The sequence below is a fragment of the Chamaea fasciata genome, unplaced genomic scaffold, assembly GCF_029207755.1.
Source record: "Chamaea fasciata isolate MVZ Bird 193981 ecotype frontalis unplaced genomic scaffold, bChaFas1.0.hap1 SCAF_1, whole genome shotgun sequence".
Taxonomy (NCBI): Eukaryota; Metazoa; Chordata; class Aves; order Passeriformes; family Sylviidae; genus Chamaea; species Chamaea fasciata.
In genome coordinates this window covers 14,761,639-14,905,817 of record NW_027094086.1, presented here as the reverse complement: position 1 = coordinate 14,905,817, position 144,179 = coordinate 14,761,639, and the positions used below count along the sequence as shown (strand labels likewise).

The window sequence follows — 144,179 nt, the reverse complement described above, 5'->3', positions numbered from 1 at the left end:
TGCCTATGCAGTCATTAGAGTTGCTTCAGTAGTGGAGGACCAGTGTCACCAAAAGGCTCTGTTGAAAACAAATCATGGTCCCAAGGTAAGGTCACCTTCTCCTCAACATTGTCCCTGAAATATCTGAGTCCATCCACTCAACCGCCTGAACCACCTATAATTCAGTGTATGGGGGTTAATCAGCATGGTCCTGCCAGTGTCCTCGGGGTCAGTTCCACTCAGGACATTTTCTCCACAGCACTGCCTGTTTCAAGAGGGACACCTAGTTGAGAGCCTATGAATAGGGGTGTTCCTGCCACTGCAGTGCCCAGCCAGGTCCTCAACACCCATGCTGGTGAGAAGAGACCGAGTTACAGCAACATGCTTCATAAAGGATCCCAAACACAGCTTCTGGGTCCTGTGGTTGACTAGTCTGAGCAAGCCTTGGTCACCCAACAGCTGTAAGAACCTCTACCTCCCCTGACCTACCAACCAGAGCTGCAAGGTCCTGGAGACAGTCCTGTCCCACCTCCTGCCTTCCCTCACACTGTCAGGTCCTTTGCTCTGCACAGGAGCTGCCTGGGTAGCAGCACTGAGCTCTGCAATTGCACTGTTTACAAGATACAGGTATGAAAAGCAAATCTGAGACCCCATTAACCCCCCCGTAAATTCTGCAGCTGCTAAATGTACCCCAGAAATCCAGCACTTGCCTCCCAGCAGCTGATATGTTGCCATACCAATACAGAGGCAGGAGTTAAACAGCTCAGAGGAGCTGGACATTCCTGCTCCTAGAGGCGCTGTGCTGAGCTGTCACCTCTGGCCAGACAGGCACGAGGCCATGCCATCCCTTGCTGTGCCAAGAGAACACAGGAGCTTTGACTTTGACTTTCTCTTTAAAAAGAAACAGAGGTGCAAAGCATATTACTTTACCAAATTGCCTCCATACTGGAGCTGGGATCTTAGCTGGATCCCTTTCCAGAAACCCTTTCCTGAGAATGCACTCACAGCTGAGGACCAAAGTGTCACCTGGGCACACACACACATCCCCTGAGATGCACACGTGTCCTGTGTGTGAAGGGCTGTACAGCTGTGCCTGGGAGCCAAACTGGTCACACCGGAGGTGTTTACACTGAACATGGCTTCAGCTGCTCTGCAGTGTAGACAGCACAACCCTGCAGATCAGGACCCCCTCCGCGGCACTACTTCAGCATCCTAGATACATAGGGGTTTGCAACTTCTCCTAAACGAAGCATAAGAAGGATCATCTTCTTTCAAGATCCTACTTAGTTTCCTATCGTATTTTGCATGAACAATTGGAAAAATTTGGAAGAAAAGCTGTTTCAGACTGATTTGTCAACCACCCAGAGTTCAAAGCTACAACTATCTCTTGTATTAAAATGTTCTGTTGTTCCCTAAGGAAGAATTTTTCATTTCTGATAGGGCTCATGTCATATAAAAATTGCCAGTGAGGGTAAGCCTTGAAAAATTATGTTTTATTCATTAATTATTTTCTCTCATAACCTCTCCAAAGAAAATCAAAGGGTGAAAAACTATGTTATGAAACTGCAACTTTGCTCTCTCGACTAGAAGTAAAAATGTTGTTATGCAGCACATTTTCCTTACTACCCAAAACCAGTCTTTATCTTGGAGGAAACCAAATCACTCATGGAAGATACTGGGTCTCAAAACTATATTTTTCCAAATGTAGTTTCCTTATTTATCTAATTAAAGGATCATGTGTATGGTAATGCCTAGCCCACAATTCACATTAAGTTAGTTTTAAAATAATTTGCCATTTACATATGTTTTCACTAGATTGAAAATTTAAAACCCACATTTTATGTAATTCCAGAAATAAACAATATAAAGAGTCACATATATCTCCCGGGTTTGGTTCAGCAGGCCTGCACTAGATCCTTGTGCCTTGGAAAGTGATATGTTTTCAATGGTGAAGGGTTAAAAGAGGATACCAAACTATCTTCTGGAAATCATTAACTTACAAAGCCCCAAGAAGATAAAAGTTTCCATTTTCTAAAATGTAAATCTAAAACATATTCATTAGTATTGCAAAACAAACATGCAAATCTTCACCACTTGAAAAGCTCAGCTAAATATGTACAAGGGCAATACCCAAAAATACATCTGGTCCTCGGTTAGAAAACTTGCCTTTTTGGTTTATCTAAAGAGCTTGTCTGTCTTCCATGGTTGGCTCCCTGGATTATTGCAATTCATAATAAGCCTTTTAGCTAAGGATGAAATAAACAAAGATAAAGTCTACGTCCTAGTTTTAAATGGTCCAGATGGGATGATTTTTCCATATGTTTAGCACACCAAATGTTTATTAATCATTGCTAGCAGAACTCTGAAAATTGCAACAGCTTATTAAAGAGGGAAGAGTATAAAATTTACAATTTGCATCATTTTGCCCACCTTCTTAATCCTCCACTAACACAGGGTGTGATTTTGTACTGACTCAAGTTCTGTGTGTGTGCTGAGCAAAGTTGTGCCCGTGTGTGTGTGTGTGTGTGCAGTTGTTACAAGGCAGGGAATTTCAGTTAACTGATCAAGAGAAGGTTTTGTGCCCTAATTTGGATACAGTATCAGTCATGAGGAATGTGTTACATCATAACAATGACAGTGTGGGTAAAACTGGCAGAACTTGACTCGTTCCTCATCAGAGTGATTTACTTAGTGTCTGGCAATCTGTTTTTCACATGATGTTTATTTCCCATAAACAGTTTCAACATGGGAGAGTATGGTGTCAAGATAACACGCATATCATCAGTCATTGCAGAACATCTACATGGGCTGCCAAGAAAATGAGACTCTTTTATCTCTAGCTCCTCTAAGTGCTTGTGCTTTAGTGATTGTTTCTCATAAAGGTGCATGATTGTTTTCTGAAACCTGACCATCAGCAGCTCCATTATGTTGTCACCTCAACCTGAGCTGAAGTCTATCAAGGGAGCAGGGCTGCCAGGGGGAACGGGGGTAAGGCTGTGGAGAGGCTGTCTTCCAGAGGGGCTAGGAAAACAGTGCTTAGAAAGTAGCACAACAATAGAGAGACTGGAAGTTAAACCACAGGCAAACACTGAACAATCTGTGAGAGATGCATTGCACCACACTGTTTTTCTGTGACCTTTCAAATCAAAGGCTTTTGGTATTAGTCAGATAGGATGTGAAATTTTCCATCGCATTTTGTGTGTATTCCTCGTACTTAAAAACATTCTACGTTTGAAAGAAGCAGAATGAACACAGCTTCAAATAGCAAGGAGGCAGCTAACAACTGAATCTCAAGGCATGTTTTGATGGAATGTAGGCATGACTTGAAATACAAACAACAGAAAATAAGAATACAATCCTACAATTTTAATGTCATAACTCACCGTTTTATTTGAGATAATTTACAGGAGCTTTGGGGTAGATTTATCGTACCCAAACAGAACTGACTTATAGCTAAACAAAGAGGATGCAATGTGTATTTCTGATTTGAAAGAAAGGTATTTTGAGTCCTGCATATGGCTGCAGAAGAAGTTCCCCCAAACCCAGAGGCATGTCAGTAGTCTCCACACCTGATGAACAACAGTTCAGTCCAGTTTTTCACAGCAGTAGGCCTGCCCAAGTCTCTGTTTCTGACTTAACAAAGGGAAGTGGTGACTAAAAATGAGACTTCAGTGCTTCTGAAAACACTACCCCTTGTGGTCTGCCCAGCCACAGTGCCTCAAGGCAGGAGATGCTCTGAGTCACCTCACATCCCTTCCAGCCTTTTTTCCCTAAAATGCTGTGAGTTCCTCTGGACCTCTCTGGAGCAGTAATGGAGCTTGGCCGGCATGTCATTTATAAAAAGGAGTAAGCCACTAAAGCATCCAGTCATGTCCTGGCACCTGCAGGAGAGCTAGCTGGATAAGAATCTCTGAGTGGATCTTAATCTTGGCAAAGGAAAAATAAAACTTTGGACAAAAACAGTGCAACTCCGGTATGAAATCTCAACCCCAAATGCCAGAAGAAACAGAAAGTGCTCAGGACGGCCTATTCAGAAGTGTCTGCTCGGGCTCAAAGAAACCGGCAGCTGCAGTTGTCCAAAAGAGAAGCTTTTGGCTTGGCTTCTGATTAATTTCTATAGCCTCTACTTCTGGGGCTTAGAAATGTCTTGGCATCTTCTGGCTCCTCAATGTCCAAGAAGAACAAGACTCAATTTCCTATCCCAAAACATAGAATTGCTGATGCAAAAGTCAAGAAAAAATTACTATCATCTCTGGCACCAAAGTCCGGGATGAAATTCCTGTCAGCAAACTAGAGTGTGGCCCAGATCAAGGTTTTGTCCAAGCTACTCTGTAACTATTATTGATAAATTATTACATATAAAACCTACAGTCTACTTTCAAAGCCCAGGGCCCTCTGACATGCAGAGCCAATCCATACTGGCTCTAAGCAGCTCAGCCCTGTGCTGGGTGTCCCCAACGGAGCTGGAGTAGCCCAAGGCAGTACCAGGAAGGGTGCAAGCAGAGGAGTCTGAGAGTTCCCACACAGGCCTGACCACTGCAGCTGGGAGTGCCTGGTGGCAGTGCTTGGTCACTCTGTGCACAGACCTGACACCTTGGCTTGTCACTTCCCTATTTCCATCTCCTGGGGCTAGGATACAATGTCAGCACTCTTTGCTGCCACAGACCTTCTCTTCTACCCTCACGTAACTTCTTGCCCCATGATGTCCTCACCCACCTTCTCTTTCATTCATTTCAGAAGTTGTCCTACCTCCACCCACATTCCAGTTGCTTCTCCTGCCACAACTCCCAAGAATTTTGGATCTCTACCTTCCTTTTTGCACCCCATCACTTCCCAGCTCAACTCTCACACCAGTGCCTTCATCCGGCGTCCCCATTCCCACCCACAAGGATCATCATTGCTCCACACGGTGTTAGGGGAGGGCCATTTTCAATCCTTCCCTCCCATATTACCTCAGTGTCAGCAGTGGCACTGAGTCAGAGAGCAAGAGTCACAATCGCCACGTTTTAAGCTCTGAATATCACAGTAGCCCCTGGAGATAAGAGAAGTAATTGCTTGGAAAGTCCTACTCCATCCAGGAATGGAATATGCCTAGTACTTAATCCACATAGTGAAACAACTCTAGTTCGAAATTTCATTATAATCTACTAGGCCAAGTGCAACAACACTTGCAAAAAGTCCAAGTTTCAAGTGAAACTGGACCAATTTACCATCTGGGGTGGAAAACTTCATTCTTCCTGGTAATTTTTGCTCTGCATCATAGGATTCATTGGAAGCCAAAACAGAAGGTAAACTCATGTGCTAGAGACTCTCCTCAGTTGAAACACAAGAAAAATCTGTGTGGTCCTATGTAGATTATCTACAGTTCTATGTCCCTCTTCCTTTTCAGAATTTTTTTTGCAGGTGAAAGCAGAACAGGCACAATGTATTAATTCTTATGAATGTTACAAGGGACTCAAACATAGGATGCAGTAAACTGGCCACTGAGTAACATATGTGAGCACAATTTGCATTAATAAGAGCAAAATGTTACAAAGAAACAGAATACCCAATCATTTGGGGATTTTGTCATTCCTTCCTGTGATTCTCTTTAACAGCATGTTACAATTATTTGTCAAGACCTTCTAATTTTTCCCAGAGACAAAACCTCTGAGCCTCAGGCAAGCCTTGGCATTGCAGGCAGCCCAGAGATCCAACAAGATTTTGAACATAGTAACTTCCCTAATAATTTCACCTGAATGCCAGTGGAAAAACTCGCCACTGATCACAGTGATCTGTGAAAAACAAAAATGTCGGGGGAGCTGCAGAGCCACCTTCCCTTCCACACACGGATTCTAAACTGAAATAGCTGTTTCAAGTGAAAGATGAAGAATTATCTCCAGCTGTTTCTGGTGAACAGCTATCTCAAAGTGGAGATTTTGTAAGACCCGTTTCCAGTCTGTGTTACGTAGTGTTACTGTCAGCCTGAGTACTTAAAAATCTTCTCCTGTGAGGACTCCCCAAAATCACAATGTAAAAGCTCTGCACTTTTAATTCCTTTTATGTGCCTGTTGATTTATGGATCTGCAAGTGTGGTACTTTCTGTTCACATTCCCAAGCTTTTCTCCACATGCAGGGGCTGGGATGAGCCCTGTACCGCAGGACTCCAGAAGAGCAGAGGTCCAGATGTTGGAACTGTAGCAGAGGGCTTGTTGACACAAGCCTCATCTCTGCTGTCCCTCAGTTCCTGGTTATTATATATTATACATTATATAGATATATTTTATAGATATATATTATTTCCACTGATGTGATACTCCCTGTCCTGGATGTAATTCATTCCACTGCAAAAGGAGCTCCCTGGCTATTGAAAATCTTATATTTCTTCAGAAAATCTCCTGGTTTCTCAGGTTCTGTGTGTGTGTGTCTCTTTTTCCTAACCCCAGCTAAGATACTAATATTTTCATGAGCTGGGCCCTGTCCCTTCTGATGGCCACTTAATTGGCAATGCTCTGACCATATATCTGAATCTGGCAGCATGTGCTGTAGTTTTTGGCTGAAACAAAGTAGAAAAAGGGAAAGGAGAAAAGGAAAAGAGGTAGTGTATTTTGGGGGGTTGGGGGTTTTGGGTTTTTTTTTTTTCAGAAGCTGCCTTGTCCACTTAGCTGGGTTCACATCCTGTCCTGTAGCCAGAAGTTTTCAAACTCATACCTTATGCTCTTCCCAGCAGACAGCTCACTCAGCAGATAAAAGGCCAGTTGGCACAAGGAGTCTTCCTGACATTTCCCTGTTTTAGAAAGTGGTGCCTGAGTGGAGGGGTTAAGGCATCCCCTTGGGCTTGAAAGGGTATCATCCCCCAGCCCAAGATACTTTTATGTGGATGACACAAGAAATGCCAAATCTGCCTTTTCATCCTGTATTTTCAGTGCTTTAACAAACATTCTCAAATTAAGACCTGGGCTGCACAGAGAAGGAAAACCAACTCTGCCCCAGCTGACTTGAGCCATGCTATTTTACATGTGTTGAAGTGTTACTTTTTAATCAAGCTCTAGGACTTATTCCCACAATGGGAGTGATTTCACATATCCAAGCGATACTCCTGCCTCAGACTCACAACGTACAAAAAAATGTATCACTGAAACAGAAGAGTGACTAATACGGGGATGTAAGTGATTTGTGTGCAAATAGCATGCAAAGAGCAGGACTCAGACTGTGTATGAAGCCAAGTGTTCCATAAGTCAAGTCATACGGAGTGGGAAGTGATAAAGGGTGTGACCCATGAGAGAAAAGTCTAAACTAATTAGGAAGATCTCCTGCTGACTGATATGTGGAAGACTTGACATTTAAAAAGGGGAATGATCTGTTTCAAGCATCACTACCATGCAACGGGTGCTCACAGGCTGTTTGCTCCAAGTATGCTTTTTGAAATACTTATTCCAGATCAGTTCCTGCTTTGATCATTTTTACAGGAACACCCTTTTGCTTTATATCAAATTTGGAAATTGACAGCCTTGGCCTTCATTTCCTGGTATGAGTCTCCCAACACCAGACATCATCATGGCAACACCCCTTAATCTTAATGCTCCTGGGACTGTGACTAATGAAACAGAGGAGAGTAATAGGTTTTTAGGCCAAATAAATTATTAAGATTGCCTACCCTGACCTCCTCTGTGCTGCATGCCACAGAGCCCCAAGCAGAGACTGAGTCCAGAACAAGAACATCTCTTTAGAGAGGAAATGGGAGCAGTGAGCCTCCGTGAGAGAGCTGCTCCAGTGGCTGGCCACAGAGGCACTGGCAGCACTCCCTGCCTTCCAGCAGTGCCTGGTGGGCAGGAAGAGGGAGTGGCTGCAAAGAGCAACAGCAAAGCAGGAGCGTAGCTGGGTGACACATACATGTTGGTGAAGATCAGGTTGTTTTGGACGCTGTTGTTTTCAGAGGTTGAGGCTCCATGGGACAGATGCCTTCCAAATGGAACATCCATGTCAGAAGTCCACCTCAGGTACTGCAAATCTGTGACCCTTGAAAACTGCAAACAGTGCTCAAAGTCCAGAGTTGTTCTGTGCCAGAAATGGGGGCTGACAAGGAAAACTTAGGCTCCTCCCCACTGAGGGGAAGACCCTTCCTTACCTACATTAATCCAAGCCACAAGATGACTTTCATTCATGAATCCTCAGAAAGGTTTTAAGGACATAAGTCTTAAAGGGAGAACAAGTTACTTATGCCAGGTTGGCTCTCAGAATTTATGTCCTAAAAATATTGCACAGATTTTCTCACTGCTAGTATTTTTCTAGAAGAGGTGGAATTCATGCATGAACCGTGATGTGGAAGTACAAAACCTTACTCTCAGATGTGTGATGTTTGCAGTCATACCTGATCCTTCTGTTGGGTGCAGCCGAGCTGAGCCACTCCTGGCACTGGTGAGAGGTTGGACCTCTGGAGGCAGATGAAGATCTTCTGACACTGAATCCAGTGACTCCAGCTGCTGCACGTTGTGTTTAGCAGGATGCAAATCGGGGTGCTGTAGGTGAACTAGAGTGTGGTCTTTCCCAAACAGACCTGATCTGGATTTCAGGAAACCATCACCATCATTTTCCTTATAAAAAAAGTAAATACAAAAGACTGTGTAAAACCCCAGTCATTACCAGAATAGAAGCATAATCTTTAAAATGACAAATATGTGCATAATTGCACAGTCTTGATTATAGCTTTCTGTGTTTGCCTGGCTACAGATCTGACAACTTTGGAAGACCTTGGGCACTCAGATTGCTTTTTTTTTAATCAGATCACTGAGTTAAGTGTGTGCATATAAGTCTTTGGAGCCTAAGTTTAGTGATCTATTTTTGAAAATCTTGTTCGGTTTGCACCCAAGCAAAATTACCAACAGTATAACACAAAGGGCTCTTATAGCTGGACTAAACACAGAGAAAAACTTGAATTCTCATCTTAGGTACTCAGAGGCAATTAATCCCCAAGCTGAGCAGCTGTAGAAGATGCCACTCTGAATTCAGAAATGCAGATGTTTCTCCCATCTCATTACTAATCAGCTAATGCCATGTTACGTTGAGGGACTGCTATGAGTCTCTCCTCCTCAGTATGGCACCCACCATCTCTTTACCTTCAGCTATCATCAGTCTCAGAGCATCCTAAGGCAAGGCAGGATTTCCACATTCTGTCTCTGGATAAAAACTTTTCCTCAAGGATGAAGAGGACCCCAAGGCATTTCAGCATCCTGGGCAGCTCATTACACAAACTTGCCTCTGCCCTCTCCAGTCTTCTCTACCCAGCCTTTGCTGGCAGGGACTTGTCAGGAGATCCAGAGGGTTGTGAAGTCAGCAGAGGCAGCATCCACAGCCTCCCCAACCACATGAGGTCCAGGAGTCCATGGAGTATTTTGCTTAATCCTCACTGAAGAGGGAAGAACAATTTTAGTGCATAGTAAAGCATTTGTTTAATTCCTCTTAGGTGTATGGTGCATTTTAATGAATAAAATATTGGATTACCTCATATAAACAAAGTTTAATACTATCATGAATTGAGGCCTGAGAGTGTTCTCTGCAAGCTCTGAAATTGCCTTTGGGAAACTGGCAATGTTTGGCATTTCCTGACTGTATATATTTTATGGAGTATATTATTCACAAACATAAAATGTGCATTAAATAAAGGTAAAACTGTGTCCAAAGCAGTGGGGTCATTAAAGATCCCATGGCACTTTATACTTATTGTGGGTGTTAGCCCTGGTCTTCTGGCCAAAATCAATTTGGCAATTACAGGCTGTTTGACTAAATTCCCAAGCAGTTTTAGTCAGATGCCATATTCCTTGCTTCCTCCTGAGACTATTGAGTAGCAGCATTGTGTGCTGCTCAACAGTTTCTGTGTTTCATCTTCTAAATGTCTGTACAGGCCATGTCAGAAATGGGAAGAGCTAGAAAAAGTAAGGGGACACTTGGAAGGTTTTGTTTGTCTTGGGAAAATCTTCACAGGGTTGGGGTTTTTTTGCTTTTTTGGTTTTTGGTTGGTTTGGGGTTTGGGTTTTTTTTGGGGGGGGTTGTGTTTGTTTTTGGGTTTTTGCTTTGTTTTTGTAAACTTTATTTATTTGGTTTAAAAGTAAAACCAAAGAGAATTAAGACATCCCCAAAAATAAGGATCCAGCTAATCTGCAGCCACATTGGAAAAAAATGGTTACAAAATGTTCTTCAGCCCTGACCCAGTTACAACCTGAATTTAATTTGCTGCCTACATTGCCCATGGCTGTAATGGATCTCAGGAGCATGTTATTCACATGATAGGGTCCGATCCAACACCCATTCCTTTCTGTGCGAGTCAGACTGCTGCTGCTAATAAGGATGGCATAATTCTCTCCTCATCGTTATGGCTGCAATCGTGTGCCAGAGGTTACATGTTCCCTTCAGGCACATGCTTTTAAAGAAAGAGTTTATTGTGCACTTTGGTGGAATCTGGAGCTGAAGCACAGAAGCCATATGTCAGGGGCTAGCTGTTTTTACATGGAGGCTTGCCATAGTTACAGCTGTAGGTAATTATTACAAATAATAATGACGAACATTTATGTTACAGCTTTCTCCGAGCATCTCAAATCACTCAGTAAGCCTTATATATTGATTACAAATCCTGAGCCAAATTCTGCTTTCGTTCAGATGTGCACAATGTCAATGGTAATCTCCACTGGGAATAACATACGTAGCTGAGGGCAGAAGTTGTTCCTGTGCCTACATGTGTGTACACGTGCAATGTATATACACACTCTTGGGCAGGGATATAGAGATTGGTTCACTTGCTGGCTGAAAACTGTAGCTGTGATACAATCTGAGCAACATTCAGCAACAGCAAAAGCAAGTTGGAATTAATAAATATTTCCAAAGAACAGTTTTCTTTGGAAAATTGGGCTTTGTTTTAATCAACAAAATTTCATTTTCACAAATAAGCCAATCTCCAAAGAAATCAAAAAGAAAGGAGTTGGTCTCTGGTTTTGTTGGGGTTTTTTTTTCCTTTAAAACTAAATATCTTCAGCATATCAAAACAAGATATTTGCATGTTACCAGAGTAAAATGTATTTCTCAAAATGAAAATAAAATACTGTGACCTGTCTTAATGATTCCTTTATTTTTTCCCCTTGATGAATGATCTGTGAGAAAACAAAGAACTAACTTTCTCATTGACAAAAACAAAAACAAATCTAGAAGAGTCAAATTTCCCATGAAAAGAAATTCTGTTCTCCAACCAGATCTCCTCAGCTACGAGATCAGAACAAAGATAGTCATCCTGAAGCCTTTGTTCTCTGTTGTTTACATAACCCAGGAGAAGTGGACAGAGGAGCCTTTGCATCATCTTTTGACTTCCCACCTACTTGTGGGTTTGGTTTAGCAAAAGTTTGCACCTGCAGGTTGTTCTAATTCTTCCATGCTAGTGAAAGAGAAGAAAGCAAACTGTTTTCAAATGAAATTCTTACATAAGAGAATTTTGGACAAGTAGAACATAATCACCATAATTATGAGTTAATCAAGAAGCTGAAATAAGCAATCCATCTCCTGAGAAAAGTCCAGCAGTGAAAATTTTCTCAAGCATTTTAAGAGGCCTCCAGTTCCAGGCTAATCCAGGAAGACAAAAGTCAGGATTGTGAATATGTGACACTGTTTCCTACCACACATGTTTTTTTGAGATTTTCAATACCTGTATTGAGCAGGCACAAGACTGCTTATCCAACAGAAGGAAAAAGTCGAGTGACATGGCAGCACACAAATGTAACAAGTCTCAAGATTCTGGACAGCTTCAGAAACCATAATCAAAGAACACAAATCAGTAAGACAAAAAGTGCAAAGTATTTACTCTGATGCAATGATAAGAACACTCAGGTTCTGCATCAAGTTGCCTTCTACTATATCCATTAAAATGAACACCACTGAAGTATTTATTTTAGAAATTAAAAAGCACCGTAGTGAATTATTCATCTCTTTCTCTGATTTTAGAGGAGACAGCATGGTACAGCACAGCTTGCTGTAATACACAACAGCATTTTGATCTGCAGATTTAAAGAATTTCAGATTGCTTAGAGATACATGAGGCTCCGTGGTGGTATGTAACATAATTTCTCACACAGTCTAACCACTGGAACAACTCTTGCCTTAGAGGAGGTAAGCGGTAATGTGAAACATGTTGTTTCCTATTGTGAAGTTTTAAAGAAATACATTACATGCAAATAATTAGATTTTTCCTTCATTAATATGCTAGTTAAATATATGCTAACAGGCAGCTCTGGGACAGTTTAGACAGCTTGGTTGATACATAATAAAAACAAGGGCCCTTGCTAAATCATGCATTGAAGTTTTTCATAAGAATAATTCCACCAATTTCAGAAGAATTTCTCTTTATTTACTGAGGTACGTCTGACAAGAGAATCAGGCTCAAAGTAATTCTATTGACAGTTTGAAAAAGCTCACTCTAATCTCCACAGAGAAATATAATAGTGGAGATTTCCATTTTAAAAAAATATCTGTTTTGATAAAATATAAAAGCATATGCTTTAACAAGCTGCTGCACCATTTTCAATCAGCACAAAAGCACAGATCACATTTTAGAGAGGTCTTGTGAAATATTTTTAATGAATCCTGTACAGAAGTTCACCCTCTGAGAAAACTCAGTCTACCAGACTAATACATCAATAGTAAAGAGAATGAAACACAAAAACAAACTCTAGTCAGATGATGATAGGAAATGTTAGCTAGCCTAGAGGAATGGAAAGGCTTGGAATTTAATGCAAAATTTAACTCTTCTTTTGACACAGGCAATTATCAATGCTTCTTTGGTTACAAACTCTACAGACATAGAAGCTATTTGTTGAGGAGTTGGGTGTAAAATAAATCATTCTGGGAAAGCTCTCACATCTTTGGCAGGCCTGAAAAATCAGGTCAGCTATTAAGGACTATAAACATAGGCCTGTCTCCATTCTGGATTTTTTTCCCACCATCCTTGTACTCAAATCATCCATACAAAAGTGTATCTTCTTCCTGCAGTCTTTGTGGCTGCATTTCTCTTCTGGCTGTTTAAGTCACACAATGCAGCATTTTTCCTTCTGCAGCCAGTGCCTAGACCTTTGTCTGCCCTTGTGAAAGAAGGTGATAATCCCAGAAGCTTTATTCTATCTTGTCTGCATTTGAATCCCAATTTTAAAAGCAATCTGTCATAAGAGGACATGAAGTGGGACCACTGCAGAGGGCTCAGGCCTTGTACTAATCACCCGAAAGGGCAGCCCAGGGGCTGATTTTGCTAAGGGTCTGAAGTAGGGCATGTTGTAGGATTGAGCTGAGCCCCTTTGCTTTTACAGGACTACCAGCATGCACTCAGCTAAGTCCTTCGTCCTGAAGATCCTCAGCTTTCCAGATGTGAAATGTGAATAGAAGATCTATTATTATTAGCCTAGGCCTCTCCTATCAGTTTTGATATAAAATATTCAGGGGGAATTTATTCTTATTGAATGTCTGAGCTGCACACCACGCAATGAAGCCCCTAGTCTTCAGTGGTTCCTCTTGTAATACAAATAAACTATAGTGATAAGTGTGTCTCTCAAGGAACAAGTTTCCCTCAGTCAATGGAGTGCAGAGCAACCCCCTTAGGCAAATTCACCCTCTCATGCTTAGCATTTAAACTCGTTTTATGAGCTGGTTATACGTTTATAATGTTTAATCTTTGCCTAATACTTTTTATGGGGTCCTTGTGGATGAAGGGTACACTTCGAGGGAAGTCAGGCTATGTGAAAACTGCTTACAACAAGAGCTGGAAAGAATGGTTAGCTGAGAACTGGGGACTAATCCTGTAGGTCCTTAACACCAGAACTTAAAAATTAGGGAATTATAGCTGTTATTCTGCAATTTTTTCCCAGCTTCTGTTTTGGGAATGTTTCCCTATAGCCAAGGTAGACATGCTAATGGCTGGATGGCCCATACCATTATTATATTGTCTCATAATAAAACCAATATTAACTTGCCTTCTCAAAGCCTTAACTGACTGCAGTGAGGGTATTCAGCCTTTAAAGCTCCCACTGACTGTTGCTGGAGGCACCCACACAGGACGCTGACGTTTAATCCTGTTGCACTGCTTCAAGGTAACTCTGTTCACTGAGCTTTGCAGTGGCTGGCTCTCAGGGGAAGTATCTTTGTAGTATTTGCTAGCTATGAGATGTTACTTCTCTAACTCAAAGGAAATAAATTTGTGCTTCCTGCAGGGGATCTGGGGAGTTTTTGGAGCTGTCAGTGCCTACTGATGACCTATGGCAGCATCACTCCACTCATCTGCACAGAATACTTCCTACTCCTCCTTCTTCATCCCATCCTTTCTGAACCTCCTCCATGTGATAAAATGAGCTCTCCAAGGAAAAAAGCAAAGTCCAGCTCCTAGCAAAAAAGGAAATCCCTGATGATTTCAAGAGACTTGGGGTCATGGTCTCTGCACTCCTCTTGCCTTTACTTCTGTGTGCTAATCTCTGTAGATAAAAACATTTGTTCCCACATGCTGAATGACTTGCAGTACATGCACCCATGAACACCCTCTATCCACCTTCATGGAAAAACAGTCCCTTGCTGCTTTTTACACCAACACAAGCTTCTTGCTGCACAGCATTGTAAAAGCCAGCAACCCCACGTGCTAGAGGGGCTCCACCAACCCACCAAAGGCTCAGGGCTAACAGAATGGAGCCCTGTAAAATGTGCCTTCTCAGAGCACTCTGAAACATCCACAAATCTACCATCAGGACCCAGAGAAAACCCTGGCATTACCCAGGGCTGACACTGAGCTGGTACTCCCAGCCAGAGGGAGTAAAGAGGCATTGGCCCATCTGAAGCCTAATCTGTTGTGCACTGGGGCTCGCTGCTCACATTGCTCATTAGGGTGATCATATGAGCACTGCAAGACTCTCTACTTTGTTCTACCCAAGTGCAGACCACTGACATTAAAAAGTTATATTTTCAGAAAAATATATTGGAGCAGGCTCTCTTTTATGGAAAACAACTCATTATTCCAAACAGTTCTTTTGCAGAGCAGGTGCCTCTGCCTCATAGGGAATCAAGCTCAGTTAATGTTTTGATTGCAAATAAACATCTGCCTTGCTTTTAACTCACTTACACTGACAGTTCCCTGTAGCCATTTGCAGCACAATGTGGTGTGAAATCATCCATGTGAACTGGAAATCCTAATTGTTACTCTTGTCACTCTCAGTCAACACTGCAGGCTCTTACACCAAGTGACACCAGTAATGGACAAAAATGTGATGTACTGGTATTTATCTAATACAACAGCAGAGCAGGAAGGCCCTGAATACTCATTCAAGATGTCGACCTGAGCAAAAAAAAATAGGAATTATTTGGATGATGACCCAAATCAAAGGCTCCAAAAAACACAGACATTATTTACACTGTAGAAAAACCTTTTTGGCTTGCTTAGTACTTTTAAGCAATTTTCCTTGTACTGTAGTCACACAGTTGCAATGGATAGTAATTATTTCAGTCCTTAATGCAGACATCAGCCCCCCTCCTTTTTCTCTTCCCTCAGAAAAAAAAGTTATGGGTAGTAATTTTCCTTCATTGGCCAACACATGGCTGTGTGTGAAGAATACTCTGGATATCCAGCACGATGTAGGCTTTGATGGATGGAAATAAAAGATCATTCTCTGCAAGCTGGAGCTGAAATGTTAGCCTTTGAGAGCAAAGGTTATTTTATCAGGAAATAAATCAGAGCCCTCTTTCATTACTGTTTTTTTCCGTGCTCATCTCAGTGATGACTAGGGTGTGTGTTCAGACCACAGGAATCTGAAGAACCACCCAGTCGCTTCATCAGTCCTAGAAGACGACAGGGCCCAGAGTCAGAGCTGCACCATCCTGGATCCCTTTTTTTTCACTTTTTTTTTTCCTTTTTTTTTTTCCTTTTTTTTTTGCATTTGGTCTTATTTCTGTTTGTTTGTTTGTTTGCATGTTCTCATTTATAGGCTGGTGGTTACAGTTCATTCCATGGACTCTGAGCCAAGAGACGCTGGGTTTTTCTTCCAGCAGCGTGTCCCCTGTGCTGCCATGCCACAGGATGCCATCCCATGGCTCTTCTTGATCCATCCCCGGGGAGCTGCCATCCCCCAGGCTGTGGAAAGCACAGATCCTTCTGCAGATCAACATTCTTCAGTGCTTTTCTTCAAGGAAGAGGCTTTGCCCTGCTGTCTGACATGTCTCCCCTGTGCTCACACCTCGCTGCCAGCTCCTTGTATGTGCCACTGGGACAGTGTGCCAGCCACGGGGTGGCTCCAAGGGATGTGGCTATGGAGCCTCCAGACCCCCACAGAGTGAGGGGACATGTTATTAGATATTTCCTAGGGAGGCATGCAGGAAGGAATTGCGCTCTGCCCCTGTGTCTGAAGCCAGGGGAAAGGGGGGTCTGAAAGGAGTTGTGAGTTGGAGAGGAAGGAGGGGGAGGTTTGGGGAGAAAAACACTGGATGGCAAGGGAGGAAGGCACTGGGATAAGCCTGCACATACATAAGCATCCCCCAGGGCGGGTGGCACAGGCTGCCAGCAGGGCAGAACAACAAGTGGCCATGGAGAAGCCAGGTCTGGGTACGTGACTGAGCAAGGAGGATGAGCACAGGCCTTGCCAGGAGCCAGCCCCATGAAGTATCCACAGCCCCAGGCCCACAATGACTCCCTACATCAGTCCTCAAATAAACTGGGACACCACACCTTCAAGAAAAGATACAGCTATTTATAAGCATCCCAACTATGCCTTTGATGCTATTTCAAAACCCTAAGATATAATTTAGGGTTGCCTTTTTTTTTTTTTAAGAAAAAAAAAAAAAAGCAGAGAATATCAGAGAAGAGAGAAAATAAAGAAGTTTAAAACCAGAAATACAGTCTTACCATCACATCTCACCACTGATTTACAGGCCTACAGGTCTTACTCAGCCTCTGCCTTCCTGGCAATCAGACTTTTTAATTCACTGATTTATCACTGAGATTTTATACAATTAAGTATACAATTTTCTCCAAATATGGATTTTACATTTATCAGCTGCTAAACATAAATCACCCATGCCCCTTCAGGAATCATAATAGGTATCACCATTTTACAGATGGCAAAATTAAGACATCAACACACTAGATGACATCTGAAGTTTGCCAAAGCAAGCCTATGTCAGAGATAAGGTGAGAGCATGACTGCTTCATTTTCTGTTCTGATGCTAAATGCCACGTTTTTCTTTTTAATCTATCTTACTTCAACCTGGCAACAATTTTAAGTCTGACTGGAGAAATAAGATCTTCAAATTGAATGTCTCTCAGTGACTTTTACTTTTTTACACCAAAATCCCGCCATGGACAAAATTTTTTGTTTGTTCTTGACAGCAGTGTAAATTATACAATGTCTTAATTACTGGACTTACCCATCTTTTTGGATGCCTCTCTGTTGTATTACAAAGGTCATGAGGTAGTTGCAAGATCCAAGCTTTAGAATTTCATTGATCAAGGTCCATGCAATGATATTAGCCACAACAGAAAGTTCTTTTGGATAAAATAAGCAAAATTTATGCTGCTGCAAATGGGTCACCTCATCAGGACCTCCTTTGCTCACCCCTATTTTTCACAGCTTGTAGCCAGACATGGTTGTGAAATTCTCTGACTAGGTTTTGCAGAGGGAACAATCAACTTGTAAGGGGCAGCTCTAGCTTGGCCTCCTCAAATGAGGTGAGAGGAGTACCTGAACCAGCATTTCATCATCCTGAACAGGGACATCAAATCGGATAAATTTTAGAAGGCAGCACTTTAACCATGGCTGTGACCTTTTTCGGTCCTGGCCTTGTGCCCATGATATCAGTCACATGCTATGAGAACACCAGCTGGGTTTATCACAGCATACATTTTCTTCTATCTAATTACAGTCCTGAAGTCTAAATTATCTGCACAGCTTTGTTTGAAGTCTACAATGCCTGCTTTGAACATCCCTTAGACTTCCTGCCGGTCTTGCAAAATCTTTCTCTGCTTTGGAAGGTTTCTCGAGGACCCACCATACTGAGCAGGAACCAACACAGGCAGTGTCTTCAGGTAAGTGCAAGAGACAGAGTCTAATGTGCTAAAATTCAGCAACAGTATGTCATGAATATATTACAATATGTTTTCACTCCAGAAGTGTAGTTTCAATTCTTCTCCTCCTTTAAGGTTTCTTCATGCTGCTCAGATGATACAAAAAAAAAAAGTGTTTTAAGGCATCAGAGCCCTTCTGCTAGGAAATATCATCCTTATAAAGCAACTTGCCCGCTGGCCTGGGAATGGTGTAATGACTCTGGCCCTCTCAAGCCAGTGACCCTGGAGGGAAGGAGGGAGAGCAGTGGGAAGGACAGAGCAAGGACAGGGAAGGGGAAAGGCATGCGTGGAGCGGGCAGCATGCAGAGTATGAGGATGCCCTGGCACAGCTCAGAGGATGCTGCTCCAGGGCATCCTTCACAGTGTGTTGATTTGGCACAGCCTAGTTTTTAGTAGCAAAGCAGGGTCACAGAAGTAGCTTCTGTGAGAAGCTGCTAGAATCTTCCATCATGTTGAACAGAGCCAGTCGCTGATGGTTCTGAAGACAGACATGCTACTGGGCCAGTCAGAGAGGTTGGAAATGCCTCTGTGATGACATATTTAAGAAGAAAAGCAAAACAGCACAAGCATAGGTTTTTTTCCAGGGGCAGCCCACAGTAGTGCATCATGGCTGCCGCCATCTCGCTGTGGCCCACAGCGACCCTCACCTGCCTGGCCACCCCAAGCCAGCCACGCTGCTTCCCCCTCCCAGTGCCCCCATGAGGAGAGGTGTTAATTAGTGCCAGCGCTGCGGCAGCCACTGCTGCCTGTGTGGTGGCAGCAGGGCCTCCCGGCCATCAGTGAAAACGTGGCAAGCCACTCTCCAGTGTGGAACCTAAGCAAGATCAACCTCTCGGCGCTGCAGGATCCCACAGGAATATTTAAATTAGTGGAACTTGTTGGCAATGGCACTTACGAGAATTTTCTTCTAGTCAGAGTTTAAAAGTTTAAAGGAAGTCAGGGCATGAGAGGAAAAACAACGTGGCGGCACCCAGGTCAGTGGAAAAGAAAGAGGGGGAGGAGGTGCTCCAGGCACTGGAGCCGAAATTCCTCTGCAAGCCCTAGTGAGGACTATGGTAAAACAAACTGTCCCCCTGTAGTGCTTGAAGTCCCTGGGGATGCAGAAATCCATTCACAGCCTGTGGGAGAAATAAACTGGAGCAGGTGGATGCCAGAGAGAGCAGTGATCCAGTGGGAGACCCGAATAGAGAGGGTCCCTGCTTCCAGAGAGAGAGAGAGAGCCCTTGCTTCCAAACTAGAACAGCTTATCCTTGGAGGACTGAACCCCATGGACAAGTGACCCATGCCACAACAGTTTTGAGAAAACTGCCCACGGGAGGGACCCCATGGCACAGCAAAGACTCCTGTACCTGAGGGAACAGAAGATCTCAAGTGATGAACTGACCAAAATCCACACACCCTGTCTCCCTGCACTGTCGGCATGAAGGAGGGAGGGCCTGAGGGGAAAAAAAAGGTGTTTTGAAGGTTTATTATACTTCTCATTATCCTCCTCTGATTCTGTTAATAATAAATTTACTGTATACCTTTAAATTTGAACCTATTTTTCCCTTAGAGTGTTTTCTCCCAACCCTCATCTCAGCTTATGAGGATTCATTAATTTTTTTTTTCCTCTCCTGTCCTGTGCCCTGCTGAGAGCAAGAAAAGGGTGAGCAAATGACTTCTGTGAGTGTCTGGCATTTGGCCAGTGTCTAACCATGACACAGAGTCAAAGAGGTGCTCCGAAACCCTCAGAAATGCAGCCCTGCCTCCCGGCCTCACAGAGGGTTTTTATCTGTACCATAGTCTTGGTTGGGACTCCATACATACCTGCTGAGTTTAACATCTGTGATAGCCTGAGTGTATCACTGAAGACATTACACTTAGCTGTGCAGTACAAGGGAAGTTAGCAAAATATACTGTGAACAGACTTTTCTTAAACACCATTTTCAAATGCCTTGAGGATTATTCACCTCATTTTAAATACATATGGTATTTGAAACCTGTTAAATACATCTTTTACTGAAGATTGGACAAGTTCCAACAAAGACATCTATATAGTTGGGCAAATGATACTCAGTTTATGACCATATGTTATTTTATTAAATAGAAAACAACAAAAATTGTCATTGCCAAAGAGAAAAAGAAAATATCTTCCCAGAAAACATGTATTTACTTAGTATTGTGGCTGCAATACAAGTTTAGTGAAGCCAAGAGATTCAAAATCAAGGCTATCCTTTATGCTTTTACCCAGCAGCTATATGAGGTAAGAGTCGGGTGCCAGCCATAATTTGCATTTCTTGTCCAGCACTGGTTGATGTACCAATTTGTATGTTATGGCAACAGGCTTCATCTGTTCTTTCAAATCCTTTCCTGCTTTTGCAGTGCCTACACTAAGCATCCAGAATTATCCTCTTCCTGACTCTTTTCCATCTTTTTTTAAGCCAGAACTGCTGCAGCCCAGCCATCCCTGAGAGGGTGCCATTGCAGAATTGTGGGGCTTGGCCCTCCCAAGCCCTTCGGTGGTGGGGGCAGTACCTGACAGCCTGGCCCCTAACCCAGGGACAGACCTTCCTGGGAGAGGCAAAATCCCAGAGGCCTGAGGGATGGAGGGGTGGGATGGGGCCTGGGGCTGGCTGAACCAAGCGGCCAGTACGTCCTGGTACGGGGAGTGCCTCCAGCTCCTGAACTCTGCAGCAGCATGTAGCCACACACCACATGAGCTGGTTCCACCCAACCTCTCTGGACTCAGATCTCTGGACTCAACTACTTGCTCTGAGTACCCTCCAGGCCCTACAGGAACCAGTGTGAAGCTGATCGCTGCCCTGAGCAATGGTCAGATGAGCTTGCCCATACTTAGGATCCAGCCAGAGAGAGAGCAATGCATCCCCCATAATTCAGGAGCACCCAGGCAAAGCTCAGGATTTCACACGTCCTGCCCAACCTTGTGATAAGGTGCCTAGAACCAAGAAGAGCTGAGTATCAGCCACAGCAGAAGTAGCTGGTGAGCCTCAGTCCACAAACTCCACTATTATTTACTGTACAGGTTGCATTAAACTAAGCACCTGAGCCACAGAACAAGACACCATCATATCAAGTTCTGTGCAGCCTCAGAACTGAGGGATGATCCCTCTCTGACAAGCATATTGGAAGGAGAACCTGACATTGTTCTTGCAGAACACTGTTCTGTTCATTTCTCTGAATCAGCATCACAACATACAAGCAAACAATTTCCTGATGTATTTTCCAGAGTTCCCTCGTCCACAGTATTTGTCCTCACAGCAGCACAAGGAGAGCAGAGAAGGATATGTGCAGGGGTGGGTGTGGGAGAGGGTCCCCCACTAAGGGTTTGTAGGGTGAATGGCTCGCACTTGAATTCAGTGCACGCTGGCTGACAGGCTAGGGGACTAAAGGACTGCATACCAAGTGGAATTAAGATGTGCTAGTTTTCCTAGCTCCCATAATTTTTACAGAACGGAAAGGAAAAAAAAATCTTGTGGAATTAATCTATTTCTTATGCTCATTCCAGCTGTGCTTAATTTACCCTCTGCTATTTCTCCCCTCTGATCAAGGAATGCTGTATCCTTACATTCATATTTCCCTTTAAATTCCCTGTGTTGAGCAGAGCTTTTCTTAATTGCTTTAATATGCTGCATTCTGGGATGGGAGAAGCTGATCCAGAGTGACAACTGCTCCTTGTCCCCCAGGACTGCTGCAGCCCTGCTCCCCACTGGGGTCCATCCTCCCCCCAGCAGCCCCTGCTCACTGCCCACTGCCTACCAAGCTGTGATGCAAACAGGCTCTGGCTGCAGCCCACACTGGCTTGTTTGGCTCAACTCTGCACATGCAGAGAAGCAGCCACTTTATGTGCTTGACACAGTGACACCAAGCACCCTGCAGCAAAGCCAGAATATTCCCCTCCACCTGGCTCACTTTCATTCATGGATTGAAAGGCAAGAGAGAGGCCTTTGGATGGTCAGATGGAACCCAGTGTCCTGGCAGGACTGCCCAGCCATGATTTAACAACCAACATGCCAGATGGACCAAGCCTGCAAGAACAAGGATGGGGCAATGCCAAGCCAACAAGGCAAGGGGAGCACAGAAGGGAGAAACCAGGCAAGAGGAGGGAGATTCAGAGGAGTTTGAGGTTTTGTGCCTATGTGTTTTCCTCGACTTGCCTGCAGCTGGTTTCCTCTGAAGTGCCTCAGATAACCTGGGCTCTGCACTTAGCTCTTACATATCAGACAGGTTGCTAGACAGCACCCATGCTGCAGGCAGCCTCAACATTTTCCACAAGCTCTAATGTCACAGGAAGGCCTCTCTGCAGGCAGAACAAGAGCCTTTCACCATCAAGTAGCCTTGGCTGGACCAGTGACACCTGTATCTTAGCCCAGACCTAGAGCAGGGAAATATCTTCCACCACCTTCACTTGCCAGTTGCCTACTGACCCACCCTGCAGATGGGGTGTTGCAAGTCTGTGAGAGTAGTAGCTACCAAACCACAGCCCTGTGTTCTTCAAGTGAAAGGAGTTTCCATGAGTTGTCCCAGCGGTTTCATTTTTCTTGCCCTTGAAACAATATCCCATACCCCAGCCAATGTGTTATTCTGTTCAGCAGGACAGGAGTGTCCAGGAGGGAGGTGCAGACCTCTCCTGAGGATGAACCACAGAGGGGTAATGTATCTAGACCCCCGCAGAACGACCAGACTGAACATAACACAGCTCTCTGCCAAAATAATCACCCCATGTAGGCCACTCTCATGCACTGTGCAAGTCATTATGTCTAACATATTTGGCAGAACTGCTCAGCAAAATAGGAATTACATAACAATTTATGGGGGATAGAATGCATATTCTATACCATAACTTACTCCTCATGGATATTTCTCTGTAGGTATTTCTCCCCAGCCCTGTCCCCCTGCTGAAGGTGCCCTGACGGTTATTCAGCCCTAAGTGATGCCCCTTGCTAGGAGTCTGTGGAGACGGTTCCCTCTCTGAAGTGTTTAGGATTCATTGCTCCCCTCTTTGGAAGCCACTTCAAGGAAGCTTGGGACAGATCATGGAGCAGGAATTTTTTTTTTATTATAGTTTCCTATTCTTGCCCTTTCCAAAGACAGCTGAACAACCATAAATAGACCAAACTCTTGGAAGGAAGGAAAAATAAAAGAGAGAGGCAGGCAAGACGATGAAGTGAAGTTATGCAGTGAGACCGGGAAACTGACAAAGAGGTAAATTATCTGGCCTTTTACAGAGATGGTTCATGGTGGTGTGTACACAGTGCCCTGCCTTTGACTTTGGAACAGCCAACAAGCAGCAGCCCAGTGTCTGAAACAAGCTGGGCTGAATCTCCTGGGTGCCAGGGAACACCGGCACCACCATGCCCACCAACAGCCCAAGCTGGGGTTTCCTCCTCTTGTGGCCACAGGTATGTTTCACCACCGTCTGGCTGGCTGCTGCTATTTATTCCACAATTTTCTAAAAATGTGCCCGACCTAGATGTCCAGACTGTTGCCAACCTCCTTCTTTAATAAAAGTAACAACAGCAAGGTATTGAAAATCACGAGGCATTTAGAAATATACAGACTCCTTTATGGGTGAAATAATCTAATAGACAAGCTGTTGTTAATTTACAGCCTCAATTTTCAGACACACTTCTTGAGTCAAAAGTACTTCCTGCTCCATAATTCCTACAGGGACACAGGTGGCCCAAATTGCAGTATACATCTACTGTACATTAAAATGTATTTCGGACTTAGCTTAAACATTTTTGAAATCTCAAGTTTATGTCTAGACTATTTTAATCAGCTAAATGTCATAATAAGCCATATGTTGGGCTTGATAGGTTACATATACCAGCCCTGCTCATAAAGTATCAAAAGGTGTTTTTAAAAAGGAGTCTGTGTTTGTTTTACCAGGAAAATGGTGCTTTTAGTCAGTCGTATCAAACCTACTGGCAAAGTGCACGGGCTCTGACGTAACTACTGGGAAAGAGGGAGGCCAGGGCGGCCGCAGAGTGGGGAACAGAGATGGCTCAGTCCACCCCACTGGCCCAGGCCAGCTCTGCTGGCAGGGAGCCCTTCTCCTCCTGCCCACTCGGAGCAGACAGCTTCACCCCGCGGAATGGCTGCTGGCACAGTCATCCATGCACCCTGTGGCTGTTTCTCTTTGAGGACCATTACTGGGCTGAAGTGGATGGATATTTTTTGGCAGACCCTTCCATGCAAGAGCAAAGGGCACCAGCCATATCCTGAGCACCACTTTGCATCAGATCTTACCTGTGTAGGGGGTGACTTCCTAGAGCAGAGCAGTGCTGGCAGGTTCTTTGGGTTACACCAGAGAAAGAGGACTTTCACCAATAAAACTCTGCCATTACCAAATTAAATTAATTAAGCATAGCTGCACAAAATCAACCATTCTTTCTCCAGAGATTTTGCTAGTATAATCCAGCAAAAATCAAAGTCTCTTTCCTGAGCATTGTTAAGCCAAAACGCCCAGCCTGGGAAATGACCCATGACCGCGGGATGCCTCATGCCAGAAGGACGGTTCCCCAACACGTAGGCTGAAAGGGATCCTCTGTTTGCTCTGAGCCACAGAGGGCCTATGGCACACAGACACGTAGCTTGGACTGGCTCCAGCAGCCAAGGATATACATGCACAAAAATTCATCACACTGTCGTATGAGATTATTTCCTTATGAAAAGCTGGCTCCCTTCTGGATGCAGAAATTCCCCTTCAGCTTCCAGCCACTGCCATGGGGAGGTTTTGCAGCCCCAGCTCAGGCACCCTGACCACCAGAAAGGCTTGGTGGCTATGGACCATGCCACGCCCAGTGTCCCCCCAGGGCAGTATGTCCATCCCCCTCATTCTATTCTCCTGAGAGCCCTGGCACAGAAGTCTTTTTTTTATTGGAAAACCCACATATGGCCCTAGGAGACATATCTGTGTGTGTCCCAGTGGATGAAATTCCAGAAGTTCTACATCTGGGCACTTGCCTCTGGAGGCTCCTCAGGGACTGAATATACACACAGGAGAGCTTAAGGAGTGTTTTAATTATAGTCTTTCCTCAGGAAAAACAGTCCATTCAGTGCACAGAGATCCCCAGGAGCAACAACTGAATTGTGTCTAAAAGTAGAGTAACCCTCTGATTACCCCATCATAGTTCCATGGGATGAGCCATTTGAGATAATAGCTAGAGTAACCCACAAGCTGTACGTCAACCCCCCTCACACCATCCCAATTCTTTGGCTCCTGGGTAATTTAGCCAGTCACTTTCCAGATGCAGTATTCTTTCTCCTTTTAACAAGCCTCCAGGGCAGAGGATGAGAGAGAACTTGTCACGCTCTCATTCTGCAAAGAAAGTGTACTTCCTCTGCAGAGTGTGAAATACAGTCCAGTAGGGTGAAACCATGAAGAAGCAGAGCGTGCCCATGGTACCAGGTAAGAATACTGGCTTTTAAAAAAATATATTTTACTGTCAGTTTCTCCACCACAAAACATAAATCCTTACGTGATCCCTTTTTTCAGAGTCCCCCTGTTTGCCAGCAGTAAACATCTGAGAGCTGTTTTTATTCCCACAACAGTTTATTGCCATGCAAATACCATAATTTTCAGTCTCTACAAACAGAGAGAGATTGTCATCCGCCCAGTTTGTTACTATACTTGCTGGGCAGAAGGATGTAGTAAAAGTCATGACTGGCCTTGATGTCCAAACTGAAATTTCAGTTTTTAACTCTTTCCCTGCCTCTGCAACTTAGGGTTATTTCTTCGAATGCCAGCTAGTCAATTTGAACTCTGGTGTGAAAATCTAGTCCATCTTTTCCCTCCAATGCTGACCACCTGCAGAGGAAGGAATAGGCACACAGTTACTAAGACACAGCAGTAACTCATCAGCCTGTGGAAATTGGTATGGCTTCACTGAAGGTGCCATGCTGAAGATATGCAACGTCAGAGTTTATGGCCTTAGTTCCAAAATAATAATGAGCCCATGGCCATGAACCACAGTTGGTTATTTCACCTTCTTCTCTCCCAGACATACATGCAAGACCCTGTATTGCTGCAGTGTAGGTCTGCCCAACATCTTCCAGTCCATCTGTCTATGCCTGGACACAAGGAGTGAGCTTGCTTGCCCCTACAAGCAACCTTGGCATATGTAGCATTGCAGGAAGGGACAAGGCCAGCTGGATTTAGGTGGCCTCTCAGGGTGTCATTGGTATAGATGGATCAGGCCCTTTAAGAGAAGACATGTGAGCAAATGTTGAAATTTTGCAGCTTCTGGATGACTGATTCCTAATATGGGTGAACAGGAACCAAGAAAAAAAAAAAAAAAACGGAAGCAACTAGGAATAAAATGGAAAGAGTAGACAGTATCAGATGAGTCTTTTTTTTCTCAGACATATGGTTCAGCTGTGCTGGGGACATCTAGTTTTCTGTAGAAGCAAATGCTGATACCAGAACAAGGACAAGGAATGGGATCTGTATTCATCAATAAAAAGAGGGTAAATTCTGTTATTAAATCAGATACACACACTGAGTTGTGCCATCACAGTAACTAGGATTATGCATGAATTTTCAGTCCCTCTACCTGAGAATACTCTTTCTTGCTTTAACAGTTCAGAGTCACTGCGGCTATAATTGGTCCAGGTAGGAGCAATCCACTTAATTAAGGTTCCTCTAATGTTTAATACAACATTTCTTCTAATTCCTTATATATTCATCATGGAAATGGCATGCCTTCAGAGACTTCCAAAATGTCAGTCCTGGCTATATCCTTAACAAAGGGCCTAGAAAGAACTTCCCAGTCCTCGGTCCAGACAGGCAACTCAGCCACAGCCATTTCTTTCTATGGGAAGCAAATCTGGGTGTGTTGGAACGGGACAAGCAGTGTCCCCTCTCATCTGGCTGAAGAGAAAACCAGGGCTGTGAGGCACCTGCTCTTCCTGCCTAAAATCAGCTCTACAGGGAAATGAGGCGCTTATTAAGGAGACCCAGACCCCATTAACAAGTACATCCATCTTTCCTGTCAATTTGATGCACCACTTTGTTCCCAGATGAAGGGAGTTGAACACAGCTGTTACCTTGAAGGTCAAACTGTGAGTTCAGTCTTGCACCTGAACAGGCAAAGGACACTTCTCGATGTGATCCTGCAATTAGACTGAGACATCTCATCTAAACACTTTAGTGCACTTTCTTGACATAAAACATTTTCATAAGCACGTACATTTCTTTTATCATTGAAATGCTCTGTGTGGCTTGTTTGGGGTTTTTAAAATCAAATACTTGTGTAAGGTGTTCCCATTTTTAATCTATTTCTCATTAAAAGTTGTTGGTTTTCTTCCTAGAAGTAGCTTTGCTTTCATTTTTTGAGGGTCTGTTGAGATTTCCTTTTTTAAACTTACAACAAAGATGATATTTTTAACAAGCAGTAATTATAAAACACAATACCTGATAGCTTCACAGACAGATGGATCACAAGAGAGTGTAACTGGAGGCGGATAGGAAATTACACCCCTAACATTCACAGATGCCTCTGTTCCTTAGACAGAGACACTTCTTCTGATCCTTGAGAGCCCTTTAATCTAACAAGCACACAGGGAAGAAAATATCCTCTTTTACACTGAATGTTGTTGACTACAGCTCTGTCAATCAGCACAACGTTTCAATTAGGCTTTAGACAGTGGATTTTGACAAATCACTGTCTGTTGGACCAAAGTTGCTGTTGGTACAAGTTGCCAAATGGCGTGATGAATTTTTCATTATTTATCCAGTCCTGAATCAAAGTCTCTATCTTTCTAAAATATATGCTGCAGTTTCACCATAAATTGTTATGTTGGGAGCAGTTTTCATAGTACAAAATCTATGGCTTGTGCAATACTAGTCAAAACAGGAGTAAATTCAAAAGCAACTTGCAACCACAAACAGCAACCATTTTTACCATTTTTCGATGAGTTTTATATTTTTAAGTACCAAGGAAGGATACAAGACTGCTAAGTCACTCAGACATTTCGGAACATGCCTAAGTCTTGAGTAATCTCTAGTGTTTCTGTACCATTTCTATTTCCAGAAATAACCTGTTCAGTTCTATGATGAAAGGCTCACGCCCACACAGAAGAGCACAGAAACAGCAGTGGCGCCTCAGTCAGAGACATGAAACCCTGTCCCAGCTCCTCCAAGGCTGTCCCAGGAGAGCATCAGCCCCGGGAGCTAGGAAAGACCCAGGACCATGAGTCCACCGGGGCAAATCTCTGGGGTACTGCATAGGATGAGAAGAGGACAGGATTAGGTCGTTTGTGCTCTGTTTGTGTATTTCTGTCTGCTGTACTTGGTGTTGTTTCCAGGCTGTGCACACAGGTATGTGTGTGCACTCATGCGCTTACTGGGAGCATGTGCTCAGTGTCACTGCTGGCTGGGCCTGAGGCTGTTGGTGCTGCAGTAGCTTCCCCTCTACAGGCCTACTGGTTTTGGAAACTTGTAATTTAAATTTTGTGGATATTTTCAGGCAAAGCTTGAAATTAAGCATCCATAGCTCTTAAATGAATTGCTAAATGTCAGATTGAAATAAAGCATGAGCTGCAGTGGTCATTAATAGAAGAACCATGGGGAAAGTAAATAACAATATCAGATCCTCTTAATAAAACCACAGTATCTCCATTCCCAGCTCTATTTTAAGCGCTTCTAGCAGTGAAAAAGATAGACATGGTATGGAAAATGATGGAACGAAAGCCACAAAACAGGGAAGGGCACATCCTGGGAGGTCTGCAGGCTGTCAGCTCTGTCAGGGCAGAGGACAATTAGATCAATGTAATGCACATTTGTAAAAGTGTCCTGACCAAGTAGATCAGCCTTACAAAGACCTGATGCCCTCCCAAGCTGCTGAGCCCACTGATGCAGAACAGAGGCAATCAGGGAGGCAGCAGCACAGCCAGCAAGCAAGAAGCATACATGGAACAACACAGCCAAGCCCAGAGCAAATCAGATGATGGTGTTTCTCCTGCTGTCTCCCCTATACCAACATCAAACACATCCAAGAAGAAGCAGCTATAAAAATATCATCCACAAAATTAGAAGACAAGGGGGAGGAGGAGGAACAGAAGGAGTTATTGACAGCATCAGTCAGTCCAACAGACAGACGCCCACACCACTGCCATCCCCCACCAGAAACTGGGCCAGGTCTTTATTTGTTGGGTTGGTTAGTTGGTTGGCTTGCTTGTTTGTCTTGATAATAATACTCTGTGGGTTTCTTCTTGTTCGCCTTTAGGGTTTTCAGCCTTGAAGTTGAAAACCTCTCAAGTTTCTTTTCTTCAATACACTTAGAGCATTACTTAGAAGACTGCCTTCGTCTAACACAAAAAGAAACCCAAGATTCTTCTCTGTTCACAGAAAAGGATACTTAAAGAAAATATCAGCATCAAGGGCCACACAAGAAAATTGCTGCACCATCATTTGTACAATCAACTACAGGAAAGAACACATTCCTACAGGGCAGGTGAGGAGGGTTCTACTCTCATCTGCTCCTTTGACTAAAAAAATCCCAGCTGCTCATCCAAGAGGGACAATTTAGTTTACCTTAGCTATGGGACAGGCAAGGTATGAGGAGTGTATAGAAGTCCAATGCTGTCTCCCCCAATGCTGCTGAAAGTCATGCACTTGGCAGGGTAGAAAGATTTGCACTTTGAGTAGATTTGCTGTTACTGTTATGAGGAATGGGCTGCAAAGTGCCTGAGGCAAAACAGCAGGATCCCTCTCTTTTAAGGAATGTGTGTGTACATTGAGTATATAAACCAGATCTGACATCCAAAGCGACAGCAAAATTAAAAGAAAATGAAAAGAATGCTATTTATGACTGAAAAGAAAAATCACTTTAAGATTAGGAACAAGCAAAAGAGAGCAGGCAAACTATATAATCCTGTTGCCTTGTCTCTTCCAGTGTTTTGAAACAGCAACAAAAATGGCCATGACATCAATGTTTAAAATGCAGCACATGCCCCAGATGTTTTTGCAGTGGCTGTTCACAAGCAGGGTTAAGCTCTACTGCAGCATAGCCAGATTTATCACTCAGCCAGTTGCCCACAGAATGGGATGTATGTACTGGAGAGATCAAGTACTGCAGACCATCAGCCACTCCTGAAAAAACTGGACTGACCAAACAGATCAAATGTTCAGCTACTAAGTGGTAACCTGCTCACTAATTACCCTTTTAACACACAGTGATTGATTTACCTTTTCTTTACTGTAATCATATCATCACTCACCTTTCCTAGGTGAGTATCTTCACTTCTGTTGCCCTGGGAACTGTGCAGGTGGATGCAGGAAGTGGGAACCTGTCATTGCTACAGAACCAGCAGGTCTCAGCCTGAAGCCATGAGTCATGCATTAAATATTGGCACATGACATTTTTTTAGGGAAAAGCAGCTTTTTCTTAGCATTTGCCCAAGACTTTGATTACAGGAATTTAGAGAGGGTAATGAAGTGATGTCAATCAGTCAGTTCCCATACTGTGCCCCAGGCCTGCACTCTCCTGCCAGACACCTAGTGCATCTGCCAGCTCCTCCTCAGGGCGGGTTGGGATTATCAGTTTAGGCTGTGACCAACAACTAACTACCAACCCCAGTGTCCATGGGCTGTCATTGTCTTGACACAAGAGAAAACAAACATCCCTAGAAAGACTCCACTGCTGGGGTACAGGGCAGCAGCAGCAGCACACAGTCCCCTGCAGGGCAAAGTCATGCTGACCAGTCTCCTGACAGTTTCATCCATCCCTAGGAGGGAGATTGGGTTACCCTTGAAGCAGCAAGCTCAGCAAACCAAGACCACACTGAGCTGGCCTTGAAGTCCAGCTCCTGTGAAACTTTTTCTTCCACTGGGCTAGAAGAGAGCATCCAGCTTTCAATTTCCTGCCTGCAGCCACTTTGAAGCTGGCCCATACAACCAAAGTGTATTTTTTATAGTTAAATTTAAAAATTCCTACATTTAATACAGAAAAACTATTACAGATGCTGAAAGGTTTCTAACGTTTCACCTGAAATGCACACATTGGATTAAACCCTTGGATGCAATGTCTGAATTAATGTAGGTCGCTGTAAAGAAATAATTGCTAAATTTAAGTCTACGTGAGAAAACCAGTGAAGGTGGATAATTGCAAAACAAGGCATGTAGGACTAGATAGGAACACATATTCTACCTCAGCCACTTATCAATATCAAAGAACTTCAGACAGAAGTGATTATTTCAGGGAATATATGTAACAGCACATAAATCCTTCATCCATAGTGCCTCTGGTGCAGCCAAGTTCTTAATAGTCATCCAGCTCAGCATTGCTCCGTGGGGCCCATGGGCAATCCACAATCCGTAAGGCATCAGAAGGTGGTCCGGGAACTGATTGCAGAAAAATAATTAAGAAGCTAAACCAAAACACACACACACAGCATCCCACGCAGTTGGCAGGCGCTTATATCAGTGCCTGCCTACAGGCACCGCTCACTCCCTGGCTGCTGGTGCTCAGATCAAAAAAACCTTGTAGGTCCTTTGATATTAAAAGATTGAGAAACACTCATTTAACTTCTGTGAAATAGGGCAGAGCTCTGACTTGGGCTCCCAAAGCCTGAGTCTTCTCCCAGTGAATCAGGAATGTGCCACCTCCTCCCCACTGTTCCTCCATCCCACAGAAACTACCAGCAGAATGTTGCCTGGCTAGTAACAAGCAAAATATTCCTCTCAAATTTACTCAAAATTAATACTCTTACCCTGGTCCCAAGCCCATGGTCCCAGCCCTCTGTTAGCAGCATTACAGGGGCAGGACTGGACCCACTGTGCTGAGGTGCCGGGTGGGCAGTGCTGCCATGCCAGAAGTGATGTTGTTTTATCTGCCCTTGCAGAACCACCCCACCCATGATCCCCCGCCCAGGGGCATGAAAAGAAATGCCTGACCGTGAAAAGTCTACAGGGCAATGGAGTTAAACCATAGCTACAACTGAGAAATGCAGCTCATCCAGTAGCTAAATAAAAGGTGAAAGGATCGCATTATTCATACATTTGGCATCCTGACATCACCAAATGAAAACAAAGCTTGAAAAATAATAACATCTAGGAATATTTTCAGGTATGACAGACTCTGCCGTTTTCCAGTGAGCAATTTGCTCAAAATTCCCTGGAGGAATTATTGGGCATGCATATTTAGCTGATTGATAGATTTTATTAGTAAAGATTTCTCTTCTCTGCTCCAGTCTTTAGCTAGGAGTAAAAGAACATTGTTTCTCCCAAATAAAGAAACCAGCATCTTATAACTGCCCAGATATAAGAAAAATGTAGTTCAGGGATTTTTTTTTTAATACCCTATATTTAAAGAATTACCAGCAAGCACCCTCTTTCTCTTGTTGGGAGCTAACATCAAAAAATTGCCTGACAATTTTTCTAAGAGCCAAGAAAGTCAGCTAGTAATCATGTGGAGCTGTGTGGCCAAAGGTACATAAACTGGCTTCACATGGGACCAGCAGTAGATCAGATTGCATTGGGCGGAATGAAATAAAAAAATCCCAGAAGTCTAGTTTCTTTGGAAATGTACCAAAACTGTCTAACCATACCAACCTGGCACATCATATGTAAAAAAGTGACTATTTCCTAGTACAGTATATGGGGTGTTTTATAGAAGTCAAAAAATCAGAATGGCCTTATTCTGACATCGTAAACACAATATACTGTAATGTCATTGAGAGACTACTTGTTACCTACTTGTCCCAAGATTAATGCTGAAATTGAGCACACAGATCTACCTACAGTTTCCCTCCGAGCACAGACATGCCTAAAAAATCTCTTTGACATGCAACTTGGAAATAGTTACAATAACTATGTAATAGTAGAAACCACTTCTGTTTAATTCACATCTATTATTTACATTGGCCCAGGGAGTTTACAGCACTGGGAAGCAACACTTAGGGAATGACACCTTCTTGTGCAGCAAATCTTCTTCCTATCTGCAACATAGCTACCCTCCTGCTTGCTGTGACGGCAAGACTGTGTTTGAAAAGACAGGTCATTCTTTCTCCCCAGGTCCCTCCCCACCTGGGGCAGCATGGTAGGGACAGAGCCCACAGCCACCAGAGTAGGGAAAGCAGGTCTGCAGTGAGACAGCTCTTCAGCTTGGGCTGGCTTATCTGGTGCCATCCAAGAGGTTATTTTTCTCCCCCCTTTTCAAGACCAGGCCTGCAAAGGCAAGTTAATGTGCAAACAGGTTGCAGAAGATTAACAGGTGTCTCTGTGTGGTTGATAAGGTTTAGGTTTTCGTGATAATAACAGATGCAATTCTGTGCTTCAGGGGCAGATGTAGGTTTGACAACAGGGAGGGAGTTGTCATTGAAGCCCATGAGCCCAGTCACAAACTGCAATTCTGGAAGTTACTACACCCTTATCTCTTCATATTTATCATTTAGATTAGATTGTCTCTTTTAACAGGCTGCACTGCGTCGTGGAGTCAGTGCATCATTCTTGCAGAATGAGATATATTGTCTCCAATGCAACTCACAGATCACCAGCAGCCTGGAGGCACGAATCACTTCATTTTCAATAATAAGAAAGAATGGTAATTAAAAGATGTCGCAAAAAAAATCTAACACAATTTTATGCGAATCAAGGTTTCTTTAAATGCAAACCAATATTTGTTAAGATTATTTTCTCAAATACAGCTTGTGAACTCCTGAAGGAAAACACAATTACTTCATCTCTCAAGTAAAATGCTAAGACTGCTAGAGCCAGAAAATGTACAATGAAACAACAACAGTCAGATTTGATGCCACTTGCCCTAACTACAGATACTAATCACTAGGTGTCCATAAGCATGCAGAAAAGATAGCAAAAACCCATGAGAAAGCACTAGGAAACCAATATGATAAACCGACTTGGAAACAGCACAGGACCTAAACCTGGAAGTTTCTGCCCACAGCTCCTGCATGACAGCTTTCAACACAACTTTATGTAGCTGCATCCTAGTGAGGGCAAATCAGTCATGCTTGCAGCAAGAGTGTCTCCCACAGTTAATGGTTAATAGATTTGTGTGGTGATCCTTTTGGGTCTCATCCAACCCAGAATATTCTGTGATTCTGAATCTGATTCAAACAAAGGTGGCCTTTCTTGCAAAAGTAATGCATGCAATGAAGAGTCTAAATTCTACTTATGACACTTGCTCTTAAAGTGTGAAGGTGTTTCTGAAGGTGGGAGTCAGACACAAAGATTTGCATGCTCTTCTTTTTGCCTTGTATGGTTATTAACTTGTGGCAATTAACTCTGCCGCGTTCCTGCTGGTGCCTCTCTCCCGAGTGAGCGTCAGTGGGTCTCACGGTTTGCTCTCCTCTCTGCATTCCACAGCTGTACCAGATGTCAGTCCCTTCCCTTCAGAAGGGCTAAAAGCTCGTGCTCAAAAGGTCCACAGCCCTTTCTAGCTTCTCCATGTCCGTCTTAGGGTTTTTCTCCTTCTTTTGCCATTAAAAGACAGAGCACAGAGGAGCTGAACCAAGTACAAGGTTTTTCAAGTTATCTGCTTGCTATTAGGTATCACTGTACAGCACTGAATTATTTATTCCAGCTTCCTAGGCAGGTGTGTGGCAAATTTCCATACAGCTTTAATGGGAATCAGATTGCCAGCTTCAAACCCAAATTCTTCATCTGCACCACAGCATGACTGTGAAGTGTTGCTGAGCAAGGGCGGGGTGAACAGCTATGTAGGAACAGACCGCAGTCACAGCTGGGAGAAGTATGTGGGTCTCACTTAATAAAACTTGATAGAAAATATTTGTAGCTATTAAAAAATATCTACAACGGCACGATACACTTCATGTAACCAACACGATTGTCTCACTAGGACGGGCACATTCTGGATTTCAGAGTTTGATCATCAGTGGGGACTCACTCCACTTTCAGAGCACATGGGAGTACACACACCTGCTGGCAGACACAGGGGAGGGTAGCACAGCACAGAAGAGCAGTCCTTGCATTCAGACTTGCTTTATTCCCATTTCCAGGTGCAAATTCAGGGTTTTCAGAGTATCACATGCCCAGCATGAAGAGGTGGATCTCATCTACATACAAAAGATATTGAATGAGCTGGGAAAAATTGGGTGGGACCCTCAACTCCAGTGTGATCCCAGTGGATGTACCAGGGGGATGTGAATTTGACTGACAGTCTGCACCTGAGCAGGTAACCCTGTGCCTCCTCTGCAGCGGGCAGAGCTCAGGGCACACATATCCCATCCAAAAGTGGGTGCCTCCATCTGGTCCCCTGACCATCACACACTTCACAGAGAGGCACCAGAAGACCAGGTCCAACACAGGCTGAAAAAGACAGCAAAGATGAAGCACTCTGGGGGCAAGAGACACACAAGACCCCTTGGCAGGTGGAAGGCTTTAGATCAAAGCCAACTTGTGTGGTCTCATCAAAGGGCTTGCACAGGCCAGCAAACAGCAATCCAGGCAGCACGGCAGCCAGGATCTCAGCAGTACCAGTATTGCTGGATCTGCTCTGGGAGTAGGTAGTGGGATGCTCCCTGGGTTGTTGCTCCCAGAAGTGCTTCCCCTGCCAAGTTGATTGCTAAATATTTATCCTACTGACCCACAATCAGGAGAGTTTCGTGAGGAGCCACAGGGTGCACTGTCTGCATAGCACACTACAGACCTAGAAGACCAAGAAACCAAAGAGGAAGAAACACCCCTCCCCACAAAAAAAAAAAAACAACAAAACCCCTGTCATTTCACAGGGAAACAACAGAATGCCTTCTGTTCCCTGCCAATGTCAAAGATGATTCACAGTCAGACGTTAAAATAAAACGGTCTCATTTTTACTGTCACTGCTACATTGTGCTGATTTGGTCAAAAAAAAAAACCTCTTAAAAATTATAAAAACTGCACAGCTTCTGGAACAAAAAAACAGATCTAAGCAGAAGAACAAAAAGTCAGTACAAACTGATAGTGTCTGAATTTGTTTCTTTTAATAGATAAATGTCTGTGATTATCACAAAAGGGGTAGAGCCAGCAGTTCCACTGAAGAGTCCTTGACTGAAGGGCCCTCATGGTCTCCCTAGGCTTGCACAAAGTGAACAACTGCACTGCTGGCATAGCTGCTTGCCTTGTCAGCAGGGCACCAAGGGACAGTTGGGAAATTATGGTCTCAGTTATGGATGGGGAGAGGGAGAACTGTGCCTGGATACTGGTCATGTTTGCAATGCTGTAGCTTGAAAGTGTGCCAAGGGCAGGCATGCCTTTATCACAGTGGAGCAGACAGAAGCATTCAGTACACCTCAATTCTAAGAGTTTTAATTTGAAACATCTCTAAGGGGGACTCAGTTGCCCAAGGTACCATTCAACCTTGGGTGAAGCATGTACTTGGGAGCAACTTCTATCCTAATTGTTCACTTAAATAAGTAAGAAAATAAAATTGAAATGGAAATAAATGTGCAAAGGAATTCCATTTGAGTCACAACACAGAGTTCAATCCTGCTGCTGTCTCATCTGTATCCATCTCCAAATGAGATGTTTCAAACCAGGATAACTACACTTGCAAATTGACTCCACGAGCTGAGTACTGCAAACAGTGTGCAGCAGTGAAGGGGAAGCTCTGCAATGCTAGTAAAGCTTATTCTGAAAGAGACACACAGAAACAGAAATGGCAGTCACTGGACGACAGCAAGATGGTGCTGGGGGATGTGATAGGTTCGGGAGCCTTGGTGAAGCAGTTGGGCTCTGGTTTGCAGATATAAGTCGTGAGGACACATTCCAGTTCCTCAGAATAAAGTGTCATCTGTGGACTAATACCTGAGGAAAAAATCCTTGTTCCATCAAGCCTGTTTCTGTAGGAGACTGTAGGAGCAGATGGGCCAGCGATGGGAGAGATCTCTGGAGTCCAGGGCAGCTCTTGAAACATGTGGTTTATTGCACAGGTCATGGGTACAAGAGCTTTGCTTAAGCTGCCAGCCACAGCTATAAGCATGCCCGAAAGAGAGAGTGAGAGAGAGAGAGGGAGGGGGAGAGTGAGCTCAGAGAGAGAGAGGGAGAGAGGGCGAGAGCTAAGAGGGAGCAAGTCAAGAGAGCTAAGTTCTTGTTACAATACATTATATCTCTTTCTGTGGTGAACAGTCTAATTTACACTAACCAACCAGTACAAGACACAAATCCTACAGAATTTACATACAGCCTATAAGAACCACTACATTACCATACCGTGTTACATTTTAAACTCTATTCTTTAGACTCTTTTCTCTTGATGCATTGACCTTTGGATCCCTCAGCTAGCAGAAGGGTATTGTTCAATCAAAAGGGATTCTCCTTCAGCTGGCTAGACCATTGTTTTCTGGTTGTATAGTAACTAAGGCTCGGTATCCTACAACTCAAAGCTCGCTTTCATTTCTACTTCACTTATAGGTTTCATATTTTCAGAATCTTTTGCCAAGAAATCGTATTTATAGGGTTTCCCTGTTTCATCTTCCCCAACACATTTCCACTTAGCATTGCCCTACACAGACACCAACCCTCTCTTCCCAGGTCACCAGCACAGTCCCACCATTTGCAGAATACTCATCACTGTTCTCTGTCTGCTCTTGTTCATATTTATACCTAGTTTGAGCTACCTCCAGGCAGAAATCTTCCCACTCAGTAATATGAAAACCCACTTTTGCATCTACCCTTAATGTCTCCCTCACACATGGGCATTTCCTCAAGTCAGTAGATCTCTTAGGCAGGTAAATATCCCTGTGTCTTCCCTTTCCTCTCCTTCACCAAGACATTCCAAAATGATTCCCCCTTTGCTTGCCCTCTTTATGATCACCATCCTACCTGTGTTTTTGAAACACACCCTGTTTTAAAGCTGGCCCCAGATCCACTGCTCTCTGACATGCCAGGCTGGACAAAGAGCAGGCACTCATTTTCCCAGTCCTCCCTGTAACCTCAGCGTCCTCCTGCCAAAACCATAACACTCATACAAATCCAAACCAAGAAACATGGACCTAAAGCAGGTTTTTCAACCCTTCCATATCAGAAATGACACATATTCTTAATAGCCATTACTCTTTTTATGCCCCTTTGGAGAGTTCAGACTCCAATTCATGTCTTTGGCAAACCAGTCGTGCCAGGGCAGCCTGTGATGGGCACTCAGCTGATGAACTAGACTTTCTCTAGCTGACTATTAGAGAAAGTCTTGGCCTGGAGATGACAAAGCTTTTAATGACCAGTGTGAATAAAATCATTCTTGCAAAAAAAAATTTAGACGTTCAAAGCAAAAGCTATTAGAATGTAACGTTTTTTTGCTATACACAATTTGTGATGAATCAGAAAAGGCCCTGTTTTTCCTACATATATCATCCTTCAGTGATGAACAGGATTCAGGGTGAAAAGACAAGAAAGCAGATGACAAGGTACCTATTTGTCAGAAGTGTCTCCTCCTGTGGGACTAGAGCAAACACCACTGCCCAAGCAGCTCACAGAGGCTGTATGCCAACAGCACAGTCCATCTGGTCACAAACCATCATGATTTTGTAAATGGTCATGCCTGAGCATGCTTTTGTCACTTGGGGAAATCAATCTTTTTATCCCACTAGTTGTGGACACTTGTTCGTCACTAAAGTTAGCCCTCTTCAGCTCTGCAAACTCCAGTTCTCTCCTGGCTTTCCTACTTTGTTTTTTTCCCCTGCCTTTACCTCAGGCCCAGATGCCAGAGCATCTCATTCCTCGATGCACACACACACCTTCTCCACCATGAGCCCAGCACTGCTGCCCCTACTTTCACTGTGCCCTGCCCTCATCACCTGCAGGGAAGTATTGACTAGAGCTTTATCACCAAAAGCAATGGGAAACTGCTCTGAGAAACGGCATAGCCTAACAGCACCTCCCATCACTCACAATGAAAAACAGTGCAGGAACTGGTGAGGTCTAAAAGATTTTTTAAAAATAAATAGTTTCTCTGTACCAGGGTCTCCTGTACAGGAGGTAGGTCTGGACGCTTTTTTTTTTTGCCATGTTGAGCAATAGAGATGGAGAAAAGTATGAGTGGTCATCTCAGGGCATGGCACAGAAGAGGCGGTTATGATCTTGAGTTGAGAAAACTTCATTCAAAGGGGCAAATAAAGAAATTAATTAAGGTATCCTGGTGGCAAAAGGGCTATTACATGTGAAATAAACAACTTTAATGAGGTGGCAACCCTGGATTTATAGTCCCATCTTCATGTGCAGGACTTCAGGTGCATAACTCCATTAGCACTAATGGGATGTGCACAATTAAAGCCCCATACAACAAGATAAGCCTGCTGGTATTAAAATCAGCCATGAACAAGCTTCAAAGAGGTTCTCCCATTTAGCTCAGCAGAGTGATCCGAAAGAGGGAAGCTCATTTGTAGCTGAACTGATCACTTTGCAAGGTGGTCAAGTATGAGCACTTACTGTGAATTCTCTGTATGATGGATATGAATGGGTTGGATGCTACTGCTGCCCCTGGACATTTTAGATCTCCTCTGCCAGGAAAAGGCTTCTTCTCTCCATGAATGGTCAGTAAAAGTGTTTGCTTCAGTCACCATCAACTCTTGCTTTCAAACTGGGGAGGTGTTGGTACAGAGGATATCCTGAAACTTCCCTCCCTCTTGATGCCATGGCTGGAGCACACAGGCTTGGAAGAGTGGCTCAGGTCACAGACAGAGAGTGTTCCCTGAGGCTCCCAGCCTGAGGCTGTCTGTGCCATGCACAGCACAGCACACAGAAAGTACCCCAGGTAGCTGGGGTACCACAGTTCAGTGAGGTGACTTATCCCAGGCAACGATTCATCCCTCTGAATTACTTGCTCTCAAAGACAGCTCTGGACTGGCCCATGCTCTGGCACAGCAGGTATTCAGCTCTGAAAAAAAAAAAAAAAAAGCCTCTGGGGACTCAAAATCAACATGACACAGCATTTAAGATACTCTAAATTTTCATGGGGACAAAAAATTGCCTAACACATAAAAAATACAGGACAAAGTAGCTCAGTATTTTAAATCTGCAAATGTCTCACCTGTTCTCAGGAGCAGAGCACATATACACCCAAGTGACAACATGCCAGCTGAGACCCTACTTGTTTACCTGCTATTAAATAGTGCCACCAGGCAGCCATCTCCAGCTGAAAAGGGCAGCAGTTCATATCATCAGTTTCTTTAAAAAAACAATGCAGATAATACACTCAGAATTGCTTTCTTGCCAGAGAGAGGTAAAAGCTATTTAAATCTGAATAATGTCACAGCATATCTGAGGGTAATGGAATAAGGTGCACAGGCTGAAAGCAGAACTACAATGACAAAACATTAAATACAAATATGACTTTAGATATTATATTATGCTCTCCCAAGAGTTGTAACTCTTCAGCTACATGAAACATTCAGAAAAATTGAATTGAACTCTTCATCACACCATTTTTTTTCTACCATATTAAAAATGTAATTTTACCAGAAGCCATGGGGAGTCCTATGTTCTTAAAACACTTGGAGATTTTTACAAGGTAACGTTAGAACTGACTGAATTGTCATACACATTCTTGTTCACACTTAAGTGTGGTCTGAAAGCTATTCTCTTTAGTTTTGCACTGTAATGCCTATATTCTTACATTCTTAATGCTCACTGATTTCAACAGTACAAACTTTTGACATCACCCCTGAAAAGTCCACATTCACACAGAATCCAACAGTTTCACCATCAGCTTTAGTGGCAGCAGGCTTAAGCCTAAGAAGTCTCAAATCTGATAGACATTAAAGAATGAGCAAATTTCCTGGTTAATCTAATTTAGCTAGCACAAGAACATTCTCTACAAGGCCAAGGATATTACTGGCAGCACAAGTAGCCACACTTCTGGGGACGCTACTTAACATTTTCCATTGTAATACTCTGCTTCAGGATAACTTTGAACAATTCAGGCTAAACATTCCTGATGTTAGCTGTCTGACTAATAGGATCTTTTTTGGGAAGCTTTAGCTCAAGGGATTCAGCTATTTCCAAGGCTGAGGTTACAGAAAAGGGAAGAGAAAAAAAAAAAAAAAAAAAGGAAAACTCAAGTTTCATATGAAAAGCTCTGGCACATCCATTAGGGAAAATAAAGAGTTTTGATCTTAAAATTCAAAGAATGACTAAGGATGAAGGCTGACAAAGAGCACAGAGTATGGCTGAAAATAAGAAACACAATGATCTAATTACAGAATTAAGAAACATAAGAAATTAAAATCAGGTGCTAAGAAGAGGGGAGGCAGAACAACCTTGTCTGGCTGGTAGCATTACAAGACCAGAAGGGCTCATCGCATCTATGCATTTTGAACTCAACACAGCTCTGCTGTTCGGCAGATAGCAAAGTAGCTCATTAACACCTCTCTGCTGTCACGTACACATAGCAGGCAATTGCATTGTGCTGCTGCCTTCCACTCTCTTGGCTCTCAGAGAGAGTAACTGTGTCTCCAATACAGCCTCAAATACGGCTGGCATGGCACTCTGCACAAATTCATACAATAATTTCTGCTTTACTAGACTTTGGAAATCTGAGCCCTCAAGAGACAGGAAAAACCTGAATTGTCAGTGCAATCTTCATCCTGTTACCCAGTACACAACCTTTTAATAGCCTAATCATGTACTATTTTCTCCATAAGATGTAATAATCAGGCAATTATACTTAGATTCTCCAAATGATATCAAGGGCCTGCTGAGCATGGGCTGGATTGAGTATATGAAGTACTTTAAATGCATATGACAGACCACAGCATCTGTCTTAAGGAGCTTACACTCAGAAAATACAAAAGCGAATTGCTACTTATTGTACTGGAGGAATGAAGCACTGAGATTCAAGGGCCTTCTCAGGGTGGTTATGTGGATCTCCTGTATCCGGGCTTAGATAGGATTCCTGTTGGCTCACGTCTATATTGCCAGGCAGTTGTGAATGAAGAAGCAGCTCATATGTTTCAAATCAAGAGCTGCCCTCTACATAAAGAAATTATTCACCCATGGCTCTCAACTGCACTGGGGACACTCTAGTACCTAGAGCAGCACATTCACAGCTATGGCCTGATGGCTGGTGAGCCACACGACATGGACAAGCTTCTCTCCAGGAATGGGGGTTTCCTCCTTTGGGACTTCTAAGCCTATGGCCCAGGTCCTCTTTCACCACCTTCAGTGAGGAATACCCTTCTACATTTTGTAGGAGAAAAGCAAAGCTTGGTTGTCCCAAGAGAGGAAGGAGCCACAGCTGCCTATGAAGGGGATAAGAAATTTCGGATAGATGCCTGATTTGTACCACTTATTTAAGATAGATGGAAAATACCATATATATACAAAAGGAGTCTCTGCTAATAATGCTATGATCTAATGAAAATTCTTATGATTTAAGGAATATTCACACCCACAAATTCTGATTTTTCTGCCAGCATGTGTAATTCGTAGACAAACACAAACCAGTCACTTTACAGCCATGGGGGTGGTTTGGTGCTTGATTCAGACGCCTCTCATAGATTACCTGATTTTCCTTCTACAAATACGTAAAATTAAAATGTCTGGGTATCCCCCCCTAAACAGAATTTTTTCCTTGGAGAATGGAGATTAATTAAATACTCATGGGAGTCTTAGCAAAAAATCAGGTTGTAAATGGCAGCTCTTCACTTGCAAACAGCTTATTCGACTGCACTCCATGTTAGCCAGCCCAGGACGGATGCTGGTGGTCCCTGTGAACACAGACCTGCACAGCCTCCCCCTCACACGCATTCTGTACTATGCACAGCTGGTGGTGTCAGCATTAATGAAGGGTGATGTTGAGCTGTTCTAACGAGGCAGAGCTAACACAGTCATGCAGTCTCTTAGCTCATCTGATACCTTCTGAACTCATTGGCCAAGTGCAGTGGGAAGGGAGCAGCGGGCTGAGCTCCAAGGCCCCGGGCAGAGCGGCAGGACACGCAGGGTCAGGAGCCGCGGCCACAGGAGCTGGGTGGCAGCAGCGCAGCGCTGGACCAGCACCCGCTCAGAAGTGAGAAACTCCTGGAGAGAGAGCTGAACATCTACTGTGGCAGCTGTGCGTGGGAGTCATTGTGAACAGCTATTTGTGGTTAAACTAAGAAGACCAAAAAGCCACAAGAAACCAAGCCCATGATTGCTTGTGCTCACATATATAACTGTAGAAAGTGCTCTTCTATGAACTGAAAGGGTTTTTCCCCTCTAACTGTACTAGAAACTTAGATGTCTTAGAGCATGACTTCAGGAGTCACATTAAGAATTATTAACTTTAATATGACCTTGAAGTCCATGTAAAGAAGTTGTTAACGTCGCTGAAATTTGTAATTGCGAATCATTTTGGAAACTATTTTCTTCATAGACAGTAACAATGGATTTTCCAGACTTCTGTACAGCAATTAATATGACCATGCTTTTTTGCTTTTTGTGTTTTGTTTTTTTCCCTACTGAAAAAATAAATAACTATCTGTGTGGATATCACACATTTGGTCCAAAACAGGAACTGCTCATGTATTAAAATTCTTGCAAGACAGACTAGCCTTCATCTACTTACTTCTAAAATATATAAATTGGTCATTATTATTAAAGACTTCCTTTCAAGCACATTTATTACCACATCTTGAAAAAGGCAAGTAGTGCAACTGGTGAGTTCTAGTTATACATGTTTTCCTACCTTAGATGCAATCTGCAAGTTAATAATTAAATTTGCTAATGTTAAAGAAGCAAAGTAAAAGATTTGGGAACAACAACAACAAAAAACTTAATCAGTTCTGTGACAGAGAAAACCTATTTAAGTGCTTTGTTTTCAAACATCAAGATACACAAGCAAGCAAACACTGCATGTGTTATGAGACCCCTGAATGTTTCAACCAGATTTTAACTTTCTAACCTGAGGGATGTGGCTCTCCATCAGTTTTACTGAGAGATAAGGGATGAAATCACACACTGAATAATGGAAACATGACACTTTTTTTTTTTTCATACAAAACTACATTTGTATTTGTCAAATCCAGAAGGGGAAAAAAAAAATCAAAAGACTGATGTATCGTATGACATTTAAGCAACATGACCCTCAGTAATGGAGAGAGACTGAATAAATTGATCATTCAAAGCAGAATGGTAATCCTTGTTGAACATATCCGTTTCATCTTTAAAAGTTTGGAAGGCTTCAGCTGTGTTTCTGACGGATGAATAAATTGCTACCCTTCCTTGTTTGTTTCACTGACACTCTAATGCCTTTTAATATCATTGTAAAAAGGATCTGGCCATTTTTCCTCACATATAAATGTTTGCTTTAATTGAATAAGACATTAACTTTTCTTTTATTAAGGAGTCTTTTGCTTTTCTCTCAGTAAGGAGCATTTTGCAAAGCTGTTGTTTTTAGGGACATCCTCCACAGTTCTGCACAGTTCGCTACTGCTCAGCATATGATGAGTTGCGTCAACAGCAATCTGTTCTGTCAATAAAAGATCAAAAATAAAACACAAGCCCAACTTTGTATAAACCACCTTCTAGTAGTAAAGCCGACATGAAAAGCTTCTGAACGAGTCCCTAGGGACTAGTCCAAAGAGCAGCACCACCATCTCCTGAGCAGTGCCAAGGCTTTAAGGCCCCTGTACCTGAAGGGCAGGGGCATGAGAAAGTTGATTTTGGGACCATACCTGACACCTGAGCAACTCAAACCTTTACCATAAATGGAATGTTCAGATCACAAAATTTAAAGCATCATTCCAACTGCAGACAAAGCTTTCCAGAAGAATTCATGGAAAAGTAAATATAATGACAGAAGGCATGGGTTTTAGAGCAGTATGCTGGTTTTGCTTAAAAATCAACAAGCTGTGGGCAAAATCTGAACAAAATTAAAAGGCAGCATAAAATTCAATGGAAGAAATGCAAAGGCATGGAAAATCATGAGGGACGTATCTCTCACCCCAGGGCTGTCAAGCAGGATGAGAAGCAGTTCTACAGAGAGAAATTCAATTCCTCTCCCTGCACACACTGCACGTATTTTGACTGAGATATTATTTGCATCACCAGCTCCTAACGACGTCTTAACAGAGCACTCGGAGTCCTTTGGCTGCCAAGTGAGAACAATTAAATAGTGCTTGCTTCTTAAAGATGCCTCAGATTGTCACCAGTGATTTGTCATATCACAGATTTGTCAGAAGGCACGAAATTGAGCAATATAGACCAACAGGATGAATGCATGGGCTCAGAAATTTGCAAAGTATAAAGAGCATAAACACTAAGATGTCAAATGTTCTTTACAAGCGTTATTGGTTGCCAGTGCCAATCCCATGGAGTATCCTTGCTAGCACCAAAAAGGCTATCTGCAACCTCACTCAGACCTTCTCTACTCTGCCCCTCTGTGCACGTGTTTACATCTGCACAAATACTACTTGTCCTTACACGGCAGTTCTTTATATCCACACTGGCCAGCTCTGCACCCATGTTCAGACTTTGACAGGACACACAGGAGTAGAAATTATGCCTTCTAAATGTTTAAGTATTTGGGAGAGTATCATGTGGAGCTGAGAAGAAAAAAGGACATGATAACCTGTGTAGAAGTGGGGGAGCACCCTGTGTTTCCCCCATGTGGGTAGTCAGAAGCAGAATGCTTTACAGTTTAGAAGGAGTCTGGTCCAACTTTGAGAACATCAAACGGGGAATGCAAACAGAGCATCACCATGATGCCAAGGCAAGGTCACACCAAGTTCATTTGGATTACAGAAAAGCTCTCCCATTTAGTTTCATTTTCCTTAAATGTTAATGTTAAGGACTAGATTCTGACAACAGCTGTGGCAGTTAATCGTACCTAAAGAATTATTATTTTAGTTAATGAACAGATGGTCCAAAATTTAGCACCTTTTCCTATGGCCTGTCCTCAGGATAACTGGGGTACTGGTCCAACCAGACACATTTCAGACTTTTAGAGATGCTGAGATTAACCTGTTCCACTTTGCCTTGAGACTGAGTGGGATGGGAGCATGCACCATCCACTGCAGTGACCATCTCATATGACCAGAGCACAGACTTTCTGACCCTTTATGCAATACCAAGTCCCATCCACCCCACCCTTCACCAGCAAAGCCTTTTTTGTCTACATATAACAAGGATGCTGGGAGAGGGGCACAGCCCCTCTAAGTGCCAGTCATGCCACTGGGACCAGAGCTAGTGCTGTGGTTAAGGGAGATGGCGCTTCACATCCACGTTGGCTCAAATTATCAATGCAATTAAACATTTCACAAGTAGCAGTGGAACAGAGGGAGTAAATCTTACAGTAAAATCTCACCAGTTATACTGGTGAAGATCCTAAGCATTAAACAACTAGAAGAAATGCTGTTCTTCTCCAACATCAAAGCTAAGATAATTGTCCCCTTTTTTCTCCTTTCAGATGTCACTTTTGAAAGACTTGCACACCTAGCTTGGAGAGCCTGTAAGATTCACACCAATTAGAGATGGACACCATAGTACACTTTCTCTTACAAGGATTACAGTTCTGCAGAAATAAAAAACCAATTACAAGCCAGTTATCCCAACACAAATCTGCATGGTTAGGAGCCTGACAGGAGAGACAGCTGGATGCAGACTGTGTGTAACTAGTAACCACAGGGCAGTTTTTCCCTTGTGTGCATATGTGTTACCTGTGGACATGCAATGGAGAGGGAACCACGGGGAAGAGGCCATGCCTGCCTCTGCAATGGCTTGCTGACCAAAAAGAAGTTCTAAGTTCTTCATATGCATTTCTCAAAGACACTATGTCACTACATATTCACTAGTATACAGAAAAGCCTTTCACAGACAAAAAAGGAAAAAAACAGGCAGTGCTACAATAATCAGAAATAGAAAGGACATATACCTCATGGTGAATGAGCCGCCAGCTCACTTACATTAGGTAAAGAACAAGTAGAAGTTCCAGATATACAGAGATAGGGGGAAAAGTCCACACTGAATCCTGTATTAAGACACAGTCTCATCCCTATTAATCTCTAATGTCCACAGATGTCAATTCTCTTTTAGTGAACCTCACCTACATGTGACTCCACCTCTCTTGCTTCCCAGAGAAGCTTCCTCTGATTACTTCCACCATGACAGAAGATCAAAGTGTAGTTAAGAACAGAACAGTTAAATCATCTCCAAAATCTACCTACACCTCACCTACTTTTGTATCTCATTTCTGTGACAGAGGTCTATGCCTTTAGAAGCCACAAATCTCTATTGAAGTCTTTCTTATTTCTTAATGGACTTTGACATTTAGCACATTCAATCTGGCTAAATAAAATCCAATGAGCTCGTAAACTTCAGCACAGAATATAACTGCCTTCTTCCTCCATTTACATTCTCAATCTTAAAGAACTAATTCAAAACACACAGATTGTTTTTAACCTGTTCCAAGTATTTGTTTTACTAACTTTGCAGACCTCCTAGTGTGTATAACATTACCGCTGCTTCCTTCCATACACAGGAAGCTACAGTCTTCTATTCCCAGTTATGCAGAAGATCATTTTTTTCTCTCTCAAATGTCTCATCTTAGCCCAATTATCTGCTCCTACTTCTGTTCCCTGGCTGTTATTTTGGTGCTACAGAAAACTAGACAAATTAACATAGTTTGAGTATTTTTTCTGTAGGAAATGAAACTCAATCATGTGGCACTGTAGCAGGATTCTTCAGTGATCTTTCATTTCAGAGGAGTTCACTGTATGAAAGCTAACACAAAAAGTGCGCAAGGTTTCCAAGGTAAAAGATCAGCCTGGCAATTTGACAGGTATGTGAGGGCTGAACAAAATTTGCATGCATCTCTACATAAATATTGCAATCACTGTAGTTTAGATTTGAAAAGAATAAGTACTTAGTCTAAACCCCAGGTTTCACACACTCATGACTTTCCAAAATATTCACCTTAGAGGCTGAAATATTCCATGCTAGGTCCATATTTAGAGGATGCTATTTTAGAAGACCAAACCACACTCCTTCAGCCATTTTAGGCTCTTGGAATTCAAGACACAATGACATGCAAGAGGAAAAAAAGATGAAACCACGACAGCAACATGTGTGAGTTGCCATGTACTGAATCTTTAACTTTCTTGTTAAAAAGGTAAGTAGACCAAGTTTAGGAATAGTCATTCACATGGCAAAGTTCCTGCAGAGAGGGATGCTGCTCTTTAAACTACACTGGCTGCTCCAGATACTCCTGGACTTTCTATCCTGAACAATCCAGTAGCATCACTGGATTTCACAGAATCGCTTATGTTGAGAAAGGCTTCTGTGATCTCCAAGTCCAACCATTAACTGGTTTTCATTCCAGTTCTTTATTCCAGATTCTGATTTCAACCCAGTTGGTGGCAGCAAGAGGAAATGGGAACTCAGCAAAATATGGTGGGGACCAGTCTGCATGTCCCACTGGTTTTATGTTCTGAATGTGAAGTCTAAGAAACATTTGTGATACTGAAGGACTACTGCACCAGATTGTCCAAACAGATTAAAATAAAAATGAGCAACTGCCCCAAGTGTCTAGCACATCGCAGTTGTATCTTCTCAACCAAAACTGGAAATCTTAAAATTTCTTTTTTAAGTCAGTTACACTGAACATTTGTAATATTTGTTTTTATTTCTGACTCAAATAAAACCTGTATTATTTGCTATGACTAAACATGAATAACTGCCAAACATTTATAAAACCTGAGTGACCACAGAAAATTCCAGTTCAATAGGGCCAACAAGTAAGAAAAGACTAAAATATCATTAAAATGTGCCTTTATTTTTCTGTTTTAAGAGAATTTTACATAAACCAAGCTCATTCTGTTTAACAAGACTTTTTTCCCAATATAATAAATTTTCAAGATGATCCATGAACAGTGTAAAGCTGTAAATAACTCTTCTTTCTTGTTGAGGGCTACAGCAAAGTTTCTTCAGTTGTTGTAATCCTGGAGAGCCTGAGCCATGAAAAGCTTGCCCAGGTTCTGTGCATTGAACTCCTTGATATTCTGGCAGTAAGTATTGATTTGACCTGTCAAAAGGAAAGAGTAAATCCTTGTCAGTTTTGAAGTTCAGAAAGACACCCCAGAACATAGTTTTTCAAAAGCCAAATGTGTGTGAACCACTGAGAATTTATAGAGAAGCCACTAACTCTGCTGAACTACTCCACATTTAGGAATTTTACATTTTCAGGATGCCCAAATATGTTTGGGAAGAAGAAGAAACTAAATTAGGAGAACAAGTAAGCTGATATGCTCAAAATCCCCTTAATTTTCCAGCAATACTACATACCATTTCTGACAATACATATGACAATAAAAACAATAAGCAATTCTTGCTGCTGAACTGAAAGCTCAGTCACATTAATTCTTCAATTTAGCTGATCTAAAAATTCTACAAGACTGAATTTCAGTTCTGTTCTTAAGCATATGCTTTCTCTATTAAAATATTTGTAAGAAATATTTTTCAGCAGCACATTGAAAACTATGCAATTCCTCTCTGACATTCTGCTAGCCATGTTTTCTACCTAACATTTCACTTTATTGGCTGTTTCAAAAATCATCAGGGTATGAAGATTTGTTGGTGCTTTACAAATCAAACATGCCCATCAAAACATTTTTATACTCTTACAGCTACAAGTTATTTCCCTTGTTAGCTAGGAATAGCAAAACATGAAGCCAGTTTAATCAAAATTAAGGCTTTTTAGAAGGCCAATAAACTCTCCATTTAATGCACTATTTGAAAAGTTTTTAAATGCCTCAGAGACAAAGAGCTAAGTTTTATTTTTTATCCACAAACTTTACTTCATCTAAATTGAAGTGGATGCTTTCAATTCTTCCCCTGACTATGGTAAAAGAACAAACAAAGAAAGTGCTTTGGCTGAAAACTGTCTTTTCCTTTAAGCATAATAGTTTTCAATTCCTTCTCTCGTAAGGGATGATTCATCCTAAGCTTTCACTTTCATAAAACACACGTCTACACACATACACTCTTCCATTGCATTTATAAGCTCTGCTAGAGCTGAGTATTTCAATACCTTAATGCTGCTAGGATTCAGTAACTGCTAAAAACTATAAAAACAATAGGGTTTTCTAAAAGACTCCATAAGGAGTAATAAATCAAGAACATTATTTCTTCTAAACACAGCACTTATTATCAGTGTGAAACTATTTAATATTAAAATAGTAATCTTTTGGTCACTTCAAAATCCAGGTAATTCAAATCCACTTTTTGTTAACGTCAAAGCACTTTGATGCACAGTACATTACCAGGATTTTGAGTTTTCTCTCAGTACAAAACACAGAGATAACTATCTGATCCAAAAACCCTGCTACATTTAAACAATTTGCTTTCTCAGGACATCTTCCAAACTCATTTTACTTAGCAGAACACCTAGGCTGTCTGCTCTCTGTTGACAGTGTGAGGTTCCAGGTATTTTTACCCTTTCCAGAGGCACAGGACAGGCGCTGACAGTGGCTATGCCTGCAGCCCACCAGTGAACTGAAGAAATTGGGGGGTGGTACCTCTACCTATATATGCTTTGCTCCCATTTATATTTTCCCTCACCTGGCAGTGCAAGAATATGAGGATAGTTTCCCTAAATCTCCGGCCATATAAAACAAAGAAATTATCCCCGCTCTATTTGAAATTAAATGTAAAACCTTCTCAGCTCCTGTAACAACCAGTTCAAATCTAGAAATGTTATCAATAACTTGGGGCTGCTGTCAACTGCTCTAAATCAAAAGCTCCAGCCCAAGCAGCTTATTCCTGAGTCTTGTCTGTACAGCTCCTGAACTTCTGGAGCTGAGGGAGGGGCTGGGGCATGAGTGAAGGGAGCAGTTACACCCATTTATGCAGAAAGCCTTCCCCGTGGAGCATTTCTCCACCTCTCCTCTAAAATCTCAAATTTAAAATATCAAGGAGAGGATTTGGAATGCTACCAAGCCAAAATATCACACCATAATGGCAAAGGTAATGAAAACTTCAAATGCTTTCAAAGGATACAACTGCACGTTTTCCCAAGCAGACATTCTTATGTTAAAAGGTAAGTTTAAAACACTGCTAAACATTACCTGCAATAAGGAGTGACTCCATTCTTGGAGGTGGTTGTGGTGGTTTAAAAAGCTTATTGATGTCCTCCTCAGGAAGAGGCGGCTCTCCTCGGCTTTGACGCTGTATATTTTCTTGCTGACGTCTCTGCTGATACTGAAAATAAAACAACAGCATCAAAATGCAGCAGGACTTACAAGGCTGCAAAAAAAAATTTCTTTTCAGATGTTTTCAACAAACCAGCAAGTATGTTTTGAAAGTTACATTATTTAATGCAATTCAGACATTATACAAGCAACATAATACAATTCACGGTTTATTTCAATTCACTGGCAACAAGGCATTCCCCATCCCACATACCGCCATCTTAAATAAGTGAGATAATAGAGAATCATTTAGTACGGAGGTAGTGGGGTAGTGGGATTCCAAAATTTTTCAGAGATGAATACTGTATCTGATGGAAAGAATAGAGCATGGTTGATAAAGGCCTCCATTGCCCCACACAATAGAGAAAAGCAAGGCTGGAATATGTGGGTATGAGAAACCACCACCTCAGATAGTTGCACAAACCAGAAATTCTCCATTTTATGCAAGTAAAAGGTCAAAACATTATTAATGAGAAAGGGGAAAAGAACTTGATTAAATAAGGTATTTTAAGCCAAAAAGTATTAACTATGAACTGCGAACAAAGTGGTGGCTGAAACGAAGCACATTGGTTCATTTCTCAATTAATATGCTAGAATAGCAGCTTGTAAAAGTTTTTCTGCTATATACATGAAAAAACATTTGTTTTCTGTACTTCTCTTTGCCACAGAGATTACTCAAACTTTATAAAAATTGAGGCAAACGTTTCTGCAGCTATCAGATAAACATATGTTCTTGCAAACCTCATAAATTCAGAAACTATGTGAGCTTTCATACTGCATGTGGCAGTGAGGATTTAGTTATTAAGTTTGTTTTCAAAGTCCTCATATTCAACACAACAAAAAAGTCTTTAAAATAAGGAGACAAAAAGTACAGAGTGTTTCCTCTCACTTACTTAAATGTATCTGTGATCCAATGAGTTTGAAAACAGTTCTTACTTGGTGGCACAATCAAATGAAGTAATTTCTTTTCCAGTAGTAGTGACAAATACATGTTTTTGGACAACGTTAAAAATAAAATCTGAAATGCCCATATTTGTATGTGAATTGCATGCAGCTTCTTTCTTTGCATTACCCCATTGACTTCTCAGCAGTCTGCCTATTATTCTTTATTGAAATGGCTTGCTCTTAATCACAATTGCTCCATTTTAGAAACGAAGTTACGACCACTAAGTATGCTGCAATGAGCCACTACTAAAGCAGCTATAGTTAGTAAAGAAATTAAGCGAGACACCATGGAACCTACTTTGCTTTGCTTTTCAAAATAAATAGATCCCTTTGTTGTTAACGAAAACCTTTGAAGGAGATGCCATCTTTCCATTCAAATTAGGCAATAAAGGAAAAAAAATTCTGAAGATAACACACATGAAGCTTCCATGTCCCTGGGAATTCTATGGCCAGGACAGACCACTGATCATGTGCTGCTTCCCTAAAATGCACCCTGTCCAAGCTACACTTTACTTACATGAAAAAAAAGCAATTTTGATTTTAACACATTCAGTGATGAAGCCTTTTACATGAACAACAGGTGCTTTTTTAAATAATCACTTACTTTGTGTGAAAATAACTGCAACATTTTATCCCAAAAGTGATCTGGCCCATTTTCAGTTGGCCAATATTGAATCTTGTCATATCTCTGTCTGCTAGATAAAAGAGTTCAAATTTATTCCTCATGCAGGAATCTCTTGAGTAAGCAAGTAATTTGTTAACTTATTACATTACGTGAATTCTGTTCACGAAAATCTTCTCTCCAGACTTTCAAATAATTCTCACAGTGCTTTTTTTCCAATTTACCACCATCTTCCTACAGTAAGACAGAGCATTGCTTTATCTGAGCAGCAAGAGCAAAGAAAGTAATACTGTCTCCAAATACCAGAATAGTTACGGTTGGAAGGGACTTCTGGAGGTCACCTTGTCCAACCCTTCTGCTCAAGCAGGGTCACCTAGTGCTGCTCTTCATACTCAAGATTCTCTAATCAATGGATATTAATTCTAATTCTCTAATGCTCTGGATTTTAAAGAGGTCCTTTGGCACCAGGAATTGAAAGTCAGCATCACCCAATCAGTATCACTGTTTATTGATACTAAACATGACTAAAGTGTCCTTTCCAATCAAGAGAATAGTCCAACTTCTTCACAGTCCACTGGACTATGTTTCTTTACTTCTAGATGCATGTGATGGTACTAAGACAGTTTGGTTTGGAGCAAAACTTGTAGTTTCACCTCTTTCATTTACTGAATCTCTCATTCCTGAGTCCATGGTGTATTTATAAATTATTTTGGTTTATCATAAACCACTAATAAACATGCAAAATAGCAAAGCTAAATCCATACCACATGTCACTAGAAGTGAATTCATTTGGTAACTGCCCACTGGTAACTGGCCATGTCCAATATGGCCAACAGCAGCTGGCTCTGAGATCGACCCAGCACTGGCCAAGGCCAAGCTCAACAGTGACAGTGACAGCACCTCTGGTATGAAACATTTCAGACTGGGAGGAAAAAAGGGAAAATATGCCAGCCAAGAGAGGAATGAGACTATGCGAGAGAAACAGCCCTGCATACACTAAGGTCAGTGAGGAAGGAGATTTCCTGCAACCTGTGGTACAGAACACGGTGAGACAGCTGTGCCCCTGCCGGCCACAGAGCAGGGAAGGAATGTGAGGAGACTATCCCGGAGGAGGAAGGAGCAGCAGAGATGTATGATGAACTGATCACAGCCCCTATTCCCTGTCTCCCTGCACTACTGAGGAGAAGGAGAGAACACTGGGACTGAAGCTGAACCCAAAAAGTAGGGATGGGTGAAGGGAAGGTGTTTTAAGATTTCGTTTCTCATCACCTTACTCTGATTTGATTGGTAATAAATTAAACTAATTGCCCTAAATCAAGCCTGTTTTGCCTGAGATGGTAATTGGTGAATGATCTTTCCCTGCCCTTAGATCAACCCATGAGACTTCTCCGTTTTTTCTCCCATGCCCAGCTGAGGAGAGGAGTGATAAACTGGCTTTCTGGGGCATTTGGCACCCCCAGGGTCAGCCCACCACACCCCTTAACAGGTGCATTTTTGAAAGATCTTGCTTAGATCTCAATTCATCTGTCTTGGATAACACAACTCAAACTGTATTTTGTGGAAAAAAAATGCTCTCATTTAGGTTTCTCCATGTTACCAACCTGATGTTTTTGCTGCTGCTGCTTGCTTACGTTCCTCAGGTAGGTATTGTATTTAACAATGTCTTGGCTCATCTCATCCACTCTGTCCATCAGCAGCTGCAGACTCTTCCCAAGGTGATTACTGTAATAGGGGAAACATTCATGAAAGGTTAAATTTACTACTAAAAAAAAAAAAAAAATTTAAAATTAAAAAATCATTCTGTCTTTTGACCAGTATTTCTGCACTAATGGCACCATTTGCAAATTTTTAAGCTCCTGATTATTTTTTTCATATATTTATTTGATAGTTTATTTATTTATAATGTTATTTTGATACTTTATAGGGCACCTCCTCCTCTAGCACCTTTTCCTCACTGCAAATAAATTTAAGTGTTTTGGTCTTTCCAGATACCAGCCAGAAATGAAAAAACAATGCCTTGCATGAATTTACAGTTATTAGAGATGCAGGTCATACATCTAAAAGAAAAAGTCTGATGCTTTTGTGACATGCAACCCAAGCAACCTTCCAGGAGATGTGCCTAAAGTCTTTGGTTTCAAATTACTTTTAAAAATTCACTACCTGAATTTTTTTTTTTTACAAATTTTAAATTATCCCTCTGATAACTATTATTCTGAATAAGAATAGTTAAATATTCTTCAGAAGTCCATCTCATTAACTACTCTATCAAAGGACGCCTGGAAGTTCAGCAAGCCATGGTTTGATCCTAGCTGTTAAGAGGGAGTGTTGTGTTGTGTCCAGCCAACTCCACATTCCATACCATAGGCACCATGGAAGCAGCGGGCTGGGCGCGTCCAGTTCCAGTTATGCGATCTACTGCCTTGGCCAGACAAATGCAGTCTGTTAAACAACTTTTATTGTTACCATTTTTAGCAATGGACTCAGTATTTCGCAGGAATGTTCAACTTAAGGTATACCAAGTCAAAGTTTTGGAAGTTTTTAGTTTCGTGCCCATGGAAACATCCTCCTAAATTGTGTTTACAAGGTAGAACAGTGAAAGGACACTTTCTGCTCTCTATTGATCTCTTTGATCAGAAGCTGGTTTCTTGGCTCTGCTGTCCTACTTGGCTGAAGACCAACAACTCAAAAGCTAAACTCCATCTTTCTCTTCCTCAACTGAAAACCACTAATATTCATGAGAGTCTCTTTCCAATTAGAAGGTTGTTGCACTTCAATGTCAGAATTATATTCTTCAATTGCTGTTTCACCATGTTATCTGAGATTCTCTCTTCTTTCACAATGCTTTCCTTTCATCCTACAGGCCATGGACTGGAGAAACTCTAACTGGAAGACAGGCATACAGACAAAAGAGAACCACCCATGTAACACTATGCACATCTCTCTCTAAGTGTAAATTACTCCCCAAATCCATAGAACTCACAGCTGGAGACAAAAGCTGGTCATGCACTTAGGAATCCCTGCAGAGAACAGAGCTGGAGACACCCTTATCTCTGAGTGCAAGGACAGCTGCTTCACCCACTGAGCTGCTCACTGAACAAAGGTCTGCATGAGGAACTTCAGACCACAATTTATTTACAAGCCTGAGTGTTAAATCTCACTTGCGTACAGAGGCAGATGTGAAGATTTCAGCTCCACAGCAGCAAGAAAGACGCCACTATAATAATTATTTTTAAACTTCTTGGGTTTTTTTTTTTTTTTTTTGGTTGAACATTTCAAGCACATGATATTTAAAACTGTGGAATATTGCCATGGCCAAGTGTGTGCATGTTTTCAGATTTTTATAGAGTTTATACTGTATGGAGTTAGTGTTAGAACTGGATATTATCAGAAATGCTTGTGTAGGTACACACTAATAGCCCTGCAAGGTATGTGCACAACAGAAATACATAATTATTTTACAGATAGTGTCCATGTGAAATATAGCTGGTTACAAAGAATGACTTTATGTGAATCTCTTTGGGACCAGCTTTGTACAACAGAGTAGAGAAACAGAGTTATTGTCAGAAGTTGCAGTAACACAGTGTTTGCTCTCATTGCCAGGGCAACAAAAAACAGATAACTTAAACAGATGTGAACTGAGACATGAAGTGATAAGTATGCTGCAAATACAGGACCAGCTTTTTCCGCAGTTCTCATGTGGCTGATACCCTTTTTTGCTCCATCTCTTAAAAAAATAGAAAGACAAATAGGAAGCAGTCTGTAAAAATGTATATGTACGATCTCTAAGCAAGTTTTATTCAGCTGAAGTTTATTCAGCTGACACTTAGAAAGTTAGACCACATTGCTCTAGCCCGTAACACTCATCATACACTTAATTTGCCCAAAGGGTGCTTTAGACACCTCCATACATCGTGCATTCTCTACAGAAGATCTCAAAGATCACACTGCCAGGTACCTCAATGCCCCCTATGCATCAATATAACTTTAAAAAAAAGGTTTTTTTAAAATATATATATATTTAAAAGTGGTGCCATTAAGATTGGCTTGCATCCTTATCTAGACTCACTTCCTTACAGGGCTCTGTGACTGTCAAGTGTAGACAATGTGGAGCTCAGCACTTGCATTTGTAGTTGTTCTGGGGGGATCAGTAATAAAGAAACTGCAATTTCAATGGCTGCATTTCAGTCAGCAGATTCAGCAAAAGAGTCAATTAAATTGAGTTTACATTTAAATTAGCAAATAATGCAGACCAACAGAAACAGATCTATAAAGCAAAACAGCTGGTGCTGAGAAACCAATGGCCATGTTACATGTGTTTGGGGGGGTTCTTATCACTACTTCTGACATGGTCCAGTGATCTGAAAGTGGCTGAGGCACAGTAATTATTCTCCCAAAGCCTCTTTTCAGTTTAGTTTCATCTGAAACAAATCAGGACTGAGATCACACAGTGGTGATGATCCGAGAGCACTCTTGAATTGAAGACAGCTCCACCTTAAGATAGCACCAGGAGACCACCACTCCTCTGGTACAGTGCATCTTCATGGCAGAAAACTATCAGCTTTCATACTAAGCATCACAAAGTCCCCCCTCTCACATGAGAATTGTGTTCTTTTTTGTGCAGAAATATAGATAGTAAAAGAGGAGGGGGAAATTAAAATAAGAAGTACCTGCCATGTGGATTCTTAAACATCTAATGAAGAATAATCTAATGTGAGAGCACTCCTTCACCACAACTGCTACCAGAATCACAGACCTGTGTAAGGAGTGACCCATAGAACTGGAAATTTATTATTTGAGACTTATTTGTGTAGCTTAGATAGCATAATCAAAAATGCCCCAAAATGACAAACACATACAAACTGCCAAAGGGAAACTGTCAAAGCCTCTTTATATCATAAAACACATTAGAAACTCTAGTCTGGAAGGCAGTTTCTTGAGCTGTGCATTTTTGTTGTAACAGCCTTATTGTGATGGGGTATAATTGTTTGCCCACAAGGGGAAATATAAGATCAGGTCACTGACACATGGTTTACTTCTGATTCCTTGTTTAACAATTATCAAATTGTTAAACAATTTGATAAGGGTCAATTAATCCTGAGGGTGAGAAGTAGAAACCCCTGAGCAGAGTAGCCTAATCTGCAGATAACACTGATGGTCTTTCCTGTCTTGTTCCTCCTGCTGGCAAGCCCTGCATTTGGCAGTGATGCAGTCCAGCATCCAACAGAAGGAGAAAGCAACAACTATACATTAACTGAACACACAGATCACTCCCTGCACAAGGGCATCCTCTTATGACACAGATCTGGCTAAGAGACCTGAATGCAATCCTTCCTCTTCCCAAGGGAGCGCTCATACCACCAGAGGCTCCCTTTGCAGATATATTTTAAAGAGAGCAAAGGTCCAGGTCACTGTTGCCAGGAAAGGCAGTTGAAGAGGTTCCAGCATCAGCATCTCCCTGCCCCTCCCTCTTTGCCCAAAGGTTACAGCACTGAGCTGTATGGATTCAGCTGTTTGTGTGGGCACACTGCAAACTCTTTCAGCGAAACAGTCTACAAATGCAAAAACACCCCCTGTTGGGGCTTCCTGTTTTTTTTTTTTTTAGGGAGGCAGAGGGAAAGGCTGGAAGGGAGGAGTGGGAGTCTGATTTTTTCCATCAGACTATTCCACAAAAGCTATTTGTACAGCCATATTCTGAAACAGATGAGGAAATAAAAATCTTTGAGGGTGGGAGTGATGTAGAGATGAAATGGGGGTAGTGGGGAGAAACAAGGCAAGCAGCTGGGACTGGAACCTCAAACTGGCTCTGCTTCTGTAGCGTTCATAATGGAGAACTACACGTGAAGCCCATATTACTTCAGCATCTTTAACCAGAAAAGGACTCCAGGCACACTTGCTAAAGGTCTGGAGCACCTAAAATGAAGCTTCAAGTCAGACACCCAAGCTTCAAAGAGAGTCAGACACTCAAGCTTCAAAGAGAAACAGCAATTCCCATGGCTCCCACTGCCCATGTCCTGCTCACTAGTTTTGCCTGTCTCTAGGGACAGCTCCTGGGCCCCAGCTGGCACAGCCGATGAGCCCCAGAGGCTGCACCTCTCTGCTCCTCTGAGGCCTGAGGCACGGTGCTGCACCCAGGCACCGAATTTTGGGCTATAACATTCTGAAACTGGAGATATGCAAAAAAGACAGCCCCGTAAACCTGCCTACAACTGCCATAATTGGACCCCCTCACTCATTTAATTTTATTTTGCTTGTACCATGGCTAAGGAAGATGAGAACAAGGAACAACAAGAGGAAGCATTAGAAAATGCTATATCTGTTGCTCATTTTTTCCACTTTCCATCAGCTCCACTGAGGCCCCTCTCAGCCACTGCTTTTTGGGAGAGGTGCCATCCTGTACAGAATTTTCCTCCTGGTGGGAACAGCTTTGAGTGGATTAGAGAAGTACTGCTGGGCAAAGCACATCTTTTTAATCAAAAACTTGTAAGGTACGTTCCCACCACTTAGCAGAACTTGTTTACATCTCAGCATTTCAGCCTGAGTTCAACCTGTGCTGTTTAAGAGGATTTCATTTGAATGAGATATGTAAGTCAAGAGTCTTGAGTTCCACTCCGTTTTCTATGCTGACTTTGATGTGTGCCTTTGGGCAATGCATTTACTCTCTCTGTGTCAGGTTCCCCCATCTGCAAATTAGAGATTTTCATAATTATCTTAATAATCCGTTAAGCACATTGAGTTTTGAATAAGCAGTGCAATGTATAAAGGTTAATATTGTTTTTAAAAGCCAAAGCAACCCTTCTTATGTTACTCCTGCAAAAATACTGCATCTGATGTTTGAAAATATAACTGCCAAGTAGATGTTAGTGCAGTAAATGTTCAGCACATGTTTGCGTCTACTGACGCACACTATTAGAAAAATTGCTTGAGACAAATTGAGATATTATAGAACAACCCTATTATGAAGCTAGACCACAAAAAAGCTTTTTTTAATTTAAACTAGATCATCAATAGAATAAGGAAGAGATGGATGAGAATGAGAAAGTTGGTTGTAATTATTTCTCTGAAGATCTGGAACATTATCTGACAGGATTTTAATTCTTGAGTCTCTATCAAAAGACTGGCAGTACTCCAAGGTCTTCAAGACATTTTGGTCCTTAAGGGTAGCAGGATAACTGTTTGAGTAAAAGGCCTTTACTTGCTATTACTTGCTAGCCTTGTGCTAGTCTGCCTTCAACTTCTTTGCCTAGAGTACTTAAGTCAATTCACATTTCACAAGAGAAACACAATTTTATGTCCAAAAAAGTACATTACTACATACAATTATCACAAATATACTTCAAATGGAGAAAGATACTAAGCTACAAAGTACGTCAAATAGGTAGAGCTTTAAACTCAGACAAGGTGGGTGGCTAAACATGAAAATCTTGATGAAGCAAACGCTCCAGAAGAGAGGAACTATTAGTAAATGATTTTATTGCCAAAATCATTGCTTCAGAGTATAAAAGTTCAGGGATGCTCCCAATGAGCCAAAAAGTCCCCCAAAAGCCCAACAAATCTGAGACTCCAAAGAAATAAAACAACAACAAAAACCCAAAGCCCCAAAACAAAAAAGAAACAACCAAAAAATCAACAAAAAAAAAACAAAATCAAAAAAATAACAAAAAACCCTTACACAATCAAACAAAATAAACTAAGAGAAAAACCAAAAAACAAGGCCAAACCCAAAAAGTAGCTTTGAAGTTGCTGTCAACAACAGCAAAATTAAGTGAGGAAGATATGCACCAAAATTAAAAGTTATCTGAGATGTTTCAGCCTTAACTGCTGAAAGACAAAAATAAGGAAACCTGAAAATAAAACTCCAGAATAGTGGAGGTTTGAACTCCCTACTTCAGGTAATTTATGCTTTGACAGAGTAACCTTTGTAGCTGAATTCAAGTAAAAACTAGCTAAGTATTTCAGCAGCCAGTACAAGTCACCTAACCTTGAATAACCAAGCATTAAAATGCTTAATTTGCCACCTGCTTTGCCAGTTACACCAATATAAGATATCATTGAATGTAACCTGCCTCGTAACTAAAAGCAGCTATCAAATATTTAAAAAAGGACACATACAAAAACCTCCAAACAACCCACTGGAGTAATTTCCAAAACTTTCTCTCCTTCAAACCAAACTAAGCACCTTAAGTTCCTCAAAGAGACCAGGTGAGATTGAAAAATTTGCCAGAAAAGTCTGTTTTTAGTTTTAGGCTGGTACTTCTCTCGTTCCCCTCTCATTCACTTTACTGATACAAAGACCAACACAAAAGCCTGTCTTGCACCAGACATTTAACACCAGAACAGAAAGTAATTTGTACAGTTCTTATCTTTTATCTTGAGTCAGGACAGTGGCACAGCACAGTTACTACACAAGACATAAAGCTGTGATTTGTGATCTGTTCAAATTACTTTCCATTTCCTGAAGTGTATTGTGTCACTAGCAGCAGCCCTTATTAGATCCAGGGTGCCAGGTAGTCCCAGCCCTTTATACAGGAGGAAACTCAACCAAGTCGCTGTCAGGTCACCTGGAAACCTTCTGTATCCTCAGCACGGTCCTCCTTTTCACTGTAAAGTGACAGAATTCACAAAGGAATCAAATCATTGTCATCTCCTACATTCAGTGCTCACTCTCTTCTCAAAGGGGAAAAGTTTTGTGATCCTTGACCATGGAAAAAAAATGACTTACAGAACACCTGCAGAGCCAAGCAGACTGAGTATCTTGGCAAGAATTCTTCACGTCATTAATTCCAATGTGCAAAGTAACAATTTCACTGGACTAAGAATTATTGACTAAGTATTACTTGTGACATTTGTAAATACCCCAGCAGAGTTCAACCCCTATACCTGTTCTCTCTTGATCATTTTCTCTAAAAGCTATCAGATCCCTCAGAATATCCACATTAGCTCCAACAGTGAAAGGGGAAAATTTCTGCTAACTGAGGCAACACAGAGACCACTAGAAATACAGATCCTTTAAATTCAGCCTTACATGATGGGGGAGGGAGGGGGAGCAGGAGAAAAAAGAAAAAAGGCCACTAGGATCAGAATCTTGGCAGACCATACCTTGATGCTAAAGTAAAGTGTTTTACCCCAAAAACCTAATAATAAATACAACCCAGCTTCTATATGCAACAAGATACTGCACTGTTTTGTGTATCTTCTTATTTTGTCCAGACCAACAATAATCCAACTCTCTTGTGTTGCTTAAGATTTAAATATCACCAAATTTTTTATCACACTGCTAGAAGTCATGCCTACTTTGTTATCAAAAGTGTATTTTCAGGGCTACAAGGATAAAAAGTTATTCTTAGACAAAGTTATGAGAAGATCATTTTAGAAACTCTTAAAACAATTTCTGACATCATGAATGCTGGCTGTCATGACAATAAGTGGCATTTCTGCGAGTTTCTCAGAGCCTTTATTGTTTTATTTTCAAATTCATCCTGCTACCAAAGTAAAAGAAATGCAAATTCGTTTTTTATTAAAATAATTTATGTAATTACTTGAGGAATATTTAACAAAACCAATTTTTAATAGATCTATTTGCCCGAATTTCTGAGTGCCCATATTTTCTTGAAGAAACACACTCTCCTGAAAAATTTATACATTTCAAGCACTGCAAGCATATGAGGATTACAGACCAAATTTAGACCTTGAATCTAACGCTACAGTTTTACCATGCAGTTTTTCCTTCAGCAAAAGAACATGCAGGGTAAAGTGTTAACCCCATTAAAAGTCAAGGCAAAGCTTCCATGGACTGTAATGAGACTGGGATTTCACCCAAGGTGTTAAACTGTGGTTTGGGAAAGCAAATAAAAGTACATCCATTATTGTAACAAGTACTTACCTGCTAGCCAGACTGAGCAACTCATGTCTATCGGCTACTGCAGATTTCTTTTCCAGTTCCCACAACATCACATTGATCAGGTATGAATTCTTAATTACAATAGGCACTTCTTCAAACATGTTTTCATATGCAATATTTGCTTTTTTCAAGCTGTGAAAAAAGTTATGGAATATTTACTAATATAAACAGTAACTCTCTCATTCTCTTTGTTGAATTGTTGCTCCAACAATTTGGTAAAAATCCTTGATTTTCATAGTTTCACAATTAAACAAGAGTCAAGTTTTGTTAAGAAAGCATTTGCATGTCAAAATCTCACGTTTACAAAGACTAGGAAAAGCTGCTCTAGGAAAAACTCTCAGAAGACAAGCAGCTGCCTTGCTTGTTAATAGATTACCTACGTGAAAAAGCCTCCAGCAAGAGACTGTACTGACAGGATTAACTCTGCCCCTTCCAAAATATTTTACTGATTTTCCTGCCATCAGCGTTTCTTACATAGAACTGAACAGTTAGCTACCACATGGTGCTAAAATACCTTAAAATACTGTAACTACTACAATGAAAAACAATTTTCCCAATATCTGAGTAATTAAAATTTTTACTGACCAAAAAATTAGATTCACAAAATATTGTATGTTTTGGAATAATTAAATTCTGTAGTGAATATTAAAACATAAATTTTCAGTGTGTGTTTTTTTACAATATACACGTAAAAAACTAGAGCTATTGCTTTATAATAAAGTAAATAAATTAGACAGTAATACCTTTCATAAAATCTGGATATAAAAGCATGATTTAGAAGTTTCTAAGGAAATAGAGCCTTAACTTCTTTATATTCATACTGGATTTTGGAACAAAAACTTTTGCTTTTTGCCTCCACCCCATTTTTTGACTGATCACAGATTTGTTTGTTCATCATCAGAGTTTTAGACACCAAGCAATGAAATTAATACATTCTTCCTCAGTGAAGTGATTTTAACAAGTGTTTGTGTTTTTGCTATTGAACACCAAGCAATTGGAGGCAAAGGATGCTAAGGCCTACATCTGTAACAAGCAGCTAATCTTTTGAAACAGAGTAATTATCCTACTTCACTCCAGAAGATGGTGTCCACATAGGGGAGGTAATTTGGAAAAAAATACACTGGGACAGCTATTCCAGAATACCTGTTCCATTTTAATTCTGGGGGGGAAAAAAGAGCTTAAAGACAGATCAGCTATTTCCCTCCTTCCATTTCTTTTTTTTTTTTTTTTTTTTTTCCTGTTTTTGGCTCTGTTCCCATGTGCAGCTATATTCCCCATGGTCCTTCCAGCACGCCCACTAACTAGCCCCAAACCCAGTTCAGGATCCCCCACTTATGGAAATGCCAAGACAGCCTTCTCAGCTCACTGTGCCATGGCACAACTATCCCTGCCCATATAGGTCCATTTTCCCCAACACACAGAGTTAGATTAGAGTTTAAAATACAGCATTCCATAATCCTAGGTACCATTCTGCATCCCAGTAATTCAGCAAAGCCTAGGAGAAAACATTCTTTGAAGTTACTTACGCTTCTGGAGAGAAGTCTTTTTCTTTGCAAACTTCCATCAGTTTGGGAGTCAGCCTATATGCCTTCAGTGACAAAGACCCTTGGGCAGTCTTAATGGGATCTATTATTAAAATGGAAGGAAGCCTATTATTACCAAACTTAGACTGCCTTTTTCTTTTTAAGTATCTGAATGACATAAACAGGAGAAAAATTACTAAGTAGTCCTAGTGAAAAAAAAAAAATTAAATAACAAACAGAAAAGACACTATAGCAGAGGCAGTTCCTATTGCACTGCTATGTAAAATACAACCAACAATATACAGCGATGCCAATTAGTGAACTTAACTTGGAGAAGTTGGGGGGAATCTTGACCCATTCTACTCGTATTATTTCCCCATTAAAGGTCCAATTCACATTTCCTTTTTTTTTGTATGAATTATCCACAGAACTTACGTAAGAGTGACCTCATTTAAATAAAGATTCTTCCTTCCAGTCATTCTGCAGTAAATTAAAATCTTCATTAAACAACATTTTATATGGAAAAAAAAGTAGTTTTAGAGTAGCAATGAGCTAATTCAGATCAAGCTGCCATGCTGCTTTGTGCATGACAATGTAACTGGTACATACAAAGATTCATTTTGCTTTGACATACTCTGCTGAATTTAGGGGGAAATTTTCTAAACAAACTGTTACATTCCTTGGACAAAGAAGCTTAACACTTGCAGCATGATAACAGCTGAAGCATGCCAACACAAAAATAAAAGCTGTGTTAACATTCATGTTGTCTGAAACTTAACACAGTAAAACTTTTAGCAATCGGTGATAAAATGAAAACCAAAATAGACTGAAACAAGTGGAAAATTCATCAAGGTCTGATGATGCAATGTTTCCAGCCAATATAAGTATACTTTAACAACTTGTTCTTTACTGTAATCCAATTGTTAACATACTGAAACAATTTTGGGGCAGCTCATAAGATTGATCGTATTCATTAGTATTTTTTCTGACAGATACTCAGGACGTTACATTTACTTCTCAGCTGGAAACTATATGCAAGTCTGCCAGATATGGCAAACTGTGAGTGTTTGGGGAGGGGGAGGCTATAAAGCTGTTAAATTGCCTACGGTTCTGATACAGCACAGAACATCTGGTCTGGAGAGCTTGAGGAAACACCATTAAATAGGCAGAAAAGAAAAAAATCTTTGTGCTAAGAAACAGTCCAGGTTTTGTATGCTTCTGTCAGAGGTATTAAAAAAACTTGGCAATTCGTGTGATGATTGGTCAGTCACGTACAGAGCCAGACACGCTAGCAAGCAGGGTTTGTTAGACATCTGGCCGGGTTCCACCAGCCCCTTCCACGAGGGAGGGGAGATGAAGGAATAAAAATGAAGCAGCTACTCCAGCATTCCAAAACGTACACATCAGGGCTCTGATAGCAAGAAAAATAAACAGAAAGAAGGAAACCCTGTCTAGACTTAGCTGCTGCTGAGGCTGCCGTAGACACAGGGTTGGTATTTACTCGAGAAGGCCTGCCAGGCTACTCTTACAGGCAAAAGACAGAATACAAAAATAGTAGTAATAATATTAAGAGGGGAAAAGAGTAATAAAGGAAACCTCATACTAACCGTAAATGAGAACTACAGACTCCTCAATTGCATGCTGGTAACTGAACTGGGAGTCCAGGAGGGCACGGGTGACAAAAGAGCCATAGTATGTGGACTGGTACCAGCCAACGTGAAGATGATCAATGTTTACATGGCGCAGGCTTCGCATCATTTCCATCTGGTATTGAACTGGATTAAATAAAAAGTATGTTCAAAAAGTAAACTTACACAATCAGTACTATTTAAAGAGAAAGCTTGATATTAAATGAGTAAATTGTATTTTATTTTCATTTTTGCAACTGCCTAGGAATTTGTTTACTCACTGGGCTGTCTTCATTAAAATCCAGAGTTTCCTCAGAGAATGAGAGTAAGACCAGCCTGAGTAAGCAGACCTTTTTCAGCTGCAGCTAATTGCTAAAGTGATCAACAAACTGTTACACGTCATTTACAGTGTGCGTTACCTTCCTCATTCATAAAACAAAAAAATCTGATATTGGGTTTCATCAAGCAGTAACATCTAACCATTTAGTAACAAAGACTTATTGTGATTTAAGCTGCAATACTATCGAGAACTAGGTAACTTTTGGAATCAAAAGGAGAATTATTTAATGAATATATGAAATATATTATAAACTGTGTCTTTTTCACAACATAAAATTACATTTTCAATAAAAGAGCTTGGGGAACCAACTATAGCTGTTAGATAGTTTGAATTGCATTTTATTTCCAATTTTCAACACTGTTTCTTCTTTTTAGGTGTATATAAAGGCAAAGGATGCATGCATGTACATATTATTGTTTATAATACACATATATCTAAATGCTGTAAGTTACTTATAACAGTAGGGAACATTTTTCTTTACACCAACAGCTGTAATGTTTCATTGTACGAACACAAAAATTCTGTTTCTATTAAATGCTTCATTCAAACAGATCACCTTCATGGAACAGAGTTTTCTATTCAGGAATATTTAACATAATCCCATCAAACAGAACAACACACTTTACCACTTATCAGACCTTTTAAACAGACACTGTGCCTGCTGGTTAAATTTAAGGAAAGAGAAATCAGTGTGATTATTAGATGAACCAACATTCGGAGCCAATTCATAGGAAATCAATGCAACAACACTACACAATCCTTAAGTTTTGTCTGCAGCTGCAAGTTACAAAGATAGCACACACACACACACCCCACGCATCCATTTTTGTTATTTTTTTTCAAGACTTCTCCTTGTACAGATGCAAATATGATATTCATTATAAAAGAAAGAAATGCAAATCAATTAGCTGCAGAATGTGCTACATTTTCAGACCCCACTTCATATTCTTTCAAAAGGGGGAAAAAATCCACACATATTATTTAAAGATATGAGGAATTATTCTTCAAGACTGGACAAATATTTTTCCAACTTATCACTCACCCTTGCAGCACAGACTACATTCTGCAGTTTTCTGGCCCTTCTCATTAAATTGCCATATCTGACCAACTCTATTTTTGAAGTAACCTACATACACTTACAGAAACCCTTACAGACTACTTCAGTCAGTGTATGCTGGTGATTGCATTCTATACCACAGTGTCATAACAGAAATTACTTGAAATTTGTGTTTCATCCAGGGCACCATGATAATAAAGCATCTTGAAACTAACACAGCAAAACCACCCATGCTTTGTTCTGAGATGCCCTAACACAGCCAGTAAAGGAGAGGCCTGCTCGATGTGCCTGTCTCTAAACTAAGGCAAACCTTGAGATGCCTCTGCACTCTTCAGGGCAGCCTGCACAATTGATCAAACAGCTATTTCCAAGTCAGAATGAAAAGCTTCCCCCTTGCCAGACCTAAGCAAACTCATTGTACCACTTCCAGAAACAGAGGCCAGGCTGAAGCTCCTTACCCAGAGCCCAGTGCCTTTGCAGCGCAGTGGTTGGCTCAAAAGCAAAGATCTAGTTTGTCAAGGAGTCTCAGTCCTTAAACTTTAAAAGTTTCTGTGGATTTTTTGGAGGTGAAGATGGTAAGTTTCTAAATTTTATAATCAAAAAAAGAACACAGACCTCCTAAAAAAAAAAAAAAAAACCCAAAAAAACCCAACACCCCAAAACAAAAAAACCCCAAAAAACTCCTGCTGTAACCATGATTTTGAATTGAAAACGTATATGTTCCAGTCATTAAATGTAGCTAGAATAAACTCTTTTGGTTAAAATAAGCTTTTCAAAGGTATATCTGTGTGGAAGGCAAGAATGACTTGTTTCTCACATGACTTGCTATAACATGCTAAAAAATGAAATTATAGTTAGAACCTTTGTAGCCAAACGAAGTCATCAAGAGGAAAAACTAGAAAGGACTGTCAAAAACAGCTGAAACAGATAAAGGATTTTGTGATAATGAAATGAAATGTGGACTTTTAGATAGCTGAGCTAGACTGCTCCTTGCAGTGGCAATTCTCTTGTAATGGTGGACACTCTGAAAGTAGGGGTGGTCATGTAATGATGGGGAAATGATACTTAGACATAGATTCCTATGAAATCATGTGGTTGATACATCCAGATAATTTCCCCCTTGAGAAGTGTAATATTCAAGAGCAGGAAAACATCCAGATCTTTTACAAACTTGAATAAAGGCATATCATGCTCTCAAAAGTGCTCTTCTGAGAGCTAACTGGTAACCAAGTTCCAGGACAAGTTCTTTTCTTAAACACAGTACACCCAGCAACATGTAAGAGATGTAACACGATGTAAGGGAGACTGTCCAGAAGAAAAAGGACTTACTGAAAACCATCCAGATTTCATGTCAGCAATTCCTCCTCTCATGGCTGTTAGCAGTTAGATGATAATGAAGGCAATAGTGGAAAAAATGTCAAAGAACCAATAAAGCATCAATAGCTAACATCTTTGCCTTGGGAAAACAACTGCAGAAATTAAAACATGATGCAGTCCTCACCAGGGAGAAATGGAAACTCTTTTAACCATACATATATATTTTATAACATGTATTAGTAGCTAGATAGCTCCAACAAGCTGCCAACTTGCACAAATGGATAACAGCCCCCAAGTCGCTTTTGTTGATACTGTTACCACTGTTTCTTTACATCGTTTGCCCAATCTACAGAACATCGTCTTTTTACCTAGAAGCTTAGCACAGACTGGACAAGAGCTCCCTCTCTCCTTCTATTTATTACTCAGTCTGGTAGCATGTGGGGCAGTTGTGCACTTTTTCCAACAAATTCACTGTTTCATGTCACAGTCGCTCCCAAGCTACTCTGTGAAGCTGATACTGAAAGAGCCACTTAGTCTAAGAGTGCACAGAACTGAGGTGAGCAAACAAAAGGGCAGGGGAACAGCCAGACCAGGATGCTGCCTCCTTCTCCCTCACATTTAGACAGTGTACCTACATTTCAAAACAATATGTTCAGGGATGTCCTTATGATAAGGAAAGCCAGCAGCCATGCTTGCACTGAGAACATGCAACCTCTGTCTCCTGAGCCATTGCCTCTCTCCTGCGCACCTTTCCGAGGGAGATTGTTTTAACGGAAGATTCTCTTTTGCTATTATTAAAAAAACACCCCCTCCTTCCTCTAAAACGGTGATTTTTTGATAGTTTGCAAGCAAATGCGGGGGCGAGGGGAATTAAGGAAGCTAGAAAGCATTACTGCAATTTATCTAAAGCAAACAAAGTGCAAAACTATACAATATGGGTGTTCTGTTTGCAAACAAATGACTTGTATGAATTTGTAGCACCAAAATGCCTTGACTGAAAAATCTTGACAGTAAACCCTACTACAGTAGTTTGTTTTAATAACTATTGTAAAAGAATTTAAAAATACTAGAACAATATAAAGCCATTTTCCTTTTCTAGAAAGTACTGCCAATATTAGAGACTTCATCTGGGCTTTAACATATAGGAGATATATACCCTACCTTACCAACAAAAAAACAAAACAACAAAAAAGAAAAAAACAACCAAACAAAAACACAAACAAACATAATATCTCAGATACAAGACAAAGAATTGAACCCTGATGTAATGGCCCATTCAACACTAGGACAATTCAAACATGATTTTTCTATACCTTAAAATACCTCGTCAATTATTTCACTATTTGAAAGCCTAATTTCAGAATAGGTCAAATCAGCTGAAGCATTGAAAAAAGGTCCATCATTATTCAAAAATGCAAACAAATCTAAAACTGCAAACAAATGTAAAACCCTGGAGTTCAAAAACAACTGGTGAATGATGCAAGTTTACTTATTACTGAATTGTTTCTTTACCAAGAAAAATTAATTAGAATTCACCTCCCACAGGACCACATATGCACGTGCCTGTTGCTGAAATTCAGTCCTTAAATAGTTATCGTTACCATGAGAGGAGATGCATTTCAGCCTGATCACATTGAGACTATCAGTAAATATTGTGACACGTCAAACCCTGATCAATGGTGGCCTGGAGGCAACATATTTGATGACACCTCACTTGCTCAAAGCCTTAATTCTGAGAGGTAATTTAAGCTGATATACCTTGAGAAATTTGATTTGAAGAGCAGCAATCCACATGCCTCCTAAAAAAGCCATGCCCCATCGAAGTGGAAGAACTTTGTACCAGTGTTAGGTGCCACAGACTGGTTTTATGCTGCTCCTCACCCAGCTTGCTGCAGTGGACTCTGTGCAAAAGAGGTAACAACCAACTTGAAGCTAGCTACAAACCACTAACATCTGTGTAGCCTTCATCTCCCCTTCCTTCACAACTAAGTGTTTGCCTCAACCCGTGTTTCCCAAGTTTGTCCTTCACTTGTGCTCACAGAGCAGAAGTTGCATGTGCTTTCAGGAGGGCAGGTCACTGGCCGAAGAACAAAGTGGACCTTTCCTGCTCCCTCACCTTCCACAGCCTCCTCACAAAGACTCTCTCAAGGAAAATGAATCTGAGGATGAATATTGTTTCCTCAAAGAATGCTGAGCACCCAGAAGACAGATGAACTAAAACTACCTAAAATTTATTCAAGACTAGGCATACTGTTCAAGGGACACAAAAGTCCATCAGAAGAGACAGCATCCACTTTCTGTGCTCACACTTCTCTGAATTTAACTGGTAACATGAACATGGCAAATTTTGGTTAATCTGGTCAAAATACACTGAAAACCAGCCAAAATATTTCTTTTATAGCATTGTTATTATTGTAGATAGTATTTTTAATGCAATAATTTATCTGTTTTGAAGTGCTACCATGTGGTAGCATGCATACTGAACAAGTGCTATACACTTCACAGCACAAAAAATTTGGGTTTTTCTATACATATTAACTTTGCCAAACCACATGTATGCTTCAGACAGTATCTTCAATGACTAAACCAAGTTGGCAGATGCTAGTTCAAGGAATCAGCATATGCATTTGAAAAGAAGGAAAACTGATTTATTTAATTTAATTTAGCACAGAGAATTATGGAGACAACAGATTAATTTGTTTCCCTCCACACACACAATCTCAATTAATTGTCTAAAAAACTATGAATCACAATAACTGCATCTATTGATAAGAATTTCAATTGTGAAGACACAAATAAAAGGAATACCACAACCAACTTGTTATGGTTAAAAAATACAACTAAAAAGAATGAGCAGAGAGAAACAAGAATTCAGAATTAATTCCAGCAAAGGCAATGTTTCATTTGAAAAAGCCTTCAGATACAGTTGAAATATATTTCTCTGTCTAAAGTGTGCACCACATATGCATACAAATATTTACAGATTTTTATCTATATCCAGCCACCTCACACATACACACTTCTCCCAAGACAAATGCACAAGCTCAGTAACTCAACAATTCTCCTATTCACGGAGAAAAAAAATTGAAAGTAAATATTGCCTTCCTCAATAATATTAATTTCCTCCTCTGAAATATCAAGTCAGGGTTACAAAACAGTGCTCTATTTTATGCACTTTTGCTATACTGGGCTGAAAGCACCTGACCTCCTCTAAACTTGGAAGTTAAGCAGACCAGGGTCTGTAGGTAGCAGGATAGGAAAAAAAAAATCACGTGAAAATAGGCAAAAGTCCAAGAGTCATAGTCGTAAGAGCAAAAAACCAAAAGCAAGTCAAAAGACTTAATTCAACCCCATTTTAATTGCTAAACTGAAGGATGAAAAAAAGGGGCAGAACATATCTGGCCAAATTTTTTAAGGAATTTTGTGTTCTAATGAGTTAGCAGCTGCAGTAGAAAAATTGAACATTCACAAATCTGCATTTTCTATATAGGCTATGAGATAAATTGACTACAAATCTTTAGGAATCCCCTCCATCTATGCCACCAACACTACTGCTCTAGTAAGAGCAAGTCCAACCTCTTCTGAGTGAATCCTTATTACAGCAACTGAGGCTTTGTCAGTGCCTTCATGTTTTTCTAAAACAAAAAGATCCTTCATTTTATGAGAAAGAAAGAAAGAGACAAACAGAAGAGGAAAAACTCTTAAGTAACAATTGATTATGTACGCTCAGTAAACTCATTCATTTTTAACCTTGATCACAACTCAATGTTAGTTTTATGACAGCACTGTGTGATATTAATTGTGCTCAATAGAAAAAAGTACAGGACACCCAGAGGAGATATCACAATCAGTAGGTGAACAGTGAAAAGTAACAGAACATAATAAAAATAAAAAACAACATTTGGAGTGCTTCTGTCAGGAGATACTTACCCAGCTGTAAGCATGTATGGCCAGACTGTTATTTATTACCAGTTTAGCCAGCAGTTGCTAGAGCATAGTCCCCACCAGAGCTGATGACCACAGCCCTGGTATTAGGGACAGGGACAACTGTCCTGGGATCCAGGACCCCCCAGCCCAGCCAGCAGTGACTGCCCACGACTACCTTGCTACACAGAGTGGCTCCCAGCTATGGGCCAGCACAAGGACAAAGCTCCTGACAAAGCAGGGCAAGGTAAGAAAGGGCAGCTCTGTCACTGGTGGGAGTAAAGGATGAGGAGAAGTTTTGAGAGCAAATGAGTAAAACAAGGGAATGGAGAGCACAGGGATGTGCGTGACAGGACAACGGGAAAGTAGCAAAGGGAAGCACACCACTTCCTGCACATGTGCTGGCACGCGCCCAGGGTTTTCTGACAGCCACTTTGGGGCTCTGGTCTAAGCACACAACCACTGAATTAGGAAGCAATCAAAGCCATCAATCTATTACAGCATTTTATCAACACATGAGCAAACACTCAGATAAGCCTTTGGACAAGCTAAATCTCACTGACCACACAATTTTCTACACAACTCAAGATAATAGAAATTTGTCCTGTTTTTAAATAAATACATCCAAGCCTCAAGACAACTCTAAATAAGAAGGGTTGGACTGCCAAGGTAACTTGCAAAATTGTGTTCTAATGTATGCAACATTATTCCAAAGGATAAAAGCATTATAATACTATCTTTCAGAAATACTAAAACACTGAGTTTTCAAAAAGCATTTTAAATTCAGAAACCCACTTTGAAATAAAGTTAAAATCAAGCAATATAATTCAACTATTCTGTTGGCAATGATTATCAAGAAATGGTCAGAAGAAAAAGCAACATATTTGATGGCTTTCTGCCATATCTTTGGAGTATTTTTTTTTTCACATTTATCTAGAAAGATTCATCTTCACAGTATCTTACAAACACTAGCCAATTAATCCTCCCTCTCCTCCTATATGGCAGGAAAATATTATTCTTGTCTAAGCATCCTTTTGGCTTACTACACTACTATTTCTGCACTGATTGAAGACAAATTTGATATGAGATCGAAATCTTTATCAAGAGAAAAGGTTTCAGTCAGCCTACATTGTCATGACAGCAGTAAATTGTACTACTAAAAATGCCATCTGTGCAGCCGAAATCTTGCTTCCCTTGTAAGAAAGCTGGAAGATGATATCTCATTTCCTCATAAACATCACATGCCTAATGAAAGCATCAACTGTTTTCTATTAGGAGTGCATTCCCATGAACTTCAGCACCTTGAAGCCTTTACTTACACCAATTTTGTCCAGTATCATTCTAGCCCGGAACATGCAAAGTAGGATTAAAGGAATGAAAAGGAATCAGCATGGTCAAAGAACAACTCTGTGTTACAGTAACTTCATATGCAACAAGGCACATCCTTTTTTTTAAAAAAAACAGGCTTTTTAAAGTTTCCTAAGATATTCTTAACTTTGTTCAACAGCCACTGATTTTTGCTTGTTTACTCTAGTGAGGCTACATTAACAGGTAAAAGCTCTTTCTTCACAAAATATCAAATTATTCTTTACAACATATCTACCTTAATGCTCCAAGTTACAAAGCAATTAAGCACAAAATAACACAAAAATGTGTGGTGAAACTAATTCCTTTCCTACATAAATTTCAATCAGATTAATGTATTTTTTATGGAATTTTATATTATGTAAATACTCAGAGAGGTTATTCAATTACCTGGAAAAATTTGGAAATGTTTAAAGATCAATGAATTACACAGTCACTATTACTTTTTTAATATAACACAGATTTTCACATTCAACAATTTGAAAGCAGAACAGGAACAGACTGAAATGGAAACAACACAAAAACTCCCGCATTTTGAAAATCAGTAATTTCATACAGCATGCATCGCACAGAAGTCTCATTTCGTTAAGTGAAGAAAAATGATGAGTTCACATAAGAGGTTTGGGGGCTTTTAAATTCCTCATCTCCCGCAAAAACACAGAAAAACATTTTTCTTCTTTGTAAAGCTTCAAAGTTTGAGTATTTTCTACTAATCACTGTTTGCATTGCTGAAATTCAAAGGGCAGTGGGAAGTGGAGGGACATCTTCCACAGCTTATTTAAAGTCAAAACACCCATCTTGTGTTACCAGATACAGCAAAGCAAGTGGTTTTCTGATGGCTTGGTATTAAATATCCACAAGTCTGTTTTCAAGAATTTCTCACACTGTTATAAAATTTCAAGTTCACAAAACATGGTCTGAACACTGAAGCACACACAGCCCTCGTACAGCAGTTTTCCTGAATTGTCTTTATAGCAATTCATTGCTACTGCCCATTTCTTCAGTTGGAAGTTACACCAGCTATTTTTCTGTGACCTCCATCAGCCCATCATGTGGGGATAACACTACTAAACATTTAGCAGAGAGAATCAGTGAAGTTTTAATTTTTGGCAAAACAGAAGAACATGGTAGCCACCCCCATAAACTCATCCCTTGAATCAAAACTAGAAAAGTATGTTACTAAAAAATAAAAAGATGACTGTATCTTTAGCATTGCCCCTACTGCTTCTTCCACTGGGGGCCTACTGTGCAGGGCAAGACCTCTCCATGCGCCAGGAAGGCCAAAAGCAGTCAGCATCTATTGCTCCTTTCAGGAAGGCAGAAAGAACCCATAAAACCCCCGAAATTCACACAAGTTTACATACAAAGTCTACCAGTTTTGCCTAGCCCAGGCGCTGTTACTTGCTGAGCAAACAGCTATGAAATGCCACATTAACTTCTTTCTTTTCAGTAAGAATAGCATTTAACTATCACCCCTCATTTAACACAGCAACTAGGAGCTTTGTCTAATACCTAAATGAACACAATGTCACAAGGAGGTTTCAGCACATCTCTTGAAACACTCTTACAATCCCACTTACATCTCCAAGTAACACATTCCATTGAGCAGTCCACAACACAGACTGAGACATCCCATCTGACCAGCTAAGAGAGCAATGACTAAGCTGAAAGCTCTAACCAAGGGCAGCTTCACTTGGATCTCTGCTGTAGGACCATCTACAAGTGTTCCCCATGACTGTCAGCCAGGTCTTCAAGCCATGAGCAACACAACTTCAATTCACATGAGGTACAAGTCAGAATTTAAGCCAAGCCCTACCCCAGCAGAGAGATGAAAACGTTCTCTCTTCACTACAAGATCCAGGGTCAGACATTTGCTTTGCCAAGCACTGACTTACAAATAAAATGAGTCAAGTCCTGTTGCTTGCAATCCCTGCAACAACAGAAATCTTTGCCCTTCTTTAGCTTGCAGGCAGATTAGAGTGACAGGTTCCCTTTTGGTTTAGTTCTCAAGCTAATGATCGCCACTACACAGCAGATACACATATTCAACACATACATCACTAGGTAACTCTTCAAAAGAGAGGGAAGACTAGAGGGAAAACTCAGCTTTTATTACTCAAACCCTAACACAGAAGATTCTTAACATGCAGGCTTACAAAAGGGTAAGTAAACAACCCCTTCACCTCAAGATTCCTCTCGATGAAGTGAAAGGTTTGCATCGCACATGTGGAGACCATGGATCCACAAAAAGATGATGCCTAATGAGAGCCAGAACAGAGCATATCAAACAACTCCATTTTTGAGGGGTACACATTACACTAGTATTTTATTGTAGCATATTGGCTACCAAGAGCTGTTTGCAATTCTCTTCAGTATAGGTTCAAGTTTGAGAAATAATACGAAGGAAACTGATTTTAGATGAGCTCAAAAGTAGAAGACACTGATCAACATTTTCTAGGGAGCCTGAGGAAAAATATTCAATTTTGGATGAAGAGAAAGACTAGTGGTTCAAACCTTGGGCGAGCATTTACCCAAAAGACTCCTAAATTACTGCAATTAGATCACAAGATATTTTCAGCTTTTTTATTAAGTCTTCCTGACCAACCAACAGTCACAGCACAGTTATTTTGGAAGCTGCTGGCTGCACTGAGAAATAACAGATTAAATCCAATTCTGATAGAGGTAGTCCCTTCCTGCATGTGAAAATCAGCCTCCTTTGCTCTCTAAATATTACATAGAATATTATGTGCATTTCAACATGACAGTTGATAGCACTAGCAGGGTATTGAAGATGCAGAAGTTACAGAGTGGCCACATATGCTAGCAGGCACCAAGAGCTTACAGTGAGAGACATGACATTCTGATCACAAATTCAGCATCCAGAACTGATGGCATCCAAATTTTCAACACACTTCATCCCATTCAGCTAAGCAACAATGTTAGAAAAAAGCCAGTGTGTTAAGAATTTGGGAGCTAATCAATTGAGGAAGCATGTTATGCTTCATTAGGTGAAACCCTGTTTTTATGCCAATTCCAAAACAGAAATGTTCACGAACATCACTAATACATTATTGTACTGTTTCTTTACATGACTACTACCACAGGAGCTATTGATTAATTAACATGTAAAACGTTTGATTAGTTAAAGAGTATTAAAGTACTTAAGGTTTTAAAAGTGTACAGTTTCAGGCATAACAGCACAGACTTCTAAATAACTCCAATACAATGCTTTAACACAGGGTTAGCAACTTACAACACAGGTGCCATGGAAAGCCAGCAGGTAGTTTTGAAAGGCTCAGTGGCAGCTACCATGCCACTTTGACTCAAGAACCATCAAAGTTAAGGTGACACAGACACCAGATCCTTTTAACACACAGAAATCTCCTGCAGTACCTAAACATCAAGGGTTCAGTTTTCAGAGGCTTTCTACATGGATGTAAAAAAAGTAAAACCTACTACACCTGAATGGCACTTCAACTGGTGAAGACAGATCCAGACTAACTGTGCATTAACATTTTCCAAACCCCCAAACTACTTCTAAACCAGACTTCCAATCGTGTCTTGGACAACCAGCATAGGTAGCTACTACATGTCGCATTTTCTTCCCAAGGAAATCAGATGCATCATCATCACATACTGCCTCCTTTCAGTTATGTGTGTGTATATATGTATACATATACACATACAGATATGAGGGGGGGTGGAAGAAGACAGAGGGAGAAAGAACACATACATACACACACACACATATGCAACCACAAATCAAGGTGGATTTCCCATGGTAAATGTTAATGCACATGACCATGCCTTTTCATATATGTAGAAAAAGGTAAAGGCAACTTCTCAACAACGAACAAGACACAGAAGGCTGACAGGGTTCATTTCCAGTATTCCAAAGTTCATCTCAATCCTTAACCCCACTCCCTCCCACTGCCCCAAAATTTTCAGCTTATGATTTCTCACCATTGCCCAGGAAATATCATGATGGTTAGGGAAAATCAGGCCAAGGAAACTCAGAAGAGAAATCCCCATTTTACTGAGTATTAGTGCTGCAGTAAGGAATTACAACACTGCACAGCACCTACTGGATGGCATCATCATTGGTATTACTCATTTGCGTTTCTAAAGCCCAAGCTAACACTAGTAATGCCTGCATCACTATCACTTCTTCAATATGTCCTCAAAGAAACAATGAATTCAGGCCAGATTCAGGAAGTCTATTCCAGAGCCCAGGAAGAGGAACAATAAAAACAGGAGTGGTTAGATATCTGAGGTAAAAGACAGTCATGCCTTCACAGGAGCAGCCTTTGCCACATAACAACTTGAGATTATGCACTATGTTCAAATGCAAAGATATCAAATAATTTAAACAAAACTAAAACCCATAACAGTTCAAGAATATTTAATTTAGAAAATAAAGCTCATGGCTTTTAGATCAAGCTACGCAATACAGAGTCAGGATGAATCCCTCCTCTTTCTAGGGCTTGTAACATATGGCACGATTTTGCAAGCCAAAGCTAATATTTCAGCAACACAGCACTTGCAACTTTTATATCTAAGTGTGGCTTGTTCTTTTAAAGTAGCCAAGAACTGAACTCACACCCTGTTTGAACAGGCAGAAAAACTGTGCCAAGAAGGAAGTTATAAACTTAAAGGTTTTTTACACGGGAAACAAGTTGGGAAGCAGAGGAGCAGATTCACTGCAATCAATTCTTTAATGAGTAAGAGAAAAAGCACAGTGCATCAGAGCTGGAGGCAGTAGGCTGCGGTTCCACTGCTGCTCAGCTGAAGGACTCCCTGATGGGGGCTGGACAAGTCAATTCTTTCCACTCCTGCTTGTTCTCTGGAGACTACAAACCCTTGGGACAGCACTCACCATTTTTATTCTGAACAAAGCCTCAAAGCAAAACAGTTTCATTTGAGGAAGAGATGAATCATTGAATCACTTGGTGGTACCTATTTTTCACTGACTGCCAAAAAGCTTTTGTAACAACATTATGTTTACAAACTCAAATTATAGTTGGAGGGGGGGAAAAAGGAATAGAACAAGATTAATACTATCCAAAGAGATTTCAGAAAAAAGCCACCTAGATGAAGAGCCATGCAGGGCTGTGATCAGCAGCACAAAGTCCATGCAGATGCCAGTCACTATTTGGGTGCCCAAGGGATCAATACTGGGTCCAATACTCTTCTGTCATCTTTATTAATGACCTGGATGACGGGACAGAGTGCACCCTCAGCTAGTCTATCATGATAAAACCCAGAAGGGGGTTTGTGCTGACTTCCAGAGTGATTAAACAGGCTGAAAAAAAATTCAGCAAAGGCAAATGCAACATCCTGCTCCTGCGGAGGAAGAACCCCAGCACATGCTAGGGCAGACTGGCTGGAAAGAAACTCAGCAGAAAGGTACTGGGGATCTGCATGGATGTTCAGTTGAGCCATCAATGGATGCTTGCAGCAGTAGTTCTTGGGCATTAGGCAAAGCATTCCCAGCAGATTGAGGGAGGTGATCCTTCCCCTCTGCTCAGCCCTGGCATGACACATCTGGGGTATTATGTCCAGTTCTGGGCTTCTCAGTGTGAGACATGGACCCACTGCAGAGAGTTCAGGGCCAGAACACAAAGATGACTGGGGACTGAGGCATCTGTCATTCAAGGAGAGGCTGAGAGAACTGGAGAAGACTCAGAGGGATCTTATCTATGTGCATGAAGACTTTGGAAATTCAACTTAAATATACGACAAAATAGCTTATTTGTTTGTTTGCTTGCAAACCCTGAGGAAGGGCAAACTTCACAACAGGCTGTCAAGAGAAGCTGGAGAACCTTCACCCTTGGAGACAATTAAAACTCATGTGTACAACCTGTTCTAGCTGTGCTGCTTTGAGCAGGAGGGTTGAACCAGAGACCTCCAGACATTCCTTCCCAGCTCAGCAGTTCAATGATTCCATGGCTGGAAAAGATGGCTTAAGTTAGAATACGGTAAAGAAAAATTACAAGAAGAAATGCCAAACATTAATTTCAGTCACATAAAACTTTTTTTTTTTTTTTTTTTTTAACGGGGCCAAGATCACAAAGTTCTGTTCATCGCTAAAATAAAAATATCACAAACTAAGTAAACCAAGCTTGGCTTGAGTAAAGTATTTTTCTAGAAAAAAACAGCCAGAGTATGGCATCTCATTGAAGGAGATTTTTTTTTTGTGTTTCAAAAGCATTTATTTTCATTCTGCATTCATCTTTTTGTTAGTTATTGAAAACGTTAAAAGCAATTATACAGAGCACTATATAATTCTCAAAGGATTCAGCCTAAATACTTTTTCAAATGCAAACAAGACACGAGTCACAATAGGTGCAAAATCTTTGGTTGACAGCCACAGACTATATTTATTTTAGACACTCTCACTGAATGTCAAAAATGTAACAAATTGTTTCAAAAAAATTAACATGGGTAAGCCAGTCTGAAAATATTTTGTTACAGAAACTATGCTTAGATTTGCATCTGCAGTTCAATATGGTAAGCAAATACAAAAATACAGAACTGTCAAAGGACAAAAAGGAAACAAAGCCAAGGACTGAATAACACTGAACTGCAATGTCAAGAGGACTTGAAAATAGAGGCCTAGAGAATTCATTTTGTTCAACAGAGAAACGTGGCAGAAAGAAATGCAAATTAAAAAGCATCTTAGTACATTGACCATGACGTCCTATTTTTAAAGTTGCATTTAAATTTAAAAAAAAAAAGTGTTGCAGCCAAGAGCAAACTCAGTGAATTCTTGTTAATATCAATATAACCAGAATTACATCTAGATGGACTGCTGAAGACTCCTTCTCTGCAAGATATTACAAAGAATGCTATTTCCTGAAGTGTTTTACTGAAAAAACCAAAAACTTCCATTTGCCACAGTTACACATTTATACTAGAAAACAGTTCAAAATAATACAGGTTTAATGACTGAAAGAGTGGCAACTTTGAGGTATCTGTTAAGGTGACAATGCAGTAAGAATTTATGCTTATTTAATTATTTTAAATTTTCCAGTGTATTTTTATGTATAACAATCACAGTATCAGGTCCCAGCAGGAAATCTGTAAATTTTATAAGAAGTTTACTCTGCCTTAGAAGAAAGATGTTTGTATCATTCTCAAGAGTCTCTAAACAACCACTTAAAAACCTGCAATTTGTGTTTTAAATGCCTCCTCCATATTTTATCATTAGAATATACTCAAGGGGACTAGAAAAAAAAATCCTTCATTCTGTGGGAAGACAGAGTCAACCACGCTTATTAGAGAGCCTTAATGTATCCACACAGACACAGAGCTTGTGGTGTCTACGCACAAAGCCTTAGCCATAAAAGACCAACCAAATTATGTTGATTGGTAGCATAATACCAACATGGTTTTTACTGCCCAATACATTCAGTTACTGATTAGCTAAGAGTCTAATACATTTTTTGTACAAATTATGTTTCTTCAATTCTTACACTTAAGGAGTTCAGGAGTCTTGAAACCATGTCCCACTCCATCAGCAAGTGGAAGAGAAAATTCCACACAAAAAAAGTCTTTGCCAAAGTCCTGAGAGTTAGAAACACTCAACAAACTGACAATTGCACTAGTGAAACTTCTCTGTGGGAGAGCTGAATTCACAATGGTTTCACAAACCCAGATCTCCACCAGGGACTTGGCAAAACCCAGTCCATGGTGAACGACCCCATTTCTGCAATGGACAACCACTCCCCCAGAGAGATTTCCAGGCAACTGGCTAAATGAGCTATATGGTCACTCCAACATAACTGAAACTTTGCCCATTCCATTGTTGCCCGTTACAGAACAAGGCCAAGGTCTTCTCCTCTCCTCCTCCCTCGCCAAAAAGCCATGTGGCAATTGAAGTCTATTCCCACAGCCTCCTTTCTTAGGCATTGCTTCAGAAGCATAAGAAGGATCGGGAATACTACCCTGGAGTTAAAGACATGCTAATTAGCTTTTAAAACAGACCTCCAAATTCTGTTTTGGAGAGCAATTGCTGGTCACAACACAGTGGCCCTGGTAGCTAACTGCTGTTTTAAAAGATTATAAACACACACAATACCCTCCCAATACAATTTTTCTGTGTAAACACTTGTAGCTGTTAGAAAGAGGCTATGCAATTAAGTCCCAAAGGGAAAAGACATTTGCACAGCCACAAAGGAGACATCCACAAACAAAGAATATGTACACAGAACAGTCTTTGTTAAGACCTGCTCCATATTACACAGCAGTTCACAAACTCTTGATCCAAGTGCTTTTAAAATTACTCTCTCTTTTACTCCCTTCAAGGACAAGAGCAATAAAGAACTTGCTTTCCAACGCTGTATCTGAAGTGCAAGAATTGCACTTGATCCTTGTTTCATTTCTTGACATCTAATGTTTTTGCTCCAGAATTTCACTGTAATATTCAGACCTATTGAACAGTCAGGTTTAAGAGCATACTTGGTTCCTACTTACCCTCTAGTTGAAGTTAACAATTCACTCTGTTCTTTGTTAAGTGTGCAAAAGAGGTATTTCTTTTTCATGGAACTATTACAGCGATGAAAGGAAACACAGGAGGCAGAGACAGTCCCTGACATGTCACACTATTAAATGTGCTTGATGAACAAAACTCACTAAACACACATAAACATTTTGCTTGCTGTCCTCTACAATTTTCCCTGGTAAAACTTTCTAAAACATTTGCTACACTTATTTTTTATTCACAGAACCAGACACACATCAGCTTTTGGACAATGCTGTAACTTAAATATCGCAAGGCGGCACATGGTTTGAGCGCAGGAGCAGCTGTGGGCGCACAAAAGCCGAAATTCTGATGCCCTATTCTGCACAGAGGTGAAGGCCATCGTGCAAAGACAAAACCAGTGAGCCACACAAGTGGCCCAAAGACCCATTTCCTTCAAGAAATATCAACTGCATCACCCTAAGAGTTATCTTCTTAAGATGCATAATTATTACTGAAATTGCTGAGGCTTCTTCATCCAAAAGACTACTTTATGCTGTGAACAAAGTCTTGCAGTAAATATGTAAGATATCAAACCACATGAACTATTAATAAATACAGAAGTAGACAATAAGCTTACATAAACATACAAAATCTGCTCTGTTTAGGATTACATTATCTTTACAAGCAAGCTTAGTCTAAATCAGACTGGATCAGTATATGAAATTATACAATATCTTGCTGAAATACAATCTAAAAGAAAAATATATTTAATATGAGACATTACAATGCTTCTTCAAGTTATAAAAGGTTTCCTTTATCTCCAAATATTCATAACATGTTTAGAATATATTCTGAATTTTATTTCTCACAGTGTTTGATATAAAAAACAAACCAGAAGGCTGCCCTAAAGATAAATGAAACATCTGGTGAAACATGTAATAAGCTTCAGGCTCACATCTGCTACTGAAGTTAGTATTCCCGCACCACAGCTACAAGCTCTATGCAAAGCTCTACAAGAATAACTGAGAACAGGGAGGATTATAGGGAACACATTCCTCAATCTAAATTGATATTTCCTCTTCCATCTGAATCAACATTATGCTTCCATATGTATGTATTAATGCCCACTGCTAACCCTCAGTGGAAAATAATTTCTGAAAGTAAAGTTATCTCATTTAAAACTTATCCTATTATTTTATATCATAAGGGGTTTTGGGCAGTTTTAAACATATGCAAGCGTTTATCTAGGCATATCTGTATACATAAATATATCTAGATAAAACTGGCTATGTGCATATATATATACGTATACTTCCGCTAGTTTTAGAATGGAAGCAAACTTACAACAATTAATTAATCCATATGTCATTATATTTGACAAAACTTATTGGCAAAATAACAGTAGACAGTAGAGTAGACAGTAGAAGGCATAGTTACTTCAATTATATAGAAATGAAGCCCTAAATATTTTCAAGTAATAACTGATAAAATTGATTAAAAGATTATTTCCTAAGGAACAAACTGTGTAACTCACATTCCTGTTTCTATAAGGAGATTGCTCAATATTTATCTTTTTTTTTTACCCGTTCACTCCTAAACTTTCAATTTCTTCCATAAACAACGACAGCAAAATGTTTATATTTAATGCCAACATAAATTGCTTTGTATTTGTGACATTTTAAAAAGACCCTTTTGTGCCATGGAGAGTTTAGAAAAAGGCAGATATCTGCACAGCAGGGAAAAAACACACTTACATTTTGCAACAGCTGTGAAAGATCAGTCCTCCAGAGAAACCGAAATCAATGGCAAACTGGGAAGTGTTTAGGAAATAAAATGTTTCCATCACCTCATACCATCATTCACTTCCATTAGTACTGACGAAAGAGAGACTGGATTTTATACAGTGTTACAAATGGTAGGAACATTACAGGCAGTGGAAACAGAACTGATCACTAAACAAGGTTTGGTGACCAACAAAATTGGTCACTAAACAATTCTAACATCAAACCTGGGACAAAAAAGCATAAATACCCAAGCGAGCATCTGGTTAGTCAGAAGATGAAGTGATATCCACATCCAAACTTATTTTTCTTGGATAAAAATTTCATAGTAGAACTGAAAGTGATTAAGATGTTTAATCAGAGGAACATGGAAACTTTTTCAAAAAAGAGACTACAAGGTAACACAAACTGTGGTGCAGAAAACTCCCTCAGTACAGGGCACTTTTCTCCCACTTAAATTTGCAGAAGTGCATTTATTACAATAATCAAAAAAGTTTTATATATATTTAATGCAACACATGGGAGAAAAACAAGGAAAAGATAAATGTAATGTGATCATCTAGGGAACAGAAATTAAGGACTGGCCACAGAAAATGTGATCAGGCCAGTAGTGTCATGTTATAAATCATGCACAACACCAAGAATCTATCATGCAGAAACAGAATTGCAATACGAAGCATACCAAATTATTAGGTGTTAGTTGTGTCCTGCTCCTTGACACTGCAGAAAAGAGATGAAAGGTTGCAGGAGAAGAATGGACAAAGAAGAACTACTTCTGAGACAAGGAGAACCAAGGTGTGGAGGGGGCACCTGCATTTGTTCAGGTTTAAGAAAAAACAAGAAAGACCCAGCTCCTGTTCCAAATAACAGTTACATATAATCCACCCTGCAACGTAACTTTGGAATACTCGGAAGACAAGTGTGATGCAAAAGGTTTCAAGAACTCAAAGCAGCTATAGAGAAAAAAACCCACCCCATATCCCCCCCCCCCCCCCCCCCCAAAAAACCAAACCAACACAAACAACCAAAACGTTAATCTGATGCAGAAAGCCCTCTGAAGCTTTCATGCTAGCGTCTAGAAATCATTATCTATTTACACTGCTTTCTACATAGTAAAGCAGTTTGGATGAATCTCAAGTATCAACTAAATGCTCAAGTAACCTGTCTGTCTTTGTGAGCTCAAATTTAGCTCTTCCCCTAATGAGAGTCATGGCAGTTGCTTAGCTTTTTTACAGAATTTGACAAGTCTACAGCTGTGACACAGGTAATATTTTGTCCAGGCTCATTTCAGAACTACTGTATCTGACATTATCTGCATATTTAGCTAACAGTAAAACTAGTCACCACAATAATGTTTACAGCTCTTGGTAATTTTATGATAAAATAAACTCTCTGCTGTGTTAACAGACAACAAAGTAAACAAGCTGGGAACAAAAATTAGACTGTTTCATGTCACACTCAATCATTTACCCTCAACTGCTGCCGAAATGGGTGGTCCATACCCAATCCTCCTCTTCCTCCAGCTACATGAGCTTCATTAAGTTGTTGGATTCAAGTTGTTACTGGATCCAGCAGATCAACAAGCTGATCTGACTCGCTCTGTGGCCATGCAAGCCCCAGAACCTGTACAATGCAGGAGGCAGGAAATGCACAGCGGAACATTTGCGACTGCTCCCATCCCTAGGCTGAGAGATTAAATCACATGTATTATATGAGTTCAACTGCAGAGAACAAATCACTCCTTCTAGAATGAACAGCACTGTAACTAGAAACACTCAATCAATTTTTTTTTTCTATTCATCATTTAAAAAACCTGTCCTAAAAAATATCAAAGAAGAGATAAATTACATGTTACGGTTAATTTACCATTCTTGAAGCCATCCAACTTAATCAATACACTGTTGCTTTCAGGCCACAATATAAATGCCTTGGTTAGCTAAGATTTGCTTTGCCAGGAGTGCTTAAATTACAAATTTTAACAGCCAAGAACATATTTAAATTAAACCCTACCTACAAAGGTCTTCCTGTAGCAATGATCATTTGCTTCAGAAACGGCAGAGCAATGAAATGGTCTGCTCCCAGCAATGAGTGCCCTAGCAAGAGCTATAACAGATGAGGAAAAACACCAGCAAGACACTCAAATAACATTTAAATTATTTAAAGTCACCCAGAATTTACAGAATTGATCAAATAATACGTATGTACAGCCTTATTTTGTTTCTTACGTTGAGAAACTGGAAAAATACTGTAAAACTAAAAGCAAGGGCCCTGTGTCATTAACTGGAAACTTTAATTCACTAATTTTACAGTCTGAAGGATAAATACATAGTCAGAGTGCCTTACATACCAATACAAGATTTATGCAGCAAATGATTAAAAAGAAACATCAGAATTCCAAAACACAAATCTTCTCTTAACAAAACAAACAAACAAACCCCACCACAAATAAACAAACAAACAAAAGCAACCACAAAACCCCTAACTTCTGTGTGGAAAGCTGCCTAAAGAGTAAGCATTTGCTTTGTCATATAAAGCAAGCATTTGAGTGGGCACCATGTATCAATACAAAAACTATTCTAATGATTAAAGATCCAAAGCAGTTTGAAACGGGAAACCATGCAATACAAGAGTGCATTAATAATCAAGGTCTTCAGGCGGCTGGTGCTGGAATTACCGATTTGAGTATTTTTACATAAAATTAAATTAGGAAATAGTTTCTGAAAAGTTTGATCACCAAGCAGAGTTGCAGGAGTTAAAAACATTGACATCTCTTGCTTTAAGTATTTCTGCAGTCTTCCCTCTATCCCACAGTGCATACAAATCACTATCCCCTACTCCTATCACTATCCCCTATCACTATCACTACACCCAGATCTGTGGTGCTCTTGACAAGTAGGAGTAAGATCAAGTTATGCAGAGGAAATAATGGTAAATAATCTATTTCAATCTATGACCAATTAACAACTACATGAAATAAGTCAAGACAGGAACCATCAAAGCAAGTGTCTTCCTCTTTGCATAATACTATGTAGACAAGATGAATCACAAAAAATATTATCCAAATTCTAACAGTGAATTGCATTTCTTGAGAGAGAGATATGAAAAGGAGGGAAGAGAGGAAGAGAGAGACGGACATTTCTATTCTTGGTAGACTGGCAAAATAGCAGAGTAACTAAAAGGCTTGAAGCATAGGTTTAATTTTTTAGCAAATGCAGGATTAAGTCCCCAAATTGAGTTTGATCCTTCAGACTGGATCACAACAGAATGTTCCCCTAGCACCAGTTAACACCTCCATACTCTTTCTAGGCAAGTGACAAGCTTGGACATCTTCCTCTTCAAGGAATGCCACTTCAGCAGTTCAGGCTTCATACAACCCACTGAATCACCTTTTACCCATTTTGCAATACCTCTCAACTTCCTCTCTGAGTAGGACAGCTGATAAAAACCAGCTAGTGTATTTCCTTCTTGTTATTCCCAGCCGCCTTTCTTCCTTAGTTTGATGTTCCCTATAGCTCATTTTCTTTTCAATCCAAGCAAGCTTTACTTTGCATAGAAAATCCCACCTTGAAACACATCTGCTCTTTTTGATACATAAAGCTAATTAAATATACTGCCTACAGTCAAAATATGGGGATCCTCTCAAGTTGTCTCCTAGACACATTAGTAAAAGAAGTCAATTGCAACTTAAAACACAACCATTCCTATGTAAAGGATCCACAAAGTGACAAATAAACAATCCAATCTCTTGATATTTTCTCGTTTAAAAATCATTATAATTGGCTTTCCTTTAGCTTTGACCAGCATACTGATAATTTCTTCATATCAATTCACAAAGCTAATACATATAGTTCTCCTATTCAACTGCTTTAGTACACTAATAAAGAAGGCTAGAGGGGAAAGGGAAAGCTGTTGTTGTTAAAAAAAATATAAATGTATCTCTCTAGTTTTATACTTTTGCCTACCTTCCCATTTTCTGTGTGTAAATACTCTTTCAATACTAAAGGTTCATTTCCATTTTGCTATTCTCACATTTCCCATCACCTCTTGCCATTATTTCAGCTACATTTTTTTTTACAAAAAGCACAAACACTGCTGACTTTTGCTTATGAAGAGTTGTCCAAATCATTCTCACTTTTCTCTGAGGAACTACTCCTCTCTCAGGATGCTCGAGAAAGCTTCATAAAAATCTATTAATTTATCAGGTCTGTTTTAATCCCAACACTCAAACTGCTAACACTCCCAAGCAAGGGAACACGGCAGTTGGCGCATTACACAAATCAACATGACCACATTTTGGTTTACAGGTACCTTGACAGAAATAAGCAAATGAACAGCAACCCCTCTCAGACCACTATTCTAGTGCTGGATTCACCTGCTACACCATCAAATGGACGCTGCAGCAAGGAGGACACTTTGCCAGCAACTGAAGAACCCATTTACAACCTCTGAGTCACTTAAATACAACTTATGGGAAAAGACTGAGTTCTATGAAAAATTAGTAAGCAGCTTACAAATTACTCTAAAAATCCTCTGAGATACCCAACTTCTAGGCACATAAAAAACCAGCAGAGAAAACATGCTTGAGTTTTAACAGAGACAGTTCATTAAACTGAATACTTGAAAGGCTGAGGTACTGTAAGAATCCAAACACCAGAATGATTTTTAAGAAACTGTTTCAGCATATACTTAAAACCAAAACCAAACCAAACCAAACACTCAGGGATACAGGCCCCTCCATCTCACCAGAACACTGAGTGCAATTACACTTTAAAATGTGCTTAAACAAAGAACTCATGACGTTTTGCAAAAAATCAGCCTGTATCAACTAAAGCACGGTAAAAACTTGATCAAAAGCATGTACCTTATTGTAAAACAAATGTGCTACCCTTCAGGTTATACACTGAAAATAGTTCCTGTGTCTAGTAAAATGGAAGATGTCTTACCTTATCATCTCTTTACTTGCATATTTCTGTGAGGGTGGAACATAGTACTGCCTTATAAACTTAGAATGAAAAACTATCATGTCCTTCAGTAAACACCTTCAACATTTAACAGGTCAAAACACTTAACATATTTGGGGTTTACCATTTGTTACCTAATGTTGATTACTGTTGTGCTTTTTTATTGCCAGATTACAGGTACCTTCTTGTCCTAGGGTGAAATGTCAATTGAGATTTCCCCTGCCACCAAATTAGCTACTCTCTTAGAGAGAGTAAATTTACAATTTTATAAATGCAAAGTAAGCCTAGGGAGATTTGTTTCAACAGAATAAATTTGGCCTTTGAGATACTGTTAAGGGACATTTCCAAGCTTCTACCCCACCTTTCCTCCACCTCTGTAAAAAGCTGCCTTTGTCTGCAATAGCCCACACTTCCACAAGCTATGAAGAAACTCAAAAAATTACAAAAATCAGAAAAATCTGCATGTTACCTTCATGTTACTTAAAACAGCCAAAAAAGGCATCTGAAAAACCGTAGGATGCCTTGTGCCTGTAGTGTTAGGTGTTAAGTGTGACTAGATGACAGTCAACTCAATTTGTCATTGTCCTTTTCCTCAGTTAGGTGAGACTAGTGGAATTTTCAGAACTGGGTAAGTAGCTGGCTTATTCTAAAGAAATGCTTAAAAATCCTGCTTTAATTTGCTCATTGCATGGAATAGTGAAGTTATCAGACTTCATCTTTTGTGGAATTGTATAAAAAAGTAACTGAAAGTCTGTTGGGGTTGTTTGGATTTTTTCCCATTGGTAATAATTGACTTATACAAATTACACGGGAAAAAAAATTAGGAGTCATTAATTAATTACACTTAGAAAAACAACATGTTAAAATATTTCTTAAGATTTTACTTTTCCTCCTTTTCAGTATCACAGTAAGAACCACAAGCTTTATTTATTTTGGAATGACTTACAATCCATTTTTCTCTAGCTGGTTATAATATTGTCCAGTCTTCTAATAGATGTGAAGTATCCTTTTTTCAATAACAAATTACACAATCTATTAGCAAGTCAGCTATTTCTATTTCTTTTTCAACTACCATGAAGACCATCCAGCTACAGTAATTTACTGAACTGTATTTTCTTTTTACTTCTAAAGAAAATAATATACCTATAATACGCAGCAGACAGAGCAGACTTCAAATACTGTGGCTCTTGTAACTGTTCAGGTCTTGTTCCCCAGTTGGTTTTACAATGACATTTAAAAAATCTGAAAGAAAATTTCTAGATGGCATGTTTCTGCTGGGGAAGAGGCAGAGCACTATTTACAAGCCCAGTTTTCAGATAAATTATGTTTAAAATAAAATCTAGCCTGAAATATCAGAATACCAGTAAGTATGGCGTGCCAAAAACGTATACTACCATCTGACAGCACCTCAAACAGATTCTAGTCACTAACTTCATATGTGTCCTGAAGTGACAATATTTTGTATAAACAGCTCACTTGCTTAAGAAAATAATCTTGTTTTCTTAAGTATATTTGAAGCAAACATCTTTCCTGGTATGCAGACAGATCATCTTCCAGAATATCTACGGCATACACTAAGCTTTTGTAATATGTACTTCATATGTGGTTTTTCCAAAATACTGTCTACCGTGATGGAATACACAATGATAAAGTACTCCTAGTAATTTTAAAAAAGCATTCAAAGCATGTTCCTCTGACAAAAAGTGAGCAGTCTGATATGGTTTGGCCCTTCACATGAAGATCTACCTAAAGCTCAAGTAATTATACATTTCATGTCCAGTTCCTTCATTTTTAGAAAAGGAAGGCCAAGGTTTCATATGTAGAGGATTAGTCCATGAAACCCTGAGGAAAGAAAAAGCTTAAAAATCTTTTTTGAAGAGAAGACACAAACTGAAATAGAAATAACTATTAAAAAAGAAACCACCACATGTTCTGGAACAGATGCCCAGATTTTAATTTTGTACTATTTTGTAGTGTTATCAGATTAGATGGCACAAGGCAAAGATTACTATCTTCTTTTCAAACAAAACACAGCTTATTACCAATTTATGGTGAAATACATTCTTTGCTGCCAGATATTCAGCAATTGTGTGTCTGGGAGCCACAGAAAAGCCTACATGAAACACCATATCTGCATTTCTGGCATGACTGAGGGAACATATATTAGGTTTCCATATGGAAGTTCTCTCTTAGGTTAACAGCAGGAGTTATTTTAAAAAATTACACATTTCCCTCAGTGTCAAAAACTTGCAGGCCTCAAGGTCTCTTGTGGAGGTAAAATAAGCACTTAGCACACAGTTCATCAAATTTCTCAAATGCTGGTTTTTACGCATTGAATCAAATCCTTTGATTTTTACAATGTAGAAAATAAATTTACCCATTTTAGCCTTATCTTTACAGAAAGAGACTATACGAAAAAAAACAACACCCTGCCTTCTAACTTCTACTTCCCATCACCACTTCAGTCCCAGAAACACGGAATTACAACTCCCACTACAGAAAATACACTGTTTCTTCATGTATAAATTCTCTACTCTCTGCCTCCACTCTTAGCCAATTTAATGCCCATATTTCTTTCCACTGTTCCTGCTGCTTACGCTTTGCCTGTTTACTTATGCAACTCTCACTGAGTAAATACAAAACTAGTAAATTACCACCTTATAAACATAAAAGTGGTACACTACCATCTTCTCCATTTCTCACTGATACGTTTTTTGCCAATCCTTCTTTCCCTACTTACCACTGCGGACTAGGGCTAATTCATCTAATTCTTTTCTCAAAAAACATGATAAAGGCATTCTTCTCCCAGTTAAAACTGTAAGTAAACATTACCTTGTAGTCCATTTACTACTTAAAATTAGTAATCCACTTGGCTTGTTCAGGTCCCAGGATATAACTGGCACATCTCTACTCCTCAGCAGAATGGACCTACAATACTATTTCACTGTTATGATATCAATTAATTACTATACAGTTTCCATTATACAGAATCTTTTGACATCCATTACATTTGTAAAAATTACTTATTATCAACAAATACAAGGACACCTACTTTTACACAGCAAAGTTTCTGAAATAATGAATATGTATTAATTTTTAAAATATAAATTAATAAAATGTAATCTTCAAATCAATTCTGAGCTGCAGTGAGATTACTAGTGTTTCACTCTTCTTGGGAGAAAAGTCTAATTAACTTGCAGCAAAAGTAGTCAATTCAATTTAAAAAATAAAAATAAGATCTCTTCCTTCAGGGCTGAATCATTAAATGCTAAAAACTCCATTTCCAGCCCACTGTGAAGGGAAACAGTAAATAGGTGTTTCAAATAGGTCAGCTGGATTATTTTCTGTAAAGACAATAACACTGCATGGAAGAGCTACATTTTCTCGGGCATTATTATTTTTAAAACTGTTTTGTAGAAGAGGCAAACAAAATAACAAAACAAAATAAATGTATCTTTCCATGAAACACCAAGCTTCTAAAAGAAGTCTCTTCATATTTCTGGGGTTTTCTACATATCTTAAAAATAATTGTGTAAAGCAACCAGGAGGCCCCGACTACTTAGCAGGATGCCAATTTAAAAGAAGGAAACAACATGTTCTTTTGCCAGATTCCAAATCAACTCGATGTCCAGGCCAGGAACAAAGAACCACCATGCTCTAAGATAACAATTTAATAAAATTTGTGACATCCGAAGTAGCAATCTTTACCTCAGCATGATATTCGCAGGCATCAAATTTAATAAAATGGCCCCAATAAAAGTTAATCAAAAGTGTTTAAATGTATTGGCAATAAAACAAATTTTATGGCAGCAGAGTCAGTTCTCTTCTGTGTGACAAATGAACTGAGCACTGAAAATGGGTGATGCATCAGTACCATTTCAACAATGAAAAACGCATGCAAGTCTGGCAGGAGAGAAACTCCACACAGGAAGAGCACAGAGGCGAGTAAAACACTCAGAACACCATGCTTCTTGTACTACACAGGAGAGAAACACAACCAAGGGGGTTTGTGTTCCTTCAGGACGATTATAACTTTACCTAGGCTACAGCAGAAGGCACTCCAGTAATGTCTGCTCTTTAATTACAAGCCAAATGCAGAACAAGTACCAAACCCTAGAAAAGCCACTGTCGGAAGGTTTGCAGGTATTCTTACAGGAGACAAATTCTGCTCCACTCTCTACCATGCCAGTTTGAACACTTACCAGTATGAACCTCTGAAATTTGTAACACAAAAACTGTGACACTAATTAACTTCCCTGGAGTTGGATGATGAATTAGACTCAGTTGGTTAATGTTAGATGTATGCATATATTACAGCAATTTCAAAGAATCATTTTCCACAGCAGAGGGCTGGAATTAGGTGATCTTTAAGGTCCTTTCCAACCCAAGCCATTCTGTGATTCTACACTTTTTAAAAACAGCATCAGCAGCTGCACTTGGCTCAAAACCCCTCAACTTGTCATCTGAACTTAAAACTGCTGAATTCTTTTCACAGGCAACAAGCAACAGGACAAGAGGAAACAGCCTGAAGCTGTGTCACAGAAGGTTCAGGTCTGACATCAGGATCAATTTCTGCTCTGAAAGGGTAGTCAGGCACTGGAATAGGCCTCTCAGGAAAGCCCTGGAAGCATTCAAGGATTGCCTGGATGTGGCACTACAGGCTATGGTGTTCAGTAAAAGGCTGGACTCAATGATCTTGGAGGTCTTTTCCAACCTTTATGATTTTAAGTTTTCTCCCTGGAAACAATCCATTACCCTTCTCATCACAGCAATCAACCTGTGCCACCTAGAAAAAAAAAACTAAGTAAAAAAAAAATTCATCTATCTTGAATACTTCACCTTATGATTTTCCCTTGCAGCATGAGAAGCACTGTGGCCTATTAAGAAGTAGAAAAAAAACCAAAAAAACAACCCCAAAAAAAAAAAAAACCCCCCCAAAAAAACACCCACTACTTCATCTTGTGAGGCAAAGCAGTTGAAATGAAAGATTAAAACCAATTTACCAGTTCTGTCAAGTCCACAGTACCTTAAGAGAAAATCCTGTTTACTTTTTTCTTTTTCTTCTACAAAGCTAAGGTCAAAAAATGTGTTCTGCTTACTGAGCACAAGACTATTATCTTTTTCTCACTATCTTTACTGTCCAGTGTCTTAAAACCAAAAGAAAGTCACTACTAATGATTGGTACATTTAATATGAAAATCATGTTTCATTATGTGGGGAGGTATGCATGCAGTGTCCATTTTAATCCTGGCCTACTTAAAATCAGAATATATACTGTCATAGTTCAAAAAAAATTTCTGAAGTACTTCTCTACCTTAAGAATTACTACTTTGAGTCACCTTTCTGAAGATAGCTTTTCATATATACTACTACAAAGGATGCAGCCTGTAGCACTGTTTCCCCTAAAACACAAATTTACTTTTCATAGGCCTCTTTAATCAATTACATGAGGTATCCTTTCCCAGGACATACTTAACTTCTATGTACTCCTGTTTTCCTAACCAGTATGGACAAGCAAGAATTTTACACAGAAATGGTTAAGATAATAAAAAAATTGCTCAGGTTATTTTATTCATAACATGAACAAGAAGACCAATAGGAAAAAAATTAACTGGAAGTTTACTTTGGGGAACAGAGAGATGTGTCCAAACACTAAAAGAGAAATGCAATTTTATTTAATGCTCGTAAATTCTAACAGACAAAGCCAGGCCTTCATGCGAGCACTGTTAGTTACCAGTTAGTTCACCCAGAACTGCCCAACCACCACCAGCAAAATACATACTTAGCTTCAAGCATGGCAATTCAGGCACAACAGGATTACTGGCTTATGATTTCTCCAAGTGACAAGAACAAAAGGGAACTTACAAAGAATGTATTTTGACACCTGTATTTTGAGAAGAATGGGAAGAAAGTCAAGACTTCAGCTATTTCCATGGTAAAACTCTGCTCTTCAGCATTTAAAAGAGACAGACAATTTGCAGTGCTTATAACTCCGTCAAAAGAACTTCATTTCCCTTTTTTAACAGCTGCCACCTGTAAGACCACAGTTCAAAGGACCACAGGGAAAAAAAGCAGAGGAAACGAACTCACACAACTGAAGAGCTGGAGGAACAAAAAGATCGAGAATCAATTATTGCCTTTTGTATAGGGAAATAAAATGTTATGATGCTAGACATTCCAAAATTAGAATGAGACTAACTTCAAACATTTCTGCAACAACTATCCAGCCATCCCAGGGAAGTTACTTCAATTCTTCTATGCATCAGCTTCTTTAACTGTAAACTAGTGATAGTTTTTACCTCACAGAGAGGTTATGAGGCAATTAACTGATCATAAAGCACGCCAAGATCGTCAAGTGAAAGGTGCTATGCAAGTGCAGGGTATTAATCTCACACTCCAGGTACAAATCATTCTCTTATCCCACCTTTTACCTAGTGTTGGCAGCTTTACAACCATTAAAACTCTCTGCTACATAGGTTGGCTTGATTCCCTGCAGCAGACATCTCAGACACAGTGCACTTTTGTGGTTCAGCTACCTACACTTTCCTACATAAAACAGGGCATTTGGTTCAAGACATCTGCAGCTTCAGGTAGACTGCCCAAACACCCAGCTTGCAAGCTGGATACAGGCTGTGTTTTTGGCTGCAGTACTACAAGATCCATGAAACTTCTGTCAGCTGCATGTAACATATGTTGTTAGATACCATCTAATAAGCATAAAAGCTCTAACATAGAAGCAGGAAAAGAACCACCGGCCACCCCTGCAAATTTAAGTTTTAATTGCATTGGTTCTATTAGCAGTTAGAATGGTTACACTTAATTCATCATAATGTTATTTAATAATATATTAGATGGAAACTTCCTCCTAAATTAATAAAACAATTTTAAGTTCGGAACAGGCAGTAACATAAACACTGGAAAATTCACACTCAGGATCACTGGTGATACAGATCCAGCAGAGGTAGCAAAAAGGACAGTGCAGCAAAGAGATAGTGCTTTTATCAGCCTGGTCTGCAGGTCAGAAGATCAAGTAGAAAAAAGGCTTACAAGCAGGAAGTGCAGGGGAGAGAGAGCAGCAGTGCAAGCAAAGGCAGATCTGTTCTATGTTAACAGGACAAGTTGGGGGAAGGAAAGAAAAAGATCAAGGCAAGAGACAAGAGAACTATAAATCAAATGTAACCCTAACGCCATAATCTGGGCAGGGAATGGGAGAGACTTTTAAAAAGAGGTGACAGTAAAAATTGATTTACCATAGAGTGATATTCTATACAAAAAGACAGAGTAAGACGCCAAACACTTTAGAAAGCTAAAGAAAATACAGCATTTGCAAGGCTCCAGATAGGACAGAAGAGCAGCTTCGGAGTCTGCACGTGTGGATGACATGATGACAACAAAGCCATTTCAAAGATTGCCTGGGACACTATGAAGGAAATGCAAAACAAACCATAATGATGATCAAAGTTACACAGCACTGACTAAATCCACTTTAGTCCTGCATTCACTATAGGTTCAAGTTATGATTTACTAGTATAAACAAAGTCTTTTTTTTTTCCTTCCACAGCCCAGAAGTGCTTTGCAGTTCCCCAAGCCTGAAACCAACATCCCTTTCCATTCTTTTCTTCCAAGTCTCTTTTGAGTAATTTTCCCTTTTCACAGAGCCAACAGCAATAGCATTTTATAGATGTTCAGTGCGTTATACACCTCTCTTCTACACAGAGACAAAAAGAAACACACATACACCCTTACACAAGTTCTGACAGGAGAAAAGCATTCTGGGAAGAAAAATATTAACAGGAATTCTAAACAGTTAATACTCTTTAAATTAAAAGACTACTGATGTGCTTAAATGCACCTGATCAAGTATGTTCTTCATGTCACACTCTATTAATTCTGTACATACATAATAAAAAGCAGGGGGCCAGGGTGGTCTTAAATTTTAAGAGTTTGAATGTATATACAGACAAAATATATTTAGCAGTAGTAAATAAATTCTATGAAACTTCTAGTTATTCATCCATGTCTACAATTCTTTTATCACTTTTAGCCACAATTTGATAAAATGAGAATTGGTGACCTTGTGTTAATCAAGACATGACAGTGATCTCTGATGAGACTGGAAGGTGTATTATTTTACCACTTTACAGAATTACAGAATAAACTGAGTTGGAAGAGACCCACAAGGACCATCCAGTCCAACTCTTGGCCCTGCACAGCACATCACCAAGAGCCCCTCCATGTGCCCCAGAGTATTGTCCAAACACTTCTCAAACTCTCAGTGCTGTCACCACTTCCCCGGGGAGCCTGTTCCAGTGCCCAAACACTGTCTGGGTGAACAACTTTTTTCCTGATATCCAACCTAAGCGTCCCCTGACACAACTTCAGGCTGTTTCCTCAGGTTCTGTCACTGGTCACCACAGACAAGATCAGGGTCTGGTCCTCCTCCCCCCCTCATGTGGAACTTGTGGCCTGCAATGAGGTCTCTTCAGTCTCCTCCAGGCCAAGTGACCTCATCCGCTCCTCATATGATTCCCCTTAAGGCCCTTCAACACTTTCTTTGCCCTCCTTTAAGAACTATTTCTTAATGGTTTAATATCTTTCCCATATTGTGGCACCCAGAACTGCCCCCAGCACTCAAGGTGAGGCTGCCCCAGTGCAGAGCAGAGCAGGACAATCCCCTCCTTTACACCGCTGGCAATGCTGGGCCTGATGTCCCGCAGGACAGGGTTGGCCCTCCTGGCTGCCAGGGCACTGCTGGCTCACATTCATCTTTCCATCAACCAGGACCCCCAGGTCCCTTTCCATGGCACTGCTCTCCAGCCTCTCATTCCCCAGTCTTTCCATACATTCATGGATGCCCTATTCCAGGTGCAGAATCTGACACTTTCCCTTACTGAACTTCATATTGTTTAGGATTGCCCAGTCCTGATTTGTCAAGGTCTCTCTGCAGGGCCTCCCTGCCTCTGAGGAAGTCAACAGCCCTTCTCAGTTTTGTATCATCTGCAAAATTGCTCAGTGTCCCTTGCAGTCCTGTGCCCAAGTTATTTATGAAGATGTTGAACAGCACAGAGCCCAAGATGAAGCCCTGCAGAGCCCCAGGAGTGACAGGTTGTCAGCCTGATGTCACCTCATTCACTATAACCCTCTGTGCCTGACCCATCAGCCAGCTGCTCACCTATCCCATGATGTGTTTATCCCTACTGTGTGCTGTCCAGAAGGATCCTCTGAGAAACAATATCAAAAGATTTACTGGAATCCAAAAAGATTACATCAACTGCCTTCCCTTGATCAACCAGGTGGGTTACCTTGACATGAAAGGAAATCAGGTTTGATATCAGGACTTACCTCTCATGAAGCCATCCTGGATATGACCTACGACTGCATTGTCTTTCATATGTTTTTCAATATCTCTCAGAATAATATTTTTCTTAACTTTGCCAGGCACTGAAGTGAGACTGACAGGCCTGTAGTTTCTGGGCTCCTCCTCCCTGCCCTTCTTGAAAATTTGGATAATGTTTACCAGCTTCCAGTTAGCTGGGACCTCTCTGGATTCCCAAGACAGCTCAAAAATCCAGACAGGTTCTGCAAAGACATCAGCCAGCTCCTTGGACATCCTTGGATAAATCTCACCAGGCCCCACAGATTTGCAGGGATACAGCTGGAGCACCAAATCCTGCAGAGTTGCAGTGTCAACTAGGAATTGATCATTCTCTCAGTCATGGTCCTCCAGCTCAGGGCATCCCTTGGAGCCTCCTCCATGTTGAAGACAGAAGCAAAAAATGCACTAAACACCTCTGCCTTGTTTCTGTCCCTGTTTGTGAGGTGACCATCCTCGTCCTGTAACAGGACAATTTTATTTTTACACTGCCTTTTGCCACTAACAGATTCGAAAAAAAACTTTTTATTGTGCCTCAGTTCTGCCCAGCTTCAACTCCAACTGAGCTTTGGGCACACAAATTCATTCCTTAAAGAAGCAAGTAGCATCTCCGTATTCTTGCCATGTGCTTCCAGTGGGCACGCACCTTCCTTTTTTATCTTATTTCCAAGAGAAGACCCCTGCTCAGCCAAGCTGGCCATCTGCCTCCCCTGCCTGACTTCAACATTTGAGAACTGCATGCTCCTGTGCCCTTAGGAGGTGATGTTTAAAACGTGACCAGCAGTGATGGACCCCAGCACCCGCAAAAGCATTTTCCAAAGGGACTTCACTTACTAATTCCCTCAACAGCTTGAAGTCTGCTCTCCTCATGTCCAGTGCTGGGATTTTGCTGGTACTTTTCTTCCTGTCAACAGATATTTTGAACTTTATCACTTTGTGGTCAATGTGGCCAAGAGAGACACCAATCTCCACTTCTTCTGTTAACACAGGAGGTCGTGATGCGGGGTAGAGGTGGCGTTGCTTTAGGAGGCCCCACTATCCCAGAAAGACCTTCGCTCACCTCATCATCTGTCTGGCTTTCCAGCTCCAGAACCTCACACCTTTGCAGGAAGTGCCAGTCCTACTTGTCAAATTCCAAGGAGGAACCTTCCTCCTGCTATGTGCAGTGACGTGCTTCCAGTCTTCATTGTGAACAGACCCTTGACTAACAGTCCTTTGACTAATTACCCTGCAAGGTTCTGAATCCACCTGCTTTTCCTGTACAATGGAGGTTTACGACTCCCGAGAGTCTTGAGACTGTAGTGTCTCTGAAAAGAACCGGTCAATCTCTTGCTCCTTTGCTGAAATACCATGTAGCCTATTCACTTCCTCCCGTAGCTCCTTCACCCGCTGACACAGCTCTTAAACCACAGCACACCTTCTGCAAAAGAACTGTTGGCCCCAGCCTCCAGGATAGGTATCAGGCACTCCTGGCAACCTGTGACCTGGAGAGCTGCAGTAACAGTAACTATAACTGTTAGCTGTAATTTTCAAAAACACAGGGATAGGCCTTTACCTGAGCCAAGGATTTCCTATACCTTACTAGGAAATAAAACCAAAACCGTCTATTTAAGCTGAAGCCCCAGAACATTGGCAACACCTTTCCTAAAAATGGCTTATCTAAAAATGTGCTCTTAGAAGCGACAACCACTATTTTTATCCAAATTTACCATAAACGTTTTATCAATGTACTTCCATACTTAAAACACACATATTTGGCTGAAAGACTGGAAGTATGGTGGAAGTAACTTAATGACTTAATGGGCATTGGGAGTATACATTAGTATTATACTTTGACACTTGAATACAAAAATTGACCACAAACATTTGCTTCTTTTCACCAATACCTTTTTAACATTAAATAGAGTGCCACATTTGAGACCTGATCCAGACAGAAATAAACACATTGATGAGAGAGCTGAAAGTCTCTTAACCACACAGGCTAGGTGCAGATAACCCCAGGCAGTGACCATCTGCCCCCATTTATATGGCACTTCCCAGTTCACACCTGTACAAGCGAGGGCTGGGCTACAGATCTGGTGGGAATTGCTGCTGGAGTGAAGTGCTCAAGCAGGACCCTAGCCTGCAGCGTCCAGCAGCACCAGGTACACACCAGCTGGGCACCAGGAGGTGTGACAGGACTTTCGTCCATCACGTCAGTCCAGCATCACCTGTGGACACACTTGAAGAGGCTCACTTAAGCTTTGAAAGTGAGTAAAAGCACAGTGACACAATGATGAGAATTTTTGAAGGAAGGAAAAGCACACAAAGGGCATGTGCATGACCTGAAAATACAAACCTACCGCCATTTCAACAAAGACTGTAGCACTTCCTTGAATGCAAAAAAGTCAGTCATGAAACATATTTTAAAATTTAGCTTAATTAAACATTATTTGTTCTGAAACAGAAAATGTGGACTAATGAAACAGTTACTTGCACATATGTAATGAATTTAAATATTAAGACTACAATTGCTAAAAAATACCGCGAAAAAAAACAGTTCTGCTAATAAAAAGAATATATATGGAAGCTCTAACTTTTGTATGCAATTTGGAAACAGAAAGGAAAAAAAAAAAAAAAAACAAAATCAGACATTTAAAATGAGATGGATTTTCCCTATTTCCCCCAAATCTGCCCTATTTCCTACTAAAATTACCTGATCTTATTTTATAAAGTAGCAGACCTTAAAAGACATTTGGGCATTACTCCGTGTTTACCACGTCCACATCAACTACTTTCCTTTACATTAAAAACAAAAAATCTGCAACACATACAACTGACTAAAATGACAAATAATTAAAAGTAAAATATTATTTCTTCTTTGTACTATTCAGGCATACTTTAACTGCAACAGTTGAGATGTTTTCATGCAAATGTTGGGTTTCCATTTCATAACTGTACATATTTCCAATTAAATCAAACCACCTTCCCATCAGCCCCTGCACAAATGAAGACTTCCACATACAGGAGGGTGTATGGAAAATATTACTAAACTAGTTGATCAAATTACAGTAGCTGAAATTCATCAGTTTCAGTAATTTAAAATTCTCTTTCAAATTCAGGATAAATAGGATATCAAAATCATAGGGACAGAGCTAAAAGTCATCTGATAGCCATTTCCTCCCATTACACACTGTTTGTAGCAAACATCTGGCTAACCTATCCTTCACGACCTCCCCAGACTTCCACTCAACCTGCCCTACTGTACCACTACTCTTATGGTGTTCCTCCTCATGACTCACGCTTAATACAAGTTACACCTGCTGCTTCTTCTTGCAACCATTCAGGACACAGAAAAAATCTTGGGCCAAACCGTTTCTCTTTACGGAGGTTTAATCAAATGTCCCTTCACCCTCTCTACACTGAAGAAACTAAAGGCACACACATGAAACAATCCCAATTAAGACCTACCATCACCATTACTATAAAACACTAGCTGTTACACAGCTGTAATACTAAAAAGAGTGGGGAAGGTGGGGGAGAGGGAATTTTCAGCAGCAGATAACACAGCAAGAAAAGCAGTGTTGTTCAAGGTCCAACAATATGCTCAAGTATCCATGACCAAACCAATACAGAGATGCCACCAAACAAGCAGCTCTCCTACCTCTGCCAATCAGCAAAGCCTCAAGGAGTTATAACCTATGCGAGTTGTATATAGTGATGACTTTATTTCATGTCTGCAAAACAGTATCAAAATTTTACCAACAGAAAAAATTAAAGCAGATCTTTCTGCTATTCAAGTTATTCAGATGGATCAGATTTTATTAATTTATTAGCAAGAATGAGCAGGATGATAGACTGGATCCAAGTGCTCCTTCTTTCCAGCGGAAGTGCCATTTAAATGCAAGAAGAGAAAGCAAAGGGAGATTTTAAGGGGCATGTCTGCATTGTACAAAGGGCTGTGCTAGGAACCCATGCCTGGACAAGAAATGCATTGCAGAGCTGTGCCCCAGGCCTACAGCCATGCCTCCTTGTGACACCAGCTCCTAAGGGACAAAGCTGCACCACACCAACATACACACAGCCTTACTGATGCCTCCCCTGATCCCTCTGTCCAAGATGACAGCACCCCATTCCATGTAAACTCCTGTGCCTGCTGCCAGCAAGCCTGAGCTATTAGCACTCTCAACATGGCATGATGTGTCCCACATCTGCTGAAAGTCATCTACTGCTCTTTCAGATTACAGGACTTGTTAAACAGGTGCTTTTGTTTTCAGGTTGACACATTGAACTAGCATCTCTCCCACACCAGCTTCCCATCTAAGTACTGGCTTGATTTTTGCAATTCCTCTTTGTATTGTGTCAGATTAAAATCTGAATCACAGTGATGACAAGGAACATTGATGTTGTAAACAGACACCTCTTTAAATAAAGTTGTGATCAAAGCATCGAGTAGCCCAGTAAAACCCAGGTGGCTCTAGCTTATCGTATGCTGTACTCATTATTTCAAGTGTCCCATTTAATAGATTTCCAGGTGTCAACAAAAGGTTTGTGCCAGTTCTTTCATTTCTGGCTCTGTTTATAGATCTGGTGCCTTTTGATAAGAAGGTCTAATATCAAAAAAGAACCAAAAAGTTAAAAAATACTCATTTTAAAATCAGGCATTTCGCCACAGTTGGCAAAACCACAGAAACCAATGTGTCTTTGTATTATTCACCATCTACATAAAGCTTAGCTAATTACAGAGGAATACCAAATGACTCATGTTTGCCACAATTTTCTGTGGCCCAATACGTTTATCCAAAAAATTCAAAAAAATTTAAAAATTTAACATCAACTTTAAGAGACTTAATCTGCAAGTTTCATGTAAAAACAGTCAAAATTTTTAACTACCTATGGACGTCATTACCTTTAAAATTACTGTAAGCTCTGACAGCAAGCAGGCAAAGAGAAAAAAAAAAGCTGATTTGACATTTATTCTTCATTTAACTTTGTGCTTTATGCGTCCGAATACATCAATTAATTTTTCACTTGAAACACCATTACAAGAAAAATGCCTTGGAAGATTTGGTCAAGTATCATACAATGGAGCACTGTGAATAGCAGGAACCTTTTTTAAAATGTCATTTTAAAAAGTAAAACCAAGAGCTCAAATTTCTACATTTGAGGATAGAGGGATGTTTTGGTTTTAATTCTACACCATTCCATCAAAGTAGAATTTTACAAGGCACTTCCTCATCCCTCACCCTGTCATTCATCATTTCAAGTAGTGTCTTGCTTCCCCCCCAAGCACGTTATTTTCTGACCCACTATTTTAATTTCTTTTCGTACAAAAGAGGCAAAATTTTTGCACGTAGATCAGGTTTAGAGGTCTAACATTTCTAAAATGCTATGGCATTTCGCCTTCCAAACCCCCACTCGCCTTTCGGTTACAACTGAAATTTTTTAGTTTCCAAATTAGCCAGGTAGAGATGCCAACAATATTCCACTGAAAGTCATTAAGAACTGGACACCTAAACTCCTGTGCTGTTTCTAAAATGTTTGAGCAAGTATGTGTTTGTATAATGTACAGGACACCCAGAGCCAGCTGACGCCTCTGGGCATGAGCACAGTGAAGCATAAATCAGGTCACGCTTTCTAGTTTGAGAGCTACACAGCTTTCAGGGTGGAAGCACTAACCTCATTCCAATTTACATCTAAACATTTCTTACTCCCACTCCTTATTCCATCTCCTCAGCATTCCTCATATCTTCAACACTTGGTGCCTATTGGAAACCATCACACCATGCCTCCAAGTCTAGCAAATTGACCAATCCCAAACCCATCCTCAACTGTCCTTTCCTCTAGTCTTTCATCAGTAATCCACTACCAAATGAATTTGACACTGAACTAATCTAAAAAGAAAGCACATGGCAGAATGAAACTATACATCCCCCAAAAAAAAAAGTACATATGTGTGTGTATACATACATACATATATATATATATATATATATATATATATATATATATATATATATAGGCTTGCAGGCAGACAGTTCATTAATTTCTTTTTGTTTTGCAATTTTTTCTATTTCTGAAAAGAACTGTCGTATTTGGTCTAGTTCCTGAAGAGCTGGTGTTGCACCCTTGTCTGTCTTATACATGATGCGAGGTATGTAACTAGACAGCAACATATCAAGTCTAGAAAAGCATCCTCAGTAGAACTGAAATAATTTAAAAAAAAAATATATATATATATATATATATATATATATATATATATATATATATATATATATATATCTCCTGCCCTTGTATCTTTAGTTACTCCTTGTAGGACTGAGGACAAGGTTTCTCAGCTACAAGAACCACTAAGCTTGGGACGAAGACCTTCAGAATTTCCTGAGTAACAAAGACCTCCATTTTCACAAATGCCTGCTGCTTCACTGTGTGAGAAAGGCTTTCCAGCCTCAGTGTGTACCAGGAGTGGCACCCAGTGTCCAAACTACATGCTTACAACAGCGTCTTCAGTTCCCTTCTCAGTCTTTCCTTGCTCCTTTCTCCCAGGCTGCGGTTACAGAAACCCAGCAGTTCTCTGCTTAAACTGTACATACAGTATAAGTACAGTAGTTTACTAACGCTTTTTGCCAAACTGTTAAATCAACTGCACAAAGATGAATGAAATTTTCAACTATCCAATGTGGAGAACAACTATTAAGTCCAGTAAAATATTTCAATTAAGCCATACAGATACAGATTAAAACTCTGAATGAAATCAACATTTGTGTAGACTATGGTCTTTCAACTATACTCAACAACTGACTTCACAGTCCCAGGCTGATTTATTCTCCATCATTGGCACTGCTTTAATAGTCCAAACCAGTCTTCCTAAACATGTTTTGTTAGAACAGAAGTAAAAAACGCTAAAAGAATCAGAAAAAAACCCCAAAACAAAACAACAAAGCAACAACAAGCAATTTTCATGTTTTGCAGCTACACGGGATTTTAAAGATCATCTACTGTACTAGGCTAAAGCAACTGAGTAAAAATGAGAGTAACAAATCTAGAAAATAAAATAATTTATTGTTCTTCCCAAAATTGATCAAAGGGATAACACTTACTTTGAAACAAGATTTGACACCTGGAGTAAGTTATAAAGAAAGCTTCCCTAAAATTGCTGCAAAAGCTACAATTTCTAGCTTTATTTCCCCTTCATTATCACTATCACAGGGCCAGAAAACAGAACAAGATAAAACAATTATTATAACAGTTATCCTATAAATCATTAAATAACTATTATTCTATCTGTAGGTAAGAGCACAGTATGGAGCAATGGAGCAATACAAATCGGTTTGCAAAAAAAAGAAAAAACGGGGGAAAAAAAAAAGATAGGGGAAGGAAAAAAAATAAGTATTTCCATCTACATGTGGAAATCAAATTGCAAACACCCCTTTCAGTAGTTTTGCCAAACTTCACCTGGTCAGTTTTCCTGTTTCACTAGTATCAAAACCTAACTCCCACCATAACATCACTCCCTTTAAACAATGAAGCAGAGCACTATCTGCCTCAGATGTGCAAGCTGCAAGAACATTATGTGCACTTCTTCAGGAGTCAAATGCCTTGCAGCTAAGTGAAATTCTGAGTTCATTAAAACCTAAAAGATTAGATCTCAGCTCTACTGCAAATATCTCTAAAGAAGCTTTTGTTTCTCAACTAAAGACACAAAATTGGCACAATTTAACAGTTTATCGAGAACTTCAAAATCCTGATGTTCAGTGTCTGTAGTTCCTCCCTCACCCTTCCGATTTCTCTGCTGCATAAAGGAATATATAAAGGAACTATAAAATCTGCAATACACACCACATGGATCAGGTTTTTATATATAAATACATATACATATATATATACACACAGACACTGAATACCATGTTCAAATCCTTGCATTACTTCCCTGGTAAGATTTATTTTTGTTTCAACGAGACTTCTACTTGCAAAAACACGCACACATTGCACAGCAAATATATCTTGTGTTAGGTGCCTAATATGGCCAGAGAAACCATTTTGATTATTCTGTGCCTGCTTATGCATTGTCCTACAAAACAATAAGACAGAACAGCAAGAAACTAGCAATTAAGAGAGTCTAAATGCACATCGGGAATCACTAAAATCCATGCTACCCAAGTCAGGAACAACATGACTGATGAATAGGCCATATTTTATTAGGATTGTTCGCAAGTGTTAAAAAATTATCCTTAGCAGATGTCCCTTATGACCTAAATATATCACACAAAGAACATGCCTGTCTTGTTTTCTAAAAAAGTTTTAAGAATTTTTCCATTTTTATTACTGACTGGAACTCCACACGTTTGCATGTTGGCTATAAATACCTACAGAGGAGTTATCACACTAATCTTACAAAAACATGTAAGTATTTTACTGCAAACAACCTATTTTCATGTATATTTTTCTACTGCATGAATTTACGCCATACTGAAGCATGTAATCCAATAAAAGAAATCAAACTGTGTATTCAGCACAGTGAAACAAAAGACAAGCTGCATACAACAGCAACTTATCGACCGACACACCACAAACCAAAACAGAGTAAATTTCCTCAGTTAGATGGGTGAGAGCCTTATCTGCAATAAATACATTTTGTGGATGTAGTCAATAAGGAATTTTATATAAATTTAAGCTACTATACGCTATTACATGTGCAACTGTGCACAGACTGCTCATCTTCACTAGAGCTTTAAAGAAGTTTACTTTCTTGAATTTTGCTGATATTAAGATTCTATACACTGGCTTACCTTCAAACTACAGAAATAAGCAAGATTTGCTCAGTTTGAGCTTTCTCAGTTTCTCCATATATTTTGACTGCACCACTGGATTTCACAATACATACTAATCATAAACAACTAATAAAATAAAGTTACAAATGTAAACTCTACTAAGGATTTTTCTCTCTTCTATCAAAGACCAGTACTTTTCTAGAACTTCCTTAAAGTTCTGTTATTTTTATGAAAAAAATTCTTTTATCTCTTTAGCTCCACTGCTGCAGTGAGTTTTCCACCAGCAAAACGGATTTTGAGTCTGTTCCTCAAGTATTTAATTCCAAATTCAGCCCTGAACCTTGGGCCAGCCTCTTATCTCTGCCTTTTCCATCAACAAAATAAATGTGAACACTATGAATAAAAAAGGTGCAGCTTAGGTTTTGTGTGTACTATACCTTGAGTATGGACATTTTATAGAGAATAATGCTACATAATTTTTGCACATTATACAGTTGATAAATCCATAAAGCATTATTGAACAAGAAATAAGAATGAAAATGATTTTTCAAAATTTACTGCTACAATTTATTTCAATCAGTTTCTATTACCTTTCACACAGATGTACTGATTTGAACTGCTTTTCAATAGAACTATAGGTATTTCCTTAATTTTAGCTCTCAGGAAAAAAAAATAGGGGATTTGCTCATTTTGCTGCACTTTCCTTCAGCTCCCTCAAGTTTATTACAGCATTCTCTGGGAAAGGAAATGGCTAAATACTTGCATTAGCAAAAAAGGAAAGGAGGGGGAATGGAAAGAGGTAATAAGAAGGTGTTAAAAGAACTCTCTCTTCCTCTTGGTCCAGCCCCACTGGGAAAAGAACAGATGAGCACAGAGTCCAAATGTATGGTCAAGGCTGAGGGGAACCACAAGTCCGCAAACAGTGTGTCCCTTAAGAAAGGACATGCTACAGACAGAAGCAAGACGGGCAAAAAGCACAGAGAGTGTGATCCAGGCAGTCCAACTCAAACAGCCACTCCTGTACCGCACTGTCCAAGACCAAGGAATGGTAAATCAAGGATGAAGAAGTTGAAAGTTTTTAGCAGAACTGACAGTGTAGTCTTCACAAGGTTTGGGCTTCCTTCTGGATGAAGCTTTAGTTCCTCCAGAGAGGTAGACACAAGAGCAGATATTAAGTATGCATATATATATACACATACACACACTTTCATTATTTAATTGGTTATCTGCTTCTGTGCTCTTTTATGTCTTTAGTCAAAGTTGAGCTGATTATAATAGCACCAAAAAAAATTAAATTCAGAATGACTAATTTTTAATATTTTACCAGAACTGAAGGTAAAAGAAACTGGGCTTTCATACTGCTGACCATATAAAAATTAGTGAGTTTCTGCAAGTCTTACTTATATAACATATCCATATAACAAACTAAATTATAGTATGTCGTGATTTTAAATAAAGAATACAGCTAAGATAGAACACAAGCTATGAAGTAAAAACTCCTGGCTTCAAGACGAAATCTTCGATATAATGAAATGTTTAAATGCATAGCTGAGTTCGATACAATCTCCCAGCTCATTCTAATGCTGCTAAAAAATGGTCACATACATCTAACTACCTATCTCTTAAAACAGATGCTTCTCTAACTTCATTTTCAGGCTAAGTAAGTGAATATTCTTAAACACAATTTTCAGTGAAGTACAGCACGGAAGTTTATTAAGTATGATAATAATATCCCTGTATTTGTGAATTGTGGAAAAAAAATCAAACAACCTACAACATATTTTAGACTAGGTTTTCCTGTTTAAAATTGCTCAAGGAAAAATGCCATTCAATATGCTTTCTTAAAAAAAAAAGGGCTAAGAGCTAGTAGAACATTTTGGATTTTAAATCAAATTACACTAACTTCTTTCACAGCAAAATTTCAATGGAACCTGATTTAAATAAAACTTCAATATGCATGTTACTTTAAAGAACAAAATAATTTCCCTTTTTTGATACAAAATCAGATGTTGAACAAAACGATTAGCCTACCACTCTAAAGCATTGCCCCTACAGTAAAAATCAACTTGAAAATCCAGAAATGCAGTAAACAAAGCATTTCAGGCAGTTTGTCCAATACTCTCAGAAGAGGAATAGTTGATACGCAATTTTTAAGCCTGCACAGTCCAGTAGTAGAAATTCCCTTAGAAAATCCAAGGAGCTCCATCACAAGTGCTGCCTCCTCTTTCTTAGTTACGTGTGGTAGAATTGGGAAGCAAAGAAGCAAACCCGCCGAACAAGCAAGCTCCTGTCCTGCATTTAGGATACACACACGAGTCTGGATCAAATTCTCCCCATCTACGCCGAGCCTTAGAGCACACAGCACATTTAGGCCGATTTAAGAACCGAAAAAGCACTGAGTCAGGATAGTCACTGCACTTTGCAACATATTTTCCGAATTCATTTGTGTAGACTGCAAGCCCTTTATCAGATGAAGGCGCCGTGTACCCCGCGCTGCCGCGGGCCCCGGGGCTCCCGGCCGGGAGGGCGGCGCGGGCTGGGCCCTGCGCTGGCCACGAGCGCCCTCTGACGGCGGCTCCGCGCGGCGCCGCGGCCACGGGACACGCGGGCTTGGGAGGGGACCCGGGAAAGGGACACGGCGAGGGGGGACACCCCTATAACTCACCTGCCTCGGGCAAGAGAATTAAAAGCACTGTCTCTTAGCGCTTGTGAGTACAAAACCATCCTTTGGCAAACGCGGCCGCATCTGACAGAGACAAGCACACACCCGGTAAAGTAGCCTTTTACTGGGATTTCTTCTTTCTTACCCACTAAAGAGAGAAACCTCCACTCATTACGGGTAAGTCTCCACAGTATAAAAACTTAGGCAAAATATTTAACAGGATGCACGCCTGCTACTCCACCGAACCAGCACAATTACACAAACCATGTCAATATTAGCTTCCTTTCAGGAAACAAATCAAGGGCTTGCACTGGGGACAGGTAAAGTACAAAATAATTAAGGTGTGATTAGCAGTTTTATTAAAGAACCTTGGATATGTGATTTATCGTTTTAGATGAAAATTAAGCACATAATAAATTACATCTTTGTCCATCAGTATATTGTAATATCAGTTCTGGCAATCCACAAAAAAACCCAAAACAAAACAATGAAGATCAGATGAGATTATTTTGAATGCTTAACAAACTGACTATCCACCCTCTGCCATAATCATTTGAATTACTTACATAAATTAAACCTTATTGAACCTATGGACTATTTCACACATTCATTACACCCAAATAATAATAATAAAAACAACAACAAAAACAAAACAAAACCTTAAAATTCTATATCCTTTTTCGCATAGAGAGCAAAGTGTAACTTCATAAATGCATGGACAAACCTGACAGGCTTTCACCAGCACTCAGTAATTGAAAAATCAACATTTACACAGTATGGCTTTCTTCCTAAATTACAACAAGCCTTACAAAAAAACACAGATAAAGAATTTAGATAAACAGACTACAACTGGAACCAGAACTAAGGCTGTGATTTAGGAGATTTTGGGTCATCTGTTCCTTTCCTCAGTGAAATAAAACTCAAATGTCATGTAACCTAGTTTGATATCTTTATTTCATAAACATTCAACTTTTTACAGTAAAAGACACAGACATGAGCTACAACTGTTCTACCTAAAGAGAATAAACAAAACAAAACAAAACAAAACAAAACAAAAAAAAAAAAAAAAACCAACAAGAAGAAGAAAAAAACAGTCAGCTGAAATTGCATCTGCCTATTCAGAACATAGTTACAGCCACTGCTTGTTCAAGGTCTGTCATGCAACAATACAAGAGAAATACAACATGATAAATACAATGATAAAACCTTTAATTTAAAATGGGAATAAAACAAGAAAAGCTGACAAAATCTAGCCTGGACGGAAGCCTTTACAGAAAGGAGATGAACAAACACTGCTGGGGGGCTGTGATTTAATGACACCAGGACTTCTATAGCAATACTAGTAAAAGAAATCAACCCTCACAGAGTCCATTTGGACCCTATTGCAACAAGGTTTATGAAAGGTCTAGAAAATATGTCTTAAGGGAACAGCTGATGGAGCTGTGTTTGCACAGTCTCGAGTAGAGGAGGCTCAGGAGGGACCTCACTGCCCTCTACAACCATCTGAAAGGTGAGTGTAGTGAGGTGCAGGCCAGTCCATTCTGCCGTGCCCACATTGAGAGGAGCAGAGGAAATGGCCTTCAACTGCAGATTAGGTATCAGAATTTTTTTTTAAAATGGTAGGGTAGTCAGGCACTGGAATAGGTTGCCCAGGAAAGTGACAGACTCACCAGCCCTGCAGGTGTTTAAGAGGTATCTGGATCTGGTCCTGGGTGATGTGGTTCAGGGGTTACAGTGGAAGCACTGGGCAATGGTTGGACTTGATGCTCTTGTAGTTTTCTTCCACCCTTGATGAATCTGTGATTCTAACCGAAGCCCGATGCTTCTGCAGGGACCACACGTCGCAGGTGAGCAAATGGGCAGCACTGCAGGTAAGGCTCAGCAGCTCCAACTGCCCCTGGCCAAGTAAAACCCTGAATAAGCGCTATTTATGAGCTATGACACCTTTGTCCACATGCAACTGCACCCACTTGAGGCGAAAAAACTGCTGGGTCTGTGGAACTGCTGCACTGTGTTATTTCTACTTGTTACTGAATGATTACACAACTAAATGCAACCTAAAGCACAAAAAACCAAAGGTAATAGAATCTTTAATCATCTAGCTAATTTCTAACCTGAAAACCAAAATGCATCTTCTCAAGTAACAGGTAAAAATAATGTTGGAGGATAGGGGGAGAAGGCATCAGCTTTCCTTCTGGAGCATTTCAGAGGGAATCCAATAAAAGAAGAAAAAGTTACAACCATATAGAACTTATATTAATGTATAATTATATAACTATCTCAAAGCTCCAATTGGCATATTTACCACAGGACTTAATTTATCATCTTAGCTTTGTAACTAAATTACTAAAATACATCAGACTGAAATAAATCTGTTTCAAAATAATGTCTCACAACATCTAAAATGAGTGACAAGAGGTATATTCTATTTTTAACTGTTAGATTTCCAAGATGGGAATATAAATTTCCTTTAAATGGGGAAAAAAACTACTCAGTGAAAAGGACTGAAGATAAAAACAATAAAGTGCAAAGGATTGAATTTAACATGTTGCTTAGAAATAAAATTTGTAGACATGAAAAATACATTTCTTTTATCAGAAAGAACATACAGAACATAAGGTTTTTAGTAAACCTTAACTGAAAGATGGCAAAACTATGCTCAGACAAAGGCTTGGAAGTGCCCTAAAGTGAAACCACTTCTCAGAAAACCACCCTCAGTAAGACAAGCTGGAATACTGCATCATTCCACAGAAGTACCTAAGCCAAAAATCCTTACAGCAGTAATCTGATTTTCCCTAAAGAAGAGTTGAATCTATGGGGTGAAGGACATGGGGAGGGGGAGGCATGGAGTCTCCCAGGAATAGGCCAACAGGAACAGGGGTTGTATGCGTAAGTCAGTGAAAGTATTTTCATGAAATTAAAGATCAGTGCTCTGAAAAATAAAGTCAATGCCTATGAGGATTTAAGTGCACCAGCAATAAGGAAACACAATTATGTGAAAAGTAAATGCCTAACCAAAAGCCCAAAGTGCAGCCCTAAAATATCGAACATTCACGTTGAAGCATCTTTTGCTGAGGACTCGAAAACAATTCTGCCATTTTCCTCCATTAGCTCACACATCATCAACTAAACTTCACCTACAGATTTCTAACAGAGAGCTGGGTTGAACCTTCTCACCCCCACTAAAAATCTCATGCTGCAGCAGGCCAACCTAAGTGTTTAAGACTTCCCTGACAGGAAATCTTACCAAAAAATTGCGCTTTGTGAAAAGAATCACAGGAAGACAACACTGCAGGAGAAACTTTCTAAGATGAAAAACACCTGCAAATTCATACGTGGTGGACAGCCCGCACAGATTTGCGGTAAGAATTACTTAAAGCTAAAAAACCTCTCATGTTTTCTGTAGTTTCTGAAATAGTCCAATTCAAGTTGCATTTAAAAATGTTCTTGCACTAAAAGAACAAGTTCAGATATTTAAAAAAAAAAATAATTTTTGAAAGAATTCTGTAACAGCAAACAGTCAAAATTTGATATTATCTCCGGCACTAGCAGCAAGAGACAAAATGGCACCATAACAAAACCATAACTAAGCATATCTGAAGAAACAGTTGTTGTAAGCAAGCTTGAATACATCTTTATCAAACTGATTCTTCAATGTCATGCATACCTATTTCAAGTTCAATTTAAGGATATTTTCTTAGCACCCTCAAAAATGTGTTTTGTATTAGATTTGCACAGCCTAAAAGAGGAAAACATTCATGTAAATGTGTCTTGCCAATTACCCAACAGTTTATTTGCTCAAATATCACCCTCCTGCACAAAAACTTAAATTCTCTTAACAACAATCACCTCAAGACCACTAATACCTACATTAAGGCAGAGGATGATGCAACATCACCCTGACAAAAGAGCACAATGTTAAGTATTATTCTGTGTGACAGCAGCTCTGAAGTGCCAAGAACATTACGTTTTCCCTCCATATCTATGGGCCTGAATTTGTGCAAGTATATAAAGCCAGACAGGGTACTGAAGTAACACACAAGTCTTAAGGGGAAGGAGGTGCCTTGTTTTCTTTGGTTTTCAGGATCCTGAATTTTAACACTCTGGCACATAACAAGAGATTTCTCTACTTCAATTATCTGCATCCAGAAGAAAAAAGAATCTTTTGAAAACCTGGCAGGATGCTTGCATAGGGAAACACAGCTCCAGGGAAAACAAACAGGGGGCATTTATAAAACACTTTTGTTTTTCACACTGGCAAGACAAGACAACTCTCAAGAGCCTAAAAAGACACCAAAGGCTCAAGCTAGCAACCTCAACAGCCATTTTATTTAGGTTTTCACCTTCCCTAGGCTCTACCACATAGGTTAAAGGGCTCAACAGACCCCTACTAAGGGAATGCACAATGTACACAAGCATTTGCACTTCCTAAATGGTTCAGTCTTTTAAACTGTATTTCATTGAGAAGAATACAGAAGCAACATCTCTGTGACCCATGTAGTACAGGCTAGGGAAGATGGAAACCAATGGGAAATTCTCCTGAATTGGCTTACAGGGTTTAGCACAGGCAAGCTCCCCTGACTTGGCTGCAGATTCCTGACCACAGCCAGAGGCAGCATCAGCCTCACTTCCCACTCTGGCTAGTTTGCTCTTCTTTCTCTGCCCACAGCATGGGAACAGAAAGCTGAAAAGCTAAGGGGTCCAAGTGAGGGAAGCTTTGCCTTTGGGCCTTACTTAATGCCAGGATTATTGCCTACCTGCTAAAAAAGGGAAAAAGAAAGACTTGTACCAAAAATCACTTTCCTGGAATGAAGTTTCTCCCCAACATGAACAGTTGAACCCTGCATACCTGATCACAGGCTTACAGCTCAGCATGGGAGCCATCCTACAGTGAGCTGAATCCATCTCTGACACTGAGAAATTCGTCTCAATACTTGCTCTCCTATCAGCTACATGGTAATAATTCAGATATTTTCTACAGAAAAAAATGAAGTATGAGGTCCAATTAAGAATTTAGATTATTTCAATCCTTTGAAGAGTTCCAGAAGAAAAGGAATCTTTAAAACATTTTTAAGGCTTTAGTAAAATATAGTTCTGACTCAAGCACCATGTTACTGTAGGACAATTAAGATTCCTTTTTGTTTCACACTCTTTTTCTTTGAGCTAACTGTATAATCCCACAAAGGAAGCAATAAACAGCTACGAAACCTTACCAAGTTGCAAAGAATTCTTAAAATTAACTCTGCTATAAAAGCAGGGTCCAAGATTCTTTCGTTGTAAGATAAAATATTAATTTAATAATACCTAATCTCATTATATGCAAGAAAAAGCAGTTCATACTTACAGATTAAGTGATCTTGCTCAAACTGAATTATCAAAACAGAATCAACTGCAACTACTTTGACTATATTGCCTCTGTAGTTACTCTTGAAGTTAAAACTCTCTTTATGCCCTAATAAACTTTCTCTACTAGTATTATTAAATACACACATGCATTCTTATAATATCAGGATTAGAACGGTAAACCTTTTAAGTTTGCTTTATAAATTTGAAGCCATTCTGTGCCAAACCAATCATACTCACAATGTCAGTAACAAAATATCACTAGCACCAGCAAAAAACACTGAGACACATAGAAACCACCCATGCTATGTTCTAGCTCACTTGGAAAGCAAGATCATCACCCAGACTTCAAGTTAGCCAAAGCCTCTTAAAAGTTACAAAGCTCTGCTCTCCAGACGTTCAATGAGTACTTAACACATACAAGTAAATCCAGAGAGGCAATCTGTGTGCTGAGCTACATCCAGATGTGTATGTGTGCACACACATATACACAGCCATTTCCATAAAAAGCTCTAAAGTGATTATGAATTACAGACAGGAAACTAATGCATCTTCCTGTGTGGACAGTCTCATCCTACAATAAATGTCCATATAATACAGTATTCATCCCCTATAACTTCCCTCATACAGACAAGCTTTAAGTTGGATATTCACGACGGCATTCCAATTAATCCATTGACACCTCAAGCCACACTAAAAAATTTCTCTGAGTACATACAAGCTTCTGTTCACTGTGAGGGAAAAAAAGGCTTTTTTAGCCCATACAGATTTTCTTTTTAGCCTAAGTTTTACAAAACTGTAACTATTACCTTCATCAAAGTCTGCATCATCTTCTGTATGCTGAGGGAAGGGGAAGCAATTTGTGATTTCAAGCCTGTCATCCACCACAAGACCCAGCAGCACTCCTTGGACCACTTCATTCCCCTGTCCTTCTTCTTGGTAATGTTTAATGATCTTTAACACAACCTAGAACACAAAACAATAAAATCATAATATGCAATGCATTATTTTTGTCATCAAAAATTCCCTAATTTTTTAATTTGTTGCATGGATTGGAGCTGCAAACCAAGTGAGCTACTGGCTTAAGCACCAGCAATTTTAATACAGGTTGAGGAACAGACAGCTGTCCTAATATTACAGGGAAAAAACAAGACCATTAAATGAACCATCAAAATGCAATTCTAAACCAATTTTCTGAAACACCATTCTAAAATGAAATATTGATCCTTCTTACTTTAGCTTGTTGCTTTAACTGTGAGCTTTTAACAGGATCTTGCACGCCCAATAAGCCCCCTCTTGAGGAAAACAGTGCTCAAGAAACTAACAAAACATCTTAAAAAGCTAGGCAGAAACTTGTGGGGATTTTTTAAAGGTGCAGATCACATCAAATTTCAATTGCATTAATCTTCCAAAGTACATCTCACTGCAGTTTTACTTCAGATGATAGTTCAAGTTATATAATGTGAATGGCATGTCATAGGGTATTTAAGAAAAATCAATGATAAAAGAAAAAAAATGCACAAATTACTCATAATATTTTTAACGACGTAATTCCAACTTCCTTCCTTAAATCTGAACTCTACAATGAATAACTCTCATGAGATGATATTGTAAATTGGAACAGTATGAACATAACCACTCAAAAATAGTCAGTCATTTGCTAGCAACACTTCATACTTAAATAACATTTTATACTCAACAACAAGAACTACAATAAGGTAAGACACTAATCACAAATATTGACTTGAAAGAACTTAAGCTTTGTCCAGTGTAAGAGAGGTTTATTTTACTAAACCCTAATCCATCCATTCACAATGTCTGATGATTATGTTTCCATTACAGCAATACTACATTAGCATCTGATGGCAAACAGACTAGTTTAGTAGATTTCAGCTCAACCGCCCTTAGAACAGACTTTGTACAAGTATCTGGTTTTAGTAAACATTCTACAGGGGAGGGGAGAAAAAAAAAAAGGAAGTTAAGCTCATACTTACACATCAGGAACATATATTGGTCCCTAGCTTTCTCCTTTGTTGATTAGCAGATGTCACTTTTTTTGTAAAATACCATTATTGCAATAAAGTACCACAACACAGGTTAAATGAAAGAAAAAGGAGACCAGAATAGAAATTATTTACACATACATTGCCCTCTTGGGCTAAAATGGGAAAATAAGCTACATACACAGCCCACTTGGAGGCAGGGCAGAGAGCGTAAAACTGAAAAGAAGTACCTATTTCCAACTAAGATTAAGTATCAAACTGGACTAACAGCCTTGTTTATTTACGGTATCACTCACTTGTGCTTCCTCTTGCATCTCGATATACTTGCTTTGAAGCTTCTCAATCATAGCTACAAAACAACGTTTCACTCCAATACATATTCATATCTGTTACTCAAGTCCTTTACAGCCACACCTTTTTATTCAATTTGCAGGTCTACAGAGCAGAGGCATAAAGAGATATTTTGGCTATATACATCTCATTTCATGGGAAAACAGTAAAGAAATAAAGATCAGTGGACAGTGAAGCAGTATTTAACGCTGATGGAAGCAATACAGCAAGCACCAGTTTGAGATCGCCTGGACACAGAAGATGGATGTACCACAGAGTCAGCACATGAATCATATTCAACTCACATTTAGAGTAAAGCTAAGGTTTATCATATATTTGCCATAAGCCCTGTCTTCCACAGTCACTGAATCCATAACTAGCCTGCCAGATTACAGCACAGAGAGCTCTCTGTCTACTGTAGAGCTTCTCAGCATCATTACAGTCCTGTAGGCTTCACCTTTTCCAGTATTTTTCTCATTTTCTCCTGAGCTCTCTATGCACACTGACTGTCCCTGTTAATGTGAGTATTGTTCGCCTGTTTGATTTCATTCCAGGAACATTTGTGATACGATGCCAATTTGCTGCAGCGTTTCTGATGATAATTGCTCACAGAAAGCAGCCACAAATGAAACAAGCATGGGCTGTCACAGAGTATCAATGATTTCTCAGAGAAAGAAAACTAGGAGTTCAAAGCTCTTAAAAGTTAACCAAATACCCCAATACACAATGAAGTTATTACACAAGCCTGCACTTTTTTATCTCCAGCCTGAAGACCAGAGCAGACATTACCCGAGGAGATGAAGTCGCCAGGGATTTAAGTCTACCTGCAACCTTGTTTCCAACAGAGTCTGAGAAAGGGAGCAGAGGAGTTCATGAACTCAATATTCCGAATTTCACAACCATCAGGACACTGCAGAAGTTTGTGTTTATGACTGCACTGGAAAACACATTAGCTACCGAAATCACTTATAAAAAGATGCATCCAATGACACAGGATTCTTGTTTTCATTTTGTTCTTTGTTCTGGACAGTTTCATTTAGCACATAAGACACCAGTCTTTTATACAGCAGACTCTTCAACTCAGATTGAAAAACCTGCCACCAAAATACTGCCATATGACCAAGTAGGAAATGTGCTCTGAAACTTGCATTTCAGTACTAAAAAACAGACCTCCAGGTGTAAAGCAGAACTATTTCTCAAGTAATAACATCAGCTACAACCCTAAAAATGTCATTTCCATTTGTTTGCTAGTGTAGATACAGCAGGAAGAGATGACCACTATGCAAACACCAATGCCATGGCATTTCTGACTGAATGTACAAACCAACATTCCATACTGAATAAACCACATATACCCAAGAAAAACGAGCACTACCTTGTATCTAGATATTTTCTAAAAGAAAAAAATGTTATGTTTGTGAAGCATTGAAACAGAAACAGTTACATTGGTCTGAAAATAAATGTAGTGTTAACAATGCAAGTAACACAGCACATTGAAAAATATCAATTTTTCCAAATTATACTTAAAAAAAATCCCAAAGAAATCTAAATGAACACCAGCATCTTTCAGTCAGTGCTGATTCACTTTCCAAACACCATTTATAATTTCCATCCAATTATTCCCTTAATAGGAGATACTGCTCCTTTGTACAAGCTGTGATTGTTTTTAAATACCCATAGACCCTTCACTGCTATGGCATAGTTACACAAATTTAACAGTAGCCAAACCAAACCATATTTCAACTGCTGCTGTTATTAAAGTAATGCAGCTGGCCAGCCAGGAAAGGTTATGTTTCTAAGGAGAAAACGTATCAAATAACAAAAAATCCCTCCAATTTCTAAACTCTAACACCCTGAACACAAGTCAATAATCATACGCAGCATGACTTAGTAAACCAGCATTGTATCAGACACATAATGACTCTTTAGAAAAGGATATAGGAGTAACTCCTAAATAAAACTCAAGAGTCCCCCAGCCTTGTAAATTTAGTGTTCAAAACACCAAAGCAATTTAATCTCTTAGAGTAGCCACTTGTCAGATTTTAATGACCATTAATCCTCAATCAAAAAAAAAAAAAAAAACCCAACCTTGCAGTTCTGCAGTGCTCCTAATCTCCAAATCTTCAAAGCACTGCTCAAACATTAGGAATGAAGCCATACAAAAAAATTTTTTAGAAAAATTTAAAAACCATTCTGAAACTATTAAGAACATCAAAGATACATATTTTAACTGCATACTGCCAAATTTTAAATTTGGCTACATCCTGACATCAGAGTTGTTAATTTCAAAAGTTTGTACCTCACTACAGAACTACATGTAACATGAACCCGCAGGCAAAGGATCATGAGCCTTTGGGGGGTTTCTCTGAAGATCCCACTGTGGGGACATGAATATACCAAGATGCACATTTCTGCATTTATCTAAAGAGAAACATCACCAAATCAAAGCACTGAGAATTCATTTATGGCAATGTTCCAGAGAGCTGAATGTCACCACACTGAAACCAGATTTCCTGTACCTGTGCCATGTCTTACACATGTGAAATCAAACAAGAGAGAGCTTCTGTTAGCCCACTGGATACATGATGTAGCACACTGATGTACAGTCTTAAATTAAGTATTTATATCTTTTTAAATGCTTAACATTTTTTGCCACCCAAGAAAGCTTTGTGGTCACAACCACTAGCATCAATTGCCAGCATCTGGGGAAGAGGATGGGGCAAGTTAAATAACTCTGTGTTATGTAGCTGGTTTCAGCCTTAACATGAAAGGTCCCACAACGTTCACATCCTCTCAGTATTAACACTACTGCAACAGTGATCAATATCTAGCTTGGCAAAAGGGTCTTGAAAGCTAGGACTGCTAATCATGTGCGATACATTTTGAATACATCCATATCACATATGTAGCCTTCTCCATACAAATTCTTAAAACTCAAACCATGAACTTGTACATTTGAGTGTTTCAGCACGAGCAATTTTACTTAAACTCCGAGCATAAACCAAATGCAACAGAGAACTGATAATGCAGCTTTGTAAATGGATAGACCACAATGTTAGTCATTACTAACAATGACCCAGGAAATTGTTAACCTCAAAGATGCCTAGAATCAACATCCTCTTGATACACATAAAATGCATATATGCCACCTCTGGATACAGAGTTGAACTGTTTAGCAACTAATATCCACATGAAGACATATCACATTTTCTTCTAATTTAGTGGTCATATCTCATTGCCCAGGTAACCCTACACCAAATCTACAACTGATGATGTGCTGAAACAACTAATTAGCTATGCAAAAATGAAATTTAATTAAACAGTTCTGAAATCCTCAAGTAATCATGGAATGGCTTTGTTTTTAAACAAAGACTTGGAAAAAAACGCAAAAACCTAGGTATCATGAAACATGAGCAATGTTAACATTTTAATAGTTCCAAATGAGATTTTTACACACTATAGATAAGTGCTTACCCTACACTTACAAAAGACAAGTTCTGGAAGCTGAACAAGCAAAAATTTGCCTTGAACTGATCTGTCTCCTGGCTATAGCACCACTTGATAAGACAGTAACAGAGACTCTCAACTTTCCTGCCAGGAGAACAAGAACTCTGAAGTAAATTAAAGATATCATTGCAACGATTAAGAAAACATGTCTGATACACACGACGTGCTCCTCCAGATGATTAAGGAGACAGATGTTTATAGACACACATAAAAAATTCCACCCTAATCAGTGCAGTCCACAGAAGTGGGTTCTAGAAAGCACTGTGACAGATAACATGTCAGAAGCACAAAATCAAGAGGTTGATACCCTGGTCTCATAGCCGTTGGCTATGAACCTTTATGGCACAAGACTCGCCATCACATAAAGTCATGGCATGAGTTCAACACCAAGCTGTGTGGTTGACACTCCTGAAGGACAGGATGCCATCCAGAGGTACCTGGACAAACTCAAGGCCACAGGAACCACATGAGGTTTAATAATGGCAAGGGCAAGGTGCTGCACCGGGGTCAGGGTGCAAAACAGGGTACCAAACAGGCTGGGGGTGAGCAGATGTGGAGAGCAGCCCTGCCCAGGACTTGGGGGTGTTGGTGGATGGGAGGGTGGACATGAGCTGGCAATGTGCACTCACAGGCCAGAAAGCCAACTGTACCTTGGGCCACATCCAAAGCAGTGCGGGCAGCAGGTCGAGCAGCTGATTCTGGCCCTCATGAGATCCCACCTGCAGTGCAGTGTCCAGCTCTGGAGCCCTCAAGGCAGAAAGGCCATGGACCTGCTGGAGTGAACCCAGAGGAGGCCACCAAGTTGATCAGAGGGATGGAACACCTCTCCTATGAGGAAAAGCTGAGAGATTCAGGCTTGTTCAGCCTGGAAAAGAAGGCTTTGGGGTGACCTGACTGTGGCCTTCCAGCACCTGAAGGGAGCCCACAAGGATAATGGAGGGGATTTACAAGGGCATGTAGTGACAGGACAAGGGGGAATGGCTTCACACTCAAAGAGAGTGGTTCTAGATCAGATATTAGAAAAAAATTCTTAAATGTGAGGGTGGTAAGGCACTGGCATAGATTGCCCAGAGAAGCTGTGGATGCCCCATCTCCGAAGGTGCTCAAGGCCAGGTTGGAGGGAGTCTGAGCAACCTGGTTTTGTGAAAGGTGTCCCTGCCCATGACAGGGGGGCTGGAACTAGATTATTATTAAGGTCTCTTCCAATCCAAACCATTCTACGAAACTGAAGATTAGGCATGAAACTGAATTTTTACATGTTATACTAATCTCAAGAAATATGACTGATAAACACAGAATTCACTTAAATGCATATTCCGGTTCATTTGCAGAGATCTTCAAATTTTTCTTGATTCTCTTACTGAACAGAACTTCATTTTTGACCACTCCTGACATGATGGATGTCAAGACACTTTTTATTTTCTTCTTCATATTGAACTTTAGAATAAAAGCTCTTAAAGCTGTTAGATCAATTTTATCTCAGGAGAAGTAAAGGAAAAAAAATTTAAAATAGTTTTCCATTAAGACCTTCAACATCTTAAAAGTAATTGTTTTGGCAGATATCTTCAGTTGTAACCATGTTTGGTAGCCAAAAAAAAAAAAATTATTTTAATTCCCTGAGAAGTAATCAAAAAGATACTTAATCTAAACATTCTGTTGAAAAACCTAAGGCCAAGACTGAATAGACTTTAAAGGCAAGGTAACTTCAGAAAAATATTGTTTTGAACAGTGACTTCAGAAATAACAAGACTTAGACCTCACTGTTTTATCTAGTAAGTGTAGCAGTCATCCTTTGGGCAGAAGACCTCAAATGCCTCACAATAATTTACATTTATCTTGACTTAATAGAGCCTAAATACCATCATTTTTAAGGTCTTTTTAAATACAGTTCTTGGAATAGTAAGCTTACATTTTATGTCACTCAACAGCTAATTCAACACCAGATGTTAAAATCTTATTTCTGAACTTGACAGAAATTTGGGGCTTAAAAACAATAATTATATAGGAAGCATAACAGAATGATGCATGCCATTTCATACCATCTCAATCGTATATCAAAATACCTTTTTGACACAAGCAGAGGTTTCTTGGAGCTGAGCCTAAATTCACCAACAACGGACAATGTGTATTGATCTGAGGTGGTCCTCAGGCAGAGGATGCCACAAATATTTTCACACTGAAATTATAAATTATAGGAGTCTGTCGATTTTGTCTCATGTAGGTCCTCAGCACCAAACCATTATGGAAATCCATGTTAAATTGAAGGTAGTTCATCTTGAACTATGGGGGGAATGATGTTACATGCTTCTGTACTATATTAGGATTTTTGAGTATTAGGAAGCACATGAGAAGCATCCAAAGTGTTCTGTTCCCTAAGTGTCTTTATTACATCACTTGGTACCATAACACTTGTTTAGTTTGTTCACATCAAGACTTCAGATAAGTTATCTGCAGAAGGGAACATCAGTAACCTTTCTGCTCCACAGTATGTACATGAGGCTAAAGAAAACTACTCAAATCATAACAGGTTATTGATTTAACAAGTCTTTTTCTGTCACTTCTGCTTGGTTTAGGAACCATTTCTCCCTGTAATTATAGGAATCTAGATGGTTTTCCAGATTACCTCTTGCTTATAGCCATCTCACTTTCCTTCAGCATTTGGTTGGGGTTTTACTCTGACAGAACAAAGGCAATAACATCCATACACAGCAACAGGCCAGATACAACATCCCTTGTCACTTTATCTCAGTAAGTGGCTGACTCAAAGCACAATTTTAAGTCAGTGACAGGCCAGGAAGTATTTTATCACTTCTTCCTGAACATTAACTGCTTATTTGCACTGTTTGGGGCGTGGCTGAAAAAGCTGTACCTTGCTTACCCTAAAGCTTAGTTTAGAAAAAGGAGACATTACATTCATTTTTCACTTTCTGAACACTCTTGCACAGATTATGTGCAGCTCAGCAGCACAACACAAACAAGCAAAGCTTCAACCACCACTGAAAATGCCCCACAGAAAATACTTCTAAAGTACTTGAGCTTTCAGTTGCTTTATTTCTGTATTTAAGAAGAACTACTTCCAAACTGCTGCAATTCAAGAGCTCTAGAATTTCCCTAAAAGCAAGAGGGAAAACCATTCTAACAAGAAGTGGGCCTCCCTGCAGGGACACATCCTGGCCACACCTTCCAACAGCCCCCACTTCCAGCCAAGGTGGTTGTTCCCACAGTGCCAGCCCAGATTCCTACAGACACTACCAAGTGATTGACACACACACTATTCACTCACCGGCAGCAAGCTCAGCTGCTGCAAACACGGGGTAGCTGCTTGCTCATTCTATTACTGGGATACTTTCAAAGTCACAAAGATTTTTTTTCTTTTTTTTTTTTAAATCATAGCCTATATAAAAAGCTACTTTAAATTACAAAAATCACTGATTTCATGTAAAACCAGATATGAAACATGAAAGAGACCATTTCTCAATACCCAGAACTAAAACTGGTCAATATCCAAAATATAAAATGGAAAAGACAAACTGAGACAAGACTCCACAGGTAGGCGGAGTTCAGCCTAAGAACTGAAATAGCACAGACACCAAGCCTGTTTTTGCACAAGTACAATGTTAGAAGGGAAGATTACTGGATTTTGGCTTGAGGCATGTTGGGTTTTCATAGGCTGTAGTTTTCCTTGACTCTGCCAGAAATTTACATTCGTCGGCTAATGTCTTGCAGGTACCATGAAATATCTGTTTAAGTCATTTATTTACTCATGTCCAAGTGAGCTGCTTGTTCTTGCAAAAGGAAGCAGTTAAACATAAACTGCAGTACATCAAAGTAAAAGCTAATTAAACAGTGGAGAAAAGCAAAGGTTATTAAAACACAGAAAAATACTGAATGTTAATCAAGGTGTGTGTTACCAATAGACCAATCTCTTCTCCACTTTTGTCCCACTACATCTGAGTTTCACAGCAGTTCAGGTTAACAACCACCTCCAGGGTTACTCACAAGCCATTAGCACACTTCAACACCGCCTCAATGTAAGCAAAAATGCATCATCACACATGTGGATTGAAACGCCCCATTGCTGTGTTCACACGCTGCTAAAATGCAGTTCTCTGCAATACAAAGTTTCACAACACATTTCATAGTACATGGATTCACGAATATTCCCATGGAAACCCTCAAGGCCATGGGCACTACAGAATCAGTTCCTCACAGAAACACTTCTGTAAGACAGCCCCAGGACCTCAGTTGTGTGAGTGGCAGGGCATTAGATGTTATTAGCCCACTGTCAGGAGGCAGTGACAGGAGGATGCAATGAGATTAACATCCAAAATTCTGCTAGTTGCAAGTGGGATAGAGCATTTCCCCAGGACTACTTAGTGTATTACATCTTCTACTTCCCAAATCGCACAGAAAAAAAAAACTTTTGAAAACATTCAGTATTTCAGGCAGTTTTTACTAATTGCCAACACAATTCATATTTATTATTTTTAAAGAATTCAATATCTAGCCATCAGTTCAAGAATGAAGGCTGATGAATATACTCCTTCAGAGCACAACATATGGAAATTATATAGAAGGGGTAGAGACAGGCACAGTTTCAACATTTTCTGCTCAAAACACCAGACCTTTACATTTATATTTCAACATTCAGTCAACACACATGTTCTGTGTATCAGTGAATCACCATTGTTCAAAACTCATGGTGCTCACTAAACAAGGAGTGTATTTCAAGTATAAGGTTTTCTTCAGCATCAACTTCTAGCAGTTTCCTGTAAAAAGATTTAAAGATGACAGCCAAAAGCAGCAGCAGCAATTTTACTTAACAGCCTATTCTTTTATCAGATTCTGCCAGACTGCTACCATTTTGAAGCTGAAGAAAAACTGCAAGACAGTTACCCTTATCTATTTATTTGACCTTCAAAAATTAGCAAAGTAAGGCAGACCTAGATGGGAGGAGGGAGTGGGGGCTCATCTGAGACTACTGATCTTTTCCAAAAAAACATACCCTGCACAATGAAACTGAAATATGCTATTTAAGGGTGTGTCATTAAAGCATGACTTCCATATGCGTTCAACAGATGCTTCCAAGTAACCAGTAAAATCCCTACCGGACATGATTCCATATCATTTTAATAATTTATAACTTTTTCACAACAATTTTTTCCACATTGAAGCACTCAGTCTTTCTGGCAGACACTTGGTTATATGCTAAGGGGCTGCAGAGACAGATCCTCCTAGTAACAGCTAGTGCAATCCAGAGAACCAAGCCTGCATGGAGTCTCAGTTTTCTGGCTGACTTAAAAGCATAAAATTGAGGGGAAAAAAAAGCCCAAACCATGAACACCAGTTATTGCTTCAGCTTTCCCATCTTTCGAACAGAGATTTGCCTTTGTATCATCATCTGAGCACTGCCACAGGAAAATCACTTCCAGAAGAGTTTCATTTCTAATAACAGCTACTGTGACAATGAGATTAAAAACAACCATTCTAATTTTATCATTAAGAATGCCAATGGAGAAGGCAGCATGGCTTTCAAATTGCTTCCAAGAAGTGATGACAGCTGCAGTAAATATCCTACATCTCATCTAAAGTTTAAAAAGCTTTAGAACAGTTAATTTTTCTTGCATTGGTAATAGTGTAATAGTAAAAAACCCCGAGACCTAAGTGCTCAAAACTCATCCCTACATTAATGAAGCATTTTGTCAGACTGCACGGTTTTCTCAGGTATGCACGGAAAATCCCCAAATATCAGTAAGGGATTTACACCTCCAAGTTCCCGAACACCGAAGAACTTGCTGAACAGGAAGGGGAATGCACATTGCTTCTTGCACAGATATGGGCTCCAAGGAACAGGAAGGATGTGCAGCAAACACATTGCAGAACAGGATACAACGTGTGAACAGAACGAAGGCAAAGACCAACGAGTCTTACATGCTCAACGCAATATCTTAACACTCACTTTCCAGAAAAAACCCAAACATTTACAAAAGAGAATTAGCCTGTTATTGCATGTATAAAGCAAAATTCAGGCATTTCTTCAAACTCCAGTGAGTAAATAAGCCTCTCAATTAACTTTAAAATTTGATTAAGTTGAAAGAAATTAACAGAATGCTTATCTGAAATAAATATCCATATACAAGTCATTGAAAAACATTCCCACACTTGTGCTGAAGTAACTTTGTATGCACATTACAAAAGACATTATCAGAGTTAAGCTCTACTGTCTTGGTTTTACATTATGGAATAATCATACAAAATATTAACAAGAATATTTATTATATGATTCTGATTTTTTTCCATTTGGTACATAAACAATTTATTTACTTTCCATTAAGCTGATATGATTCTGTTATGTGGTAACCTAATTAAACTGCTACACACTGTTGGTAAAGCCAGTATCACATCTCTGCAATCTTAATGCTGCTGGAAGATTAAAAATAATATGAAAGAAAAGTATGCTCAAAACTGTACCATCACCATTTCAAGCTTGTGTGCAAATATGGAAAAACAACACCCAAAGTAATCATATCCAAAAAATATCTCTGGCAAAGAAAGATTTATGATAAAATACTACAGAAACAAACAAACAAAAAAGTTTGCTCCTCCTCTTATAAAGCCCTTCATATGGTCAGTCAAATTTATTTAAGAGGCGGAAGAAGAAAGAGTCCTAAGACTGAACAGGGTGTAGGAGTTGTTTCATACACACCACCAAGGGCCTCTCAGTATCTGTACCTGCTGGGTTTCTCCCCAGGGTCTGCATTTCAGTGTACACTTCCCTCACCTACACCACACTGAATGTCAGCTGCAAAGCTCTAATTCTCTTACAATAAACTGAAAAATCCAAAGGAGAACATTTAACAATATTCAGTGTGCAAGCAGACAATGCACTGCCTCAGCAACAAAGCCACCACTGGTCACCTCCCAACCATGGAGTCAAAGTTAACATCAACCAGGACCAAAGGCAGTGATTATTATCTGCTGCATTTTAGATGTAACATTTTCATCACTAAAACGTAGGAAATTATTTGAAAGATATCTGGCGGAAACACTCTTGTCCTCAGCATCAACACAACCAAACAGGAACCACAAGATCTACTGCTTTTCACCGGAGCTATGAATATACAATTACCACAAGAGACCAATTTGATATGCACGTAAGAGGGACAAAAAACTCTAGAACTGCTAATGACAGCACTGTAGAGGGCAACACTTTATTTCTCTCTGCACGCAGCAAAAGAAAGAAAAGCCCAATTTGAAATAAGATTTTCCCCTTGAAGTCTTGAAGTGTAACACTGCTCAACACATTTAAGCCACCTCCACATTTAGATTAACTCCTTTTGTCAGCACACTCGTTTCATGGCATGAAGCGATACCAGATGTTGCAGTTCTAAATGCCTCACCAGGGTACACTTACCATGACACTCAGGAGATGCTGAGTGCACCACTGCACTCTTACCAATCATTTAAAGTTTTTGCTTTGTTAGCACATATCCACTTCTATCCACTGACAAAACATGCTGAAATTTGCATTCTCAGACAATTGTGATACAGGCACTTTACCCACTGCAGTTCAAGAAATTTCACTAGGCCTGAAAATTGTTATATTCCAAGGAGGCTCTTGCCCTTTCAACTTACCAGAACACACTAATGCTTTCTCTTCTGAATTTAAGCACGGATTATATGTCAGAAGTTCCCTTCTGGGTTAGATTCATGCAACTCATTGTTAACACATGAAGATTAATAGAATATAGAAAAAAGCCCTCCTGTCTTCTCCATAGCTCAAGGTATCTATGAGTACATCAAGCCAGTATTCAATTCACACACCCACTCTCAGGGCCAGCATAACGTGATCTAATTTTTTAGGGAAACAAGTCAAGGAAAAGTCAACAAGATTAAACTTCAACTTGAAATTCCTTTTTAACTCCTTTGGAAGACACAAAAAATACAACACAGCCTGAAGGATGTTACATCCTAAAATAAAATACTACTCTACAGCTCTTCAACATCAAGAAACTCTACAAATAACAGCAGGCAGAACCCACCACGGTGCATTCTTCCAAAGTTGTCAGAAAGGATAAAGAAGGAATAAAAAACCCACAAGAAATGCTAGGAAAAGTACAATATTCACTACTTAAGAAATGTCAGAGATTTCAGCCAGTTCAATATACGCCTCACTGCTACACTATGGAAATTGATTGCTTTCTTTCAAGTTGTCAAAAGCTGACATTTAAAAAACTGCTTACACAAACATTTGCAAGAAAAGTCTTAGAAACTGCTTTTTAGTAACTATGGTGCTTAACTGTGATCAAACATATCATCCTGACGGGTTCCCCCTATGAACAGCTGAGGATACAGTCCAATGTATCCAACCCCTTTAGGGCAAAAATGGACGGTGATAAAAAAACAAGGCACAAGCAACTTAAATATCACAATTATGAATTGAATAACTACTGAAAAATAATTCAATAATGATGTGAAGGATTTTTTTAAAATGTAGTCCCATATATTCTTATCTGTGTTTTTCTAAATAAATAAATAAATCCTCTATATATGCTTACCATAGATAAGAATACAAAGCACTAGGCACACTCCACCATCACCAAATCAGGGATGATGCAATGAAGCTTAAAGCAAGAATCTTTGATTAAATCAGTCCTATCTGACACAAGAGAATGTGGCACTGGAGCCACACTGGTGATGGTGGTGCACAAATGAGACAAGACCTACAACTTCTAACCACCTTAACATATTTATGCTTTGGCCAATGCATGTTTGTATTTACTATAAACAAACTTACAAAGGTATCTCAAGGTTTAGTGGCAATTTGTTACTAGTATTAAGGCTTTTGCGCATCAGCAGTTATGAAGATATAAGAATAGAAACCTATAGGCATTTTGAGAAGCCTACACAACTTTTGCTAGTTCCTACAATAAGTAAAAATTTTGTGCAATGCACATAAGCGTAAAAAGAAACCATATGCAGTGGTTGAGTAAAAAAGGAATCATCATTCCCATTAATGAAATGATAAAAGCAATGCACATATTAATGCTTTGACACGAGTTAAGGATGTAGTTATATTACTATGCAAGAGCCATGTACAAGGAAACCCTTTTCAGTCAGCTAACACTCTTCTTCAGAACCACTCCCAGCTGTGTATTTTTTGAATGTGTAAATAAATGCAAGGCTAAGATTTAAAAAGAAAAAGTAATTTTGCAGTTTAAGAATTTAGTTAGATTAATTTAGTTACTTTTCCCTTCCTTCCTGCCCTCATGCAGAAGATGTGCAGAGAATGAAACACCTTCCCAGTAAAAGCATACAGCCTTGTAACTGCTCTGAAGGCAAATATGATTAATAAAACCACTTATCTGGCCTAGCAGCACACTTGTGTTGCTAAGAGCTCTCCATTTCCCATCTCACAGCTGTTATTTTCCAGAAGAAAGCTTCCATATATCCATCACCTACATATCAGTGGTCTGACACAACCCACAGTCCACCACATGGAGTATCTGGTTTTGGATATTAGTTCAGTTTCTGAATGACACAGACTTTGATGCTCATCTTGTAAAACTGCTACTTACCCCACCAGATCTTATACCTTTAAATGATACACCAGTTCACTTCTGCCTTCAGAGTTTTCTGTGTTGACTGATTTCCCTACTAAAATCACAAGAAATGCATAAATATGCCAAGGAAGTCCTCCATAAGTGCAGTTCCAGACGTTTCACTAGGGAAGCATTTCAGAGAAGTCTGCAAGATTTCACAGAAATCTAGAGTCTTCCATTAACCTAAAAATCATTCAACAGAGTAATTATTTCTTATGTACTAAAATCCATCAGCTTACAGTTTGAAATTTATTGCACCTTACTGAAAGACTACAATATCAGTGAACCAAATCTGATTAATTTCAGCAGCTGAATTTCAAAAAACAATTGGTTCCCATTGAAGAATTTCTAGAATACAAACCTGAGTCCATCAACACCTCTAGCAATAAAAGAAAACAGGTAAGCCAAGTATGGCATTGCTGTACAATTCCTTCTGACAACTTGGGAAAACCAGAGAATTGTTTACGTTGGAGAAGATTTCTAAGATCATCAAGGCCCACCATCAACTCAACCCCACCACAGTACTCACCATGAAACTGTGAAACACTTGAGGAATGGTAATGGCACCACCCTGGGCTGCCTGTTCCAATGTTTAACCACCCCTTCAGTAAAGAATTTTTTTCCTACTATCCAGTCTAAAACTCCTCTGTACCAACCGGAGGCAATTTCCTCTCATCCTGTCACTTGTTACCTGGGGGAAGAGACTGACCCCACCTGGCTGCAACCTCCTTTCAGGGAGTTATAGAGAGGGATAAGGTCTCCCCTGAGCCTCCTTTTCTCCAGGCTAAACACCCCCAGCTCCCTCTCCTCTGACTTGTGCTCCAGACCCTTCCCCAGCTCTGCTGCCCTTCTCTGGACATGCTTCAGCCCCTCAATGACCTTCTTGTAGCAAAGAGCCCAAAACTGAACATGGGATTCGAGGTGCAGCCTCACCAGCACTGTGCACAGGGGGACAATCCCTGCCCTGGTCCTGCTGGCCACACTCTGATCCAGGCCAGGATGCCACTGGCCCCTCTGGACACCTGGGCACATGTTTGGTTTGGACACTGGCTCACGTTTGGTTGCTGCCAACCAGCACCCCCAGGTTCCCTCCCACCAGCCACTTTCCCAAGTCTGTTCACCACTGTAAACACAAGATTTCTTTGGGCTACATGACTGGAGAAAACATGATGGAACCTCTATTCAAATTTCTACAACAGGAAGCAAAGACAACAGGATGCAAGAAATGGCACTTAATGGGATCTTTTTGTCAGGATGGCCAAAAACAAACACGTGAATTCTGACATCTCACCTGAAGGAAAAAGCACACTTTGTAAAGTGCTTCCGGAGGGTTGTTCTTTACCCTGCATTTTCTAATCTCTTAGAAAGACTAGAACACCTACACTGGAACCCATTTCCAATCTAAGTTTATTTATTAAGAAATTGAACAGATTAAAATAAGAAAGAAGTTAGCTCCAGGATGCTCTATCTGTACCAGATTTTAAAAAGAGGCCTGAAAAGTAGATATTGCTGCATCATTACATATTATGCTTTATGGTAACATCCTGACATTTAGAACATCTTCTTTTCATTACAAATACTGGAGGGTTTTTTTACTTTACTATTCCTCTGAAAATACCAAGCTTTATAAACATACTTTCACATTCTCACACAGAGAGATGACTGATGCATCTTCTATTTTGCACCCACAGACTCAAAAGCAACCTACCTAAACATGCCTTTGCTTTCAAAGCAGCCCCATTTGAAGGATTAACTGTGACACTGCCAAGAGATGAGGCAGCACTGAAGAGAAAGAGATCACAAACTTCCCAGATGCCCACCAGAATTCAGAATTCCTGGCATGCAATCACCCTGGTCAGCATCAAGATGACTGATGAAGCCATGCTACTCTGTGAGAGCAGACAAGACGTTTAAACCAGTGAGGTACAAGAAACACTTCAGAAGAATTTCAGTAAGACATCTGAAGGACTCATAACAGAATCCACTTTGTTTGCAAAGCAAGCAAATTTATGCCAACGTTTTTCTCCATCACAGATGTCACAGAAGTTTATGAACCAATGCCAATGTCTTGAGAACACTTTGTCTAGGAGACATCTTCAGGAGGTGCAAAGTTGAAAGCTTTCACAGTTTTCAGTAAATCATTTCCCTCTGTACTGTCTCCATGTGAGAGGCACCACTGTGCTGTACCAGAAGAAAACACAAGGAGAAGGAAGAAAAAAGCATGGAAAAAAAAATCATAGGGATTTGCTGGAGTGTCAGCAGCAGAGCATCAGGGCCACTCACAGCTGATCTGAATCCACAGCAGCTCACAAAGCAGATTACATGCCTGACAGAGAAAAATCAGGAGCCAAATAAATCAAATTTACCAGTAGTTATGAAAGTGTGTGGCACCAGCCTGCAGCAGGAGCAGTCTGCCATCCACTGCTGGGTTTTTAGGGACATTTCACAACTGGTCAGTTCTCAGCACTCCCTGAAAATGTCCCATGCACCAAAGGCATAGGCACAGAGAGCTGCACAGAACAGGGCACAAAAAATGTGATTCAAATGTTCTCTTTCACAAGACCTACTACACACAAATAAATTATTCTTTCTCTTCCCAAATGTTTACTGTGCTGTATATCTCCAGGATAAGAGCTGAGGACTAGCACTAATAATGCCAAACAGGCTTTAAAGTCTGTCTCAAAACTATGATCTTCTTTCTCCTAAGCAGGGTACCAACTCTGTCCTTCACACCTCAGCTGGGCAGTGTTCTGCTGACACCCGGCAGAGATAACCAAGTATCAAACAGTGTTTCTATCCTTAACAAGTTACTTTTTTCCCTGTATCATTAATAGTATTACCAACTCTCTAAGACGTGAACCAACACAGAAAGATGCAGCAAAGCCAAGAACCAACTTTAGTAGATGCTCTTCCACTTCAGGCCTGCATGGGTTATCTGCATTAGAATGGCTCTGTTCTCTGCTTAGCCCCTTCAGTTTATTTCTCATTAAGCAAACGCAGCAGGTCCTAGCAGCCCTGGCAGAGAAGGCAAAAAGCACAACGGGTCAAGGAAAAACCCACCGTGCTCCTCAGCTCTTACACCTGCGGGATTTTCTGGGTATATAGTATAAGGTATGAAAGCTGAAAACAGCAGCTCTGGGCCCAGGAGCGGCGGAACTGAGAAATGAATTATTTGGACAACATGGACATTTAAAACCAATGCGCTCTGTCCTGGCCCGGCCGGGAGCCGCTCCCCTCACCGCGGACGAGCACGGGGGCCCAGCCAGAGCCGAGATGCCGGGCAGGGGTAGGAGGCCGTTCCTGCCCTCGGGAAGCGCCGGGCCCGGCAGGACACGAGGCTCCGCCGCGGCACCACCCCACGGACGGCTCCACGCGGCCACCTCGGCCACCCCCCTCCCGCAGAGGCCCCGGGCCCTCTGCTCACCAGCCCGTCGATCTGCACTTGCTTGACGGCCGAGTCTCCCGCGGCCGCGGCTTTGCCTTTGCCCTTGGCGGCGCCGAAGCCGCCGCCGGCAGCGCCCGAGCCTTCCTTGCGCGACGCCATCGCTGCCCCCGCACGGCCGGAAAGGGAAACGCGCCCCACCGGAAGCGCCGGCGCGGCCGGGGCGGTGCGCGGCCAAACGGCCCCGGGCAGAACGCGGCGGGGCGCGCGCGGGGTCCGGCATTGCGGCGGTGCCGCTTCAGCGGCCGGGCTCGGCCCCGCGGGCCCGGGTGTGCCTGCAGAGACTGCGCCCTGTGCCCTGTGTGTTGTGCCTTGTCCTCGGTGCCCTGTGCTCTGTGCCTTGTGCTGTGCTCTGTGCCCTCTGCTCTGTGCCCCGTCCTCTGCGCCTTGTGCCCTGTGCTCTGTACCTTGTGCCTTGTCCCAGCTCATCCTGCATGGGACAGGCCCAGACAGCCTTTCCTGGCAGCTTTCCTCTCCACAGAATCACAGGATCATTTCCGTTGGAAAAAACCTCCAATATCATCGAGTCCAACCCAATGCCACCTCGTCACCTACACCATGGCACTAAGTGCCACATCCAGGCGTTTCTTGAACACTTCCATCGATGCTGACTCCACTCCCTGCACAGCCTGTTCCAGTGTTTAATCGCCCTTTTTGTGAAGAACTTCTTCCTGATGTCCAACCTAAACCTCCCCTGGTACAGCTTGAGCCCATGTCCTCTGTTCCTGTCATCCTGTCACTATTTGTCCAGGATATGAAGTCAGCCTCCATCTGGCTATGACCTTCTTTGGTTCCAAAATGGAACATATTTTGGAATACGTAAAAAAAAAATGTTTTAAGAAAGGACATTCTTTGACATTTAATCTTTCTATACCTTCAGTCCTAATCAACAAGAAAGGAGACTTAATCTGTGAATTAGATAGCAGCTAACAAGGTCTAAGTAATGTCCAGGCATTAGAAAGAAAAAATTCTTGCTGCCTTGTTAAGGTTTAGTTGAGGCAACACTTTCAGGGAGATGTAGAGAGCAGTAAGGTCCCCCTTGAGCCTTCTTTTTCCCCCAGGCCAGATGCCCCCAGCTCTCTCAGCTGCTCTTCATCAGACCTGTGCTCCAGAGCCTTCACCAGATCCATTACCTGCCTCTGGACTCGCTCCAGCCCCTCAGTGTTCCTCCTGTCGTGAGGGGCTTAAAGCTGAGCACAGGATTTGAGGTGTGGCCTCACCAGTGCCCAGTGCAGGGGAAGGGTCACTGCCCTGGTTCAGGTGCCAGTTGACCCCTGGCAAACCATTTCTGACAGCCCAGGAACCTCCACCTGTGCATTTCTGTGGCCACGTTGGGCAGTTCTGATGCCACAGTGACATGAATTCCCAGCCCTGTTGCTGGGCCGGCCCTGGGCTGCAGTGAGGGATCCCCAGCATGGTTGAGGAGACTCGGGTCTTGAGGGAGGATATACACTAGTAAACTTGCATGTGTTGAGGGAGATGTACTTCTAATAGGTTTGAAAGCTTTGTTTATTATCTTTACAAAAAGCGAACTGCTCTGGAGTGATGCGAATATCTGTCCTGAGCATTAATTACAAGGCATCAGTGCAGGATCAAAACATTACACAAATCCCTCAACTATCAGCTTCTCATGCAATTCTCAGCAACGAGTTTGTGCTGCATTAAAACAGTTGGTTTTGCTTTGCTGCTCCAGTTTGTTTGAGGTAGGGGGTTTTTTGTGTGTTTTTTAAAACTTAATTTCAATCTCTACTCTTCAAATTCCTTCTGAAAAATGCAACAGGCTGTGAGAGGCAACCCTACCAACCCCCCAAATCTGTTCTGACACTATACCAAATATGTTACTTTATAAAAATTTATCTTTTCAACAATGTAGTTACCAGTAATTTCTAATTAAGGGTGAGGAACATATTTATCAATGCCAATATTAAAACATATCTGTATTTGCCTGGAGACACAGACCCAATATTTGCCTGTTCCTATAAAACAATTCTAACATCACTTAGAATGGACTCTTTCAGTTGCTTGCATTGGTGCTGGAACAAATTCAAGCAAAGAATCTAGTATAATAATCATCCCAGCAAGGCAAAACATATCCTAAATGCCACTGATATCACTGACCAGAAATGCATTGATTCTAACAAGAAATCTCGACACCCAGCTCTGCTAAGGACACCTTGTGATAGATGTCTAAAGCAGGGTATGATGAATCCCACTTTACATTTTCCATTGGGAAAAAAAATTTTAAATGGAGATGGAAAGGGAAGTTCAGAATGCCAGCATCACTGAGATCAAATGTGCCTTTTGCCCCAAAGAGACTAAAGTGCCTGTGCAGTGGGATTAGGGGGTTTTCCTACAGTTTGTAGAGAGGCTGATGCGATAACAACCCTGAGCTTCAGGGCAGTGTGCTGTGGCCAGCAAGCTCAGCCATCATGTAGGTGCTGGAAATTTGAGTCCTGCCCTTAGGTTTCTATGACTGAAGGCTGCACTCTCACTGGCATTGCCTTTTGAAGTTTTTCTAGAGAATGAAGTTGTTTAATTCAATATTATTGTTTCACTTAGCTGTTACATTAACATGAATATCCAGTTTTAATTTACAATATAATAGAATCATAGAATATGCTGAGTTGGAAGGAACCCATCAGGATCATTGAGTTCTGCTCCTGGCTCTGCGCAGGACATCCTCAAGACTCACACCATGTGCATGAGAGTGTAGTCTCAATGCCTCTTGAGCTCTGTAAGGTTTCATACCATGACCACTTCCCTGGGGGGGGGGGGGTGTTCCAGTGCCCAGCCACCCTCTGAGTAAAGAATCTTTTCCTGATATCCAACCGAAGCCTCCCCTGACTCAGCTTCATGCTGTTTCCTTAAGTGCTGTCACTGGTCATGAGGGTGAAGAGATCTGTACCTGCCCCTCCGCCTCCCCTCCCGAGGAAGTTGTAAACTGTGATGAGGTCTCTCCTCAGTCTCCTCCAGGTTGAAAAGACCTGCTCCTCATACAGCATCTCCTCAAGACCCTTCATCACCTTGGTTGCCCCCCTTAGGATGCTCTCAAATGGTTTAATATCATTTTTATATTATGGTGACCAAAACTGCCCCCAGCACTCGAGGTGAGGCTGCCCCAGTGCAGAGCAGGACAATGCCCTCCCTTGCCCAGCTGGCCATGCTGGGCCTGATGCCCCCCAGGACAGGGTTAGCCCTCCTGGCTGCCAGGGCACTGCTGGCTCATGGTCAACCTGACATCAACCCCCAGGTCCCTTTCCATGGCACTGTTCTCCAGCCTCTCATTCTCCTGTCTATACACTGCCAGGGTTGCCCTGTCCCAGGTGCAGAATCTGGCACTTGCCCTGTTAAACTAAATCTGATCAAATAGTTTTAATTAAAGAAAACAAGGAGAAGGAAGCAGTACTACGGTAATACATAGTGATATGGTGATTTTCAACTCCCATCCATGGACTGCTGGAGATCTGTGGAATGCTACTTGTTGAAGGGTATTTAAATAGAAAAATGTACCTTCTGACAGTAAATGCACAGTGCTTTACCACTGGCAAATTCTTAGGGATCTGAAAAAGAACAAAAACTCTTGGAATAATACAAATGTGATATATTATCCTGGTCTACAAAGTTTTTGAATAGAAAGTCAATGTAATTTTTAAAAATACCACCAACAAACAAACAAAGAAAACCAAACAAACAAAAAACAAAACAAAAAAAATCAAAAAGCCCAACAAAACCGAACCAAAACAAAACAAAAAAAAAACCCTCAACCCCCCCTAAAACTACCAAAAACCCCAACAAGTAGCTACAGCACAGAACATCACCATGTTCAGAGATATTGCACTGGGCACCCAAAATATCCCTATTCAAGGGACTGGCATGGGGCTCACTACTTAATGCACTGCCAGAATAATTTAGTCAATTTTGTTAATTATGATTAACATGAAAAATTAAAAACAAATACCAACTTTCTACTTTACAAAACTCACCAAATCACTGGAGGCAAGAGACAATAAAAAATTTCACTGTTGAAAATTCTGAATTCTTGAAAAGGAGGCCATGAAAAGGATGTCAGTGTGAAGAATTTAGAAACATTGCCCAAGCTACTCAGGAAAACCACAAAACAGATGACTTTTATCACAAAAGACTTTAGAAAATTCAAGTAGTGCACAATCCCCATTAATCATCTTTAAATTATACTCTAAGTCAAAAGACAGCTGGAAACAAACAAAACCATTTAATTCCCCAGTCCCGTTTTAGTTAAAACCTTGGTGAAACTGAGATGTGTCATATCCCCCAAAGCACCTCTGCACCATATCAGGGCTATGAGCAGAACTAGAGTTGCTAAATAGAAATTATCTGATTAGGGTTCAAAGATATAATCCCTTCCAAATCGTCAGACTGACTTTACCTTAAGGGCTAAACCAACTTGAGTTTCATTTGTGTATGCTGCAGGCTAAGACCATGCACCAGAGATGGGCTAGCCTGCAATGACTTGTTACCACTTGGTAAATAGGTCATGTCTGAATTCTGTGTTTTTCTTCCCTGCCCTCTCAGCAATTCCAAGTATTCCTAAGCATAATGAATACTTTAATTTCATTATCGCAAAGTGTAGAGGAATAGGGAAGAATCACTTAGGAAACACACACAGTAGTCTGTACTTGCACTGAGATGTAACAACACCCAAATACAAACTTCCACAAATAACTAAAGTCGCCTAAACTAACATTAATTATGTTTAAAAAAATAAATAATTGTTTCCAGTAAAATAATCTCCAAAACTCGGTGGCAAAAGATTCTCCTAACACAAAATTTCCTTGTAATATCCTGCAGTTTACAGAAGTTTCAAGGTCAGAAAATCTCAGTATTCTGAAAGAGGTGATGTATTCAGGCTCAAGCTTTCAAACATGGGGAAACACAGGCTTGTGGTACATCTCTATATGAATACATTGGTGACCTTTTTCAGTGTGCCACAAATGGAACCTACCTACGCTGCCTCAGCAGGCCAGGGCACTGCTTACAAATGAAGAATTTAACATCATTTCCATGTAAAGTAAGGCTTGTATTTTGGGAGGAGTGTAGTGATTTTAAGGCTGTACTTAATCCTCACGTTCAAGTATAAAGCTATTCTGCATAATTCTATGCTTAGCATGGCCTCTCCTCCTTTTGAAATCCCTTTCTTATTCACAGGACACCTTTTGATAGGAACCTCTCCTTTACATGCCACTCTTATATCCCTTTGGGAGAGTGAAAATCCCAATGACAAGAGGTCCCTCCGTGTATCTGTGAAGGCATCTGTGGTGGGTTAACCCTGGCCAACAGCCAAACACCAACTCTACTCTCATCCTGCATCATGGGGGGAAAACAGCAGGATGGCAAGAAGACCTGTGAATAACATTTCTGAAGCCATGGAACAGACAAGATCTCTTAAATGCTCATTCTTTTCTTTCCTTTGCTTTCCCCACAAAAAGATGTAACAGGGACCCTCATGTCTCACCAGCAGATGCTGTTTTGCCAGATGCATGCCTCTGTAACAGCATAGAACATATAACTGCAGTTACGTTCAGCAGCACTGTCTGCAACGTGCAGGGAAATTCCAAATTGCAACTCCAGCCTCAGGAAGCAGCCTTTTGTATAAGCCTTGTGTAATTCAGGAGTTGCAGCTATTTGTGTCCTGCTGACCACAGCAATTTAAGACTCAAATAAATAAAATACCCCCAGGCATACCAGCTGATGTTTAGGCAGGTTCTCCTTGATAAATGAGGCAGCACTCCATTCCAAATTTGTTCAGATATCACTGATCACCAGCTGCAACTCACTGAAGTCAGGACTTTTGCATACTTATTTCTAGAGCATCTACAATATTCTGTTTCACTGATAAATAATCACCTTCTGAAGTGTCAGGTATTCATCTAAGGTTTACTACTTTCCACAGAGGAGCTCAATGGGAAAATTTAAGATCAGGCTACATAAATGAATGGGCATTTTGTGCAGGTGGATTTTTAATTACTATTATTTCTCATGAGGCTAGTTGGGATTTTAGAAGTTAATGATACCAGTGCTGAGGTCTATTTCACTTTTTTTTCTAATTCTATTCAAGACAGTCAAAGTGGAAGGAATTGGTTTTACTGTTGTTGGGTTTGGGTTTTTTTTAATTTAAAGTAGGAAATGAAAAGTAATAAGGTGCAGGAGTGACAGAAAAATGGTAAAAATGGGAGCTGCAACAGCAAAAAAAAAACCCCAGGGACAAACATCAAATGCAATAAGGAACTACAGGACCAAAATATAAACCTGGAAAATGCAATTTCTTTTCTCTAAGAATGGAGGTTTCAGAGGCCATGGAAGGTTTCAGCCATGCAGTTACACAGGCAACCTTTTGGCATTTACTAGACTAGAAGTATAACCGTTATATTTTAAGAAACGGACAGTATAATAATAAGGTATTTCTGCATGTGAAGGAAATATATAAAAATATATTTCCTTGGGAAAGTTCAGGGTTTTTTTACAACTCAACATTTTCTCTCTGCTTTTTTCAGTAGATGTTTTCCAGTAAGTGTTTTTAGTCACCCATTCTTACTAACTTTATGTTGCAGTGTTTATAGCTGTTTTTTATTATTAATGTACAGCACCTCAAACCCATTTGCATGCAGCTAACAGGAACAAAAAAAAAAAAAAAAAGACAAAATTAACGATAAAATTGCCTAATTGAAAATCCATTTCATAAAAAAACTCAGACATTTTAAGTGTTAATTTTGGCCTGTAAAACAAAGACAAGGTATTTCACGAAGTTACCATGTGTTTCTAAGCAGAGGTAGACTTTTTCTAGAGTATCAAGTTAGAAAATTATGGAAGTGTAGGGAGCATGTATGATTTATTACCACACTGTAAAAATTCAACTTCTCTGTTCCCAGTAAACTGATTTCTTCCTGAAATCAATGAAAAGGGGAAAAGATACATATAGTATCCCAGGCAACTGAATTGCGTTCTCTGATATAAATCAGAATTTTGGCCATAAATTCATTTCTTGTTGGAGGTAGGCTTCCCACATAACTTCTCTTTTGATGTCAATTTGTTCAGCCTTCTCTTCATAATCAAATAATTAATCAATTAATTGACCCTTCTGATTCTTGAGGACACACAAGCCATCCCATGATGAATATAACAACCTTTTCTAAGGAGAACAAGAAATGAGGAAATGGAAATAAGTATACAAAAAAAATCCAAAATGTTTTATGTCTTCTGAGCTTCCTGTCATCTTAAAGGCAAGACAATGAAGGTGCTTAAGAGAACTAAAATGGACTTATGTTTACTTTGTATCAGAAATAGTTAAAGGGAGAGAGGGATGTTTTGCTCAAAATGAAGCAATAGGCACAACAGGAGATGAGGTGTAAAGCATCACTCTTTTTTTCCCCTCTACCTGCCTTAGGATAGTCAGGGTTTGGCAAGGTATCTATCTTCCTCTCTTCTGTGTTCTTCACAATTCCCAAACTGAAGTTACAATTCCAGTCCTGGGTATTCCGTTAAGACTTCCCATGTTTCTACATTATGGCACTTCTACATCCTTCAAGGGCTTCTACAAGTGAGTACAGAGGGAGCAGTACTGCAGTATGTCACACATGGTGCAGAATGGCAGCTAACTGGTGCAGACCTTGAGGAACAGTGCAGGGAGCGAAGGCTGCTCCAAGACAATGTCCTTGTGTGTCCTTATGAGAGCAGGAAACCAGATGTTTAACATGTACATCTTAAAGAGCTGCATCAACCAAAAATGCTGCATAAACGAAATGATGTGTATCAGAGATGTGTATCTGTTCAGGAAGTTTAGTTACAGTGGATAAGATCTAATTCTGTTCATCTTTCATGTGAATTTAGCTCAAGGTCAAAAAAGACAGCAATTCTGGTTTATCATTTGAGAAACTGACAAGAATCTCGCTGTTTATTTTCATCCCTATAATTTCTTTCAGTTCTAGTAAGAAAGGTAAAGTTGTCTGCAAAATCTTTGTTCTCCAGAGCATTTTCAAAATACATGCTACTACAAACAGTCACTTAAAACCTGCATTGATATTCTCTGCATTTTATTTCTTACCCTTGTGAAACTAAGTATGCTGATCTCCACATTAAATGTGTGCTTCCTATGATACACAATTTAAAAGATAGTTAATGTGGACATACAGTGATGGGCCATTATGGTATTTAAGCCACAAATTATTTTCTAGCTATAGTAACTGTAGAACCAGAAAAGCAAGAAAGCTTTGTCAAACACAAAATTCCCATCTGGTGAAATCATACCAATCCATGAAGAAAAAACAGAACTTGTCACAGCCATGGTTATTATAAATCCAGACACTGCATTCCCATGATATATCAGAAAAATAGGCACTGTAAAAGAAGAATGCACATGATGAAGACTAAAATTCAAAGCTCAATACCAGCCCCAAGGCAATGAAAGAAGGGGCCAGCAATGAATAATATACATTCTGACAAATATAACTCAGCAGTAAATGCATCTGAGTCTTCTTCTATAGCCCATACATACCCCAGAAAAATTAATAAAAAAGACACCTAGGAAAATATTTTCAGATACACTCCAACAATCTTTTATGGCCTGTGTTTATTACAGTTCTTTTTTTTTTTTAATGTTGAAATCGAAAACCTTAACTTTTTGCATTTTTTGTAAATCAGTTCCGTTCTCATATTTAAGAATGGTGCTAAGACTTACTGCACATAAGCAGTCAGCACATTTGCCCAAGCAACACATTCAGATTTTAAAGGTCTGACACAGGACAACTTTGGGAGAATCAGAAGCTATTTTCCCAACAAGCTACAAGCATTTGCCAAGTGCCATCTATTAAGGGAAAGAAATCCTTGTTACTAGGCCTACATCAAAGCTCCTCAGATAAAGAACAACTTTCACTTCAAGTAATCCATGTCACAGCAATTTTGTTATTTAATTCTACTACTGCATTACCTAGCACTCAAAACCAGAGCTGAACTCATTTATGCCAAGAGATAGTCTGCTCTGCAGAGAGCTAATTTTCTGCAGAAGCACAGTCTGTGTGCAGTGTGCCTAGTGAAGCCCAGCTTCCTGTGATGCCTGGTTCACTGCTGCACAGGACTAGGAAGTTCAATGTGAAGATCTCCTCCCACTTTAGATACAGAGAAAGAAGGTCTCCCTATTCAGTGACACCGTTTTTCATAAATACTGTCTATTTACCTACAAGGTATAAATATTATTGATAAAGACGCAGGAACTGTTTTGTCAGATCAGAACAGTACCCAGAAACCTATATCCTGTCCAGCACCAAACAAGGACTTGTATTTCAGAAAAAGAAGTTCCCCATTTCAAATTCTGTTTCCTGTCTCTGGACAAAGTAAGGCACATTAATAAGGTAATGTTAAAACAACCTCCACATTCCTCCTCAGGCTCACTTCTGCAATGACACTGCTGGTAGGCAGGCTACTGAAGATGCAAGTCGTTTATTAGTTCTTCAATTAAATGCTCACTTTAAAAAAAAAAACAAAAACAAAAACAAAAACAAAAAAAAAAAACCCAAAAAATCACAAACAAAAAAACCCACAAAGCAAAACAAAGGAAAAAATTTTAAAAATAAGTAAACCAACCCCCCAAAACACTAGAACACTCAAAACCCCCAAATTCAAAGTATTTTGAGTGCAGCCAGATAATTGATGAAACTTCTTAAAAATACATTGACTAGAAATTTTTAAAACATAACCTTCCCCCGAGCTTTATGACAAGCTTTGCTGTGCTACTGGCAGTCTTTGTAAGATATGTGGAATGCAAAAAAGCATCTTGTTCATTGTGTTTGTTCAATATAAGAGACAAGAGGGCAAGTGAGCTATGAAACACACATAGGTGCACAAATTCGCTAAGTAGGTGGCAACAAAGACAAGAGTGGGCACCAGAAGCCTTGAGGCCATTAAAGGAGTTGTCCAGGAAGACACCATGATGAGGGTCTGTCTGAGCTTTGTCTCTGGTAAGTGGGAAAACATGATTGCCCATGACTACCACAAGATATTTGAGGGGGTGTAGAGGACTGTGCAAAACTTCTTATGGAATATCAGCAGGACTCTGCAAATTTTTCTATGGGATGTTCACAGAACTGTCCAGAGACAGGAAAAGGAAGGATTAGGGAA

The 144,179-nt window shown here is 40.2% G+C and overlaps 1 protein-coding gene across 1 annotated transcript; it reads right to left on the bottom strand.

Moving 5' to 3' along the window:
- Positions 1-48,759: 48,759 nt before the first annotated feature.
- Positions 48,760-134,162, bottom strand: EIF3H (eukaryotic translation initiation factor 3 subunit H). Its single transcript, XM_066177181.1, has 8 exons — positions 134,016-134,162; positions 115,959-116,115; positions 65,789-65,956; positions 64,185-64,284; positions 62,641-62,790; positions 54,362-54,482; positions 51,071-51,203; positions 48,760-49,029 (listed from the first exon to the last, which is right to left on the bottom strand). The coding sequence occupies exons 1-8, from the start codon at positions 134,133-134,135 to the stop codon at positions 48,932-48,934; spliced, it is 1,047 nt and encodes a 348-aa protein (XP_066033278.1). The 5' UTR covers positions 134,136-134,162; the 3' UTR covers positions 48,760-48,931.
- Between the last annotated feature and the right edge of the window lie 10,017 nt (positions 134,163-144,179).

Excerpts from the sequence above, each read along its gene's own strand:
- EIF3H (XM_066177181.1), bottom strand. The coding sequence starts at position 134,135 with ATGGCGTCGCGCAAGGAAGGCTCGGGCGCTGCCGGCGGCGGCTTCGGC. Across the intron at positions 65,957-115,958 it reads TGATGCAGACTTTGATGAAG|TTCAATACCAGATGGAAATG; the intron begins GTAATAGTTACA and ends TATTTAATCCAG. Across the intron at positions 49,030-51,070 it reads GGAGTCACTCCTTATTGCAG|GTCAAATCAATACTTACTGC; the intron begins GTAATGTTTAGC and ends TCCTTTTGACAG.